General features: G+C 47.6%; 1 protein-coding gene, 2 long non-coding RNA genes and 1 pseudogene across 12 annotated transcripts; 2 read left to right on the forward strand and 2 right to left on the reverse strand.

The window, feature by feature from the left end:
- The first annotated feature begins 16890 nt into the window (after window positions 1–16890).
- On the forward strand, window positions 16891–77483 carry Macroh2a1 (macroH2A.1 histone). Of its 4 annotated transcripts, none has more exons than XM_034510621.2 (9): window positions 16891–17075; window positions 23526–23742; window positions 45500–45606; window positions 45986–46183; window positions 53472–53582; window positions 61621–61711; window positions 65882–65971; window positions 67127–67301; window positions 76716–77483. In XM_034510621.2, the coding sequence occupies exons 2-9, from the start codon at window positions 23571–23573 to the stop codon at window positions 76879–76881; spliced, it is 1110 nt and encodes a 369-aa protein (XP_034366512.1). In that variant the 5' UTR covers window positions 16891–17075; window positions 23526–23570; the 3' UTR covers window positions 76882–77483. The 4 variants fall into 4 exon arrangements, with proteins under 4 accessions (XP_034366512.1, XP_076795056.1, XP_076795057.1 ...); XM_076938941.1 differs by lacking the exon at window positions 61621–61711 and adding an exon at window positions 59977–60072 and having other exon boundaries at window positions 16892–17075; window positions 65878–65971; XM_076938942.1 differs by lacking the exon at window positions 61621–61711 and adding an exon at window positions 59977–60072 and having other exon boundaries at window positions 16892–17075; window positions 53475–53582; window positions 65878–65971.
- On the reverse strand, window positions 23626–29014 carry LOC143443243 (uncharacterized). Its single transcript, XR_013112033.1, has 2 exons — window positions 27540–29014; window positions 23626–23851 (listed from the first exon to the last, which is right to left on the reverse strand). It is a non-coding gene; the product is annotated as an uncharacterized LOC143443243 (long non-coding RNA).
- On the reverse strand, window positions 59935–76716 carry LOC143443242 (uncharacterized). 7 transcript variants are annotated; one of them, XR_013112032.1, is made up of 4 exons: window positions 70741–76716; window positions 69684–69763; window positions 65878–67415; window positions 59935–60072 (listed from the first exon to the last, which is right to left on the reverse strand). It is a non-coding gene; the product is annotated as an uncharacterized LOC143443242 (long non-coding RNA). The 7 variants fall into 7 exon arrangements; XR_013112030.1 differs by adding an exon at window positions 70272–70383 and having other exon boundaries at window positions 65878–69763; XR_013112029.1 differs by having other exon boundaries at window positions 65878–71329; window positions 71470–76716.
- Window positions 77484–104015: 26532 nt separating the features above from the next.
- Window positions 104016–122884, forward strand: LOC117713754 (mitochondrial fission regulator 1 pseudogene; annotated as a pseudogene).
- The last annotated feature ends 19470 nt before the right edge of the window (window positions 122885–142354 follow it).

A 142354-nucleotide genomic window follows, 5' to 3' on the forward strand; every position in this document is an offset into this window, starting at 1 on the left:
CTCTCCATCCCTAGAGAGAGAGATCTAGTTATATACAAGCTGTTTCTCTCTTCTTCCAGAGAGATCAATTAAACCTCATTTCCCAGGCTCCTTTGCAGGCAGGTGCAGTCATACAATGAATCCTAGTCAACAGAATGCTCAAAGTGACCACCAGCGGTGAGTGTGAACTCCAAGTCTGGCTCATACCACTGTCTTGCACAGCCTCAATCACCTTTTCTAACCTTGTGGGGAAGCTCTTTGGGGCGCTAGAGAATCATAGAGCCATAAACTGAAAAGAGCCTGGGCTACAAAGGGACCATCTGGAGAACAGCCATTCGGGAGAATCACCCGGCCAGGAGAATCTATACAGAGACAAGTGTACAAGCAAGAAGTAAGGAGTGAGGTGCACCTCAGCAAAGCTTCCCACATCACACAGGAATTCTTCCACTTTTGGGCACAGACACCCTGTGCTCGAAGCCATTTGCGACGTCTTTATCTAGAGACAGTCCCCAAATATTTTTAAGTCTCCCAGAAAACATGGTGACTTCTTATCCTTCTACCTATTGACTTAAGAACAAGATTTATTTATCTTTCATTTATTTATCTTTCATATGTGTATGAAGGTTTTACATGCATGTATGTATATGTACTGTGTGTGCCTGGTGTCCTTCAAGGCCAGAGGACAGCTTTATATACCCTGGAACTGGGGGTATAGAAGCTTGTGAGTTGTCATGTGGGCAGTGGGAACCAAACTCAGGTCTCCTGCAAGGGCAGCAAGTACCCTTAACCACTGAGCCATCTTTTTGCCCCAGACTTTTAAAGCAAAACAAAAACCAACCGAAAAAAAAAAACAAAAACAAAGAATTCTAAATTCTAATTCTAACAAAGATCTGGTCATTGACTAGCTCTCAGGTGCCCAAAGATGTGAATCCAGAGGGAGAAATTCACTGTTATATTAAGAGCTGGATATCCTGTCCTATGTCTTTGTGTCTCTTAAAAATTCTCTGACAGCAATGGGAAGACCAGTGGCATTCTGGAGTTGCTTAATAGAGGGTCTGACAGTCCTCAACCACCAGGGGGCGATACCACGTAATAGAAGTAGACAGTAACTAGAGAAATGGTGGGAATCCTCTGGCAGGTACTCCAGTGCGTTGGCCAGATAGTAGTCCTTTGGTAAATGAGAAAGGAACAGCTAAAAAGGTTTCTTTGACATCTGGCGCTCTCTCTCTCTCTCTCTCTCTCTCTCTCTCTCTCTCTCTCTCTCACACACACACACACACACACACACACACACACACACACACACACCGTCATTATTCCAAGGGCTACCCTACCTGTATTTTTTTCTGCAAGTATAAAAACTCAATAGCTGGAAGATTTAGCTGCAGGGGGTATGGAATAACTGTGCTAAAGCTACCTGCCACTAAAACATCTAAACTCGTGGCTGTTAAAGAAATGAAAACACAGGGAAAGGGTGGGGGAAGAGAGCATACATGTCCTGCAAGAGTCTGCAAGAAAACAGTTTCTTCCACATCACTCTGTGGTTTCCTAGTAAAACCAAGGGCTCTGAGTTCTGCTTCCTGGATGGGAGCTTGCTTCCTCTTGCCCCCATAACGAGCCCTTGCTAAAAATACCTACCAAAGCTTAGCCTATTTAACAGCACCAAAGAGCAACTGAAGATTTGTAGAGCAAGATGAAGGAGAGACGGGAAATCCCAAGTTCAGTATGTATCCTGGCAGCTAAGCGGAAACTTTGATAAATGCCCCAACCAGAAGAGTAGCAGCTTGAGTTCTCAGTTGGGGTCTCAAATCCACAGCTCCAGAAAGAGAGAATTTTAGGTCAGGTTTCCTGAAGATAGCCCAAGGCAGACACTTGCAAGTAGACATGAGTCAGGAGACACCATCATGGGAGCTACAGGGAGAAAGGAGACGAGGAAGAGAAGAGGGACCATACATGAGAGTGGCTGAGTTTGGAGAGTCTTTCTCAGCCCTGGAGGCTTGGGATAATTACTAGTAATTCCCTTTGGAGAACATTGACTCTACAGAGTTAACTCTCAAATTTCCATGTTGTCCCAGAATCTCTTTAGGAGCATAAAAGATTGGGGTGAGGAGATGCACTCCAAAGTCTAAACAAAGGAGATGTAAAAAAAATTCTAATATTAGATAGATTTAAAGATACACTATAAAGAAGAAAAGTGAACATTTCATAATGTTGTAGAACCGTTCATTAAGACACCATAGTCCTAGCCTGTCCATAACTAACAATAAAGGTTTAATATATTAATATGCAAAGCATGTTATATAGAAGAGTGCACATACACACACACACACACATATAATGCATCAAAAGATGCAGTCACAACTATCAGAAGTAAAAGAGTAGGAATAGAAGACTTTCACACACTTCACTCCAGACCTGACTGGGAAAAAAAAAAGGACAAGAAATCAGCCAGGACATTGAAAAATCTGAAAAATATAATGAATAAACCTGGCTTAATTGATATATAAAACATATCCCCAGTGATAATAAAATTCAATTTATTTAATGGAGGAGAGCTGAACCAAAAAGAACTTCAACAATTTCCGATGCTTATAATGATCTGCTGAATAGTCTCTGTGTGTGTTAGAAGTAAGTCAGAAGGATTCTGACGTGCCAAATGTCAGATATGCCTAGAGTTGGAGGCTGGAGAGCTGTTAAAAGCACTTGCTGCTAATTCGGAGGGCCCAGGTTTGATTCCCAGCACCCACAAGGCTGGTCACAACCAACCGTGACTCCAGCTCAGTCCAGCCTAGGCTACAGAAACTTTATCTCCAGGAAGTAAAAAGAAAAAAGAATCAAAATTATAAAAGGCACTAGATTAAAATAGGAAAGCATGTAATCTTAGTCATTTAATTTGGGTGACTGAAAATTCAACTGAAATTAATTCTAGGTAAAGCAAGTATCCAAACTGACTGAGAATAGATAATTTAAATAAGATAAATTAAATAAACTAAGTCTAGATAATTTAAATAAAACTTTACTCAAGAAATAGATCTTGTAATTCAAAACCTTCCCACCAAGGGAAACTCCAGACAGCTCCATTAATTTCTGTCAAGTTTCTATATAGGGAATGAATCCAGTACAACTGATCCAATATCAAATCTTTCCGGACATTTAAAAAGGAAGGAGACTAGTCATCCAGATTATATTTTTAGCAAGTTATTTTGAGAGTGTCAACAAGATGATTCTAAAATTTACATGGAGAAGCAAAAGACCCAGAATGAACAGCACAGGATGAGAGCGAGCAGAGGTGAAGCATGGTGCGGGCTCAAGATGTCACAGAAAGCTGTAGCCATGGTAATAGGAGGTCTAGGGGCAGAATGGATAAACGATTGAGTGGGAGGAACGGACAGCCCAGAAATAGAGCCACAGGAGTGTGGATTACTGGTCTTTGACATAGTAATCCTATGCACCTAGCAACGTATACATAGACTTTGGACTCTTTACGACACTAGATGAAATAGGTCACAGACTCTAAATGTAAAACAAAAACCTATAAAAGTCCCTGCATGATATTATAAAAGAAAGCTCAGGTGGCCTGGGCTTAGCAATGGTTCTAGAAACAACACCAGAGCCACAACCTGTAGAAGAAATCACTTACAAGATAGACTTCATTCATTTATTTACTGTATCTGGGGGCTAGAGAGATGGCGCAGAGGCTAAGAGCTCTAGAGAACCTAAGTTTGGTTCCCAGCACCCACATGGTGGCTGGTTTGATGCTTGCATGAATCTCCTGTCACTGCTTGCATGGTGCTTGCCGGCAAAACATAACATTTTCAAATCTTAAAACGATAAAAAAGTCTACCTTCTGTTTTAATTCAGTGGACAGTATTCAGGCAAAATGAACCCTCAGAAACAGTATTTTTGTTTGTTTGTTTGTTTGTTTGCTTTTGTTGTTTTTAAAATCAACAGTTATCAATTATTGGAGAATGGGACTGGTAAGGCTAAGTAGGCAGAGGTGGAGACTGTTAGGTAGTAAAGTCACTCCCATGAAGCTACAGTGGAAACCACACCCCATCCAGTAGACCATTGTAAAAACCACTGCAATAAGTAACACCTATATAGAGTAAGCTAGTGTAAACCATAGTCTTTGTGTGACCATGACATGTCAAAATGACTTGCCACTTGTAACTCATGATGGCTTTGGGGAGGAGTGTTGATGATGGGAGAGACTGTAATAGTAACAACACCAAGCCATGGGATACAAGAATACAAAGTATCAAAACACCAGTGACCACCAAACTTCCACATTGCAAAAACACGATACAGAATAGATACAGAACAGTCTGCATCTGTTTTATTTAATGATTATTTAAGGAAGTGTAGAACTAGAAAAAAAAATGGTGTAACAGGGAAAGGAAAAAAAGTGAAAGAGAAGGGAGTCAGAAAAGAAGTTTGGGGTGGGAGAGAAAAGAGAAAGATGTTAGAAAACACAAATATAAAAAGAACAATAGAAGCCAGGCAGTGGTGGTGCTTGCCTTTAATCCCAGAACTCAGGAGGCAGAAGCAAGCCTGTGAGTTCCAGCCTGGTCTACAGAGTTAGTTCCTGGACAGCCAGGGTCACACAGAGTAACTCTGTCTCAAAAACAAACTAAGAAAGAAAGCAAAAAAAAAAAAAAAAAAAGAGAGAGAGAGAGAATAAATTAAAAAAAATTTCCTGATGAGAAAATTACCAAACAAACCTAGGGCTAAGGAGATGGCTAGGTCAGCAAAGTGTAGCAGAAGCGTGAAGACCCAGAGTCAAATCCCAAGCTTCAAGTAAAAGCCGGGAGGGGCGCTGCAGGTCTGTCAGCCCAGCACTAGGTGTATGTAAGGCAGGCAGGTCTCTGGAGCTTGCTGGTGAGCCAATCTAGTGAATCAGTGAGCTCCTGGTTCAGTGGGAAACATTGTCTTAAAAATCTTGGCAGAAGCCCTGGCACCCCCTAGAAGGCTGGGCTGCCCAATCCAGCTGCCATCCTGGACCAGATTCAGTTTTTTTTAGTCAGTTCACCCCAACATCTACTCCATCTACCAGCTGCTGGAGCACATAGAGGAGCTGGTCCTGTAGAACCAGATGTCATTCCTGAACAGGGCTGGTACTAGTTCCTTAGTATGGAACCGGTATGGCTGCAGCCCGCACAGGTTGAGCCCAGAAAACCTCAGGGCAGCAGAGGCAGGGAGGTCTATGACAGCCTGGAGCTCTCTCGGAACTTGCCTCAGATGCTCTGCCTAGCGCAATAGAGAGAGGCTGAACTAGAGACTTGACAGTCAGTGACATGTGTGAGAGAAGGCTCTGCATCTGGTAGGGTCAGCAGGGTGGTACCCAGCAGCCTGGAGCTTGTGCAGATTCAGTCCCGGAACATGCTGCCCACCCGCGCTATCGCTCTGGTTCTGAACAAAGACAGGATGCCCAAAATGAAGAAAGGTTCATATCCTGGACTGGATCTCCTCAAAAGACCTCCATGGTTCCTGCTACCCCTGAGATCATGTTGGTATCCATGGTCCGTGCCGTTGTCCCTGGAGAACTGAAGCCCAAGGTTCATGCAAACAGGTTGCCACTGAAAGCCATATTGATGTCTGAGGTCCATGCTACCGCTGAAGGCCAGGCAGACATCCAAAGTCTCTGCTACCACAGAGGCTACGTTAGTGTCTGTGATTTGGGTTACCTCTGGGGTCCATGTTAATGTGAGTGGCCCAGGAAGCCACCTGAGGCCATATAGATGTCCCTGAGTCATAGAAGGTTCTTCGACTACTTCTACCCCCCCCCCCCCCCTCAAAGGAACAGCCAAGACCGGAAGCCATCGAAAGGAGCTGTTAAAAATTGTGATAGGTGCTGAAGTGTAGTCTCCACAACTGACTGCTTCTGGCAGGGGTGAGGGTGGCCAAGGACTCAATTTTCTTTAAGGAGCTGGCCACTGGGAGTTTGACCATGCTTCAGTGATTATATGGGCAATACAATTTGCTCTTGTGGGTTTTTTTCTTTCTCCTTTGGAGGGGGAGTTCACACTAGTGCTGGCGGCAGACCTGGGAGGGCTGGGAAGTGAGTACGATTAGATATGTTATGTGAAATTCCCAAATAATCAATAAATACTATGCTGGGGGAAAAAAATCATCAAGGCAGAGACTGACTAGAGAAGAAATTCCGCACCTGCCTGCCCAAAATAGTAAAATAAAAAGTTTAAAGAAAAAAGAAAGAAGGAAAGGAGAAGAAATATATCTCCCAGCAATGAAGAATACATGTAAGCAAACATGACATGAGCTTATGGGGGCATTTAAATAAATAAAATACAATTTTAAAAATATGATAAAGTAAAAGACAAAGTAAGAGTGTGGGGAAGGGGAGTTAGGGAAAGGCAGAGCTTAGAAGAGGGAAAAGATGATGTGTGTAGTTTTTATAGAAAGTTACAGACTTTGGGTGCTGTGTAGTGGGAGGAGGGGGAGGGGAAGAACGACTTGCTGGGTTCCTGCCTTTCTTCACGCTGGTGACTTCTCTTCTTTGTGCACCAGGGGCCTCTGCTGGCCACACTTAGTTTTGCAGTCTGTGGACTTGGGTTCGATCCACTCCTGAGACTTTTCTCCATGCCTCCTCAGTAGCTAAAGCCCCAGGTGCATCTGGAGTGTGGAAAGCTCCCGTCTGTCCTGATGGAGAAATGCCCTGGGGCAGGTTAGTCTTTACACAAGGCTTGCCCTGAGCCAACCCTCCTGCTGCTTGTCCCCTTTGCCTTGTGAGCATCTGTCTGTCTGTCTCTCCCTCTCTCCACAGCTGTACCTGCTGTCTCTCATCTTGGGGATGTGGCAGGTTAAGCTAAGGCCTCCTGACTTGAGTTGCGTTCTCTGTTCTTGAGACCTCAGGATATCTCAGTTTGAAACAGGAGATCCACTCTCAAGATGGTTTGTAGCCACCACACTCTGAGTCATATGGAATTAAGAAAGGGGGGGGGGCGCTCTCTCAATGGCAGCTCATCAGAGGAACCAGTCTCGCTGAAACCTGAACTTGCACTTGAAGGTTGTGAGGCTGTGGACATCTCCTCAGGCCAGGACGGCTAGTCTGTTTCATCAGAAGCACCTGACTCACCTTCTGGATGAGCCTTCTTCTCTTCCCAAACCTGGAAGCCTGGAGCTGCATTTTCTGTATGTTACTTACAGGAATCTGGGTGAGGTGTTACTTAGAGGAGCAGAAATGACTCCCAGGTAGCTGAATCACCAAACCCCATCCCCTACCATAGATAACAGTTCATGAAAGCTGGATACCCAAATATCACTGTACAACTTATAGGCAGCTCAACAGGTTTGAGAACATCTCTCTCCAGCAGTTGAGCTTGCCTGAGAGTATCTATCAGCAGGCCTTACTGCTTATACATGCTTGGGGAGGAAGGGACCCAGAATATCTGGTTTGTTTCAGGGACTTCCTGAAACCTTTGAGTTGTTTACTTGTTGAGTGCAAGAGCTTCCGTGAAGGATGATAATGTTTCACTTTCCTTTAGAACATTCTGTGTCTTAATGAACTTACTTCCCATGTGGAAGGCTTTATCTAGGAGAAAATTGATACCCAGCACCTAACAGCTATTACCTGTCATGTCAAAACAATTTTACATTTTGGGAAAACAGACAAAGTTTATGTTAGAAGATAGATTTTTTTTAAATTTACTTTTAAAAATTCTGTTAACATCCCAGTCACAGCCTCCCCTCCCTCCACTCTTCCCAGTCCTACCCCCTACAATCCCTCTCCCCATTGCCCTCTCCTAAGAGAAAGGGAAACTCCCTTGGGTACCACCCCACTCTAGGACCTCTGGAACCAGCAGAACTAGGCATACCCTCTCCCACTGAGGCCCAACCAGGCAGTCTAGGTAAGGGGAAGGCAATCCAGTGACAGGGAACAGAGACAGCTCCTGCTCCACTTGTTAGGGGACCCACATGAAGCCCAAGCTGCACATCTGCTACAGATATGTAGGGTCTAGGTCAGCTCCTGCATGCTCCCTGGTTGGTGTCCCAGGCTCTGTGAGCCCCGTGGTCCCAGGTTAGCTGACTCTGTGGGTCTTGTGATGTCCTTGACCCCTCCTGCTGGCTTACCTTTATCCCCAGCTCTTCCACAAGACTCCCGAGCTCAGCCCGATGCTTGGCTCTGGGTCCCTGCATCTGCTTCTATCAGCTGCTGGATGAAACCTCTCAGGAGGCAGTTATGCTAGCTAGGTTCCTGTCTGTAAGCATAGCAGATGTCAGGGGTTGGCTCTCTCATATGGGATGGGTCTCAAGTTGAGCCAATCATTGGTTGGCTGTTCCCTCAGTATCTGTTTCTTCTCTATCCCTGCACATCTTGTAGGCAAATCAGATTTTGGGTTGAAGATTTTGTAGGTGAATTGATGTCTTCCTCCCTCCTCTGGAAGTTCAGCCTGGCTACAGGAAGTGGCCACTTCAGTCTTTACACCCGTTTGGTAGGAATCTCAGCTAGAGTTACCACCATAGATTCCCAGTATCTTCTCCCCAGCCTCCAGCTAGTCTCCAGAGATGACCCTCACTCACTGATTTCCATTCTTAACCCCAGACCTCTCCCACCCCCTCTCCCCACACCTGATCGCCCTCCCTGTTCCCCTGGAAGATAGACATTCTAAACATTTCTAAATGTATGATGACAAGCTTTGACTCTTATGTGAAAGTGTGTGTGCATTTGCATGCATTTGTGTGTGTGTGTGTGTGTGTGTGTGTGTGTGTGTGTGTAAGAGGGAATAGATCGAAAGAGTAAGGAGAGATGACCCAAAGAAACCCTAAGCATTAGTTCAGTTTGGTTCTGCATAAGTGCCAAGCTTCTGTATCCCACTTTGAAAAGCAACAGAGGTTGCTGTTTTTGTTTGTTTGATGAACAAACCTCATAAAAGGACCCCTTCCCCTCCCCTAGCACTCTGTGGAACTAAGTAGATTCTAAGCACAATTGCTCTGAAGCAGAATTTTGACTGCTTGAAGCCTAGCTCTAACCTCAGGGGCAAACCCCACTTCAATCTAGAAATGTCTTTAAGCAACAAAAGAGATGGTAATGCAGTCCCTCCTCCATCCAAGAGACAACCCAGGAGGCCTCCTGGCTTCTTTGTTATTCTTCATTAGGATAAACATTCACTCTCTTTCCCTAAAACTGGGCATTCATTGCTTTACAAACTTAAGGAGTGGAGTCTTAAAAAAACAGGGAAGGTGTCAAATGTAGAGGGAAATTGCAGGATCAAAGTAAGAGACCAGGTAAAGGCAAAGGCTCCCCAGGGTGGAAAGGGGCGGCTGCTTGTGAGGAGGCAGGGAAGAACAGACTGAGCAAGGGAGACCAAGCCCCTCTCCTGGTGGCCCCACCCACTTTCCTGAGCACATCTTTCCTGTATCCTGGAGATCCACTCCTTGCCTTCCACACAGGAGCACAAGTGAAATGGATTGTTTACTACAAAGATGTGGGGCATAATCGCAAAGATTTGTTTCCAGCACACCTGAGCACTGGAGCTACGTTTCAGAAGTAGACTCACAAGGCTAGAGATCCCACGACTTCTAGACTTCTAGCCCAGGTGATCAAATGGCTCACGAGAGAAGTCAGGTGTCAGACCAGTAGTTGGGGTTAAACATTCCGGTGTTCTCAGCATTTCCTGCCCCACTAAAGTGGTCGAACCTTTGTGGATATGAGGGTCAAACTGAGGCAGAGCAGGAGGAGAGAGGGAGGGGGAGGGGCACGGCAATGACCTGTTGTTAAGTAAACAATGTTCATGTCAAGTCCTGTCCCCTGTGTCATCCCCTGTGCAGTCTGTGTCTCCTGACCCCTCCACCCCCATTCCCCAACTTCCTCATCTCTGAAGAGTCAGAACTTTTCTCACAATGGCACTAAGACATGGCTTGTCTTCTCACTGATGATCTTTGAACAAAGCTGCAAAAGTATGGTGTGAGCACACGCCAGCAGAGTCAGCTACGGAAAAAATATGAGTCACTAATTTCCCGCTCCTCACAAGGGAAAAAAGCCAGTCTTGACGTGCTCTCGATGTCACAGCAAAAAATACTACATTTAATCTTGACCCTTTGGGACAGGTTAAACAAATATTCTATGTGACTGAATGAGAAACACGCATGTGGTGCTTTTGCTCCCTGACAAGCTTGGATGGTCACCCCAAGGACTAACCTTACATGATTACCCCAACCTTTTCTGAGGAACGAATTTCAAATTGGCACAATGATGGACAGCCGGCTCTGCAGTGCTTTTGTGGGACATATGCACTTGTGCCTTTGTGAGCCTTATCCTTTGGGGGGAAATTATACTTTATGATGGTGCTGTCATGAAGACAAATGAATTACTATCATATGTTAAGTTGTTTTCTTCAATTTAAAAAAAGAGGACCTAGCCTTCATTTTCTTCTGACTTTAAAAGAAATCATGACATTTCCATGGGCCCTTAAAGACCAACAGGCCTCAACATTTTTCTGATTATCCAGGCTTAGCTCTGGGTTGGATTCCCCAAGAGGAAGAGTTAATTGGCCATAACAGTGTATCTGTTGTTTACCAATGCAGTTTGTTTTTGTTTTGAAACTATGACCCTAGCTAGCTTGAAACTTGCTGTGTAGACAGGGCTGCCAGTGAACAGAGATCTACCTGCTCCTGCCTCCTGAGTGCACTTTTTTTTTTGGGGGGGGGGGGATGAAGTTGTCCATGAAGCAAAGATGCTTAAAACCCACAAAAGTAACACTGCCTGTGGATGTGGTGGACAGTTTTGAAACCGAAAAGAATGAACCAGTTACTTGAAGGACAACCTATGTGATGTTACTCTTTTCAATATTTTAGCTGCGCTTTTAAGCAAAAGTTACAAATTTGAAACATTTGTTTGTTACTATGAACCTGACAACTTCCTAGTCCTGGGGGGAAAAACAAAACTAAACATTCTGATGAGATGCCTGGGCTAACTTTTGTCAGCTGGGCTGGAAGAGTCACCTGGGAAGAAGGAAATCTCATCTGAGGAATTGCCTCAGTTAGGTTGATTGTGAGCATGTCTCTAGGGCTTTTTTTTTTTTTTTTTTTTTTTTTTTTTTAACTGCTACATGCTGGGGAGCCACCTTGGGCAAGGTGATCCTGGGGTAAAAAAAAGGTTACTAAATGTGAGCCTGTGAGTCTGCTTCAATTCCTATACTGATTTCCATCAGTGCTGTTGTCATGGTTTGACTACACTTGGCCTAGGGAGTGGCACTATGTAGAGGTGTGGCCTTGTTGAAGTAGGTGTGTCACTGTGGGTGTGGGCTTTAAGAGCCTCATCCTAGCTGTTTGGAAGTCAATATTCTGCTAGCAGCCTTCAGATGAAGATGTAGAACTCTCAGCTCTGCCTGCACCATGCCTGCCTGGATGCTGTCACGCTTCCTGCCTTGATGATAATGGTCTGAACCTCTGAACCTGTAAGCTAGCCCTAATTAAACATTTCTAAAAGTTGCCTTGGTCATGGTGTCTGTTCACAGCAGTAAAACCCTAACTAAGTAAGACAGATGTATAAGCCAAATAAACTCTTTCCTTCCCAAGATGCTTTGGCTATGATTATTTATCAAAGCAACAGAAAGAAAACTAGACATGGTGGATATGATATAAATGGGTAGAGTATCAGTGTTGTGCAATGAACTGTTGATACTGGAAGTCCTGCATAACTCAGGGAACCTGCATTTTCCAAATGACCATGAATAGATATTACCCAATCCTGTATGGCTAAGTACCAATGGACTGTAATATATCTGACATGAAAAGTTGACTCACTGGTTTCAGACTCAGCATTGTAATAACATTTAAGAAACAGTTACTTTTTATAGTTTGAGATGGCTTAGTGGTTAAGAGTACTTGCTGCTCTTCCAAAGGACCCAGGTTTAATTGCTAGCACCCACATTAGACAGCTCTCGGCTGCCTATAACTCCAGTTCTAGGGACTCTAATGTCCTCTTCCGGCCTCCATGGGTACCATGGATGTGGTACATACATATGCACTCAGGCACATACGTACACATAACATAACAAATACATCTTCAAAATATTATTGAATTTGAATGTAGGATTAAAAAGTATCTGCAATTATCTAAAAAGACTTTAAATCCTCTATTCCAAACATACATCTGCACAAAGCTGATTTCTCTTCATCAAAACTGCATATAGCGCCGGGCGGTGGTGGCGCACACCTTTAATCCCAGCACTTGGGAGGCAGAGGCAGGCGGATTTCTGAGTTCGAGGCCAGCCTGGTCTACAGAGTGAGTTCCAGGACAGCCAGGACTACACAGAGAAACCCTGTCTCGAAAAACCAAAAAACCCAAACCAAAACAAAAAACCAAAAAAACAAAAACAAAAAAAACCCTGCATATAGCAAATGACCAATACAGAAGACATGAGAATCTACAGGTGTTCAGAAGGACTTCAAAAGTACAACATAATGTCACTTTTCCTGCTAAGTTTTTGGTTGAAATAACTATTTTTATAATAGGACATTATTGTGTTATGTATATACTAGCTGATACGTTTTGTGACGAGGCAGCCTAATGCAGCAGGAAGGGTGCCTTAGCAGGCCCATGCTGAGGCATCTCCCCCGAGGTATCAGCCATAAGACAGGTCTAGTATAAAATGAAGTTTATTTGGGACGTGAGAAGGGGGTGTAGCGAAGGGAGCAGAGGTAGAGAAAGAGAGGGGACAGAGAAGGACAGAAAGGGAGAGGAGAGAGAAAGAAGGGAAGAGGCTAGCCAGGAACCATGGAGAGAGAGAGCACAAGGGAGGGGGAGAGAGAACAGGGAGAGAAAAAGAGAAAGAGGGAGAAGGGAAGGAGGGAGAGAGAGAGAGAGAGAGAGAGAGAGAGAGAGAGAGAGAGACAGACAGACAGAGGGAGAGAAAAGCCAGCCAAACAGTCACTTTATAGCAAGCCAGACCTGGCCTCTGCTATGTAACCGTTGGAAGGAGCCTAGAGGAAATGCTAACACTAACATTTTTCAACGAACACTTAATTGAATATTTTTCTCAGTTTTAGTTTCTAATGGTACTTTTTCTTTTTTGGCAGTGTAAGGGCTTGACTGTGGGGCCATGCACTTGCTCAGTGAGGTCTCTACCATTGAGCTACATCCTTAGACCTCACCAGAGAATGAATATACACACACACACATATATATATTCGCATAACAAGAACTCTTCAGGGTTGTCAGTAATTTTTAAGAGCATCAAGGGTTCTGAATCCAAATAGTTTGAGAGCTGTGGTTATAGGAAAACTCGCTGGTAAAATGCTCATGAAGGGCCATTAAGTTTAAAAGCAGGTGACGAGCAGTGGCGTGGAAATCTACACTTTTAATAGGAAGCAGATTTAGGAAGCCTGTATAACTTAGCACATGGCTCCAAACTCAAAGAGGAGCAGTCTTTCCTAGGGAGTGCTTACAGTGATTTCTTTTTTTTTTTTTTTGCCTTTTGAGCATTTTTTTTTTCCTAGTTTCCACGATGAGCACACATTTATCTTGCAATTGGAAAAAAAAAAAGCACAGTCTTTAAAAATTAAGAGAAGTAGTTTGTGAGTGTCCCTGAGCCAGCTGGGGAAGAGGGCAGGTCTCTGAGAAGGAGGATCCGATCTGAGCACGAGGTGAAAGCAGAGATGGAGGGGAGGCTTGTATTTACTAGCACAAGAGTGCTGTTGTATTCTTACTGTAGTCTGTGTGGATAGCACACTGGGGGCTCCAGGGCTGAAGATGGTACAAAGGGACTGCCGGCTCTAGCTTTACCTGCCCAGGGACTCAGAGGTCAGCCTGTGGCCTCCCTTAAACTCCTCCCCCTGCACCTTGAGCACTGTGTCTCAGAATTCAAAGCATTTCCATCTCTCCATCTGTCTGTCCCCCTGCCGCGTTCCCAGGACAGCATATCTTGATGGCCGATGTAAATAGATTAAGAAGCATCCAGATTAGTAAAGTATATCTTTGAGAGGCATAATCAACAAGGAATATCTGCCGTGAATTTGGGTGGATTCATACCATAGGTTAGGACTGAAAAGTGGGAGGAGCAATCCAGGGAGAGCACATGTCTTCTCTGCATCACAGGCATTGTGATGTGAGGGGCGCCATCATGCACGACTGCCGTGATGATGCTCTGGGATTGTGAGTTGGGATAAATCTTTCCTCTCTTGATTTGCTTCTTTCAGTTATTTAGTAGTAATGATGATGATGATGATGATGATGATGATGATGAAGAAGAAGAAGATATGACCAAGATGGTTTAAATGTCTTTACACCTGAGCTGTGGGAGGAATAATAAGGAGTTTGAAGATGTGGGCTGGACAACTCCTTGACTTCTGGAAGCGGAATTTAAATCTGTTAAAGGTTCACTTTATTCATATGCGTGCTCTGCCTGCATGGATGTCTGGGCACCACATGCATGCCTGGTGCCCGAGGAAGTGCTGAGCCTCCACGTGGGTTGCTGGGAATTGAACCCGGGTGCTTTGAAAGAACAGCAAGTGCTCTAAACCACTGAACTAACTGTCCAGCCCTGTAAGCAGAATTTAATAGGTGGTTCTGGTAGGAGCACAGAAGACCAGAATGGGAATGAACGTGGACAGCACACACTGTGCCTGTGAGCTTTCAGCTGAGAACAGTGACTTCACAGGAGACTGCGCCCATGTTTTTGACATGTTGTCTGTATCCTGAGACATAGAAGACTGAGTTTAAACAATTTATTAAACTGATGGAGGAGGACTCACGGCAGTATGGAAGTGTGGCATGGCTGTCACTCGATGCTTTAAGCCAGGTTTACAGTGAGCAACTGGAGAAAATAACAAGTAAGAAAGATCTGAGAAACTTGCAGTAGAAAAGTCAGTGTCAAACAGAGGCTGATAGAGATAGTTCCTACAGAACCAGCAATGAAACTAATGTTATGGTCAGGGTCACGACAATATGAGGAACTGTATTAAAGGGTTGCAGTGTTAGGAAGGGGGGACCACTGCTTTAGGGGCTCACAGTTAAAGAGTTTGCCTCTAGTCTCAAGGTTTAGACTTGAACTTTTGAACAACGTTGGAAATGCCAAGACCACTGAAACTCTTGTCTTTTGCTCTGAGATGATCCTGAACTTTTAGGACCCATGGGCAGATATTATGACTTAAAAATGAAATGGCCACCTTTACCCCAAGTTCACTGAAGGCATGGTCTTTAGCTGACTATATTATATTACTTGAGGAAGCCCTGGAAACTTTAGGATGTGAGTCCTAGTGGGAGGAGTTAAGTTACAGAGGCCTCATCAATGGAGTGTATATTGTCCTGGCTCCCTCCCTTAGCTTCCTGTTTGGCATGAGGTGAGCAGCCTCTATGGTGCACTCTCCCACTTTGACAGTCTGTTTTCCAATATGCCTTGATCACTGGAGTCATGGACTATGGGTTGAAACCTGAAGTTTAGTAATAATAAAATCATTTCCTTTTTAAATTGTTCATTTAATTTGTTACAGTGACAGGAAGTCTGGCTGTTTCCCCTCCATTTTTTGGACTCCATTTTCATACTCCATTCCATAATAGTTTTGAACATGCCCCTGTCTCTGCGTTTCATGCTTGGAATATTGCTCTCCTCAGTAACCCCAGGCTTGCTTGCTCCCTCTACTTCTTTAGGCCTTTTCATAATTGTTTCTTTCTTACTAAAACTCTTTTTTTAAAAGTTAGATTGACTTTATTTTATTATATGTGTTTGCGTGTTTTGCCTGTGTGTGTGTGTGTGTGTATGTGCACCACATGGTGCCTGGTACTCATGGACATCAGAAGAGAGCATTGGATCCGCCTCCTGTCCCCAGTGCAGTTATCAGGACCACAGGAATGCTGGGAACAGAATCCTGGTCCTCTTTAAGAGCACAAAGTGCTGTAAACACTGAGCCATCTCTCCAGCCTCAAGAGCATACCCTTGCTTCCCTTTCCTATTATTTTTTCCTACTGAATTTCCTCCCAGAATTTATAGCTTGTAATGTTCGATTTCTTTGTCTCTTGCCTTTCTTTTCCCACCAGACTGAACGCTCCGGGAGAGCAGGGGAGCTTGCCCGTTCTGTTTAGCATTTCACACTACACCCAAATTAATGCTTGGTGTGTAGAATGTCTTAGGCATTTACTTGAAGTCATGAATGTACGGGTGAGGGGCTCTAGACAGTGCTTTTCCCTGTTTTTAAAATGATGCGCAAGAGCTGGAGAGATGGCTCAGTTGTTAAAGGGTCACAAGCCCCCCAAACTGCTACTATTCTAGTGCAGCCTGGGTCTGGAGGAGAGTCTTTGGTTTTGTGGATGAACTTTGCTGCCCTTTCTCAAGCTGATACCCACCCCCCATCTTAATATATAATAAAAGTGTCACTGCTTAAATCAGTAAAAACCTGGAGCCAGTAGTCAACAAACGTTTGCTTGATGGAGGTAGCTAACCGATTCCATGAGCAAAGCAAGACCAGACTTTGAGGCCATTTCTGAAGAATCCCACTCATCAAGGGAGTTGAGATGCAGCAGCTGATCTTGGGGCACACAGCTGCTTGACTAGTACTTGTATTTAAAGACAGGGGGCCAGCTTGAGGCACGGAGTTTCTGCTGACTTGGGAGAAAAAGATCACTGGTAACAGCAATTGTCCTTCCCTCCCTCTTTGTGGACGACGCTACAGGGGACGAGGCGACGCAAGACACACAGTAGGTGGTCACTGCAGACGCTTGCGGAGCTGCGCTCCGGACAAGCATGTTTCTAAGGCCCGACCCCTGCAGCTCCCGCGCGCAGACCGGTGCCTGGTGGGCAGAAGGCTGGCCACAAGGCCTGGGTGCAACCGAGGCCGGCGCCGTTGGCGTCCGCCGCCCAGCGCAGGCCGGGGTCAAGGCCGGGGCGCCGAGTGGCGCGGGGAGGGGTGGCCGGACGCGCGAGGCCGGGAAGGGATGTGACGAGCGGCGCGCTGTGCATTGTGGGAATCCCGGGGCCGCCGCGAGTGGTTCCAGTTCACTGGTTCCAGCGGAGCCGGGCGGAGGGCGCGAGCGCGGGACGCGCGGGCGGGAAGCGAGGAGGCGTGGGCGGGCAGGCAGGAGTGCGGAGCGGACCGGCGCAAGCGGCCGACCGGGCTCGGGCCCCTCACCGTGCAGCCGCCCGGTAAGTGCCGCGCGGGCCTGGGAGCCGCGGGCTGCCGGTCCGCACCGTCCGGGCCCCGCGCGCCCTATTGCCGCGGCGCGCGGGGCGCTGCCTGGCGTCCGGAAAGCTCCGGAGGTTACCCTCGGGCCTCCGGCTGCCCGTAGTCCGCCGAGGCCCTGCCGGGGCAGCGCGCGGGTCCGGGTGGTTTTGTTCGGAAAGCAAACCCGGAAACCCAACTTCTCTTGGAGACGCACCCCTGCCGCCGCCGGGGCGCTTTGTGGGAAAGGGGCTGATCGGGTCCCCCCCCCCCTTCCCCGGCGGTAGAGCCAGGGATTGCGCGGGTCCGAGGGCACCGAGGCCCGGAGGCCGTGACCGGCCCGTCCGCCCGGGCCCGGAGCTGCTGTGCTCAGAGTTTACTTGCTCGTGCGCAGCCGGCCCGCGCGTGCCCTCCCGGGCACAATAAAGTGGGGCGCGAGCCAGGGGCCGTTGTGAGGCCGGCTGGTGGGGCACCCGCCGCGAGGCCTGAGCAGGCGAGGCCTGGGGATCACTCGCGGACGGAATCCCAGGCCGGGGCGGGCTGGAGAGGAGCCATGGAAGCCCCGCTGCTCTCGCTTGCCTTTTGTTTGCTTTGTGCTGGGGAGGTGTTATTTTTAAGGTGACTCCGGAAGGCCGTAGGCTCCCCGCGCGCCGCGCCGAGGGACAGCTGAGAAGAGAGTCTCTGGGGGTGGGGTGAGTAGAGATGGGAGCGCGGGATGCTGCTGGCGGTGTCACCTGACAACAGGTGTGCAAGATGCTGAGCCCCGCTCCCACTCCTGCAGAGACCGCCGATAACTCACTGCCAGGCAGGAGATTGCTTGAAAGAGTCTTAGAAGAAATGTAGGGGAAAGTGGTTTCTAGGTTTGGAAGAGAGTAACTTTTGAACAAGCAGTTGAGGCAGACCTCGGCTCCAACAATTAAAATCATTATGAAGTCTTTTGGAAGGCTTTAACGATCCAATAAAACAGCTTAGAAGAATAGACTGAGGAGTTCTCCTGCTCGGTTTCCCTCAGTGCTGATGCCTCTGTGGTTTGAGGTTTTACTGTTAAAAGAGAGGAAGTGTTTTGTTTGTAGACTGTGCAGCAGGGGGGGTCCCAGTTTTTAACAGTTTGTGCTGGAATGGAAGTCCTAACCTCACTAAACTTCCTGTTACCTGTAGGTTCACCTCTAGGTGTGCAGCCACAGAGGCCATTAACTCTGAAATGGACACCTCGTATCTGCTACTGGAGTTAATACAGCTTGTCCACAATTGACCAATTGAGCAAAAACAACTCGGCTCACACACACCCTCCGACTAGATCAACCTTTTCAACTTGTGGGTTTTTTCCCCCTTAAGGATAATGAATCTCCTGAACTTTAGAATTTTCCCCCTTTCTCATTTTGCTATGAGCTAGGTCATTGTTTTCATTGGTTGGCTGTTAAATGTTGATCCCTAGGTAAGGCACGGGGGAGAGGTGGGTGGACATTGTTTATGGCAGGCACTAATTTATGATGAGGCAGGGAGCGTTCACACTGTGTTATACCGAGAATGGTCTGGAAATTAACAGTGGTAACTTCCTCACTGACTGACTTTCTACCACATGGGCTAACTTTAGGGAGTGGTACAGTTCAGCCTGCCATTTCCTCTGGTCGTAGAAAGCCATTCTTTCCTCCTCTAGGGACAAGCTTGGAGCTGATGGTGCCCCAAGTCGATGAAAGATTTATTTAAGGAGAGAAACTACTAGCCTGTATGTGATGTCCAGAGGTTTGCAGTAGCATTTGGTTTTTGGTGGACTTTTCAGAGCCCATTAATGAAACATGAAATGGGAATGAATGGGGGTGACTTGGACCCTTACCTGTTAACCCCACCACCCCCCGTTCTGGAGACTTAGGGGCAGTGGCTCCTAAGTGCGGCTAAGTATATCAACCTCTCATTCTAAAGAGTCCTAGAACTTGCTTGCCGAGAGCAGTGCTGCCTGGTTGGTGTCTTGCAGTCCCTAGTATGTCCCAAAAATCTGTTCTGGCTTAGGACATAGTCATGAGCAAGAAATGCCCAGGCCCTGCCCTGGAGAACTGACTCCACATCAGTAGAGGACGGACAGTTGTGTTAGCGGGGTTGAACGCTACCTGGCATGGAAAGATCTAGTGGGGAGTTTGCTGGGCAAAGGAGGACATATGTGGACACGGTGACTGAGGCCCGAGAAACCACGTGTGCCAGTTGTAAAAGATAACCTGTGAGGTAAAGCTAGAGGCTCAGGGTGGCAGAATCTAGGGTCAGGCGAGGACAGGGGAAACTCCACAGAATCCCATCAGAACCTCGGTTGATCCTAAGAGCAACCAGGAACCCCAAAAAGCTTCTGAGCAAGAGAGGAGACGAGAGCAGTGCTCAGGCCGGCTCTCATTTAGTTGGGATCCCTGTTTAGCAGATACCTGGGAGCTTCAGATAGTTGGTCTGACCGAGCTCCTACTCTCTTAAGGTCACATTTTTTCCTAATGGCTTTTTAAAGGAGCCGTCATAGCACAACCTTTAGCAAGGAGAGGAGGTAAGTGGCAATGTTGCCTTTACAATTCAGGACTGGTCCCTCCATACAGTCCAGAAAGCACGGTGTCGTGTGCATAATCACGAGCCACATTTCAGGCCCCAGCTACGAGCTGGCATTTGCTTTTCTCCCACCACTAGAAATGGGACATGAGCAGCATCCATGTGCTCGAATCTCTTCTGTTTGCAGTCCCTCCTTTGGTTGCAGACGGCTTACTCTGTTTTAGTGTTTGATGGATGGAGAGATGTCTCTGTTCTGAGCCAGTCACAGCAGAGCTTGGCTTGTGTAGTATAGCCACACGCCTCTGGGGACATAGGAACAGTGCCAGTGTTGATATTCTAGCAGGACAGAAGTAAATGGAGATTGCTGCAGACAGGATCACCATCGTCCCCTGCAGAATGGACTGCCGTGGCCTATGCCTTTGCCTTGCCTTAGGGTCAGATTTGACAGGAAGGTGGCATGCATGTGGATACAAGCATTTATTTGGCTACAGGGAATAGAGCAGGTGGGCCTCACTGACAGTATTTTGGATTATAGATGAGATTCCTCCATACATACAGCTTCTCTGATGCAACTCTCTAGGAGACCTAACCAGTAACCTCCTTCAGAATCAACGTGCACGTATTCGTAGCTTAGATAATGAAGGCTTCAGAATTGATCATTCCCGTGGTTTGAGTGCCCCGACTGGTTACATGTACAGCCTACAACCTGCAGGCTGGATGCCTCCTAGGACAGCTCTGAATGTAGCCCAGCTTCACACTGCACTAGTGAAAATGTTGGTCACCCCTGACCATAGAGCAGCTGTCTCTGCTCCAGCATCCGTGGGTCAGTGTCCAGGCGTGAAGAAGGGAAGCAGTTTCCTCTGGCTGGTGTTACTCAGACAGTGCCGAGAAGAAGGTGAACAGGGTCAAAGATGTCCACAGCCGGAACCCTTTGTGTGACTTGTGTCTCGGCCATCAGAACCTTTTCTTCTGGGAACTCCTAAGGTGGCACAAACTCCCCTGACTTCTGATGGTCTCAGCTTTCACAGCAACTTGACAGATGGGTCTTCAAATGGGTGTTATGGGATAACCCCAGAGAAGACTCCAGACTGATACCCCAACAGCCATGGCTATGAGTCCTTGGCCTTTGGACGTGCTGCTCTGCTCTCCACTGATGGGAACTTGTATATTGTAATAGCAACCAAACAACCACAAAATAGCAAGTAAGGTTACAGAAGTGAACAGGGCAGATTGGTTTGGGACACTAAGACAGCTAAGAAAACAGATGTCAGGGATACAATGTAGCAAGTGTTGAGGTGTATATAAATCTAGACTGGTGAACAGGTTAAAAGGGAAGATTGGAGAAGCAGTTGAAGAGAATACAGAATTGAAAAGGATCAATGCATATAATGTATTAGAGAGGGAGCTGGCAGAGGGAAATTATTATATAAAGATTTATGTATTTATTTATTTATGTATGTATTTATTGCTGGGTTCCTGAAGCTGTATCAGTGATAACTGATTCAGTCAGTCTCAAAGGAAGCTCTAGATGCTGGTAATAAGATTGGCGTCATCATAAGAACTGTGTTCATCAGAGCTGACCTAGCCAGGATGTCAGTAGGGACAGAAAGCATAGCCATAGCAGATTCCATCATGGGGAGCCCCTTGATGGGCTTGTATCAGCCATGGAAGACACAGGCACCACTAGGTGGGACAGCAGGTCAGGGAAAGGTGCATGAGTCCAGGGAGATGTGGGGCTAAGGGTGGAGTAGGAGGGAGGTGATTCAGGAGTGGTGGGCCTGTGGCACATCCCTACAGTACTCCCTTCAGGAGCACTCCCTACAACACTGTACAGGACTGCCTGTCCTGTCTGCCCCTCTCACGGACTCCTCACCAGCAGCTTCCTGGCTCCATCTGTGCTATGAGAACAAATGTTCTCTGTAGTCACACCTTGCTTGTCAAGCAGCTTGAAGTTGGAGAATGCCTCTTCTCATGTCCTGTTTCTCCAGCACACACGGTTCATGCTGCTGTGCTCAGCGTATAGACGAAGGAGCTGCAGAGTGAGATCCTATGTCCCGGCACCATGATGAGATAGCTGAGGCAGGCTGTTTTATTAAGAGGTTGTGGATGTAAGAGGTTAAGGGCCCGCAACTGGTGGTGGCCTCCTTCCTGTTAAGAGTCCTGAGGTGGCGTAGAGCATCACATGGCATGGTACAGGGATTGTGCGTGTGCATGCATCTGTCTATCTTAAAATTTTTTCTCCTTTAAAGCCAGCACAGTTCAATCATGGAGACCCTGTCTTTGACTTTGCCTAATCCCAGTCATTTACTGAAGACACCACCTCCAATCCATTGCCAGATTAGTTTTCTGTTCTCCAAACATCTGGATGGTATGCTAATGGAAGCCTCAGACACAGAAACCACAGTAACTAACAGCAAAGGGGTGTGACTCAGATCTCCTAGAGTGGGTGGATCTTCACATCCTAGGATGCTCTTAGTGAAGGGGTGGCCAGGATGCAGTGGTAACTAGGTACAGTCTTTGTGCCTTTAGAGTGTCTGGGACCCTCTATGCACCTATCCTTTTGGGTAACGAAATACAACACCCTCCTGTATGGTGAACCCAGCAAGGACAGACCTACTTCTCTGGCCAAGTCTGGCCATAGCTTGTCAGTAGTGCCCTGACAAGAGGCTGAGTGCTTCCTTGGGAAGTCACCATGTCCAGAATGGAGAACTGTCCTCCCCTCAGATCAGGCTGCATGTAGGACACAGGTTACACTGTGCTTGCCACTCAGACCCTGGGTTCAAGGTTAGCTTTCAAAGTGGTTTGTCATAGCCCCCTGGGCCAGATGGCTAGAGTGCATTTTCCCAACCTCTTTAGTATTACATGCGGATATGTAGCTGAATGCTGGCTGATGGGTCATGATCAGCAGTGCTGTACCCATCTTCAAGCCTGGTCCCAAAAAATCTATGTTATCCTCCCTGATGTTTCCCCTTCCATGGCAACAGTGGGAATCAGGAATTGAAGATCACTAGCTTTTTGTTATGGAGACTTTCTGTCAGAGAAGGAAACAGAAGGAAAGTCACTCTTTAAAGAGTGAGCGTGTATAGGACTTGCCAGGTCCCGGAACTCATGGCTTCTGGCAAACACTGCTGTCCACAGAGGCTGCCTATACACACTCACAAGTCTGGGGGACAGCCGGTCTGTGCATCTGTCTTAAAGGGGTTGAGCTGTTGGTGTCATCCCCGACCACAAGCGGCTCCTGTTGAAAGGGGAAAGATACCAGCCTGTGACATCTGGCTCTTGCCTGTCAACGGTCAGGGTCCTAGTGTAAGAACCCAGCCTCTGGCTGTATGTCCCGTTTTAGGTGGAAGCCGTGGCTTTCTTCCCATTTTATTACAGATTTATTATTCCCAAGTACATAAGGATGAAGTTATTAAAGAGGTATAGAACATAACAAAAATCATTATTTTTTTTATGAAAACATTATTGAATTATGTATCTGTTAGATCAGTGTCCAGTATATACTGGCAATAATAATTAAGTCGTTGAATTAATGATGCAATAATCAAAATTATGCTAAGTTCAATAGTTTTTATGATTATTTAATACTAGCATTGTAGACTTTAATTTTTCAAAACCTACTTTATTATTTTTACACCATGAGGCATAAAAGCAAGACACATAAGAGCAGTCATTGTCAGTATAACATTTAAATGGAAGTGACCAATAAAATTGATATCACAGGATAAAATGTGCAAGACTGTACATTTTGTTTGCAAGGGTCAGACGGCTCCAGCTAAGCACATAAGTGACTCGGCAGGCTCAGTAGCTGCCTGCTGTGTCTGTCGTCTGTTCCTATGAAAAGACCGTAGTATACCTGGGAAAGGGTAATGAGCTGTCTCCAGTGGCCCTGACTGTGTGTCCTGCCTTCACAGTGAGCTTGCTGATCTGTTTCTGGGGCCGTCGCCGCCGCCATCGCCATGTCAAGCCGTGGTGGGAAGAAGAAATCCACCAAGACCTCCCGGTCAGCCAAGGCTGGGGTCATCTTCCCTGTGGGACGGATGCTGCGGTACATCAAGAAAGGCCACCCTAAGTATAGGATCGGAGTGGGGGCACCTGTGTACATGGCTGCTGTCCTGGAATACCTGACGGGTGAGTGTTCCTGAACCAGCAGCAGGCATCAGGGCTTGGATGTGGTGGGTCTGTGAGCTTTCCAAGGACCACCAGGATCTCTTCCTGCTTAGAGAAGCTCTTTAAATCTCTGGAAAATACAGAATAGAACAGAAATTGCTTTTACCCGGATCCAGGAGTTGCTAACGTTTTACCTCAATTACTTGATTATACCACACACACACACCTCCCACACACATATACACACACTATTTTTGTGTACAGATTCTTCTGTATCTTTGGCTGTTAGGTACCTCATTTTCAAATCTTCAGAGTTACCTTAATAATGTCGCCTATGACTTCGTATTTCTTTCTCAATTCAGGATCCATTTCAGTATCTTATGTTGGCGTGTCCATCAGGTTTGCCTCGTCTTGTCTCATCCTGAGGGACTCTCCAGGTTTTAGTTTTCAAGTCTTTCTGTAGCACTGATGCTTTAAAGTGCCCGTGTTAGCTATTGTGCTGATTGTTCTTTGGTCCGGGCTGCTCTCATGATAGGAGATTTAGGCCTTGCTTTCCAGGCGAGGCAGGGGTGGTGTTGACTGTTGCTCTGCACCTGGTGTGGGCTTGTCATGTCTCTCGTTCAGCTGCAGTGGTACCCGTACATCTCTTCCACAGGACGCTTTCACCCACAGTCTCTAGTCTCCCAGAACAATCCTACCGAGAGCCCCTAAGACCATGATGGTTATGTTGAACAAGGGTTGAAGGTTTGGGTATTTATTTATTTATTTATTTATTTTTGGGACAAAGTCTCATGCAGCTCAGGTGTCTTAGTTAGGGTTTTACTGCTGTGAACAGATGCCATGACCAAGACAACTCTTATAAGGACAACATTTAATTGGGGCTGGCATACAGGTTCAGAGGGTCAGTCCATTATCATTAAGGCGGGAACATGGCAGCTTCCAGGCAGGCACGGTGCAAGAGGAGATGAGAGTTCTACATCTTCATCTGAAGACTGCTAGGAGAAGACTGGCTTCTAGGAAGCTAGGATGAGGGTCTTAAAGCTCATGATGCACCTACCCCAACATGGCCACACCTCCTAATAGTGCCACTCCCTGGGCCAAGCATATACAAACCATAACACCAAGTTATCTTCAAACTCTAAAGAGCTGAGGGTGACCTTGGACCTTGAAACCTGTAGTGGTTATGAACTAGACATTTTTCTCATTTCTTTCATTCTGTATTTCTTAGGTGACTTTTTTTTTCCTGTCAATTGGATGTTCATACCCCTCCACCACCCTTGGTTCTTCCCTTCTTACTTTTTGTGCTCTCAGTATTGGTTCATGATTGCTTGACTGGGTGCGCCACTCATGCCATTGCTCATTTTAATGCTCAGGTGGTCCCCGGGAGTAGGAAAGCTGGTCCTTATATTCCTGGTCCGTGACCCCATGGCTTTCTGTGCTTCCTTTTCAGCTCAGTGGGATGCCTTAGTCTCACCACGAGCTTTCCTTGTCCCAGTCTTGGAATCCCCCGCTTCTCAGAGGCCTGTGGTCCTTCCCACAGATCTGATCTTATATTGTTCCCATTGTGGGCGACAGGCTGGGCAGGGACAGATACTGTCCCTGTTTTTAGTGAGGAGAAAACCAGGCCTCAATGCATAAAAGGACTTGCCTGGTCTGTACATGTCCTTTAAGGGGCTCAGAAGGCCCCAGGTGCTGCTGTCTTTTGTAAGACATTGATTAGATGGCATTGATTAATTGGGTAAGCTTCCTGGGTATCAGGAAGAAGCTCCCCTGGTTCTTGTGGCTGTCTCTCCTCTAAGAGAAAGAAGAGATTTAGCAAGACAGGGCACCTCTTGTAAACCAGCACAGCCAGTAGCAGGGTTGCTGGACGGCTTCTGGACTGCCCAGACCTCTCACCCAGCAAGCCTCAGGTCTCCCTGAAGCAGACACAGTCATGAGGGAGGTGACAGTCTCATGATCATTAAGCCTTAAAGAGTAGTCATTTTGTTGGAGTCATGAGAGGTTTGCACATATTTGGGGACTTTTGACTTTCTGCTTGGGACGTATGTTCACCGGTGAGAAACGTATGAGCTAGGCATGCTTCTCCCTGTACAGATGAGGAAAAAAGCAGCTTGGTGGAAGTGGGGAGTTCAGTTAGCTTACAAGATTGTGATCCTTCCAGGGAAAGCATGGCAGGAGTGAGAGGAGCAATGGAGATGTGGAGTAACATTGTTTGCTGGCTTGCTTCCAGGTCTGTATTCAGCTACCCTCCTTACATAGCCCAGGCCCACCTGCCTAGGGATGGCACTGCCCACAGTGGGCTGGGCTAGGAGTGGCACAGTGGGCTGGCCTTATACATCAATTAGCAATCAAGAGAATGCCCCCACAGACATGCTCACAGGGCAGTAGTCTGTCGGAGTCGGTTCCTTAGCCGGCTCCCTCTTCCCAGGTGTATCAGGTTGATAACCAAAGCAGACCATGGCACCTGGGGGACAATGTATACCACTGGCAATCAGCCAGAGAGGCGGGAGGTGTGACTGGATACAAAGCAGGGGACTCTAGTTTCAGGTAGCAGTTTAAACGCATTGTGACCTAGCGTGAGTCACTCAACCACTCTGGGCCCACTTTCCTTACAGCTCAAATGGAGACAACGATCCATGTCACACTAATTCCAAGCTCTTTGAGTGCCAGAGGGGCTTCCTTAGAGCAAGATGGGAAAGCTGTCGTATTGGCCTCCTAACACCACCATGCCCGCCCCTGCTACCAGGGAGCTCACAGACACTCTCATTAGGTTAAATGCAGCGTGAGATTTCATCTCTTCCCTTTGGCGTCCTCTGTTCTGTTGGTGAGGTGTCCTTGCTCCGGCATCTGCAGTAGCCGGAGTGTCCGTATAAGTCTCTGTCTTATGAATCTGAGCCCAGTACTTAGAGGAGATCAAGGTGAAGATCCTTTTGCATGGGTCTGGAGACCTTGACCCGGTTGCACCTACCCTGGTCCCTCTTAGCTCTGGTCAGCTTGGGTCTAGTCAAGATGAGCCTCAGGGATTGTGCTGTGACACAGGGCAGGTGCCAGAGGTGCTCATGTAGCAGGCCCCCACTGTGACCTGTGATAGGTCTGGTATAGACCCACCCCCACTCCAGAGAACTTTGGTCCAGAACAGGTACAGGTCAGTGATGGGCGGTGAGGAGACAGGACTGTGAGGCAGAAGTGGGACTGAGCCAGTGCCAAGAAATGTCTTCTGGAGGACATTGTTAAGTTAAAATGTCCCTGCATGTCTGGTTCCCTGCCCTCCCTACAAAGAGGTTGCAGACTTAAATAGTAGCACCGGCCTTGGGGTGGCTCTGGGGATATCCATTTGAAAGATGAATCAGTCTCCTACCTTCGGAAGGTCTGGAGGCTTGAGGGGCAGGGCATAGAACCTTATGTAGCAGGAAGGATGTCCCTCTGCAGCCTACCGTATTAGTTGTCTTGTCTCTGAGACAGGAAACTGACAAAATGACTTGAGGAAGGGCACATTATTTTGGTTCACAGTTTGAAGGTAGGGTTCACCATAGCAGGGGCATGGTGGCAGGCTGAGAGAGTTGCTCGCACTGTGTCCACAGTCAGGAAATATGAATGCTGGAGCCCAGCTTGCTCCCTCCTTTTTACTCAGCCCGGGACACCAGCCCATAGGAAGTTACTGTGTAGGGTGAACCTTCCTACCGTAATCAACCCAGTTTAGGGTTTTACTGCTGTGAACAGATGCCATGACCAAGGCAACTCTTATAAGAATAACATTTAGTTGGGGCTGGCTTACAGGTTCAGAGGTTCATCCCAGCTGAGCTCCCTTTTATACATACCCAGAGGAGTGTCTCCCGGGTGATGATAGCTCCTGCTGAGGTGACAGTATTAACCTTCACACTGGTCCTTGAGCTGCTTTACTGTCTGTGTGAGGAGCATCACAGTCCTGCCGAAGTTATCAAGAGTTATGATGCAGAGGTAGAAGCAGCCTGCAGAGCTTCCAGAGGTTCTATTCTGAGGCAGCTGGGTTGCCACTTCCCTTAAGCATCGTGAGAGGGGCTGTCCTTGTTCACTGTGACTTGCTGTTCTTCTGACTGATCCACCCACTTAGGTCTCTCCAGGCCTAGGCCTCAGCTCTGACGTAAAAGGCCAAGAGCCCAGCCCTGTGAGCTTCCACATGACCTGAGAAATCCCTCAAGGTTTCTAAGAATGTTTCTGAACTCAAGACATAGCGAGTGTCTTAGTCAGGGTTTTACTGCTGTGAACAGATGCCATGACCAAGGCAACTCTTATAAGGACAGCATTTAATTGGGGCTGGCATACAGGTTCAGAGGTTCAGTCCATCATCATCAAGGTGGAACATGGCAGCATCCAGGCAGGTATGGTGCAGGAGTAGCTGAGAGTTCTACATCTTCATCTGAAGGCTGCTAGCAGAAGACTGACTTCCAGGCAGCTAGGATGAGGGTCTTAAAGCCCACGCTCACAGTCACACACATACTCCAACAAGGCCACACCTCCAAATAGTGCCACTCCCAGGGCCAAGCATAGTCAAACATAACAGGGGGCCTTCAGCACCTGACAAGAGGGTTTAGCATGTGGGCATCTTGAGGTATCCAATGATGGAGGCTTTTGGAGGAGAATCCAGAAAGATCCCTAGCCTCCTGGCTTCCCAGCCAAGAGCTAAGAGCAGCCCCATCTATTGAGAGTGCTGGGTACACTGATACTGCCGCTGAAACATTAGCTTGTCTTTCACATTAGACAGTCAGCAACAGACAAAACAAAAACAAAACAAATAGGTATTGACCCAGGAACAGTGAGACAATTAAGGACAGATTCTGCAGAGCCACCATCTTGACTCCGCCGGCCAGGAGCCTGCCCTGGCACTCAGGTGCCAGAGCAGGTCTCGGCGGTTGGCATCAACGGTTTGTAGGCACAAAGCTTGGCTCTGTGAGGGCAAAAGTGGCACCTTTGGTAATAGTTACCTCTCTGAACTCTTCTCTAGTCTAAGACCAAAAGCTGTTGGCCTCTGCTCATAAACTCTTGCTAGTAGCAGCAGGGAATTGAGAGGAAAAATAGACGTAATTGCCAGTGCTTTTCTCTCTCAGAGCCCTTCATTGCCAAGGCTTGGAGCTCATTAACTCTTCGTGAACCAGAGAGAAAAGAAAGGAAAAGAATTAAAGTCATTTACATGGATAATATGCACAGGCACACTCACACTCATAGTGTCTCTCTCTCTCTCTCTCTCTCTCTCTCTCTCTCTCTCTCTCTCTCTCACACACACACACACACACACACACACACACACACACACACACACACTGGTCAGGCCTGACCACCTGTCTCAACAACTCCACAAGTATTCATGCATACTTATATGCATACACATATACCTATGCATGCATGCATTTATATACATTCATATATATATATAATATCTATAATATATATATATATGTGTGTATATATATACATACACACACACACACACACACACACACACATATATATATATATATATATATATATATATATATATATATATGTATTTGGATGGATGGGCCCGAGTCCCCCAAGCCACCACTTTATTTCTTTTCTCTGCCCTTTCTATAGGGTCTTAGAAGAAAGTTCTTGAAAGTTACCTTATAGATAAAATGTTACACAAAAGGGGAGTTACAGAAGGATGTTCAAAGCAGTGTTTCATTCAAGCTCATTACAAGTTCAAAGCAACAGTTTCACATGGCCTTGTCTTACCATAGTGCACACCTGTGGCTTTATCCTTGGACCTGACCTAGAATGAACGTTTTCCTTGATCACAAATTTGTCCCAAGCCTATTTCTCTTCTTATTGCAATTTATAAAAGCGCATTGTATTCCTTTACTCTCTCTCTCTCTCTCTCTCTCCCTCCCTCCCTCCCTCCCTCCCTCCCTCCCTCCCTCCCTCCCTCCCTTCCTTCCTTCCTATTCTATGAGGAGAGTGCACATTCTGTTCTTGATGCTAACTTTATTATATCTTTCTGGCAAACCAACTGAAACTATCTCTTAAAACTTTCTTCCTAAAATTATTTGAATCAAATTAGGAATTCTACAAAATCATTAATTCATTTAAACAGTATTAATTCATGAAAAGTTCATCTTTAAGTTGATCTGCAGGAAATCTGCCCAATAGGGTGGGCTGATGCCCAGGAATCATTAGACTATGTGATAGTGGCAAGAAAAGGCATATCAATAGCAAGAAGCCATCCTGAGGTGAAGTCTCTTGGGACATTGCCTCTCAGAGCTCATCCATCGTAAGCCATGCAAAAATGGTGGGCCATCTCCAGGAAAGTCATCTGTTAGCCATGGCCTCTCCTAGATGGCTCCTGACGGACTTCTTGGAATTGGGGACCTTAAGAGAAAGCTTTATTTTATTTTGAGCCATGTATTTAGGGTGTGGGAGTGTGTGTGAATGTGAATGCAGGTGTCTGCAGACGCCAGAAGAGGGAGGACATTAGATCTCCTGTCGTTGGAGTTGTAGGTAGTTGTGAACTGCCTGACATGGGGGCTGGGAACCAAACTGCCCTCAGCAAGAACAGCAGGCACTCTTACCTGCTGCACAGTTTCTAGCTCACTGAGGAACTTTGTGATGAATGACACTTTAAAGACATTTGACGCTTGCTGTAGTCCCAGACAACCATAGAGCCTCTCCCTGCTCAGTGGTGTTGACGGTGGGAAATACGATGTAAGAAATGGGACTCAGGGACTGAAGGGATTGGATGGCTCAGAGGGTAGAACACGAGCTGCTTTCCCAGCACCCACATGGCAGCCCACAGCTGTCTGTAACTCACATATCAGATCTGGTGCCTTCAAGGGCACTGGGTATGCTCGTACTGCACAAACATGCAGGCAGAACACCCACCCAGGCATATAAAATAAAATTTGTATATATTTAAAAACAGTTATAAAAGGCATAGGACATTACTTGTGGTCCCCTGGAATTTCTGTTGGTATTGAGGTGACATGTAGTATAGTTTCTGTAATCAGGGAATGACCAGATTCAGGCTCCTTTTTAAAAAACACATACTGGAGTCGCTGAATTCCCAAAGCAAAGAGATTTGAGGTGTAGTAGACCCAACGCTTTATCATAGGCTTTCAAGAAATACCTATATGAGTCGGGTGTGAGGGCGCAGGCGTGAGGGCAGACACCGTCCTGTAATTTCAGCACTGGAGGCAGAGGTGGGGTATTACTGTGAGTTCAAGGCCAGCCTGGTCTACATAGCAAGTTCTAGGACAGCCAGGGTTACACAGAGACTCTGTCTCTAAAAAGGAAAGAAACAAAGAGAAGGAAAGGGAGAGGGAGAGGGGAGGAAGAGGGAGAAGAAGGAAAAGGGAAGGGAAATACCTATAAGAAAGCTTTGCTATGACACAATCAGGGACACCAAGCCTAGAAGAGGTGACATCTAAGAAGGGCTAAATTAGGAGACACGAAGTGTCACCTTAAAGAATGAACCATGGCTTGATAATGATCCTCCTAGCTTCTCCTAGGAAGACTCAGCTCTCCTCCAGGGAGAGCCTGTGGTGTCCGTAGTGTTGTGAGGTTGTATGCTGATGCTGTGTGAACCACTCCCATACCGAGCTAGGGAGGGACCTAGAGCTAGTTACCAGGACTGGAAGCTTGCTCTGAAAGGAAGAGAGAACAGGCCCCATTCTTTCATGGTTAGACTACTTCCCTGTTTGTGTCAGACACCTTGTTATGTAATCTGGTCACATACCTGTTCTATACTGAACTTTCCAGTGACTTAAGTCTGTGTGCCAAAATGAAATCTACCAGTTAATGATGCCATGCAGCTAAGCAGAATGGAAAGTGTTGGCTACCAGCTCCCAAGATAAACCTTCCCCCACAGAATCACTGAGTCAAAGCTGGGCTGTTTAAAAACCTATGGTCACAGTGTTATATGGATCTTGTATGATCAGGCAGTGGCCTATAGCTTTTCTCTCTTGCTTGGATCGAATCTATAAAATGTATAAAATGATGAAGACATCGTCAGTATTTGTGTATTGCTAATCCCCTACTTTTTTTGTTACATTTCCCAAGCACCCCCTAACATTCCCTCCCCCCCATACACACAATATTTCAAATATTGGTGCTCCTCTCTCCTCTCATCCCTGGCCAGAGCCTTCCCATGTCCTCTCATGGTCAATGCTACAGTTGAGGTACTTTGGCTAATGTTACGAAGTTTCCAGGCTAGCAACAGAGAAGCAGTGTGCATCTGTGTGTCTGTGTGTCATTGTCCCTTCCCCTGTGATCTGATGGCCATTGCACAGCCTGAGTGAGATTCAGCTCTTGGGCCTGCCTGCACTAAACCCCAGGTACAACATGGCTGTCAGGTGTGTTTCTACCAGCTGGGTTTGGCTGACAACATGGTCATCCTCACCCATACAGCTTCTGGTCTCTAGCTAAATGTTTTGTATCCCTGTTGGTCAGCAAGCCACTGTCAGCTCCCACCCCGTGTCTTATGTAAAGGGGAGAGACCACTCTCCAGCAGCAGCAGACCTTGCTATGCACAAGTGCCTGGCAGCTAGTGACTATCACAGTTGTCACTTCTGATACAAAAAAGCCTGTGAACTTTGAAGATTAACGTAGGCCAGGCCTGCAGTTAACCTGTCACTTTCCTTGAAAATGAATCCCAAGTCTCTTTTCTGCTTTCCTTTCTGGGACACCACAGTGTGTCCTGAACTTACACAGCTAAAAATAGAGCAGAAAGAGGAATACATTTGGGCTGAGCTCTGCGAAGCTTCACAGGCCTTGGAATGCCTGCATCCCTTGTCTGCATGATCGCTCATGACACTATGTTCTTCAAACGCAACACCAGACTCATTTTTCTTAAAACAGAAATGAGAAGCCAAAATTTGTAAGGAGTCGGGGAGGGTGGGGGAAGGCTGCCGGAAGAACAGTGGCCGCTGAAGTTGACCGTTCACTGTGCAGGATGCATTTGGATGCATCTTTCCTTTCCTGGCTTTGTGAGTATTGAAAGTTCAGGAGGCTGAGATTCTCTTGCAACCCCAGAGTCCAGAGGGAGCAGCTAGCGCTGCTGTCTTCTGTGTGCAGCAAGGAGGAGTCCTGGTCTGCTTATCACCAAGGCAGACTGTCAGTGGTCTCTGTTGGTGACACATTATAGTCTTACACAGTGACCTGTCAAGGGATTAAAGAGATTAAGGAACTGTGACTACCTGTGACCTGCCGGTCCCTCAGTGTCCCGAGGGGATGGATTGACGCAGGGAGCCCTAGAACAAGTCAGTTCAGCACTGCTTCCCTAACACCTAAGAGAGGTGTTAGCAGCTAATGGATTCCATTGGGGTATGCTCTGGGGATAGAGGGAAGAGCCTGGAAGCCAAGGGTGGGCTGCACCCCACTTGTAGAGGTGCAGCAGGGCTGGAGGACTGGCCTCCTCCACTGCACATGTGGGCCAATAGGCGCTTGTAGCATCTTGAAATGTGTTTTGGGTTCACAAAGCACATGGGATGCCCTCAGAGGACTTTCTTCATCTGGGATCTGTATCTGTTGATGGGGAATACTCCCAGGTTGTTTGGAAACTTGACGATGTCTCAATCTGTCTCTATAGATGACAGATTTAGCATGTGTTAGTATTTCATTCCACCTCCCGCCTGTTAATCTTACTGTTTTCCCCTCATCTTTTCTGGACTTTCTAGATAGCACTTCTGCCTGGGATAGGTGCCCCGAGTCTTTCCTCCATTCTAGTCCTCCGTTACATACCATGATATGCAATCTGTGATTCAGCCAGTAAATTCATGTTGTAAAAAAAAGGTGTACATGTGCCACAGGGAGGTAGAGGTTAGAGGACTTCTGGGAGTCAATGTTCACTGTCAGTGTTTCACTTCTGCTGTTGACTGTGTACTCCAGGCTGGCTGGCCTGTCAGCTTCTGGGTGACTTCCTCTCTGCCTCCCATCTTCCTCAGGAGTCCATCACCTGTGGGCTTTTCTGTGGGCTCTGGGGTTTGAATTCAGGTCATCAGACTGTGTAGAAGATGCTTTCGCCACCGAGTCGTCTCCCAGCCTGGGCCACAGCAGGTACATTTCACCTGTGGTGCGCCAGTTCCTCTTAAGTTCTGCTGGAGCTCTTAACACAAGTCGGCTTGTTTCTATTCATTTATTTTAATATAACTTCTTGCTTTTACTTCATTTCTGATTATCATTATATTCAAATACATTTATAGTTATGGTATAGTTAAATAATAATATGAAATCTTTTTAAAAAAGATTTATTTTAATTTTATGAGTATGGGTGTTTTCCCTCTATGTATTTATGTATGCATGTATGTATGTAAGTATACTATATATTAAATTCCTGTGGAGATCAGAAGATGAAGTCTGATCTCTTAGAACTGAAGTTACAGATGGTTGTGAGCCCCGTTGTGGGTGCTGGGAACTGAACCCAAGGTTCTCTGTCACAGGAGCAGGCAGTGCTCTTAGCGGCTCCAGCCCTGATTGAAAGTCCCTGTTTAGAGCACACACACTTGCTTTATGCTTACTTATTTTGTATGTGTGTACATGAGCACGCTCCTCTGGGATGTGCCTGGAGGTGCCCAGACAACTTTTGGGAATTAGGTTCCTGAGACTGAACTTGGGTTACAAGGCTTGCTGGCAAGAGCCTTTCCCTGCTGAGCCGTTGATCCAGACATGCTCTGAAACAGTTTGTTGCACACATTATGCACGCAATGCATTTTGGGTATCCTCCCGTCCATCTCCTTTCTCATTTCTCTCCCCCTTCCGCTGAGCTCCAGTCCAACAGGCGTTCCTCTGACAGTCAAACTTTTTTGGTTTTATGCACCTCTGATGTGTATCAGGGCTGTCTGTGTGAGGGTGGGTGGAGTTATTTACATCTCTGAAGAAAATGCCTCTCCCTTCCCAGAAGGCTCTGCTTTTAATGGTTTCAGTTTTAATTTCCTTACTTTGAAGAGTTTGGAATTTACCTGATATATGGTGTAAGAAAGATCAGTGTTGTTTGATGCGGTAAGCTGGTTGTTCCAGCACAAGTAATCAAACCTTCCATCTTTCCCTTCTGGGGAGAAAAGGACCCTTTCTAGACCCCTTTTCTGTTTCACTGGCCTGCACTGTTGTAAACTTCTCCTTGTGGTGGTTTCTCATACCCAGCGGCAGCCATTGCCTTGCCTTTGGTTGGCTTTGTTTCCTTTGGTAAGTAAATACTCCCATGGTAAAACCCATGAAACGAAGAATATCCAGTGAGGCATGGCGTCTCCCAGCTCTGTCTACCTGGTTCTCCCTGGGTTTTATAGATGCACTTTTTGAAGTTACTCTTTTCTTTTAGGATTCCTGAGTAAATACAGAAAATGAAATGGAGGAATAAACCAGTGTGCCAGGAGGATGGCAGCCACACGGGTGTGCATGGGCTGCCTTAGTTGGGAGAACCTGAGGATCTCTAATCAGCCCTTACCCCCTCACACCCTTACCCAAGCTCAGTCCTCTTCCAGGACTGTGAGACAGGGCTTGCCAGCCTCTTGGGCCCAGCCTGGCCTGCTTTCCTCTGGGATGGCAGTGTTCCTCACATTATGCTGCACTGTATTGAGAGGCTGTGTTCTAATATATGAAACCAGGCCAGGACCTTGGAGAACATCCTATGTGTGTGCCTTTCACACTTCCTGACCACACCAGTGCTCAGGCTTCTCATTCAGGTATTCATCTGGAATGACCTACTTGTGAAAGACTCACCAAGTGCACAAGCTGAGTGTCCCATGTGTCAGCCATATCAAAGGCCACCTGTGATAGACTTGGGTAAACATTTATCTGTCATCTTTATAAACCTGATACCACTGCTGAAAGTCAGTATCTCCATTTACTGAGAAGACGAGGACAACTTATCCAACCAAGGCAGCAACATTCTCCCTGCCTCCATCCCTACGTGCAACATTCTCCCTGCCCTCCCATCCCTACGTTAGGCCTCAGTGGTCCAGACTCAGAGACTGGTCTGTGGTGATATTTTGAGACTATCAGGCAAGTGCTTTCCAGCATGGAGCAGTTTATGTTTGTTGAGCACTTAACTGTGTGCCAGGTACAGGGAAATGTTTTACGTTGGGCAGCTTACTGAATCCACAAGTGACCGAGTCTCCTCAGAGCTGTCACAGTAACTCCTCTCCCACAGAGCAGCTCCTACACTGGTTCTGCTGGACTCCAGGACTGCTAGTCCACTTTGCACTTCCTTGTTTCAAGCAGCCCCTGGGCACCTCAGGAGGACTAGTATGTGCCCAGACTTTGTTCTTAGTGAAGCCTCAACCTGAGGGGACAGGCTCCAGAGCAGTCACAGGAAACTACCAGTGTGTGCCTGGGACCTGTGTGGGCTGCAGACTGCAGGATGACAGGTACAAGGCCAAGGGTGAGAGAAGTTCAGAGCATTTGTGGGAAAGGGTGTGGCCAAGGAGGGGCTGGTCCTGGGTGACCTGTGCTGGGGTTTCAGGAGGACCTGGCCAATGCTGGCAGATGCAGAACAAGCAGCCAGGAGCTTCAGGAGCCCCATAGGCCTCAGAGCTGGAAGGCTTGCCCAAGCAGGTGTATAAGGTTGTGTTGCTCAGCTGTGCTGGGAAGAGACTTCTGGACAAATATCTATTTGGCCCCTCAAAGAAGGGGGTGTAGAATGGGGTTCTGGGTGCACATAGAGCTTGTGCAAATGCTCAGACAGTGGCCCCAGAAGCTGTGGTCCCTCTTGGGGTCCCTTCTTTTGCAGCGGTCTGCTACTTCGGTTACCTCTAGAAGCCCTCGAGTGACCTAAAGTTCTCGCTGTGAGAAGGCTGCACTGGCTGCAAGGCGGAGGCTGTGTTTAAGTCAGAAGTCTGCGGTCAGTGTGGATGGCACCGAGTGGCCTGCTTTGTGCTCACTCTTGTTTAGATTTCTTCCCATGTCTCCTTGATTCGCTGCTGACCCTGGCTCCCCACGGCCATGCCACCTGTGTGTATCAAAGCCATGGCCTCCACAGCAGTGCACAATTGGCTGCCCTGTGCCTGGTTTCCCTCTAGAAGTCCGTCTGGGAAGTGGTGCCAAGCGGGGGCTTTTGAACCCAGCTTCCTCTTCACATTATACTTTTTAAATCATTTCATTTCGACAGACATCCGATTCACCCTTCCCGGGCTGAATTAAGAACAAATGGCCGTGGCTTTCCATACTGAAACAAGCATGCACATTAACCATCTTGTAAACTGATCAAGAGACCTTGAAAGTAAGCAGTTGGTGTGCAGAGGGCCCTGACCGCCAGGCACCAGCCATGGCTGGGCTGGACCAGCTTCCCAGGCCACCTCCCTTTCCTCCTCCTCTTCCTCCTCCTCCTCCTCCTCCTCCTCCTCCTCCTCCTCCTCCTCCTCCTCCTCCTCCTCTTCCTCCTCCTCTTCTTCTTCTTCTTCCTCTTCTTCTTCCTCTTCCTCTTCCTCCTCTTCCTCCTCCCCCTCCCCCTCCCCCAGCTCCTCAGCAGCTGGCTCTAGCTCTCCCCTGCCATGGTGCCCCCTGCTGGGGTCAGATGAAAGTCCCAGACCCCATCCCAGTGCAAGTGAGGCTGCCTGTGCGGCTGCCTGCTGGGTGGGGTGCTGTGCTCCATCAAGGCAGGTCTGGCAGGATGAGGTTAAGGGAGTTCAAGTATGCTTCTCAGACATATGTAAACTGTTAAGTGTAACAGCGAAGGACAACTGCTGAGGAGGGAGCCCCAGGTTCTCTCTTGCTTTTTCTTCTCATGCACATCTGTTCACCCAGTTACTCCGATGGAAGGAACCCTAGTGTTCAAGGCTGTGTTACTGCTGTGTCGTCCCACTACCCACCCCCACCCCCTTCTCCCTCCTTCCCCTCTCCATAAGGGTATTGTAGTAAGCAGTAACCTGCATTTACTAGGTGTTTTACTTAGTAACACAACCTTTACAAACACTGTTTGACAGAATGGGAAACTGAGGCTGGGTGTTGTCTCGGCCACAGCAAATAACAAGAGCTAGGGTTCAAACCTCTGAGCCGACAGCGGTGCGTTTGCATTTGCGCTCATGGCTGCCACCCTTCACCTCAGGCCAGCTGGAGGTACCAGAAGCTACGTGCGCAAAGGTGAATGAGGGCATCCTGGGAGAGGAGCTGCTGGAGCACAGAGATTGATGGCAGGTTACAGTGAGGCGGTACTAGCCAACAATCCAAGTGTCTTTTTTCTGTTAGTGTGCATGTCAAATGTCTCTACTCTGACATGTGCAAAGTGAGTGTCCAGTGGAATAGATTTTAGAGACTCCAAGTTAGGCTACAGTTCTGTCTTGTTGGTAGTCTTTGTGGGACTGGACCAGATGCCGCCTGGTTCTCGGAACTGAGAGCAAGGATGAGCTTGAGCGGCCTTGTAGGAGGCAGAAGAGTGGCTCACTCTTGTAAGACTGTCCAGTGCCTGTATAGCCTTTACTCCAGAGAATGCCCCAAGCCCAGGGCAGGAGTGGGTGCTGGGACAGGCCAGCAACAGGAAGCTTAACTGTGGCAGAGCTGCAGCCAGGGGACAACCCTGCTGGCTACAGTCTCCCCTACCTCCCTGCCCTAGCTCTGCTGGCTATAGTTTCCCCTACCTCCCTGCCCAAAGGCAGGGTAGAAACAGTGGATTCTGTGGTGGACGTGGCTGTAGACACTCCAGGCCACTGAGGGGATTGGAGGGGGCCAAGGTATGGTCAGGACAGAGGAAGTTCTTAGCAGTCACCCTCCAATTGGGGTTGATTGGGTTAAGGCCTTCCGGAACGGTGTCCCAGGGCTGAACTTAGTGAAGTCAATGGAGGGGCAGGGAATCAAAAGAAATACAATAAACAGATTCCCTGTCATGTTGCTGGCTCTGTAGCAGATATCTGTGTTCTCCCTGGGATTACGTGAACATTTGCTTTCTTTGATTCCTGATTGTTATTTTCAATCTTTCTTTCATTAGACGAGATGCTTCAAACGTTGTGTAAAAGCCCCAGATTCTTTCCTATTGCAAGGTTGTGTTTGGAGTTTGGCTCAGCTGCATCACCTGTTAACCGTTAGAGCCTAATTCTGCAAACCATGACTTCATCTCCCTGAAGGAAGGTGGACGAAATGCTTCCATGCAGCAGAGTTGGTTCAGTTCAAGATGCTGCGTTGTGGGGAGGGGGAAGGGCCAGGTTCTATACCTTTGGTGTTGGGGCAAACTTGAGAAGCAGGGCTGCCAGAGGTACTCTTGTCCAGCCAGCTGTCCCAGAGATGGAGCAGCTGCCAACACATGGCCTTGTCCAAGGCTGTGGGAATCCTCGCATGTTGCTCTAAAGCTGTCAAATTCAATGAGGCTGGGAGCTTTGGGGTCTGAGGAGACATGGCTACATCACCAGTCCTGGCCACCACAAGCCAGAAGCCAGTTGCTCATGAGAAGAGTAGGATGCTTGTATGTCTTACAAGTCAGATCTTAAAATAACATTAAAAGAATAGCCACCAAGCTACCCAGCAGTGCAGTGCGCCTCAAACAGTGTTTCTGCCTGGGGAACTTAGGCCATATTCAGAATCCTCTCTGGAGCTGACCTCATGCACTCTGGGCCCCAAATGAGGCCAGAATTGTTCATTAGCCTGTCTCTGGCCAGGAAGAAGATTCCTGGGGGTGGAGGGCTGGTGAGGGCTTCTGTCTCTTCCCTCCCAAGCTCCCAGCCCAGCCTTCCTTGGTTTTTCACAGATTTTATTTTGTTTGTTGTTTTGTTTTTGTTTTTGATTGTAGTCTCCAGGTATAGCTCCTAAATAGCCCTCTAAGGAGGGGTCCAGGGACCAGGCCCTGGAAATCACGGAGAAGGCTTTGTGTTTGTAAATTGTGTGTTTCTGTGATTCTGTTTCCCAAAATTGTTATTTCCCTTCAACTAGCCAGAGGCAAAGCATCAGAAGTGAAGACCTTCCTGTGAGAAATGAAGAGAGAGCGGGTACCCTCCCGTGTAGGATGTTATTGGTGCCTATGAGCTAGGGGCAGAGGCAGAAGCTGGCTCTGGTCTAGCTTGTTGGGTGCCCTCTTGGGGCTTGGGCCTACCTCAGGGGTATGGGGTACAGTGACCTGTTATAGAAAAAAATGTTAATATTAATGGAGGGTTTCTACCCTGCCTTTGATTCAATTCCCAGATAAAAGAAACAACTTTTATATTTATATTAAGCCTTAATCAGCACTAGAGCTGGGCAGATATCTGACCTCTAGGCTATTATGACTACTTCTCTATCAATAATGCCTCAGTTACAACTTTCCTTGTTCCATCTGGGCCAGCCCTCGTGGCCATGTTTTCATGACTCACCTACCTGGCTTCTTTCTTCTCTCCACCTTCTCCCTTCCCTCATGGTCTCTCCCCAGACCCCAAGGCTGGGAACCCAAATCTTACCTATCTCTCTTTTGCCCCACCTGTCTTCTGTAGGGCTGTAGGCATCTTTATTTTACCAGTCAGAGATAACTTGGCAGTCAATGTCACATAGCATCCCTTGTGCAGCTGCAGACGAGCAACCAGGCCTCAGGGTCCATTACTTAACATTATACCACATAGGAAAAGACTAAACCTCAACCGTGGCCTGCCCTAGGGCTGTCCCCAGTGCTGTGGGGTGCAGTGGCCTGCCCTAGGGCTGTCCCCAGTGCTGTGGGGTGCAGTGGCCTGCCCTAGGGCTGTCCCCAGTGCTGTGGGGTGCAGTGGCCTGCCCTAGGGCTGTCCCCAGTGCTGTGGGGTGCAGTGGCCTACAAGGGCTATGGGCTGTAGCTCGGCCTCCATGTTTTTTCCATCCTTGTCACTCACCAAGGCCACGTTCAGAAGAATGGACCACAGGTCTCCCTGCTAGGGCAGTCTCAAAGCAGCTATCCTCTGCCAGTCCCACTTAGGAAGGCCAGTGTACCCCGGGGAGCAGACAGGAGCACTCTGCCTCGGTGAGTGCCTGGCAGTTTATGTCCCTCCTTCTGCAGCAGGCAGCCGGCTCCTGGCCAGAAAGGCTCTCACTTTATTGCTGTTTGTAAAACTGGGCCTGGGAAGAAAGGGCAGAGGGTGTCACTGCTGCTCAGCCGTGGGCGACGTGTTCTGCAGCCCTGCTTTCTCAGCAATTAGAATGTGTCCTTCATCTCTCTCAACTTGTAAAATGCCCAGGCCCGCTGCCCACTGCAGTGCAGAGGCAGATTGGGGTGTGGAGCGTGCTTCCTGTAAAAGGTGTGTCTTTGAGGTGCTCCGTCTTGTATGTCCCCTGATGATAGTGTTTCTATGGTTACTGTCCATCTGGAAAAACATGAGCGTAAACAAGAACAGTACTTGTGCAGTGAGCTGGAGTCTGTCCACACCCCTCCTTTCGGTAGTAATGGATAAAGCTCCTGCTTCCTGCAGATTATGGGGCCCACTCTTTGGTAGGAGCCTAGGCCTGCACATCCATCTCAGCTCCTGCATGTTGCTGGGTTCTACAGAAAGGAAGTCTTGGGCTTCAGCTCCTTGTTACAGAAGGCAAGGCAGTGACACCCTCACCCTGCTGTTTCCCATGAGCTTCCATTCCCAGACCTGCACCCCCACGTGGCTCCAGGCTGGCATCTCTGGATCGAAGCTGAATTGGCATTCTACAAGGAGTCCTTGAAATTCCCCAGGAAAAACCTCAGGCCATTGAAACCAGAGCCACAAATCTAGAACCTTGGGTGGAGGCTAATGAAGCCTGGAAGGTGTCCTCTGGGTCTGTGGCCTCTGTCTGGCGTTCGTTTTCTTCTGGGGCACTGAGTTGCTTTCTTTCCATTTCTCTTGTCTTGCCTTCCCACTCGAGTCTGTGCCCACACCCACTCAGGCTTTCTTTCACCCCACCTCTGCCCGGGAGGCCTTCTGCTTACACTCCTACAAGGAGGGGAGACAGACTTCTCCAGAAACTATCCCCACATGATTCGTTTGTCAAGGGGTGGGCTTAAGGATTTGGTATGACAGCCCACCACTGTGGGTACCTGTATTACCGTGCTGTTAATAAGGTAAGGTATTGTTAGCACACCACGGTCAGCGGACTCTAACCTACCAGCCACTGTCTGCGCGCTCTGGCTCTGGAGACCGGCAGCTCATCCTTCCCTAGAGCCTCAGAAAGGCGGGCCAAGACTGACGAGGGGAAGAGCTTTAAAAACTGGGCCACAAGCTCCACGATGCCAGAGGCCCCCCTTAAGCCTCCCTAAGTGCTAAGTTCCAGCCCCGCCCTGCTCTGGGGAGCTCTTCTCCCTGCCCTTAACTGCCAGACTCTGCTCTTTTGGGGCCTCAGGCACCCACTTTGCTAATGAACTGTGGCAGGACAGTAGCCTTGCAGGTGTGGTCTACACCCCAAGCACAGGAGCCTGAGGGTCTACTGGGCCACAAGCCGCTGGCTTTTCTGCCTCCTGAAGCACCACAGATACCTTCTTCATTTGACAGAGGGCCCTCGGGCAGTTATAGGGAAAGGTTGGGAGAGCCCCTCTACTGAGAAGCTACATTGTCCTGAGGTTGTGGAGGAACAGCTAAGGTGGGAAAGGCAAGCCTTTCCTCTAGCTAGTGCCTCAGGTACTGGCCATTCTGCTGCTTCATACCCATGGCTCTCGTGGTCACGAAGGCCAGGTATGGTCCTCTCTAAAGCTCTGGACTGTGCAGCCTTGTGTTGAACCCCTTTCCTGCTGGAAAGACAGGAACCTCAATGCCTCCGAGTCCCTTCTAAAACATAAGGTTGTTTATCTCTTTGTGAGGACTGAGCACATGGTTTCCTGGATTTGGGGAAGGCAACTTGCTGTTCCAAGTGCGGCTTAGTTGCCTCTTGCCCCATCCCACTGCTGTTGTGAAAGTGTTCACAGGCAGCCAGGTGCTTGAGTCTGTACGCATATGTAGCAGGGTTTGCATGAGGCTTAGTTGTTAATATTAAACATACACACCATCTCGGGAATGGTGGTGCATGCACCACTGTAGCTCTCGGGAGACTGAAGCAGGAGAATCACAGGTTTGAGGCTAGCCTGGCTACCTAGTAAGTCAGACCAAAGTAAGACCCTGTCTCAAAGCCAGCACAGTAGACAGCCTTTAGTTCTGAAGTTTCAGGCTTGGTTTTCATGCAGCTACCTGTCAAGTTTTGCTCTGTTACTATGTGTTGTAATGCTAAATATTGGCCCCCAAGGTCTGGTTATCCTTGATGAGATCTCCATGAACACCAAGTGATGTTGTGTAACCTTGCTCTTTAATGTAAAATTATTGGTTGAATAAAGATGCCTCATGCTATAGATGGGCAGAAGAGAGGTAGGTGGGGCTTCAATTACCAGGCTCAGGGTTTGAAGAGAGACCATGAGGAGAGAGAAGAAGAGAGAGGAAGATGCCATGGAGGGTAGGTAGGTCATGAGACCATGGCCACGGGGGATGTCCAGTTGGAGTAGGACCATCCCAGGCAGAACATGGCAAGTTAATTCTTGGGGTTATTAACGGGGAAGTAGACAAAATAGCACAGAGGGTTGCTATCTACCCAGCTCTGGTGCTTTTAAGGCTTCTTATAGATATAAAGGTTTTGTGTCTTTTATTTGGGAACTAAATGATCAAAGGTGCAGTAGAAACTCCCAAATAACATTTACCACCACAGCTACCAGTTTATTCCTGCTTATTCCAGGATGTGTCCTAGCGCCGACTTTGTCAGAGCAATCTAGAACATACAGCATAACTGGAGTATTAGAGTATCTTTAGTGTAGCAGAAGGTCAGACCTGAGTTGGCCCAGATGGTGGTACAGAAGGACACTAGAGGCAGGAGAGTGACGTGGGCAGACCCACAGCATGGGCGATGGACATTGAGGAGCAGTGTGCCCATGCCATGAAGACAGTGAGGAGCAGGGATGAGATGGGTGGGTTGCCAGGAAGGGAGTCAGGAGGGATCTCTTGCCAGTGGGGACGCCTCGGTGCCCCTGATGATGTGTTAGGGTTTTCCTTTGTCCTGTGAGGCCGCTTCCCAGGCAGGAACACTGACCGTATAAGCATCAGCTGCAGGTTGGACAGCCTACCATTTTCATTTTATTCCCTCTCATGATGTTTGTTTTGAAGAGACTTTGGACATAACAGAATGCTGAAAAAAATATTGTATTTTTTCAATAATTCCTTTTTATGTTTTTTTAAAAATATGCATTGGTGTTTTGCTTGCATGCATGTCCATATGAGAGTGTCAGATAGCCTACAACTGGAGTTACAGACTCCAGTGAGCTGCCATGTGGGTGCTGGGAATTGAACCTGGGTCCGCTGTAAGAGAAGCTGGTTCTCTTAACCACTGAGTCATCTCTCCAGCCTCTGTTGTATTCTTCCTAATCAAGAAGTGATCTGTGTACTATAAGGTACGGTGAGCTGCTTTGCTACATGTGTGTACATGTGTGTACTATAAGGTACGGCGTGCTGCTTTGCTACATGTGTACATTGGAGAATGAGGAGGTTAATTTGGTTAACGTATCTGTCCTTCATATTCTTGTGTTTAGGTTTGGAGAACATTTAAAGTACATGTTAGTGATTAGGAAACAACATAGTATTATCAACTATAGTCACCTCTCTGGGCACATCACCAAAATTTTCCCTAGACTCTAACCGACTCTTCATACCCTTTGACTGCCATTTCTTCTTTTCGCCCTCGCCAGCCTTTGTGATCACTCCCTATACTTGGCTTTTACGTTAAACTTCTTTAGATCTGGCATCTTAGTAAGCTCATAGAGCGTTTATTGATCTTTCTGTGCCTGGCTTATTTTATTTAGACAAGTTACTGAGGTCTCTAGAGTTCAGGTCCGTTCATGTTACAAAGGGCAGGGTTTCTTTGGAAGGGGGACTCTGATCATATGCAGATTTAACAGTACCTACCACATTTGCCCTGCTCACTGTGTCTCAGGACAGTATTACTGTGCTCCATTCCTAAGTACTTAAGCATTGATTTTGATTTTATGTGTATAAGTATTTGCCTGCATGTGTGTATGTGCATGCAGAACAAGCAGAGGCCAGAGGCTGATGTCAGGACCTCTGGAACTGGAGTTAACACATAGCTGTGAGCTGCCATGTGGGTACAGGGAATTAAATCCAGGACCCCTAAGAGAACAGCCAGTGACCTTCACTGCTGAGCAGCCTCCAGCCATTGCACCATTTCTTAGGAACAAGAGTGGCCGTGCTACTGTCCAGCTTAGGGAACAATTCTCATGGAGTGACTCCCGTGTTTAGGCCTCTTCACTTGTCTCCAGAAGGACTTTGGAAGATTCCGTTAAAGTCACACATTGTAGTTGGTTCTGTCTCTAGCTTTTTAGAACTCCAATATCCCCACCCTTTTGTTTTATGTTACTGTGACATTGAAGCCCAGTCACAGCTTTCTGATTTCAGATCCCAATGTGCAGGTGTTCTTTGGTTCAAGCATCAAAGATTTCTCCAACACTGTCTACATCAAGTCCCCTCCCCTTGAGTTCTACAGACAGCTGACACATCACCAGAAGTGCAGGCATCGTGTCCTTCTGGCCACACTGCAGGTGCATGCAGTTGCCCATGTCCACGTCCAAGTGCTCCTCACAGGCGACTCTGTCTGGAAAGTGGAGCCAGAGCCGGATTTAGACCTTAGTCTCACCACTTATATACCCAGAGCCCTCTGCTGCTCCCCGTTCCTCCTTATATACCCAGAGCCCTCTGCTGGTCCCAGTTCCTCCTAACCTCTGTTTAAGAACAAAGGGTGGAACCTTTAAATCCCACCCAGCCTTTCTGTTCCATCTCTGAGTGGTTGCCCCAGAAGCACTGCTTGCAGAACACTTCTGCGTGGAGATTGGGGGCAGATGAGTTCTCCAGTGCCCTGAAATGACCACATGCTTTCATCTGCCCTACAGCTGAGATCCTGGAGCTGGCTGGCAATGCAGCAAGAGACAACAAGAAGGGACGGGTCACTCCACGGCACATCCTGTTAGCTGTGGCCAACGATGAAGAGCTAAACCAGGTACGGGGGAGTGGTTTCCAGCCTGTCCCCAGACACACTAGCACATACTAAGGCCACTCAGGAGAGGCTGTGGTGACTGGCAAGACCCTAAGCAGCTTCCTGCCTTTTGGGCCGTCACTGAAATTAGGGTAGGGAGATGCCGTGGATGCTCTGCTCTCCCAGAAGGAATGACAGCATAAGTTCATACCAAGTGAGGACTCAGGGACTGGAGTCCCATGTGGTATGTCTGAGTTCTGTTAGCATCTTTGTAGCTGCCACAGTCAAGAGCTGTAGCAGCTTGAAGCAGATGCCTGTGAGCAGGGCTGACCTCTTGAATCAGGCAGGGCACTCCTGGAGCAGGCATCTGGCTCACCACCTGCGACTTTGGTTTTCCTGCAAGCTGCTAAAAGGAGTCACCATAGCCAGCGGGGGTGTGTTGCCGAATATCCATCCTGAGCTGCTGGCAAAGAAGCGAGGATCCAAGGGGAAACTGGAAGCCATCATTACGCCTCCACCAGCCAAAAAGGCCAAGTCTCCGTCCCAGAAGAAGCCAGTGGCTAAGAAAACAGGAGGCAAGAAAGGGTCCCGGAAGTCTAAGGTATGGGATCTGGCAGGGATGTGTGGGATGGGTAAATAAGGTCACAGGGCACCCCCTGCTCCCAGCCCTTATCAGAGCTGATCCCTGATGGGGGAGCTAGACTAGCCAACTCACTGGCTAGTCCAGAGTGTCTCAGGGAACCTGGGTTCAATTGGAAGACTGGACATGGGGATGGGTAGTGGCTTCCAGGGAGCAGCAGGAGGTGCCGGATAGCCTGGCCGCACCCCTCCTGTACCCGGTCTCCCATGTAGATGTTCGTGCCTGTGGAAAGGTTTTCTTGTGCCAGAGATCACCAGTAATACCATCCTCAGAGGGGCCATCTGCGCACACGCCTTGACGCTGAGCTCTACAATCTCATATGTTGCCATGGCTACGTGTCCTCATTGGACACGTAGCTCCCGGAGGAGCGCTTCAGACAGCTGTCTTTCAGAACCTTGCTTCAGTCCAGAAAGAAAAGCAGTGCATCTTGAGGCAGTTCCTCCCAGACCTAGCTTCCCCTGAAAGCCTTGTCCTAGATGCTGGCCCTCTGTGGCGAGGAGAGGGAGAGCCTGTCAGGCATGGCCTAGAGTTACTTTGATGGGGAAGGGCAAAAACATCCCCATCTGTTGGCACTGTTTTGGGGCCTGTGTTAGCTGAGGAGAAGGCACTGTGTCTCCTCACACACACTCATAGATGCAAACAACACTGCCCTGAAATAAAAATCTGAAAAAAATACCTTAATTGTTCCCCACTCCGGGAAAGAGAAGCTTGACCTTGAAGATCGACCAGTATTTCTAGATACTAGAAAGCATTCTACCTTGCTCAGGAGTACAGAAGGAAGAGGAGGAGGAGGAGGAAGAGGATGAGGAAGATGAGGAAGAGGGGGAGGAGGAAGAAGAAGAGGAGGCGGCGGCAGAGACAGGCAGAGACAGGCAGGGAAGGGACTTTAGAGAATGTTCCTTATTCATTTCTGCTAACTATAAAGTGAGCAGATTGGAACATTCCCTTCCCTCTCCCTATATTTGCAGTTGGAAGGAAGGGCAGGGAGGAAGAAGCAGGCAAGTCCCAGGGGACTTGCTTTGGAAAGTTAGGAGAAACAGAGAAACCTTGAAAATGGGCCGGGCGGGGGGTGGTGGTGGTGGTGGTGGTCTGGTTGCCCACAGGGAGGGCCTGGCATTAGGTGCTGGCACTAGCAGGGTAGAACCATGCTTCAGGCTTGGCCCTTACCCTGGCTGCATTCAGGCCTTGCCCTCTTTTCTGCACTCAAGTCGTGCCATCTGAGCATCTTAGATGCCAGTGCCTTGTTCCCCTGCCCTTAGTCTTCTCGTGTAGTGACTTCCTGACCTTTGCAGCTTACTAAACACTAGGAATTGGTTCTTCATGGAGTGTGAGAGTGGATATGTGAGTATGAGAGACCAGAGGGGGTGTGTATGTGTGATATATGTGGCATGTGTATGTGTGTGTGTGTGGTATATTTGTGTGTCCCTCCAGCCCCTAGTAGCTATGTTTCTAATAACCATATGTCAGTAATCACTCAAACATTCAACTTTTCTCTTGATTACAAAAGCAGGGAGCCTGTGATGGTGGTCTGTTTTTCTTCCACACAATAAAACACATTGTCTGCTTACTGTACCAGCATTTGGCTAACATTAAACCCTGGGGGAAGCTGAAATTGGAACCGTGAACGGCTAATTTTCAAAACATTTGTTTAATGTAAATTGTGGTGTCAGCTCCCAGAAACAGTGGAGGCCCTGGCATTTCCATGTTTCATGGAACATTCTGAAAATCGCCTTTCCAGGGCATGCGCGGAGTGCCTCACCTCAGGGACGTGCTGAAACACTTGCGCTGAAAGGGAGTTGGTATTTTTCAAGTGTCAACACTGGAAGTCTAAATCATAATTTTCTCCCTCAATTCTATATAATTTGAAGGTTTTGAAAATGTCCAGTGTGACAGCTGAGTCAGCTGCAGGGGAGCAGTCAGAGTCCTGCACTCAAGGCCAGGGCTCTGGCTGGGCCCTAGGCTCTTCCTACTTGGGTGGCCTCAGGCAAGTCTGCCCCCTTCTCTGCCTTAGCCCGCCCTAGCCCATAAAATGACAGAGCCTGTTCCAACTCTACAAGCCAGTGACTCTGGGCATATTGCATAATGCATTTTTGTATAAGTAATGTGTGTAAGTTTGGCAGGCAAAAAATGTATGCAGGAAAGAAAATCCTGTTCCCGTCAGACTATAATGAATTGATAACCTACTTTTCAGAAAGCCTATGTGTATAGAAACATGTATTTATGGAAACCCTTCCCATCCTAGATGTCTGAAACACAAGTAACACAACCACTGTTTTGGCCATGTAGTGTTGAAAGTGGAAAGCCTAGTCTGTGACATGGCTGTATTCTAATTCTGCCATTTGTGTGTTCTTGTGGGCTCCCATGGTGCCCAGCTTCCCCGTCTCTGAAGTGAAGCTAAGACAGGAACGTGGGAGAACTCAGACAGTACCAGCAACAGCCTGTGTCCTGAGGGAGCTGTGAGGGAGCTGTGCTCCCCTCCCTGTGGCAGGTCTTTGTGCTGCATTCTCACCCCCCCCCCCTTTCCTCTATGAAGACCCTAGGTGAGGAGGTTGTACTGATTATTCACTACCTGGCAGAAGACCAGGCTGATTTTGGTGTGTGCCTTGGTTCTCAACCTGTGGGTCACATACCAGATACCCTGCCTATCTGTTACAGGATATTTGATCACACCATGAACCCCGAGATTATTGTTTCCTGGAAAAACCTGTTTCTAGTTATTGTGTGGCTCAGCCTTAGTACACACGTGTAATCCCAAACAATGAAGGTAAGGTTAGTTTGTAGAAGGAAGCACCATGTTTGAAAGTGATGTCTAATTGAGTGGCAGACAAAGAGATGGATCAGAGAAAGATTTGACAGAATAGGATATGCCCAACTCTCAGCAGAAGAGAGAGGAAAGGGGGGCTACTTAAGGGGCTGTGCAGAGAGAGGGGAAGGAGGCAGTTTTACTGTGACAGTTGTACCGAGACAGGTTGAAGCGAGAACAAGCTAGACACAGGTGAAAACAGAACGAGCCAGAAAATGAGAAGGAGCCAAAAGATCAGAATAGATTGCTGGAGTTAGTTTGAGGCCAAGCAGAGCGATTCAGGAGAAATTGAGAGAAGCCAGTTTGAATCAGCCTGGGAGAGGAGTTTGAGCCAGAACAGCTGAGGTGACCATCCAGCCAGAGCTCAGAAAGAACTAGGAAGGAGTGAGTTTATTAAGCAGCAAGTCTCAGAAGCTAAAGATAATCTAGGCCTGGATTAGATTGTTTGGAGGGGAGAAGCTTCCAGGACTAGGCCTAGGTTAGCAGACGGAAGCAATGAGCCTTGGCGATGACAGTTAGATTAGGTGAATAAAAGTTGCACCTATCACATACTTATTTTAGGGTCATAGCTAGCAAAGTTACAGTTATTAAATAGCAACAAAATAATTTTATCGCCGGGGGTCACCACAGCATGAGGAACAAGTCTCAGCATTAGGAGTTTTGAGAACCAATGTATAAAGAGATACCAAAGAAAGGCGTTGTTTCTTAATGAGGAATTGCCTGACAGTCTGCTGCCTGTTAGTGATGGTTAGTTGCTGAGGCATAGGTGAACTTGGTTGGTGGGTCTCCTTCCGTCATTTTTGACACTGAATTCCACAGAGTCTTTAAGTGTGCACAGGTTGACTTTGACCTTTTAGGCTTTTTCAAAACAGCCCTGCATCTGTCCAATGCATGACACTTTTGCATTTATATAAAATGTAAGATTCTAAAAATCTTACAGTCGTTTGAGTGAGATGGGATTGCTTAGATCTTTCTCCCAAGTTTAGATCAGAAAAGCCTTGTGTCACCACACCGTGAAAGAAAAGGCATTTTTCTTCCAAGGCAGTAGGAAGGGTGTGATTGCAGGCAACTGGCCTCACTTGAACACAGTTATGATCAGAAAGCAGTTGCTGCTTTTATGCAGGGCAGTGGAGCTGACCTGAAGTTCCGCGGGGCTTCGAAAAGGCTCAAGTTCTCTGCAGAGTCAAAGGTTCCCTCTCTGTGCAGCACCTGACTGATTTCTCTTATTCAGTCAGGAGTTCTCTAGCCTCAGGTCCATTTCCAAGTGGGGAGTCTAAGGGGAAGGCAAACAGTTTTCAGTTTGCCCAGGTCACACAGCTGGTGGGGCCAGGATTTAAATGCAGAGCTAACAAGTTCAAAGAATATTGCTCGTGCATCCTATGATGACGGGCCGCTTCTTGGCCAGAGTCGTCCTGCTCTGATGGTAGAGGACTGCAGAGCCTTCCCCTGCAGGGTAAGTGAGGCAAATCACTGCTCAAAGTCACCAGCATCCTCATGGCTTAAGGCTCAGGTTACGCCAGTGACTGCTGGATGAATGGGGCATGGGAACTAGAATGCCTCTTCACAGAAACAAGCTGTGACATCTGATGTCTGACACCTGTCCTCTAGCTCTCTATCTGTGCAGCCCTCAGGGAGGGAGATCCCTGCATCCCTTGGTGGCCATGGACCCAGCACTTCCCCTTAGGAGTGATCCAGCACTGAGAGGAGCAGTGCTGTTGCTTACATTCCTCCCAAAAGAAGTTTCAAAAGGCTTCGTAGCATATACACTTAAAGTCTGACGCTCTTCATAAGAAATTTAAGGATATTTTCGTATGCTTCATCTATTATCATTTATAAAATTTTGTCAGTTTCTATGAATCCAGTAAAAATACCAAAGCAGTTTACTAACATTGGAAAACTTACATGTTTTACTTTCCTTCTTTCATTTACCCTACAGAACTTAATTCTAACATAATACTTTATTGAAGTAAGTGTGCGTGTATGCGTGTGTGTGTATGTATGCCTGTATGCATACGTATGCATGTATATGTGCCACCATTCAAGTATGGAAGTCAGAAGACAACCTCTCGGATTCATTTCTCTCCCTGCACCTTTCCGTGGGTCCTGGGGATCACATCACGCCCAGGCCACCAGGCTTCTGTGGCTTGTGCCTTTACCTGTTGAGCTGTTTCTCTGGCCTCATGCAGTGCCTCATCTTTATCCCCAGTGTGAATGACTTGTAGCAGAGCACTGTATTTCAGTTCACTTGAAGTAGTTCTTGTAACTTTATACTAAATGATATATATTTCCCAAAGTTGGATAGTTAACACACTTGTTAATATGCATTTACTCCAACCAACAGATGCATTCTAGGTTTAGTAACTGTTACAGAAAAAGCTAAATTTCATTAGAAAAGTATCTTGTAGTGGAATGAATGATTTCCTCATTTATTGGCTCAAGGATCCTAAGATGTATGAATTGCTGAGTTGAGACAAAGGTCAGGGTCCTATCCCACAGCAGAAGCTGTTAGTATTTGGAAAATCTTGCTCCTAGAATGATGGATGAGAACCCAGAGGTTTGTTACAGCAGCAACAGTGTATCCTCTCTATTCCCCAGACAAATGGTCAGGGTAGCAGTCTCCCATCAGTGAGAAGAGAGGTTTGTTACAGCAGCAACAGTGTATGCTCTCTTCCCGGGACAGATGGTCAGGGTAGCAGTCTCCCATCAGTATGTTTTGAGAAACCTTTTAGAATGGGCTTAGATTTACAATGAGTTACAAAGACAGTATGGAGCCCTCCAGCGCTCACCAGTGCTCACCAGGTTTCCTTTCCTGTGCTTAACAAGACATACTCACCAGCGAGTAGCAGCTGATGGTAGCACATTGCCATCAACCAAGAGCTGTCTGCCAGTGTGCTTCTCTTGGTCTCCAGCTGGTGACTCAGTGGTTTCTTTAGTTTTGTTGAGTGGAGGACTGAAAATAGCACACTTGTGAGTGGCTTTGTCAGTCCTCATTCCCAGAAGGTGTATCACAAAAGCCTGTTCTTCCCATGCAGGTCTTGACTACACCTGGCTCTTTTCTTCTTGTCAGGTCAGATAAATGCAAAGTATGAAGACAGCAAATCTGTGAGCCTCTGAATCCATTCTCTGCTGCCCGGCTCTCCCTCATAAAGCACTTTTGTCTTATCTCCAAAGCTTGGAGCTTTGGGCTTAGCTTATTTCGTTTACGGAAGGCATCACCTATACCATTGCCAAAGCACTCCTCACTGCCAAAGCGGTCAACCAAATGACGTGGTTTTTTTCAATGCAAGGAAGGCTGCTAATACACCTGTGCTTATGGATTTGGACCCTAAATGGGTACCTGGATAGGACGCAGGCCTTGCCTTGAGCTCGTTGTCTGAGGCCATCCTTATGGAAAGCACCCCCGTCTGAATTACCCCCTCTCCCCACCATGTAGGCAGGTGTTTGCCACTGCGCTGTGCCTTAGCTACAGCCTAATTTTTCCCCCCTGGGCCTTTCTCAGGATTCATGTATTCTGATAATCTGAGGGAAGGGAAAAGAAAAAGATGAACTATCTAGTCTGAAGTCCCACCATTCCCACTGTCCTCAACCTGTTAAATATCTGAATGTAGAAAATCCACACACAGCCTAGTGTGTATTTCTACCCTTAAAAAAGTATGTAAAAACATATATGTCCCCAGAGCGATGTATCCTTCTTACTAGTTACTCAGGCGGAGGAAGGAGAAGGCTGTGAAGGGGACCAGGGGTCCAGGTCGCACATAGAAGCTGAGCTGAGGGCTCTGTAAGGCTCGGAAGCGGAACGCCAGGGTGCATGTATTCTGGTCTGAGGGATGCTGGGGAACGTGCTAGAGTGGAGGACACGTGGCTGCGGAACTGCAGCCTCTGTGGCCTCCACAGCTAACTCTAAGGAAGACGATGGGAAAAGGCCCACGCCGTCACACCCATCTGCCTTCTCCTTCTCATTGTTAAGGCAGAAGCTTGCACTGTAGCTCAAGCTTGCTAAGAACTCGCTATAGAGTGCAGGCTGATTTAAACGAGTAGTAGTCCTCCTGCCTCAACCCTCCGAGCACTGGATTACAGGCGTGTGCCTGTAACAATACACTTGAGTTATACACGAAGATCTAAAAAGGTGAAATAACTAAAACCCATTAGTGACGAGATGTTACTCTGAATTTATAAAGTGATTCTATTTTAAATTATTAAAAATTCAGGTTTTGCTTTTAAGATTTCTCAAGATTATAAGTAATAAAAATACAATTTAAAATTTTTTTTCTTAAAACTCTGGGCTCTCTAAATAAGTAACAGCCCTCACTGTGGGACTTGCAGTGGCTTTACTTCCTGTGGCCTCTGACTTGGTAATGGGTGAGATGTGGGGCTGTCTCTCTGTTAAGAAAGATTTGTGTGGCCCCTGCCTGATGGTCCATGTTCTAACTCTTTGGTTTGTACAAGAAGAAGCAGGGAGAAGTCAGCAAGGCTGCCAGTGCGGACAGCACGACGGAGGGCACACCTACAGATGGCTTTACCGTCCTCTCCACCAAGAGCCTCTTCCTCGGCCAGAAGGTAGGCAGACACAGTCTGCTCCAGGGCCCCGGGGGTGGGGGGAGAGGGCAGAGGGCAGAGGGCAGAGGGCAGAGGGCAGAGGGCAGAGGGCAGAGGGCAAAGGCTGAGATTCCAGGTGTCACTCAGCTCAGAGGGTGGACACAACAACTCCAGGGTGGCTTTGGAAATGACCCCAGGGAGGACTGAATGGACAGGATCAACAAGCAGGGTCTGGGGATTCTGCCAGGTTCTAGGAAGGGGAGTACACACAGATAAGCTCCCACTGGGGCTAGGACCCTTGAGCTCAGCCTAGGGAAGGGGGTGCTTCTGAGGAATGGGCTGCTTCTCAGGTAGTGTGGTTGGTGCAGGGGGAAGGATCTAGCTGGTCCTGGTGGGCACCGATCTGATCCAGGGAGCCGGGTTGTTCTTAGACCAACTAACAGGTGTACCAGGGGTTTCGTCACCGAACCACCAGGCGACTCCTCGAGCCAGTTGTTTGTTTTAACCATGGGCAATATATTTTCAGCCGCCCCAGTGATGCAGCTTTGCCAGGACGCCATGGTTTTGTAAAAGTTGATTCACTTTTATTGAGAATAAAAATGATGCAAAGGCTTTTAAGACCTGGAAATGAGAATTGATTAAAAGAGGGATGGGATCTGTCTCAGTGGTTTTTTTAGTCCTCTGTAAATAATCTTGAAGGACTGAATCTGGCCCTGCCGATCCATTTGCTCAAAACTGCTCTGCGTCAGGTTAGAAGCTGCATCATTTTTACATCCTCACTGTCCGCTCCCTTTTGCACCACGATGACACCATTTTCTTGCTCACTCATGCCCGTTGTCCCCGCCCTTCCCTCTCGTGTCACTAATTGCACTCAGGCTCTCGTGATGCAATTCCTGCGGTGACGTTCCGGAATCTAACCATTGCTGTTTACATCCTGTAGCTGTTATCTGTATTCTGTGTGCATCTGTCTAAAGCAGCAGTTCTAGTTGTCATCTTAAGGTCTGGGCTTTGAAAGTTTAACTCCCTCTCAGCGCTGAAGGCAACGCCCGAGTCTTCCACGCCTTTCACAGGTCCTGTCATGTTGCCTCAGTTGCCACTGATGCGTGAGCCCCTCTGCTGTGTAGGACTAGCCTTCATTCTCCCTCCCTAAGGAAGTGAGTAGCGAGGGTGGGAGGCCTGGTGAGAGCTAGAGCTAATCACCCCCTAGGGACAGCCCTCTAGCCCACCCTGCTCCTAGTCACCTCCACTCTGGTCTCTCCTGATTCTGCACCCTTCTCTTGCTCCCCTTAAACACACCCCCTGCCTCCCAGCCAGCCTCAGCTAGAACTCACATTCACTTCACTGCAAACATGAAAGCACTGTGCTCTGTAGGTGGCCATGTGCCAGCACAGATGCCCTTCTGTCGCTCTGTTGCTTCAGCAAGAGACAGGACTACGTCCACATCTAGGCTGTTGCCTGGAGCCCACTGAAGATACCTAGCTTGTGTCTGCACAGCTGGGCACGCAGCTCTCTGTAGTGTTCCTCCCTCTGGGATCCTCCTGGTCTCAGATTGCAGAATGGGTACCTCGGGATGAAAATGGCCTAATGCTAACCATCCCTCAGGGCTTGCAAGGTCTGCAAAAGCCTCAGGAACAGGAAAAGTAAGAAAATTTGAGATGGTCTGATGAGCAGGGTGAAGGCGTCAGGCTAGGTCATGAAGCCAGTGTGGCTGCTTGGTGAAGACTTACTGAGCCAGAACCTAGAATAGAAGTCAGCCCAGTCAGCAGCACTGGGCACCGACCCAAGGCAGCCTGTCCACTCCCGCGCACGTTTGAACACTTCAGTCTGTTGGATCTGATGAAACTGCCCTTCCTACTGAGCACAGCAGGATGTGCTGACACCCATGCTCCCAGGAGAGGTCCCCAGAGTCACCCAAGACAGTAGCTCAGTGCATCAGCTCAGCTCAGCCTGGACAACCATATGAGGAACTGAGCCCTCCACTCCTGTAGCCGAGGCAGAGGACATGATTCTGAAGTAGCACTTGCAGGCCCTTTATTGACTGTGACAGTCAGGAGACAAATTCAGCGTATAGGGCTGAGGGGCCGAAGTCATAAAATGGTCAGAAGTGTCACACAGGCATACTGGAAGCCTGGCTCAGACTTTAGTTTTGGTTTGAGTCTTAGAAAATGTCTCTGAAGGTGTACTTTAGAAGGGATGGCTGTGGCACCCTGCTCTGTGTACCTCATTTCCGTCTAACAACGAAAGCAGTTCTTAAATACAGCAAGCAAGCTGGAGGAGAAATGTGACACTGTCGGCCAGGAGCTGGTTGCTAAGCTACTTGCAGGAGGGCCAGCCCTGGGCTTAGGAGCCTGGTCTCTAATTGTTGCTGTTAATGATGCATTTCAGACTGAAGTCTCAGGGGCTCCCCTCATTACTCTGTGATTTCCATGTTCACACACATTGTTGAATTGTTTTTTTTTTTTTCCTAAGAAAACAGTGCTGTTAGCTGGAATCCACAAATGTTTTTTGCCTTGTGGCTTTTTCTAGGCCCTTTTAAAACCTCATGGTTTATTAAAAAACAAGCAAACAGAAACCCCCACAGCAACAACAGCAAGCCACTGGCAGTGAGTGCATCCATGTCTCTGTCAGCAGTGAAGGTCTGCTCCCTGGGAGAATATTTGAAGCAGTTGGGAAAGCAGGTTAGGAGGGCAGAATTGAGTCTCCAAACCTCCCAACGATCAGGATCAGGATTGTTGTAGCAGGGATTACTTTTGACCCATGCCGATTCAACCCCATCCCTCCCTTCAGATTGCTGCCCAGCTTCTGAACTAGAACAGGGAATGCAGTCATACTAAGTGGTGCCATCCTGGCCTCGGGCAGCTTCTGGATAGCCTTGTCCTTCTAGGGCACTGTTTGTTCAGAAGCCTACCATATGTTGGCTGAAGGCTCTGGGAAAATTTACACTAGAAATGTGTGGCATAGGCATAGGCCAGCACAGGCAGATGTGGAGACAGGAGTGGCTTGCTGTGGCTCCTGGGGAAGATGGGCTTCATGAGGTGTCTAGGAAGAGCTCTGTTGAAGGCAACTCCCTTTCCCATTCCCTTTAGCAGGGAAGTGGACTGTGAGGCCAGGAAAAGAATCATACTTGATGTGAGTTACACAGGAAAGTGAGGCCAGCCTAGGCCATCCCATTTTGTTGTCATGAATGGCACCAGAGTTTGACAGTTATAGGTAGGCCCAACACACCATTAAGAAATCTGTGATACTCACTCGCATGTCTTAACATTTAATTTCTAGCCAGATTTTAAAAGGGATTGTATTATTTCCTTTAGCCAATGGTGTCAGGTCAAGGTAGTAGAACCAGGCCACTTGCTTCTTGCCATCAGTGCCAGACACTCTCCCACCCCCCCTCACCCCTCACCTTCTCACCTCCTCACCTCCTCACCTCCTCACCCCTGCCCCGGTAAGGCTGGACTGGCTACAAGCTACTGGAATGTAAGCCTGGGCCAAGGCCCAGTTACTGAACCTGCCGGCTCCTTTAGTCCCACTTTGAGAGAGAGAGATGTTCACTGCAGCTCAAGAGTTGCATCTAATGGTGTTTGATGTTCATTGCTAACTAGAATGTGACCACCCTAGGAGGCCTGAGTGTAGCAGGTGTCAGAGACAGGCCACCACAGGGGTGAGATCAGGGTGCTCCGTTGCTGGTGGGGGGAGGGACCTTGCAGTTTTCTGGGCTGAGTTCCTTTCTTCCAACTGTAGCCAAAAGGAGACGCTCTGCCCTCTGATCGGCGGTGCCCCAGAGGCGTGTTCCTGCAGCAGCTGGCAGGACCCACGGCTGTACTAAGTTCCCATGCTGTGGTATAAAACTGAAGTTTTCAATCTGTCCACAAGATGACAAAGATGCCATCACTTTACTCAAACACTTAAACCACTAATGATCTTTCTCCTTCCCCAAAAATCAGACTAGTGGGAATTTTCACAATGTTTGGCAGCCTGATTTGTGTCCCTGCCATATGCTGTGTGTGGTCGCGTGCTCTTTGGCTGAGAGGTGACCTACACCAGCTGACTTCTGTTTTGGCCCAGGACATGGCGGTTCACTTGTGGATTACTAGACTGGTCCTTTCAAGGCAATGCCCACGCAGCCCGTGTGCCCTGTGCTCAGGGGTTCTCTTCTCTTGTCCCAGGTCTTTTTGTCTGCTGATGGTTACCTCAGTTCTGACCTTTGCCATTGGACAAGCCTGCCCAAGCTAAGTTAATTACCCATTCTTCTTTACAAAGACTGACCCAGTTCTCTCCCCACTGGTCTCTGTCACACACTCTGTAGACCAGAAGATTCTTAATCTTTTCATACTTGTGTGCATTCTACAAGAGCAGCACAGTCTTGTAGCCAGCCTGGTGCCATGTTCTGAACATTAGTATACAAGCATGATGGACAATCCAATAGTAGCCTCATGCTTAGACGTGGGTGAGAGAGACTGGCAGCCCTCCATTGGCTGGACTAGTCCCAGTGCTAAGCAGCAGGCCTCCTGAGGTGCCATGGTCCTTACAGAAGGCATGGTGACAAGGCCAGGAAGGACTAGGAGTTCCCCATGGAGCCGAGCTCTGTTTGCAGCTGCTTCCCGCCTCCAGCAAAGGCAGCATACTCCCGTTTCCTCCAGAGAGCCCATTCCCCTGGACAGAGGTGTCGCAGGCCACTGAGGGTCAGAGGATGCCTCCTGGCTGGTGGAATCAGCCAGTGAAAACATGCTTCTCCAGTGGATACAAATCCCAGATGTGCCCATACAATTAGAAAAAGTTTGAAGGGTTGAACCTGCATGACTTTTCAGCATATCATCCTGTAGATGCTTAGATGTGTGCTCAGCCATGCCACACAGGCGGAGGCCGCCTTCTCCACTTTCTCCTTTGCCTCCCTCCCTCACCAACCTCTTGCCTTTTCACAGAGTGTGATTTTCTTGTTTGTTTTCTGGTGGGGGCATAGAATATTTTTTATGGACAGCATTTCCTTGGAGCCCACCTTGCCCCGCTCCCAGCAGGAAGGCATAGCCAGGGCCTGTGCTTCTCAGTGCCCAGCCACTAGGATCAGGAGCCCCTGATGGGCAGCTCATGAAAAAACCTGTTAGGGATGTGAGAGGCCTCCAGTCATCATTGGCCACTAAGAGGAGGAAACCCATGCGTAAAAATCGGGCCTTTCTTCTGTCTTTGAATCTTTCCTTGGTCAAAGGACTGGATTCATTTCTGCCATTGCTTTCTCCCAAGGAAGCACTCTTAGTCTAAAGGACCTTTAGCCTTTGAAAAGCTAGCAGCTTTTAGGGATCAGAAATTTGGGGGTGCATTTCTCTTGCATATAGTTTACCTTTTTTTTTTCTTTATTCCAAAATGGCCCCAGAAGTTCAGCACCCTGGGGCTTAGTTGCTGGGAGCTGTCCGGTATTCCACCACTCTCCCCCATGGTGAATGCCAGGACAAGGACTCAGTCCTGGGGCCCCCTGCAGGCTCAGGCCTAGGCCTTGCTGGGTCTGTGTGCTTAAGGCACAGTTGATGTCACTGAAGAAGGAGCAACTTGATGACAAGACAGAGATTGTGAAGGTGCAAATTTAGCCACACCTGTACCTAAAGAAAAGTTGGGAGTGGGGCAGGGCCAGGACAGCAGGAGCCAGCACCCACTGCTCCTTGTTAGTGACCAAGACTTGCCGTGGCAACAGAGCAACAGGCGGAGAAAGGTCAGTGGCTCTTCAGAAAGACCCAGTTGATTGGACGGACACAGCTCAAGCTATCTGCAAACCAACCATCAGCCTCAGTACAACCTGACCAGTGAGGTGAAAATCCTTTTTTAAAAAGACATTGTTTTCCTGGAGAACTGCTTGGGTTTCTTCCCAGGTGTCACCGAACTTCAGCATTGTGTGAGTAGCGGGCATATAAAGTTAAGTGTTCTAGCAACAGGCCGGCCATTCTTGCTCTCTGCTACTCATGACCAGGATGGGAGTAGGAAGGGTCAGCCAGCAGCTACAGTGGTGAGAGAGTCTCAGAGAGCTACCAACACTTGCAGAGCAACGGCACTTTGTAGGTGTCTACACAGCCAGCTAGGATCTCTCTCTTGCCCTAGGACCCCTCCCCCACCCACACTGAGCATCCGGCTTCTGGGTCCTCTAAAGGAGAATTGCCAGCTTTCTTCCCAGGCCAGCGTGGCTTGTGCTTCCTTTTCACCCTAAGCAACTTGTGCAGGTTCCAAACGCTGGCCCGCCTAGCTTGCTTCCCTCGGCACCCTGTGGCACGGGAGTCTTCTGTTTGAAGTAGACCCACCTTAGCCAGCGGCTCCCATCTCCCTCTGTGCCCAGCGCACTGCGAGCGCCCACTGCCTCGCCCGTGCTCGCCCAGGGCTCACCCTCTGCAACTTGCCGGCTCTCCTGTTATTTCCCACCTCGTGCTTTTCTTTTCAGCTGAACCTTATTCACAGTGAAATCAGTAATTTAGCCGGCTTTGAGGTGGAGGCCATAATCAATCCTACCAATGCTGACATTGACCTTAAAGATGACCTAGGTAATTGGGGATGGGGTTTGGCGCCACCAGCTGTCAGATGAGAATTTATGGAACCCAGAATTTAGGTTCTCTGTTTGCCTAGACTTAAGCTTGGTCAAGGCAGATCTCCAGTTCCCGATTGGCATTTGACTGTAGTCCTTGAACGTCGACCCAGTCTAGACTACCCCAAATGGAGACGGTCTCTGTCTCATCGAGTGTGATTGGCTCCTTCCCCTGTGTTGCAGACACTTCACCATCTAAATTCTCTTCCATAATGATCAGACTGACTGCTGGTCTCATGGGAGGGATTTTAAAATGTGTGTGTTTTTTTTTTTTTTTTTTTTCTTTTCCTTTTTCTTTATTTCTTTTTAAGCTGAAAAACTCAGGTAACAACAAAACAACAGTTTCTCCATTTCCACTTTGGTTAGAGTGGCACTCCAAGTATATGAAGCTGGGTTTTATATCACAGAGCTGTACTTTATTCATAATTCACCAGCTCCTGGCCCTCAGCCTTTCCTAACCATGTCTGTGTAACTGACCAGCACTGCCTGCACGCACTCTGGCTGGAGGCTGTCAGTCAGAAGGGCCGACACTGAGCAGGGGCCGAAAGGTCCCTCAGGTGCTCCACCTCTGCGGTTTCATCATTTCATGAGAGGAGCCGGCACCTGAAGGCATAAGTGCCCCCATGGGACACAGCTTTGCCAGGGCACACCGGCTTGCCATATGCCTCCTGGGGCAGTACCGTCCTAAACCCTGACCACAGTGTATCCTGTGTGCCTTCTGCCCCTGACTGCAGCTGCCTTTGTCCTAACAGGGACGGGACTCTCCTCCAGGAGCTCCCTCCCTCCCACACAGACAGAGACAGCGGTGTGCTGAAAACAGACCGGAGCTCAGAAGTACCTGGTTGGGATTTGTTTCCCCACCTGCTTTAACCCAATGCTCACCGTCAGTAAAGCAGAAAGGACAGAGGCTATAAATGGCAGCGATTCTGTCCAAAGTGTGGAAAAGATTTGCTGGGAAAAGAGAAAATCATGGAAAAACCCTTCCACCCATTCAGGGAAATGACATGCCCTGTACATATATCTGTGCTGGTTTCTAGAGCTGTCACTTGAAGGGAAACAAAAGCAATAAAAATCAGAGCCTACAAGTTGACTGCATAGACGAATGGAGAAACTCGTTGTGGTTGGCCTGACGGTCCACGTTTTTTCAAAGCAGATGCCATGTTTCTGTAGCCTTCTTAGTGGGTGCCAGTGTTGTAAGGCTTCTGCAGGGTGAAGCGGGGCATTCGTTGTTTTATTTCTTTTAATCTTTGGAAATGATCTCATGTGTGTTTCTTTTTTGGACTTGTCCTTCAAATGTTTAATTTAAACATGTCACATTTGATATTCCTCCTCCTGTCCTCACCCCCATCCACATGTGCGCACACTGCGTGGACTGATTGCCCCTTGGGCTCATATGTTGGAATCGACCAGGTAGGCCAGCCCTGCCATTGGGGCCTTAGTAAATGTGCCTGTGCGTGGGTCTCGGTCCAACACAGTTGATCTACATCTGTTTACCTGTTATAGTTGCAAGTTGTTCAGGCTGACATTGCCTCGATCGACAGTGATGCTGTCGTTCACCCGACAAACACTGACTTCTACATCGGTGGTGAAGTAGGTAATGCCGAGCTGGGTGCTGCCGAGTGTGTGTGTGCATGCTCAGTCGGCCGCGCAGACAGCTTGATCCTTTGACAGCTACGCAGGCTGCATTCATTTCACACTTCCAGCCGTCCTGACCTTCCTGGGACCTTCATCCCTGGGTTGTGAACTGGAGAAGTACAGCTGGCTGTCAGCCCTGTGCTTCATGCAGCAGCCCCCCACCCCGGCCACTTCTGGTTTGGAAACTGGCTCGGCAGCCACACTTTTCTTTCTCTGCTTCATGAGGTGAGGTGCGGCTTTGCTGCAGACTGGGTTCCCCGAGGTGTCAGTTACATGCGGGTGGGGACCCCTCTATGCCTGTGCACAGGCTCTGTGCCCACCCGGCTTTCCCATGTTTGTTCTTGCGGATGACCTCACAGCTCAGACACACATAAGGGGTACCCTTTCTAAATGTGTTCCACACGTGAGGTTTCAGTCAGATTGAAGGTGTTTATCTTCTAAACTATCCTTGGACAGCACTTGAGAAACACTGTCCTAGACTCAGGAAGCACTTGGGTCTCCCCTGGCAGCTGGTGCCCGCTGTGGGTTCAGTGTGCTCAGTTGCTCCCTGTGGCTGAGGTGTTCACAGGCAGGATGCTGAATCCTGGAGTTGCAGATCCACTGCGTGGGTTCAGTACTCAGCACTACCCTAAGGGGTTATGTCACAAGGAGGCATCCCTGGCTAGGAGGGACCTGGACCCTAGCTTCACTAGCTATTGGTTACTGGGCCTGGCCAAGACAGGTAATTCTTCCATGCCTCAGTTTTTCTACTTAGTAATGAGGCTTGTGCCAAGATGGGCAGTGTACCTTGGTGTCTCGTCCTGGGCCGTGCTGCTGTTGGCCTCCCTGTTGAGTGCATCTGTGACTTGACATCGATGTGCTGGGCTGGAGCAGTGTTCCAAAGAGAACGATGACATTCCTAGCCAGCTCCCAATCCTGTATTCTTACAGGATGAGTGAGGAGTCCTGCAGGAGGCCTTCCCTGAGTTCTGTGCTCTGGGTTCAGATCGCTTAGGACTAATGCCCAGTGTGGCTTAGTGTCACTGTCAGAGCCTGCTGTCACAGTTGCTTCGGACACTGTGATGTGGGCTGGTGATTCCTGCACATTTTAGATTTCAGACATGATGGAGAGTGGGCAGTTATTAAGTGTACCATGCCAAAATGAAACCAGGCTGCGCGCATTTAAACCCCCTCCTAAGAAGGTAGCTTAAGGAAAGATGTTTCCTTTCTCAACTTAATAAAATGTGGTGGGAAAGAAGTGAGTAAGTGAGCAGCCCGGGGCCTGCCCTGTTCGCTGGGCATGACTAAGGCGCAGCCGGATGGAGGGAGATCTTTGAAGCTCCCTGGGCAGAGAGCAGAGCTGGCCCTATGGGAAGAGACAAAGTTTTGAGACAGGGTTACAGCCAGCTAGGGAGTGAGCAGGCTCTGCCCCCCACAGACAGCCCAGTCCTCCCCAGACTGCTCAGTGACAGTGCTGACAACTTACCCTGACACACACAGATTGCTGTCTTTTGTGGCTCATAAGCAGTGTGGGTCACAAAGTGGGAACAGGGACATGCCACACATCCGTATTATGGATAGAAACCTCAGAAGTGGGAAGGACTGCACCAGGTGGGAATCCAGTCTTCCAAACCCACCTCTGCTTTCTCTGCCTAGAGACCCAGTCCAAACTAGTACTGACCTCAGAAACCTGTACAATCAACCCCAAAACAGTAACAGTCCAGATTCCTGTCTGGCCTCGGTTGCCTCCAGCTCCCACTTTGACGTGAGAGAAGGGAGAGAGGAGGCGAGGGAGCACTGGCTGCACTTTACATTTTCGGTGTGAATTCTTGAGTCCTGACTGCTGGAAGAGGGATCCGAGTGCAGGGATGCCTAGCCCAGTGATTAACTTCTGCCCATCAACAGTTCTTTCTAACAGTGAAATAGACCACAGGCTGAGCCTGACGTTTGCCCAAGCCTAAATTTTTGCTTAGGCTGTTTTGAACACTGATACTTATGCCTGCTTTCTGAGCATGAAATAATGTTCTTGTCTCATGGGAGTAACACATGTTTATGCTTGGGGCGAATCAGCCGATTGCTTTATGATTAACCCTGAAGTTGAGCCTAAAAAGCAAGAGCCTTATATCAAGAGTGTTGACAACACGGTTGAAAATGGGCCTGTTTCTTGTTAAAAAGTACACGTGTGTCTACATGAACATGTGCATACATATGTGTGTGTAGGAGTCAAGTCCTGACTGGGTTGATTGCCTGCGACCTAGAGTTCAGTTTTTAAGTTTGAGAAATGCATTAAGTGTATTTTTAGCTTGCAGTTTCACTTCTAATTAAAGCAATATTTAATTATAAGTAAAAAATTCAAAGTAAACACTCTTCCCAAGCTAAAACACCTTTAATTATAAAAGCAGCCTATTTTCTTAGGAAATGCTTTATATCTCAAGAGGGAGTCAGTGATCTGTGTAAGCAAAGTACTGATGTTTTCAAATTGCCCAGTTCTCACCTAGGAGTAGATTTGACAGAGACTGTGAACCATAGGGAGTAGCCAGCAGAACATCCGCCACCCTTCAGATGGGCTAAAGGGAAGACTAGAATAATAAACTAGTTGGTTTGGACCCCACACTCCTTTTCCTCGGCTGCATGGATATTTCAAGTGAACCTCTATCGGGGTCTCACATGTGGGCCGTACCGATGTCTGAGGTGTAGAGTGGAGCCCCGAGGCCCAGAGCACTCCTGCCTGAGACACATGGCGCCTCCAGCTGCCTCTCTGGTGCTGAAGTTTGTACAAATATTCAGTAGCAGTAGACGAGAGCCTCTGGAAATGACTTGGGGACAGCTGGCATAGAAAGCTCTTGCTGCTGTCCAGAACGTAAAAGTGCAAGTGCAAGAGCATGTCGGGCTGCTGAGGACAGAGGCTCCCACTGCAGGAATCCAAGGCCCAGGCCTTGCTTAGCCAAGGAACCGCGCCTGGGCAGGGGACTGCTCACCAAACTTATCCATACACTGTGGACTTCCTACAGTGACGGTGGTGGCTCCGTCCCTGCTAGTAGCCCTGGCTCTGTCTTATCTGTGGCAGTGACCAGAGGATTGCCTCTTGTTTCCAGACACTTCTTGGGGTTAGTTCACCTCTGAGGAATACACATGCACATAAGACAGGCTTGCTAAGGCAGTTCTGACTTGGGTTGGTACATTCCAATAGGTACACTTAGACTTTCCAAGATAAATGCTGAATTGTAAGGGGAGTATTTCATCCTTTTTGAGGAAAATGATTTTTAAAAATTCACAGAACGGAGGAACCAGAGCTTAAAGAAGACTAGAACCCTGTTCTGGCCAAACGTGTCACGTGCTGCTTCCACAGCTAGACTGCTGCTCCGTGGCCCACGTGAGCCACGGAGCCCGGAGTCCTCAGCTTGGCTTCCATAGCAGGTCTCCTGGGTTCAGCGAGGCCTTTTACAAATGAGGTCCAAAGCAGCAGCCACCCTTCCCCAAGCTTTGTGCAAGCCCAGTCCATCTTTAAGCTCTGCCTCTGATGTTGCTGTCCTTTCCCTAAAACAATTCTGAATCATGAATGTAATTAAGAGAATATTGTCTGAATCCATTTTTCTTTTTTTCTTTTTTTTCCTTTTATTTAATTCGCATATGACACCAAAGCTGCAAAATAGGAACTAAGCATGCAGTGCTGGCCCAAAGATGGCCAACCGGGAGCACTTTCTCCTGCCTCCTTCCAGGAGTGCTGGCTGGTTGGTAGGAGGAGCGTGTGCTCTCTCACAGACCTCCTTATTTGGGGCTTCTCCCTGAGATAAGAAAACCTCAGCAAGCTCATTGGGAGCGAATGCCACCTGGTTTCCCATGCCCATGGAAACATGCAGGCCAGGCACGTCTGCCAAGGACGGATGCCTCCTTCATATCCCTGGCATCCCCACCTGAGTTATGTATACCCAGAGTGGGTGCAGCAAAAGGAGCCAGAAAGAACAGTCGTGTCTAGTGGCCACTGGCCGAGGGTAAATCCCCTCCCTGACCAGCCAAGGCATAGATCCTGTTTTGCAGTCTTGTGAAAATATAGCTGCTCAGGCCACTTAAAGTATGTAATCACGTGACATGTTGAGTGTCTGTGTGCTGCAGACAGGGTGGCACTCTGACCCTGCCCTGCCCTTACCTAGGAAACACACTGGAGAAGAAGGGTGGCAAGGAGTTTGTAGAAGCTGTTCTGGAACTTCGAAAAAAGAACGGGCCCTTGGAAGTAGCTGGAGGTAAGGCGGGAAGGGTGCTGTGCTCCTGGTGTGGCATGCACAGTACTGGGGAGGAGCCGAGGGCTGAAGGTGTGTAGCAGGGCAGTCATCTGACCACTCAGAACGCAGCCCATACAGTCAGCAGAGTTAATGGCTCATGAAAACCACGTTCACATCCTAAAGTTACTTAGTAGCTCCTGTCTGCCTGGCATCCCAGTCTCAAATCCAAAGGATATACAGAAGCAGAGTTTGACAGATCTGAGAGCTGGGAACAGTTGAAGGTGAGGGTGAGCCTCCTGCAAGCATGCTGACGAGCCATCTTTCTCAAGAACTGTCCTTTTATTGTTGTTTTCGAGACAGGGTTTCTCTGTGTAGCTCTGGCTGTCCTGGAACTGTACTTTTAATGGGAAACATAAACACTCATTTCGGACGTGCCACAACCACGATTCTTAGTTAGAGAAGAGAAACAAGATTGGCATATCCATGGGGGGATGTGCTGAAACCTGGAAGTCTGGCTCAAGCTGGGGATCATAGGTGGTTAGTGTGCTTAAAGAACAGGGCTTCCTGGGTCCATCAAAGGGGAGGGTCACTTGTTCTGCATGAAGACAGATCCCCACCCCCTTCCTCATTTCAGACATGTCTGCTTCTTTCTTGCTTGCTCTGCAATCCAGTATGGCCGATTTGTTAAGTCCTTTGGTTTTAAAAGTAAATTTGACTAAATGCAGACATTAATAATTATATATAATGTCTACCCAGGTCCTCTCAGGAAATAAACACAGCCGGCCTCACCCAGTGATGAAGTGTTACTTGCATCCTGGGCTAGTGTGGAGGGCCTGAAGTAATAATAAAATCAGAACTTTGACCAGTCCACGATGCTGTTTTCCTGTAAGGGGTACAGCGGACAGAGCACCAATGAGAAGGCTCTTTTAGGCAGTCCCACGCAAGGCCTGTCTGTGTAAGGTGGACACAGAGGAAGTTGGCTCTCCAACAGGAGCTACTGGCCGCCCCTTCCCATGCCCCCACTGTTGGCCCACCAGTGACTCTTGGCACATGATACAGTCTGATGGGAGGGGGTGGCCTGGTACGACTGGATAGAATGGCTCAGGCTATCCTTGCTAGTTTTAATAACGTTTTTGGTCTTGATTCATGATGTGTGCTCCTCCTTGTCCCTTCCAGCTGCTGTTAGTGCAGGCCATGGCCTGCCTGCCAAGTTTGTGATCCACTGTAATAGTCCGGTCTGGGGTGCAGACAAATGTGAAGAACTTCTAGAAAAGACGGTGAAAAACTGCTTGGCTCTAGCTGATGACAGAAAGCTGAAGTCCATCGCCTTCCCGTCCATTGGCAGCGGCAGGTATGGGCACAGGGGCGCAACCATCATGTCAGCCATGGGTGCATGTCTGCAGTCAGGGCCCCAAATACAGAGCTGACACTTGGTGTCACTTGAGGCTGCCTCCGAGCCTTGCTTCTGCCGGAAGCGCAGAGTGCAAAGGTAAACAGTGGCATGCTAGGGCTGCTGTGGCTCAGCTGTGAGCGCCCCCACCCTTCCCCAGTTCCCAGCAGCCACCTTGCGTGCCTCAGAACTGTCTGTCACTCAAGCTCCAGAGGAATGTGGTCTTGGCCTCTGCAAGATGCTCAAGCCAAGCCCAGTATACAGGTAGCATATACAGACATATATACATGGACATTTTAAAAAAATCAATATGAAGGGCTGATGAAAAGTCAGAAATGTCTAAACCTTTGTGACAGCAAGTGTCACCACAGAGGTCTACAGACAAGACAGATGTCAGAAGGTCTTGAAGGGCACTAAGACTCAGGTGGGTTCAAACTGGAGTGGGAATTCAGGGACAGCAAAATAACCTTAGGTTACCCTACAATCTTTGCACAAGGCCTTTGTCTAAGCCAGGGTTTCCATTGCTGTGAAGAGCCCCCCTCCCCTTACCCGTGATCATGGCAACTCTTATTAAAAAAAAAAAAAAAAAAAAAAACATTTAGCTGGGGCTGGCTTAGAGTTCAGAGGTTCAGTCCATTATCATCATGGCAGGAAGCATGGTGGCACACAGGCAGACATGGTGCTGAGAGGTAGCTGAGAGTTCTGCATCTGAATAGGCAGGCAGCAGGAAGAGAGAGTGACACTGGGCCTGGCTTGAGCATCTAAGACCTCAAAGCCCACCCCCAGTGACACACTTCCTCCAGCAAGGTCACACCTCCCAATAGTGCCATTCCCTATGAGCCTACGACAGCCATTTTTATTCAGACTACTATAGTTTACTGGCTCACATAGGCTCGTAGCCAGGTCATAGTACAGAAGAAGTACATTCGGTCCAACTTCCAAAGTCCCCATAGGCTGTCAGTCTCAACCCTGTCTAAAAGTACAAAATCTCTTCTGATACTCACACAAGCTCTTAACTGTAATCCCCAGTAAAAGCAAAATCAAAAGATAGATTATATACTTCATATATGGCACAGGATATGAATTACTATTTCAAAAGGGAGCACAGTGAAGAAATACTGAACTAAAGCAAGATCAAAAACCAGCAGGGCAAACTCCGAACTCTGCATCTCCATCTCTGATGCCGAAGCACTCTTCAGATCTTAAACTCCTCTCAGCTTTGTTGACTGAAACACACTTCTCTCTCCTGGGCTGGTTCCACTCCCTGTCAGCAGCTCTCCTCAGCAGGTATCCCACGGCTATGGCGTCTCCAACATCTCAGGGTCTCCAAGGCAACCCAGGCTTCCCCTTCACAGCTTCACACAATGGCCTCTGGAGGCCTCCATGCACGGACACCCCTGCCCCACGCCTGGCCTCAGTGGCTTTCCTTAACCCCTTTCTTGTATCCTTGACTCTAAAGCCAGACCCATGTAGTCACAGCTACCAAGTCCTGCTGGGACTGGACCATGGCCCTTCATTCCAGTATATTTTCACCAGCTTTCTGGTTTTTGATGGTCTCCTTCACTGTCTAAGCTTGGCTGTCCTGGGACTCTCTCTGTAGACCAGGCTGGCCTCAAACTCAGAGATCTGCCAGCCTCTGCACTCAGAATGCTAGGATTAAAGGTGTTCACCACCATGCCTGGCCCTAAGCTTTTCTTTGATTCCTTTCCTCAGACTGGAAGCATAGGTGGCTGAGTCTTGCTCTGAGGTCACCACTCCCTTTATTCCACGTGGCATCAGGCTTGTCTTTAATCTGTTTACACTTCCTGGTGCCCCTTTTCTCCTCAGAGTGCACATTTTCTATCTTCCCTTGCTCAGTTCACTCCTTTTTATTATAGTTTCATAAACTGGTCACTAGTAACCAAAAACCACAGTCAATACTAGGCTGTCTGGACATCTCCGCTGCCAAAGCTGTCAATCCATAACTTTTCAGTTTAGCCCTAGGAAGAGCCTTTGGACAAGGGCAGAAAAAGCCTTATTCTTCACCAAAACACCACAAGAGCAGTCTCTAAGCCACATACTAACATTCTTCTCCCCTGAAACTTCTTGAGCCAGGCTCCCACAGTTCAAGTCACTTTCGGCACTACTGTCTTTCCTATTCCTACTAGATGGCCCATTAATCCCCACTTAGAGCATTCAGCTGCTTTTCTGATTCAAAGTCTGCATTCTGCCACATAGACAGGCCAATCACAGAAGTGACCCAGTCCATGTGTCAACTCTGTCTTAACCAGGGTTTCTGCTGCTGTGAAGAGACACCATGACCATGGTCTTACAAAGGAAAGCATGTAACTAGGGCTGGCTTACAGTTCAGAGGTTCAGTCCATTGTCATCATGGTGGCATGCAGGCAGATGAGGTGCTGGAGAGGTAGCTGGGAGTAGTAGATCTGGAATGGCAAAACCAGGATGAGTCACTGGGCCTGGCTTGAGCTTCTGAAACCTGAAAGCCCTCCCAACATGACACCTTCTCCAGTAAGGCCACACCTTCTAATAGTGTCACTCTATGTACCTGTGGGGCTGTTTTTGCTCAAACCACAATAGCCCTCATTCCCTTTTGCTTGTATTCCCTAGAATGCTTTATCTCCCATCCCATGGCTGTAGGCTAACCAAAGGCCTGTTGCTGAGTTTGGTATACAAGGTGCGGCTGAGTGAGCACCTAGACTAGACCCTGCCCCAGCTCCTTCCTGCCCCTCATGTACCCTAGGTGGACTTAGGAGACCCACCCTGGAAATCAGACAGAAGACCAGAACAGTATAGTCCTGCAACTGAGTGCAGAGGTCCGGCCTAGCCTTAGACCATTCCTCAGGTCTCTCTTGGGCAACACCGAGCTCAGCTGAAGTCAGGTTTTGACTCCAACATACACTAGCTGATCGATGGCCTAGAAAAGAACCTCACTCTGAGAACAGGCACAGCCATTCCTGGTGGAGCAGCTCCAGGCCGGTGTCGACGGGGAGGTCCTTGCGGTGAGAGGACAGTGTGAGAGTTCTATGCAATGGGGCACTGCTGCCTAGGAGAACATAGGAGATTGCATCTTCTCACTCACAGCTTGGGAAGGCTCAGCTGAAGCTCTCTGGCTGTCAGCAGCTGAGATCCCAAGAAGCCCCACCCATGTGTCTGTACTGGCAGGCAGTGTGTCCAGGTGGGGCACCTGCCTTCCCTACAGAGCCCCTCCCAGTTTGAGGCTTCTGTCCCTCCTCATCCAAGACAGCACGGGGTAAGGGCAGCAAGTGGCTGTCCTAGATTACGCTGTCTTGTCAGGCAGTCTCTGCCCAATGGGCTAAAAGCAGCTCTTGATCTTCAATTCTCACAAGAACTATGGAGGACAGAGGCCCCTGCTCCCTTCTGGGCCTCACTGAGATCTCACCTTCAGGCCCCACCGTGGTCAGGTCTCTGGTTGTTGCTGACCCTGGTTCTCTGGAGCCTTTTGCTGTTCTGGACTGTGATGGCAGAGGGAGCCCCCCTACAGTGTTGAACATCAGGGGCTCCTTTGCCAGAGGTCCCTCACTCCTGTGTGGTTCACATACGGAGTCTTCCTTGGACCTCTGGATGAAAGACCAAAATTAGCCCAACCGTCTATATAGATGAGCTTGAAGGGTTCCTGAACAGACGTGAACGCGCACACCTGTGCCTGCAGCTGCTCACACCCACAGCTCGCTCTGCAGCTGCAGAGTGCCACACCACGGCAGGAGCTCAGCCCAGCCCTGCAGGAGAGCTGGGAGTCCTGGAGAGGTGAGGTGGGTAGGTGTCTCCACTGACCTCAACTCTAACCTCTACCAGCACCATGTCCAGACCAGAAAGCTGTGTGTGGTGGCTGAGCTGTAAGCCCGGTTCTGGGAAGACTGGAACAGGAGGAGGTGGAGACAAGACTTGGCAACGGCCTAAGAGCCTGCCCTGTGTCATGAACACAAACAGTTGATCCTTCCCAGTGCCTTTTCCTTCTGCTGTGCCAGTATCTGCAAAGATAAGTGCCATAGAACCTGTCAAAGAACTGGATGTGGTATAGGTGCCAGGGCCCCTCCCAAAGTAGATTCAAGACTGTTTTTTAACAGTGCTTCTGGATCAGATCTTAAACAGCCATACTTACTGCTCCTACCTTCCATAGGAGGGAGATCTGTCCTTCGGCATTATGTTGCTGTGCTGTGTGACCTCTGGTAAATGAATCAGTCTCTCTGTTCTGGGCCTTCCTTAATAAGCGAGGCCATGGGGTCTACCCTTCTTCACAGATGGTTCTGAGGCTCAGTTAATTAATGCTTCGGATGCACTTTGATCTGCCCTGATGAAAGGTGCTTCTGAAGAGCAGGGCCATAGAACCTTTATTGGAGGTAATAATTTCACGCTCTTTCATATGGCTATTGGGAAATTCTTAATTGAAGCATAAAAGTAATTCTCATAAAAGAACATCTGTTATTACAAACTTATTTACATTTTTCATGGAGTAAAAGTTTTTAAAAATAATCAGTGGGAAGCTTTTAACGGGCGGAATGCCAAAGGCAGCACATGTGTGTGCGGCTTCCCTGGCCACATCTGTCGGGCAGACCTCATCTGCAGCCCTGCAGACAGCTGCCCTGGCTCTCAGGGGAAAGAATGGGATTATGTCAGGCCAGCCGGTAAATCACAGGGGCTGAGAGGAACGAAGTGGCTTGTCTGTGGCGTCCAGTATCTCTGGCACAGAAGTCCGGTGGAATGCAAACACAGGAAGGACCTGGGAGCACTTCCCCCAGAGGGCTGGCTGGTGGTTCCCCCCGCCCCCGGGGGTGCTGGCTCTGGGTAGAGGCAAAGGAGACCCTCCATGTGACCCTGGCCTTGGTCACGGCATTATTGCACACCTTGTGCTGTGAGGCACGAGGAAGGAACCGCCTTGGGGCAGCATGCAGGGACACACTAGCGTGGGGCTTGAAGTAAACCCACCCTAGACTAAGAGCACAGAAGGAAAAGTACTCATGTTTCTCCAACACCGTGCATGGGTGTCCACAGAACCCCGGGCGCCTCTAGACATTTCATCTCCACTGTGCCCCAGCAGTACTGGAGAGTGACACTGTTAACTTCATTCAGAGGTCAAAGCCACATTTGGAGGGTTAAGGCTCGCATGAGGCCACACAGCTCATCCTTGGCAGGACAAGAGCTTGCACTGTGGGGCAGGCTGGACCCTCTGCACATGTTCCTCCAGTTTCCTGGGAAGTGTGGTATACCTCAACGATGCCTCTGCTGCCAGTGTGGCACAGCAGTGGCGTGGACCCCAGCTTGGCTTTAGAAGGAAAGGAGAGACCAGAACCCACCCTGAAGGCCTCTGGGACTGCAGCTGCTTGGAGGACTGGGAGGGAGAGCCTGCTCCCTGCTGCTGACCTCTTGTTGTGTGTGCTCAGCAGCCACCACCTCCTCAGAGCATCTCCTCCTTGAACTCCAGCGCTCTTGGCTTCTCTACCAGAAGTAGCCTTAGCCTGGGGCAGCTTCACACAGTCAGGCAGCCATTCTAGCTCCACAGAGAGTGTGGGGAAATGCTGAAGGCCTGGGGTAGCCAGAGCGGCACAGATCTAATCCTGACAGGTGATCATATAGGAGGTGAGAGCCATGTCCCCACATTACCCAAAGCTCTCCTCTCCTCCCTCCAACACAGCTGCCCAGACTTCTCCATCTCTGGGATGTCACTCTGACTTAGGTCTTCTGGGGTCTCCAGCTGGCCTGTTCCTCACAGGGCCCCTTCCACTCCCAGAGGTGATAAGGCTGAGCAAGACCTACATAGGGGAAGACTGCAGACTAGGGGAGCTGGAGCCTACCTAGATACAGCCCTTGTGAACCCAGCTTTCTATGTGCTCACCAGAGCCCCTGAGATCTCTTTGCACTAGCCTAGGAAAGTGGGGCTACATGTGGAGAAAGGGTGGTCCAGACTCAGCAGGACTGACCCAAGGGAAGCCAGGCATGGCCCAAGGCTGCTAGAGCAGGGAACAGCACTGAACAAGGAACTTGAAGTGCTGTAAACAAAAGCCACCGTGAGAGCGGGGGAGTCTGGGAGGGGAGCATGGGTGAGAGGAGGGGAGTCTGGGAGGGGGGCACAGGTGAGAGGAGGGGAGTCTGGGAGGGGAGCACAGGTGGCTGCAGTGGCATCACCCCTCATTGCAGCATAGCATACACTTGGGAAATTCTGTTTGCACTTGAGGAAGCCAGTATATCCTGCACAAGGGCAGCTGGAACCTGAATCTAAACCCCAGAGCAGAAGCCCCAAGCCCTGAGTCTTTGATGTCCACCCAAATTAGAGAAGATGACAGACCTGGCACGACAGGAGTGGCATTCAGATGGGAACAAGGCAGTGCCTGTACTTGGAAGCCTGTGACATCTGTGCCAGCATCCAGGTCTGCAGCCCTTCAGCACAGCTGGGCACCATTCACTGGTTGGCAGCTCTCTGGCAAGCTGAGACCAGCCTTGCTTCCAATGCTTGCAGTGACTGATACCAATAGTCATCCAGTCCTAGCTGTCTGAGGGTGGAGGGGAGATAGTCTACCACCTTTAGAATGACCCTGGGAACCCGATTATCTCTAGTGGGCCTGGGCCACAGCCTGCTGCCTAATATACATCCTCTTGTCCTGCCTCTGACTTAACAGGGCTAGGGCAGAGCACAGACACAGGGAAGGCTGGGGCGCTCAGTTGCCCTGGGGGTGTAATCAGGTCACCTATGTGCTACATGATGGGATGGCCAAGGCACAGTGTGGCTATAGCTGCCTTCACCCTTGGGGAACAGGGACGGCTATGGAGGCAGCGTCCCATACATCTACTTCAGCACCTGTGCAGCTGACTAGAGCAGCCAGGGGCATTTGGGACCCTGCTCAGCAGCAAGAGGGACATACCTATCTGCTTTCCGCTTCTCCCCAGGGCCAGCTACTGTAGAGCATGGCTCCCTAGGACAAAGCCAGCCTCCCATTCACGTTAGCAGAAGAATGTGCAGAGGCGGATGCTCCGGTATAAACCTCTCACCCTCCTTTCCCCAGCTCTGAGTCTGCTCTGAGAGTCTAGATTATGGAGTTCTGCCCTGCTGCCTACACGTGAGAGTGGCTGAAGGCCCAAGGGGTGAAAGCCCCAAGTGTGCAGCCCAACCAGCTGTGCAAGAAAGCTATCTGTGATGTCAGCACCAACCTCAGGTTCAGAGTTAGAACACAGGAACAGGAAGGACCCTTCCCTCAGCAAGTTATATACCCCTTTAGGGGCCATAGCTGAACTCTGAACCAGCTAGGAGTGGCCCACTCATCTGATGCTCTTAGGAGACTGATCTTGCAATCAGGGGAGCGGCTGGGGCAACAACATGTATCTATATCACACCACACACTTGGTGTGTGCCAGGCAGGGGCCACGCACCCCAGCTGGCTGATCACACAGGAGCACACAGCTGTGACCGTTTGGCTACAGGGAATTACTGGAGTCCTTTCTCTGCTCCTGAGAGCAGGTGTGGAGTGAGGCAGGCAGGCCTTCAGTAGCTGAGCATGGCACTGGTGGACTAAGGGCTGCACCTTCCCATGCAGAGAACAGCTTCTCACTTCTCAGAGCCCACGGACTGAGGTCTGCCTACCCCAGTGACCCTCTCTGTCCCCCGGCCCGAGTGTGGGCTCCAGCAGGATACACACAGCTGGTTGTGGAATGTGCTCCCAGAACAGCTAGTGATTACCTCCTCCAGCAGTTCCCGGCCAACCAGCCCTCTGTGCCCCCTGCCTGAGAGGATCATGGCCACTGTGCCAGCTGCCTAGTGGCTCGCTGTAGCCTGACTTCCGTCCTCATGTCTCTGCTGTCCTCCAGCTTAGCTAGACATTCTGGGAAGAAACCAGACTGTCTGGAGCTCCGAGCTGAGCTGTGTGTAGAGAGGCCCTGAGCCTGTTATCAGACCCCACAATGGCCCTCTAAGAATGTTCAGCATTCCTGAAGCATGTAGGAGTGCCCAGGTCTCCCAGGTGAAAGCGGGTCACAAGAGCTTTTTTATGTGGCTCCCTGGGTGGGTCGGTGTCATGGGCACAGTGCAGAAGACTAGGGGTGCCGTGAACACATTGTCAGCCCAGAGAGCACCAGCGAAAACGGCAGGCAGTCTTAGGACTGTAGACTGCAGTGAGCAGTGGCGTACCTGTGAAAGCATAGTTTATTTCCACCAGGCCAGGCCACTCCATAAGTGCACATGCAGCATTGGCTAGGAACTAGCTTGGGCACACATGGACCCATCCATGCTGACCTCCCAGGTTCACATTCTGAACCCCTTGTGACATTGATTTTCACACATCAGTGGCAGGACACTGACTTGGAAACTTGAGTGATACCTGAAGTCAAGGTTCTCGATACTTACCCCAGAATTCTGCTCTGCACTACAGTGGCTGCCCTGCCCTTGGCTGTAACACTAGCTGATGCAGTTTGGAGACAGTCTCTGGACCAACAGCCCTTACTGCCATGACACCCAGTAAGAGTGCTATACAACTGGAGGTCAGAGCTACTCAGACCCTGTGGCCATGACGGGCTAACACTGACAGGGAGTCTCAGCCTGGGACTTTGGTGTACTGCTGGTTCCAGCGACCATAGGGAGACACAGCAGGAGCCCGTGCACCCTGACCTTCACGCTCATCAGCCCACAGTCTCCATTCCTGCTGGCCACTGTCCAGAATGTTCCCTGCATCCTACCTCCCCATCGGGATTCTATCGCACTCTTCCTGTGCTCACAGATGCCTGGTTATTGCCTGTCCTTCATCTTGTGAGTGCTGGATAGTTCTGTCTGGATGCTGTATAGTAGCTGGACTTTTGGTTTTGAATGAGTTGAGCTCATTGAGCATGTAACAAGCAGACGTGAGCACAGCAAGCAGCAGAGGGACCGCAGACATCCAACCAGGCCGTGGTTGTGTTCACAACGCCAGCAGAAACCACCAGCAGAAGCCTAATGGAGTGGGAGAGAGCAAGCGAGCTGGGGAGGCCCACCAAAGCAGTCTGGCTGGAGCTCTGAGAGTTCTGAGCAGTGTCCAGGGATGAGCTTGGCTTCTCGTCCCCACAGCAGACATTTTTATACCATGGAATAACAGGAACCTTGCGGGCCATCTGCTCTTCTTTCCCCTGGTGTCAGAGCCACTCTGCCTCACAACAAGGAGGCTAGGAGGACACCTGAGATGAATGTGCTCTGAGACAAAGGAGGTCACGTAGAGCTCACTCCCAAGTGCCAACGGTACATGGCAGTTCCCCAATACAACTTACCCTGCGAGGGCTTTCTTCACGCCTGTGTGAGCCTGTCCTTCATCAAACTGCCCAGTTTGAGGACCAAGCAGGGCAGGCCTGAGGTGGGCTCACTGTAGATGCCCCGAGTACTGACCACTGTGTTCTCTCCTACAGGAACGGGTTCCCGAAGCAGACGGCAGCCCAGCTCATCCTGAAGGCCATCTCCAGCTACTTTGTGTCCACTATGTCCTCCTCCATCAAAACTGTGTACTTTGTGCTTTTTGACAGTGAGAGCATAGGCATCTATGTGCAGGAAATGGCCAAGCTGGATGCCAACTAGGCCAGTGGTCCCCAGAGCCAGCACATGCCGTGTCCCCCACCTCCAACTGGAAAGAAAGAAAAAAAGAAAAAAATATCCCCTCGGCTTTTACTGGGAGGTGGGACTCCTTTCCTCCTCAGTTCCGCTCACCTAGGGAAAATAAGGTTTTGGTTTCCGGTTTGATTGTTTTCGGCCTTCTAAAACGTTTTCTGTCAGCACTGATTGTCAGCCGGCATTGTCCTTGTTTAAGCACTGCGTTCCAGACCGTGTCTGACTTAGTTAACCTAGGAGATTTTATAGTTTTACTTTAATGAAGTCCTGATTAACACAGAGCAGTGGAGAGATGGTCCCTCCCCTGTGTCGCAGCAGCAGGAAGCCCCGTTTGTAATGTGTGTTGTGGTGCTTTACTGTACACCCAGTGGCGTTCTTTTTACTATAACTTTTTTTTTCCCTCAAAAGAAAAAGAATCATAAAATTTGCAGCAGACCTAACTTTTGTTTACTTTTTGTCTTAATGATAGATTTGAAAATGAAAAATGTTAAAAAGACAACTGGATCTGTTGTCCTTATTATATTTGCAATTTGAAATTTGTGTGAATTGATTTAGTAAAACGTTAAACTGTTGTGACTGGTCATGTTTTGCATTACTGTGCCTGTGAGCCTCAGGCCAGTCGCCCTAGGATGCAGGTGCAGGCAGCTTACACCCAGGAAGCTCCCAGATAGTCCCTGTACCTCGGCAAGTAGGTCAGACATCTGCTGGCCCTAGGGGTATGTAGCAAATTTATGTAGGAAGCTTCCAGAGTGTGGTTGGAATGTCAGTCTCATCTCACAGAGAAGGAAGAGACGGCACCCAAAGCCACACCAATGACAAGAGGCTAATGCAGGGGCCAAGCTTTGCACCCTGGGCCAGAGCCCTCCTTCCCCCCTCTGTCTCTGACTTGTGGCTGGGTTCTGCGGGTAAAACTCAAGCCATGAACCCTCTCTCTGCTGGTCTGCATTTGCCAACTCCCTAAAGGAAAGTCCCTAACAAGAGTGTCCCCAAAGATACTCTGTCACTACCAAGGTCCCAGGATCTGCCACTCAAGATGCCTTAGTGAAGCAGACATGCTCTGCTTCGTGGGCACTCGTGATGTCACCTAAACTTGCCTAAAAGCACAGAAGCCTTCTCAGATTTCCTTGGCCGGTGTCTGTCTAGAAGGGCAGGTAGAACCAGGAAGGAATGAGCATGGACCCATCTCTTCTATTCCTGCTGTAGTGGTACATGCCTGTAATCGAAATTTGGAGGCAGGGGCTGGTGGAGCCCTGTGATACAAAAGCCAGCCAGGGCCACATAAACTGTGTCTCAAACACAAAAAAACAAACAACAAAAACCAACCAACCAAACCAAAAAAAAAAAAAAAAAAAAAAAAAAAAACAGATTTCCTTTCCACGAGGAATTCTGATGAAGTCCTACCAGCTCAGGACTCAGTCTGAGCGGTAGCCACACCCACTCCCAGCTTTCATAACCCTTTCTTAACCAGATCATTGTTGGGTTTAGATTGTCTCATCTCTTGATTAGAAAGGGGCTTTGTTTGGCATTGATTCCTTGAAGAGGGTGCACCTTAAAACAAGACTCAGACTTTGTAAAGGAGCTTACCTGATCCCCAAGAGCACTGCTCCCCTGCTCCCACATGTAGCCCCCTCAGGGGCACGAGTAGACACCACTCTTTGCTGGTGGTTTGGGCATTTGCCGTGTGCCGGGCACTGTAGTACTTCACAGGCGACAATGCATGTGCTTCCTTGTTATCACACAAAAAAGCAGATGTCATTGTTAGCCTGTGAGCCAGCTGTTTAGTGACAAGATGCTGCCATCTGTGAACAGACCCTGACACTGATCACTCTGGCAGTCCACCTGGCCTTGGTGGCAGTTCTAACTCGAGAATGAGACATCTCAGGTACCCATTGAAGTGTGTAGGGGTCAAGGTTTAAATGGCTTCTTTTGAGACTTGTGTACCTTCTTCACCTTTGGAACAATTCCAATGAAGCAACTGGTGGAGTTTTTGAAGACCTTCCACTAGATGTCGCCCAAAGGATTGGGAAGAGACTGGAAAAAAAGGGGGGGGGGGGGGCAGCCAGTTTCTGCTCTTTCTTGGCAAAAGCACAAAAGAATTCGTTGGAATTCTTGGGGTTTCCGAAATTCACCTAAATGATTCTAAACTTTGAATATACAGTGCACGATCTTTCCTGGGATTGGATCTGCAGGGAACCTCTGAAAACACGCGTCTGCCTCCACTCGGAAGACCAAACTTGGGTTAGCCAAACGTACAAACAGAGCACTGTGAGGGGGCCAGTGTATCCTTGTAGAAGTGAGTGTCCACCTGCAGCCACAAACTGCTGGGTTAGTGACAGCAAATGCCACAGAACAGAGTTTGTATCTCCACCCAGACTCCAGGGCCACAGACCCATAGATCCTACAGCGGCTCCAGATACATAGGAAATACTGTGTCTTTTTGGTATGTGTGTGGTGTATGTGCACAAGTGTGCCCTGCTCTGTGGAATGACAGTCTCTAGCCCCGGAGCTGTGCCAGCTGCCAGCAAGCCAACACGATCTGTCTGCCCTGCCACAGTACTGGTGGCATGGTCTCCTAAAGTCATACCTGGAATTTTGTGTGTAGGGGGGCAGTGCTAGGAGTTTGAACTCAGGTCCTAACATCTCCCCAGCAAGCACTGAGCCATCTCCTCCCCTCCCTGGACCTGTTTCTGAAGAGCAGCTTTTGCTCTGAGCAGCAGGGCTCCACCCTGAATAAATCCATGGTTTTCTTAGTAGCTTCTTCCATGAGCCTTCAAATGACCTTTGGGGTCCAACAGAGACCACAGCTCCCACTGGGACCTAGTTAACAACAGCAGCTCCAAGTATCCCCTCCCCCACCCCATATCCTTTACCCTGCTTCTCAGGGCAAGTCGAAAAGGATGGTAGTGGCCTTTACATACAGGGAAACAGCTGAAACACACTCCTACAAGACCACACGGCTACAAAGGGGGCTAGGATTAGAACCCAGCTCAGAGTGACTACAACCAGAGCTTTCCCAGAACTAACTCCCCTTTGGTATCAGTCCAGTATTTTGCACCATCCTTGCCTGTCCACTGGCAAGACCTGGGTGGTCATCCTGGGGGCCATAAACAACCCAGTGCATGAAAGAACCAAAATGTATACTGGGGGATCTGGAGAGGTGTTGAGTGACTAAGAGATGTTCTTCCAGAAGACCCAGGTTTCATCTCCAGCACCCAAATCGGTAGCTCAACTGTCCATAACTCCAGTTCCAGGGGATCTAACACCCTCCTGGCCTCTCTGGGTACCAGACCCACACATGGTGCAGACACACATGCAGGCAGGCAAAGCACGCACATTAAGCAAACTTGACATGGGTTTTGCGAATGCTTCTTATGCATAACAGAGGCCTCCGATGGCTGGCAGCGCCTCTGTCCAGCAGTGGCTTGGACAAGTGAGCGAGCGTTGTTCCCTGGTGTGGGAGGCTCTACAGGGTTTCTTGGAACATGGAACGTAGCACTAGACTTGGTAGGGAAGGTTGAGATCTTTGCAGACAAGGTGGGTGACAAATGGAGCATGGACAGCTCCCTCGGCTCCATGCTGGAGGCACCCTGGGCCCTTTTGCTGAGGACCCAGGCCTGGCCTCTACTCCCACTCTTGGCAGCCACTCCTTCCTGCCTTCTGCACCCCACTCCCAGCATTTGACAAACTATTTTCCATTCAGGGTCAGGTGCATATTGGGTCACAGCTGCAGACAGCTACAGATTAGCTTACACACTAAAAGGGGGTGGGGAGAATTCCATGAGCAACAGTCTCCCTGCTTCACCCCAAAGCCAACAACCAGGCTCCCAGGGCTCCTAGGCTGTCTGCTCAGACTTCCTCAAAAGGTGGGGCCCAGCAAGCTTCTCCATTCCTTGTTTGCCAATTCAGCCTGCTTGGCAGTCACCCTGTGGTCCTGGGGGCAAAGCCTGGCCCATATTCTCATTAGCAATGTGATGTTTAATTTTCCCTGAGGCACCGATGGCAAACTTTATCTTAGAAGCTGGTCTGGGGCCTCCTTCCCGGGGCGGGGGGGAGGGGGGGAACAATCTGCCTGAAAGTTCTGGGGCAAGGGGGAGCCTGGCTCCCACTCCCCAATGAGAAGAAAGAGACATTCAATGACAAGAGGCGAGGTCGCCTTTTCTTGGGCTTTTCTTCTGTTTATAACTTGACCCGTCATGTTTGCTTCTGTGGCCCCTCATATCAAAATCATATCACATGACCCTCCCAACAGGTGAGGCAATACACTGCTCATTAATCCCAGGGCCCTGACACCCCCTGCACTCCTGGCAAAGGCATGTAAACAGACTGGCCTCTCCCTGACCCCTGGAAACCAACCCAGCAGGCGCTGTACTGTCAGACTCAGGAACTGTTGCAGAAACACGGCTTCCCTTCTCAGAAGACACCTCCGCTGCAGCCACCCCAGTGTAACTTCATCCTCTGGCCGTGTGTGTGCATGCACGTGGAGGTCCCAGAGCTTTCTGCTTGATCAGGGACAGATTTGACAGACATGCAAATAACCATCTTTAGAACATAAGAAGGCAGTGGGAGCTATCTCCCACAAAACTACAGTTTCTGAGGTGCCCTCCTGGGACTCTCTGCTCTGTGGAGTGGCCACGGCTGTCTATGGATCTGCTATCAGCATCTCGTGAAGAACTCCAAACAGGTCTCCTAAAGGCTGAACAGAGTCTGCTGGATTCCCCGATCCAAAGCAGCCATGTATTATGATGACTTTTGTGCCCTTGATGTCAACCTGGTTGTGTTCTAAGGTACACACAGTGGGTGCCATTTGTCCTGGCCCTGAGGTCCCCTGATTGCCTTCCTGAGCTAACTAGGGAGGCTGCCCCAGTGTCTGAGGTTAAAAGTCAGTACCTTGGCTTCAAGTTTACATCTGTACTGTCATGAGGGAGAGAACACACAGTGACAGAATGATGCTCTCTGAATCTTGTGTCTCAGCACCTGAAACGCAGTAGAGAGTGGCACAGCTTAGAACACACAGAAAATGGGAAGCCCCTGTACTGTGCTGCTACGAGTCCTTTCTGGCCCTGAGCCCTTGGGAAGGTGACTTTAATCCCAGCACCATCAGATGACATGTTGTCCCACCACTCCTTCCAACAAACCATAAAGGTTTAATGGGCAAGAGATCCATTGCCTTTAGACCCTTGCTCATGGCACATCCTTAGGTGACTATCATGGCTTGCTGAGGCCAGGCCACCAATGAGATACTCTGGAACATCTGCCTGTGCACCCCTGCCCAGGCTGACCAGGAAACTTAATATTGTTGCACTTTGAAACAACAAGGCTCCCTAAGCTTAGGAGAATAAATTAGAGTAGAGTTCAAGTAGGCTCAGCTGTGGCAGATGGGCAAATTGATTTGCTTCCCACCTGGGAGATTAAATTCCACTGCCCCCAAAAACCAGCAGCAGGGTAATGAGCTGTCAGTCAAACAGTGCAAGCCAAGGCCCCTCGCATAATTGAAACCCAGCAGCTCCTCATTAGGTCCCACGGAAGGCCTGGCTATGAGGTCTCACCTTGAGGTCCTCTGGCAGCGCACATTAGAAAGGAAATGCCACAGGAACAAGTGCCATGTGAACCTCAAGGAACTTCTGCTCGCTCCAAGTCTTCGCACTGCATTTGTCCACTGTCCCTAAGATGCTCGAGAAATCAACACCGTGCAAGTCTGAGTGGAAGAGAGGGTGCTGACGATGCCCTCTGCATAGCACCCGGGGGCCATCACTTCTGCCTTCTTCACAACATTCTTCTGCCTCCCGGTGTGTCTCCATCACCTCCCAAACCATCACCATGTCCTCTTGGCCCCTTCCAGCGCACAGAGCACAGGTACACACTGCCCCAGAAGTCCTCACAACATCCCAATAGACTCTGTCTATTTAATAGATTAACACTGAGACCGATACAAGTAGGAAGTTGCCTTCTAATGTCACCCAAGGCCTATGAAAGAACAAGGCTGGCTCTCCCCAGATCTGTCACCACCAGCAGCTCTGCACCTGACCTGCCTCTAGCAGGGGCACACACCTTGCTCATTTAGCCTTTGCATGCATCGGCTCCTTCAAGGATCCCACCACCTTTGCATATGTACAGTCCTGCTCCTCCCTGCATACCTCCACTCCTGCACACACACACATACACACACTCACACACATACACACACATGCACATACACTCACACACTCACACACACTCACGCTCACACACATGCTCACACACATGCTCCCACACACTCATACACACTCACACACACATATACTCACACTCACACACACACACATACATATATACTCAGACTCTCACACACATACACTCACACTCACACACACACACATACACATATACTCACACTCTCACACACACACTCTCACACACTCACACACACTCACACACATGCTCACACACATGCTCACACACATGCTCTCACTCATATACACTCACACACACACACATATATACTCACACTCTCACACACACACTCACACACTCACACACTCACACACACACACACACACACACACACACACACACACACACACACAGCCTCCTGCATCAGTGCTTCCCTTCTGGAAGGATGGCTTTTCTCAGTCTCCCCTAAACGCCCACGAGCCAGAGCATCTTGTTTGCCGTCCTGTTCGTAAGCAGCCTCCTCCTCCTCCGGACTCTTGAGTCTGCCTGTGCACACTGTCCCTCACCCCTCTGGGCCATGCCCGGTACTAGGGTCTGGGGACACGGCACTGAGTGAGCAAAGGAGACTCTGCTCTTCACAAAGACGTGGCACTGTTCATCTCCCTGCCAAAAGGGCCTGAGCTGGTGAGGGCTGGGCTGTGTGAATCATTGCCAGTGTTCACAGGCCTAGCAGTGGACACAGAGACGGCCTTGGGAGAGCCGGGGCAGCTCGGGCAAATACTGATTCCTAGCAGTGGACACAGAGACGGCCTCGGGAGAGCCGGGGCAGCTCGGGCAAATACTGATTCCCTCAGGCTTACACCGAAGGCCAGTCCTCACCCTGTCGCCCAGTGTTGACACCTGTGTGCACACGATGGCTTTAGCATAGTCTGGTGTTGGAGGCTAGACCCTGTGGCCATACTGTGTGCTACAGCCTGGCTCTCACAGCCTCTGGTGCCTCTCTCTGTCTGACCTGTCCTCAGATTTGAAAGGATGCAAGCACAGCCCTGGCAGGGAGGACGATGAGGAATGCTTACAGAGAGGACTTGGCACTGTGGCAGCAGAGAGCCTTTGCTCATGTGCCAGTGAGCTGTGAGGGAACACTTTACAGTGGCCTCAGAGAGCTGTCCTTGCTGGGCCACTTGCAGTCTGTCCTGGTGGTTGTATACATGTTTGTGTCACAGGAGGCTTCTCATAGGTCACCCTAAATGCCAGGAGAGCCAAATCCTGCAGCTTGCTCCACAGTGCCACAGCCTGGCTCCTGGTACTGGCTCCCCCGCCCCCACCCCCAAAATAATGCCTATGGCCCTCTGCATAGCAAGGCTGCCCAGGTAGGTCTCCTGTGCCCCTGGCAGGAAGGGTGTCCCACTTCTGCTTTCCTGACTGTCATACCCCTGAGCACTGTCACCATGGCAGCCAGGACTCAGGCTGGTGCCGACTCTGTTCCTAGGTAGAAAACATCAGTGACACAGGGTCATGGCTATGCACTAGGGAACAGAAGAGCAGGCGGGAAGCATTCCATTACATCCTTCTAACGCACCACCCCTTATATTTCTGTCTCCTGGGTAACATATTTAGATCAGAAGACCAAAACAATTTGCCCAGGACACAGAACAAGAACCTGGTTAAACTAGGATTCAAGACAGGAATGAGTAATTCCGAAACTAGCAGTTATTTGTTCTGGGACACTGTTTTTCAGTGGCCCTGAAGAGCTGGGATCCCATTTTACAGATGAGGACAAGTGAGGAAAGGCTGAGCCCATGTCTGAGGCTGCAGAGCTAGTGGTGTGCTCACCCTGGGTAGACAGACCCAGGACACTCCTGCAGAGCCCAGGCTGACAGGAATGGCTCCGGTGCTCTGCTGCTCCTCAGGTTGGGGTTCTGGCAGAGGCCGTCCTGTAATTAGTAGACTCTTGTTAAGACCCAGTCGCGCCACACTTGGGCCAGCACTTGTTTTTGTTCCCATGTGGAGGCCCTCGCAGGAAGGCCAGGCCCATGTGCGCAGCCCCATAAATCCAGTCGGCGTCACTCATTACAACGTTCCGCTTCAGGACTCCGCCAGCTTCAGCCTGCGAGGGCTTCTCAGGCCACAGGGCCTCCCAGCAGCCAGGCCCGGCTCTCTGTGCTGCTCCCTGCCTCAGACATGAGCTCATGCGGCACGCAGCGTGTGAGGAAGTGGCCGGGCGGCACTCTGGAAACACGGGGACAATGTGCCTATTAAGGCCTTTTCAGCTCCCGCCCCAGAGAGCAGGACCACCCCACTCTGCACCCTGCCCAGCTCAAGGTAGCACTTTGAGAAGCCATTTCATAGAGATGTGCCCAAGGGTGTGGCCTGTGCTCCCAGCAAATGTCACAGGATGTCACCAAGAGTCAGGGACAGCACAGTGGCAGAGAAACGGGGCTCTGAAATAGAAAGCTTCCAGGGTTGTTCTGACTCTCAGGGGCCTGGCCCACTCTGTAGGTAACTCAGCTCCTCAAACCTACCATTGCCATCATGGCTTCAGACAGGAAGCTCTTTCCCACCTTGGACACTCCTAGCCAGGGGACACTGGCATGAATGTGTGTCTCCTCACTGGGGAGCCTGTGAAGGGAGATGGACGCAGAGGAACCCCAAGTAAGTGGGACGGTGGCCTGTGGTCTCCAACCTCTGTATCCCACCTTTCCTGCAGGGGAGGCCTGGCTGGCCTTTGTTTTGTGGAGCATGAAGACTTAAAGCCACCACCATGTGATCTCGTGAAAAGTCACCTCCCCTCTTCTGGAGGTTGGCACTCAGTGCTGGTCTTGGCCTAGAAGAAAGAACTGCTTTCGTTCCTTTGTCACCACATTGGGTGGACGCTGTGTGCCAGCCTGCCTCCCACCCAGACTAGACAACCAACCAGGCTTTGGGAGCAGCTTCCTTACTCACGGGGTTTACAGTGGGCCGACTAGGACCTCTATTGTCTGAAGACTGAAGGCTTTTCAGCTCTTCTCCGTATGACACTGCCGTGGCTCAGAGAATCTAGGCAATGCCCAGCTTGGAAAGAACATTCTAGAATGGAATTGGCTAATCTGGCAGACACTAATCACATTGATTAAGCTAATTAAAACTCAATAAAGTCACTAATTTCTTTTCTTTATCTACACTAGCTACATTTCAAGCACAGGATGGGCCCACATAGCCAGCAGGTGCCAATGGTTGGAAGCTACTAAAAGACAGAACATCTCCAATAGGTCAGGAAGTCATAGTGAGCAGCTTGATTCTAGAATGTCGGGTCCAGAGAGCCCATCAGATGGAGTGATGTCCTGAGTGTTTTTTGTCATTTGATTTAGACATATCTCTAAAGTCCAGGCCCAGAGAGGCCACAGGACCCAGGCAGAGCAGAGCGGCCCCAGCCAGGCTTGGCTGCAAAGCTGATGTGCAGTCAGGGCTTCTGAGTGTGTTTGCCCCAAGGGTGAGGCTATGCTTTGTCTCTGTCTCTGCTCCCAGCTCCTTTGGGGGCCAAGATCCCCTCAAGTCCTTAGTGTAGATAGCATTCATTCTTGCCGTAGAATTTTGAGGGACTACTCCGAGCCAGTGCTCTCTCAGGTCACCCAGGTCCCAAGAGGAGCTGCTGTCACCCCAGGTCAGTCGTTACACAGAGATTGTGGACTGAGTTCTCTGTTACAGCCCTCTGCAGGGGTCAGGTTATCCATACCAGAGGAGGCGTAAGTGTCAGATGATGCCCAGTGCATGTGTCTGAGGTTGGGGGTGTCTGACATTAGGGGGTGTCTGAGGTTAGGGGGTGTCTAAGGTTGGGGGTGTCTGAGGTTAGGGGGTGCCTGAGGTTAGGGGTATCTGAGGTTAGGGGGTGTCTGAGGTTAGGGGGTGCCTGAGGTTAGGGGGTGTCTGAGGTTAGGGGGTGCCTTCATATTTCCGTTCTCAGGCCACAGCCAGGGCTCACGACAGAGAAGAAAGCAGGGCAAAGGACTGGCTAGACTCTCCAAGAACCCGGTGCCTCAATTTATTAACCATCCTCAGCTGTTTATTGAGCAAAGAGGGGGTGTTATTCACTGGCCTCAGGGGCCAAGTCTACCTGGTAGCCCTGAGGAGACTATTAGTTTTTCTGGGCCACAGAACACTCATCCTCCATCCCAGATCCCTTCCCTCGACTTGACTATCTCCTGGTGCTCTGAGAAATAACCATCCATGACGACAGGTAGAGAAACTGAGGCTGGGAGAGCCCTGGCGTTTGCTGACCCTCCACCGCCTTAGAGCATGACACTGAACTGGATCACCTGCTCCCTCCCCTGTCCTTTCAAAGAACAGGTTTCCACAAACAAGGCCCCTGGTGTGGTCTGTAGCTCCCGGGGCCAATAAGGAGACCTCTTTTCCAGTCAGGCGTCTTAGTGTCCCTCCTCACTGCAGACTGCCGGGGTCCCAAGTCACCCAGCAGGATGACTGCTGAGAGCTGTAACTCAGAGGACATTTCCTCTCCCTCGGGCACTGGCTTGTTTAGCAGCTCAGAACCACTAACCCTGTAATGGGTCCAGGAAATAATCCTGGGACCAAAGAGCTCCCACTCCCACTCAGGAGTTCACCAACGACTCACCAGAAGCAGCCTGCCAGCCTCAGAGCAGTCTCCTGGCTGGACTTACTTCTTCAGCCACTGGCATGAACTCATTGTGATGGAAAGGCCCAGGCTCCAGCCTGAATCAGCACGCTGGGGCAGCCCACAGCTCCACAGAGGGCAGAGGGAGGCACAGCACGGCCCCAAGGCCTCACTCATCCTGCATTTGTCTTGCGGAAGCCCTAGGACTCCGGTTTAAGAGCCTTTTTATAGACTCCTATAAAGGAGAAAGTGAACTTTTAACATGTTTGCACTCTGCTAAGTCAATACACATAAAAGGGATGACAGCTCAGCTTCCTCTGCCCACTCGAAGCCCAGCCGGCCAAGGGCAGTAGGTGCCCTCAGCTCCTGTGGGCAACCCAAGGCCACTCTCTGTCACCCCGGACTGGAAGATGGCCTGTACTTTGAGAAGCAGAGATGGACACCTTTAAAGGTGGAAGCTCCACCTGGCTGTGCTAAAGGGAGCAGGGAGGTAGAGGGGAGCAGTTCCTGCCCTCGCTCAGTAAGACGGCCCCCCAGATTCATAGCTTTCGTGGCTTAAAGATGGAGAGGAGGGAGAGCAGGAAGCCGTAAAGTTTTACTGGGAATTCTCCACCATTCTCCTTTGGCCCCAACACGCACGCTGCCCTTCCACTTAAAGAGAGCTTCCTTTTGGTTTTGAACTTCCTTAAATCTAAGGGGCTCTGTCTCACCCGCCCTTCAGATTGGGGGTTCACCTCCACAGATGCTTTGCCTGTCTGAGACGAACAGCGAGACTGCTTGGGAGCACTGCTCACCTTGGGGCAATCCTAGAGGATACAGCCTGCCTGCTATCTTGACTCTGGTGTCCCATCAGAGTCGAGGGAATTAGGGTTTGATGCCTGAGGCCTAGTAACACCTCAGGGATGGGAGTTCAGGTATGAGGACACAGGTAGATATTTGCTCTTCTATTCTGGGCAGCTCCCATGGGCAAGTGACAAGAACGATGGCCTTATGCTATCCTGTTGGTGGTCACTGTGCCTGGGTTGCAACTCTATGCTCTACTAACTACGATTCGGGGTATATTACTTAGCTTCTCTGGGTCTGGAATGTACCTTTTATTTATTTATTTATTTTTAAAAAGCAAAGACACACAACCATTGTAAAATAGCTGTGTAGATGAAACTGGAAAGCCTAATGCCACTCCTCACGAAACTCTGACAAACTCGCCAAGATGGAGACATGGGACCTGTGAAACACTGCTGACAACAGAATAACCGGCCTCAGTCAGAGTCATTCGAACCCATAGAAAGAAAACTTTAGAAAAGAAAAATGTAGTTTGGGACCATTCCTAAGGGACCAAGTGCCACGTGGATGCACAGGTTCTGGATGACCACAGAGCAGAGACCAGCGTATCATAAAAGGCAGATACGGTTGTCAACTTATGTCCAACTGTTTTAATTTACTTTGATGAAATAATTACCATGTTGACCTCGGAGCAGACTTACCTTGCCTGTCGCCCCTTCCATGTGAGCAGCTGACATTCTACAACAAGGGCTTTCTCTCCTGTATCAGTGTCTACCAGCACAACACGAGGGACTGAGTGCTGGTTAGTGGCTCTTAACACATCAGCATGGCAGCATGTTCTGATGCTCAGACATCCCAGGTTGAAGGGAGAAGCCCTTCAAGTTGCTCAACTCTCCTTTTTTACAAAACCTCATCCATCTTGAAGCCTTCCCTTCACTCCTGCCTGTTGTTAACAAAATGCTCTGGGCTCATCTTGAACAGTTACTGCCCAGCCTTGGAACCAGCAATCTTGGGACCAGCAATCTCTTCAAGAAGTCTTGCTTCTATGGAAAATAGTGATGCCCTGTCTGTCTGTCTGTCTGTCTGTCTGTCTGTGTCTCTCTTTGTCTCTTTGTCTGTCTCTCAGTCTCTCCCCCGTGTGTGTATTTGCTGTATATTTCATGTTATGTATGTATGTGCACATGCATTTGTGTGTGTGTGTTTCTGTGTGTGTGTGTGTGTGTGTGTGTGTGTGTGTGTGTGTGTAAGCTAGTGGTCAATATTAGGCATCTTCCTTTATGGTTCTCCACTCTATTTACTGGCATTTTGAGACATAGACCAGGTTGTCACAGAGATCAACCAGCCTCTACTTCCCGAGTGCTGGGATCCAAGGCAAGTACCAGGTTTAAAGACAGAATCTCTCTCTAGACTAGAACTCTGATTCAGCAAGGCTACTTGGCCAGAGAGCTCCAGGATTCTTTGATTCTACCTCCCAGCACCATGATTATAGAAAAGCACTATATCCAACTTCTCACCTGGACGCTAATAATCCGAACTCAGGTCCCCAAACATGCATAGTAAGTGCATTACTGACCAAACTATTAGCACCAAACTATCCCCCTGTTCCACAACTAAACTATTAAATGACAAAGTTGCTGTTCCACCCAGCCACCTTCTGCCTGGTCATACTATGTGCTTGGACTGCTTAAATGCATGTCCTTAGAACTCTAGTGAATTATGAATTGCTTACAATGAAATCAACACACTTGAAAATTATAGGTGAATGTATTGAATTGTATAACTTTTATCCCAGGTTAGCCCTGGAACCACCTACACACTGACCCGAGTCTTCTTCCATAACCTTCTCCACCGCTGGGCAATCACAGCTCCCTCACCATCTCTGTAGACCTGCCTTTGTAAGAAATCACCACAAAGGACACCATATACCAGCTGTGATGGTTTGTATATGTTCAGCCCAGGGAGTGGTACTATTTGGAGGTGTGGCCTTGTTGGAGTAGATGTGTCACTGTGGGTGTGGGCTTTAAGACCCTTGTCCTAGCTCCCTAGAAGTCTTCCACTAGCAGCCTTCAGCTCCTCCTGTACCATGCCTGACTGGTTGCTGCCATGCTCCCACCATGATAATAATGGACTGGACCTCTGAACCTGTAAGCCAGCCCCAGTGAAATGTTGTCTATAGGTTCCCTTGGTCATGATGTCTGTTCACAGCAGTAAAACTCTAACTAAGACACCAGCCCTGCATTCTGTTTGGCTTAATTCACACAGTCATTATGTTTGCAAAGGTTCCTCCATACTGGGACACGCGTCAGTAGGAGCTGCTTCATTTTTACTGTGGCATCACTCTGTGCTTAATGGGTGTCATGCTTCATTCATCCATGAATCAGCTGATGGACACTTGGGTTGTTGTCAGTTGGTGGCTAATATACATGGTGTTGCCATCACACAATCACACACAAAGGTCACAATCCTCCTTTATCTTGGGTAATGCGGTGGCAAAGGAATGGGCATGCCCATCAGCTGATGTAAAAGATGTTAAGGGACTGGATTATACTCTGCACACTCTCTAACCCCAGAACCCATGAACATTATGCCGTATGGAAAGGAGGAATTAAGATTTCCAAAGACTCGAGGCTGCTGATCAGCTGCCTGTGAGGACATGAGATTATACTGGATTACCTGGGGAAATCTGGTGTAATCACAAAGATCCTTAAAGCAGGGGCACGGAAGGAAAAGTCAATGCTGGGATAAGGAGACCTTGACCCACCAGGCCTGGCCTTGAAGTTGGAAAAGGAAGCCAGGAGCCAAGCTGGACTCAGGCAGTCTAGATGCTGGCAGGGAAAAAGAAAATGATCTTCCCCAAAGCCTCTGAAAGCAATGCAGCCTGCTCGATCACACTTGACTTTAGCCCAAGGAGACCCTACTGGACCTTCCAAGCCACCACTGTAAGATACATTTTCCTGCCTTAAGCCACCCTCTTGGTGGTAATTTGTTATAGTGAGAAATGAGAGAAAACAAGTGCAGGTAGGTACAGAACGGTGGATACTGGGTTAGACAGTGAATTTAGGCTTAACTTTTTCAGAAATAAATGTTTTAAAGTGGCTGTACCATTTTACACTCTCACCAGAAAGTGTGAGTTTGGTCCTTTCTAGAGCCTTGAGACAATCATGTTTAGTGTTTTGTTAGTTTTATTATTCATTTTCAGAGGAGAGGGGTTGCCACCCACCACCCCAGAGCAGAACGGCCTATTGACTGAGCTATTGAAGAGGGAAAGATGTGAAGAAAGATCAAATGTTTCTTACTGATTCACAGGTACTATCGGAAGGCAAGAGAGTGAGCGTCCCACCATCCTCTGGTTATTCACTATAAAAGATGTTGGTCCCAGGATTTGCTTCCTAACTCTGTGCTAGAGATAAGACAGTACAGGTGCTAAAGCAATTAATTTCATAACGGCCATGATGGGCAGGTCTAAGAGAACAGGCTAGCTTGTGCCTGCTCTGACCCACCCAAGGAGACAGAGGAGGGAGGTCTGGTGACAAAGAGCCAGGGTTCTCGAAACATTTAAATACTTGTCTCATTTGACATGTTTCCTGAGCCATCTGTAGATCTCAGGCATCTAACTTTGTCTATTAATTTTACACTACGGGGAGTTTTGCTGTGATCCCATCGTGCATGTTCATAACCCTTGATTCCCATTTGCCTTCGTGGCTCTGTCTTGCCCCTCCCCCTTCCTCATCCTTTACCTGAAAGCCATGTTTTTATACGCATGTTTCTCCCTCCCCTGGCACCTAGAGCCATGCATGAGAAGCATGTGACGTCGGTCCCTGTCTGTCTGCTTTATTTCATTTAAGACAGTTGCTGCCATTCTATCTAGTTTCAGAAACAATTTGATTTTAATCCTCATTATAGAAGACTAGTGCCCCATTGTGCGGGTATCTCACAGTTCTCACTGATGAGCATGGGGTCTGATTCCCTAAGTTGGCTGTTGTGTGTAGTGTTGCAGTAAGTATGGGTACACCACTAGCTGGTATTCTGTGTTCCTTTGGAAATGTATCCAGGAGTAACAGAGCTGGATCATATGCCTGCCTGCCTGCCTGCTTGCCTTCCTTTCTCCTTCCCTCCCTCCCTCCCTTCCTTCCTCCCTTCTTTCCTCCTTTCCTTCCTCCCTTCCTTCTTTCTTTTTTTGAATATCTGCACTGAACTAGATTGTAATTCAACTAATAGTATAAAAGTGACCCTTTCCTCTCCTGTGCCCCAAAGTTTGCTATTACTTCCCTTGATTCCCGGATGAGACAAACCTCTACATAGCTTGGATATACACCTTTTCCTCACAGCTAAAGATGCTAAACAGGCCTGTTGTGTAGGAATGAGCGACATGTACTTTTGAAAAGCATGTGTTCAGCTCTCTTGCCCATTTGCTGGCTGGAGTATTCTCTCTTTGGGAGCTCGATGTTCGAAGTCCTTTATACCTTCTGGGACCAATCCTCTGTGGGATGAGAAGGCTTCCTCTCCTTTTAAAGACGGTCTCTCCTCTGTCCTTTCCTTTTAACTGGCTGCAATCCCTCTTGTCTTGTCTCTATTACTTCCTGAGCCGCCAGAGTCTTATTTAAAAGTCACCGCCTCTGCCTGTTTCTTAAAAAGCAGAAACCTAAAAGCTAAGCGCCAGATTCCAAGAGTCACATCTTGCCAGCAAAACCCACACGCCACATCTTAATCCCCCTCAGCTCTGTGTGACTGGACAGGACTGCACACTTTCCCCACATCTCAGCACACAGCTCTGCCGTCTCCAAGGCAGCCCAGAGTGAAGTGGACGAGAATCATCCTACTTGGCAGACTGAGAAAACCGAGACTCAAGGTCACTGAGTGCTTCACTCAAGGCTCTACAGAGAGAAGGTGACAGGCTGCTGCTAATGCTTTAATTATTTTATGTGACTATGCGTGTACATGCTCATGTGTGCAGGTGTCCATGCACCTGTGCGGGCATGCTGGAGGCCATCCCCAGGGCCCTCTTGCCTCCACCCCTGTGTGTGCATACTGGAGGCCATCTCCAGGGTCCTCTTGCCTCCACCCCTGTGTGAGCATGCTGGAGGCCATCCCCAGGGCCCTCTTGTCTCCACCACTCAGGTGTAATCAAGCATGTCTTATCATGCCTAGCTTTTTCTGTGGGTGCTAGGGATCTGAACTCCGGTCCTCATGCTTGCAAGCACTTTAACAACAGTCATCTCCCCGGCATCCCCCAATCCTGTTTCCTCTTCTTCAACCAATCTCACCCACAGGCATGGTTTTCAGTCCTTTTTCACCCACCAACCAGGGAAAGGTTATGGTCCCTCCAAGCCAGAGCTGTTGCTAAGGTTGTCAACAGCCATGAGCGCATGTAGGTCCCGTTATCTTACTATTCATCTTACCGGGTGCAGCCACGCATGGCTTGGTAGAGCCCATTCTCCATCATGGAGAGAGGAAGCCATGCTTAGGCTAAGCTGGCATCCGTTCAGAACCCACTGGTATTTTTAATGATGGAAATGCCATCTAAGGCGAATCACACCTCTCCCTGCCTCTGGCCCACAGTGAAGGCTCTACAGTGGATTAACAGGTCCTGTCCTCAACCTTGGCCAGACCAGTCCTTTGTAAGGAGTGGCCTGCTCCCCCTCAACCCCTCACCCCATCAGCAATGTCTTCAGTGGCCTCATACCCCAAGGTTTTCTGTCTTCCCCATTCTACCACGAGGAAGCAGAAACCGTGAGAGTTGGGCTGGCTTGCCTGTCACATGGATGTCAGGGAAATCCACGTCTGAAAACTCATACACTGAAAACACTGAGACTCATACTCTCTGATCTCTTCACTTCCCCCACCTTGGCCTTTGCCATGGAGACACCCCTCCCCCTCCCCCTTAGCCTAACCTTGCTATGCACCACTCGGCCAGAAGCGCACAGTGCTCAGCCTGGGTGCCTGTGGCATCGGGGGTGGGGTGTGTGTGTGCAGATCCAGGCAGCCTCAACCCATGCAGGCTCTGATTTGAGGCCCTCAGCACTAAGCTGACTTCGAAGTGGAAGTCATGCCTATTGAAAAGCAAGGGGCACTCATTCTGTTACCATTTGGGGTGTTGCTGCTCTGGAGAAATCTAATCTGTTCAATGAGCCTTACCTTGTTCTCTGGAGCTGAGTCTCTCACCCCTGTCAGAGGGCGTGACAGAGTAAAGAGGGCGTGGGGAGAACAGGAAAACAATGTGAAATGACGCCAGACCTGTTCCAAACCCAACACAAGTAGCCATGTCTGTCTGTCCGTCTCCTCAGGACCCCAGACCTCATGTAATTGAGTTGGTGTGCCCAGACAAACCACCTTAAGGCCACTCCTCTCCAAGCTTTGTTGCAAACCCAGGAAAAGGCAAGCCCCTCCCCAACTTAGAGCTCTCTGGCATAGTAGTACCTCAAGCGGACGGCCACCCCTGTACATCTCCAGGACACCAGAAAAGGCCAGGATATGCCCTCTGCTCAGGACTTCAGGAAACCAGAATTAAGGAATAATCAGGAATGAGTTACCCTGAGGGTACTTGCCAATCAGGGCTGCTCCCCACATTCTTCGGGGCCAGGCAAGGCTGAGTGATTGAGAAAGGGAGTGGACAAATACTCCAATCCCATTTTAGAAGGACAGCCAGCCTCATTCATTCATTCCCTTGAAGCCTATTTTGTGACGGTAGGAACAGGGACTAGCATTGGCAAGTACTCTGCAGCCTCCAAAGTCTTTTACATGACTTCTCTGTGGTGACTCTCATGACATCGAAGCAGGGTAGATTTTCTGCCAATTTCACAGGTGAGCACACTGTGCCAGAAAGGACTTGTCCTGGGCAAAGTGGCCCAGTCATGCTAAAACCCAGAACGGAGGTGTGTAGACGGACTACACGCGCCATCTAGAGACCTTCTGGGTCCTCTTGTGACAAGATAGGTGTGCTGAAGTGCGATGGTCCAGACGTATTTATAATCTCAGCACTCTGGAAGCTAAGGCAGGAGGATTGTGAGTTCAACATCAGCCTGAATCAAAACAACAAACAAAAGAAGCATGTATCATGTGTTTATGTGTGTGTATGTGTATATATATATATATATATATATATATATATATGTGTGTGTGTGTGTGTATTATGTATATGTGTGTATTTGTATATGTGTGTGTATGTATATGTGTGTATTTGTATATGTGTGTGTATATGTATATGTGTGTATGTATATGTGTGTATTTGTATATGTGTGTGTATATGTATATGTGTGTATATGTATGTGTATGTGTGTATGTATGTATGTACATATGTATCAAGAATGGCAGTGGTCAGCATGCCCCTCCCAGACTTTTCCCTTGGCACTAGAGCAATGCTGCCGAGCCCCTGCCATTCATGGGGCTTTACTATTGTGTATCTAACCAACCTCATTTGCATACTGGGCACAGCAAGCATCTCCATATCAAGAGGCCTCCAGTGGCTGAACAGGAGGATGCATATGTGTTTTTTGCACTTTCACACACACTGCACAAAGCACACTTCATAGGACACTTTAGGATGTTCCCAGGCACGTGACTTGGAACACTTTGGGGGTTCAAAGACTTTAGCCTGATTGAGGAGAGTCCGTAGGTTAGTGAATCAGTTTTCTCTGTGCCCAGGCCTCCCAGGAAGAGAAGATAAAGATGGAAGGAGGAGAGGGTGGAGGAGGCGTCCAAAGGGATCTGTGGCTACCCGGTGCCCATGCGGTCCCTGTTCTCGCCTTTGTCTGCACCCCTGTAACTGAGAGGCCCGTCTAGACTGAGCGGCTACTGGAAGTAATCCCAGGGAAATCTCCCTGAAACCTGATCGCTCCCCTTATCGAGGGGCAGGCAGATTAGCCTGACTGACTGACTGAACAATGGACAGGATGTCTTAGCAGGATCTCCATGTGTCTCTAATACAGAAGAAGCTCCAGAGCACACAGCCCACCTAGTGGAGGAGTCTGTCCCTTAGGGTCAGCACCCTGCAGGTGAGAGACTGCAGGGGAAGATGATCCACTTCTTCTAGGGTGTCCTCTCTAACCTGACCACCAGGGTTCCTGCTGGGGCTCAAGGTATCACACAGTAACTGCACAAGTTCTTGAAACACACAGAAAGGTGCCCAGCCTAAGCAACTCACTTAAGGTCATATGAAGAGCAGTGAGTCCGGAGTCAGCCTGTCTGTTTGGCAGAAGCTCATGCTGCCATCTTGCTCTTGGAGTCAGCTAGCCAACCGTGGGCCTTGTGTGTGGCTCAGATGATATTCTAATGCTCGTCCAAGCTGCTTCACCGACATTGCAAGCCCCGGGCCTGCTATGTTGTCCAAGGGTATCCAAGAGTTAGATCAACCTGTGCCTGCAATGCAGATTACATCCCTCGGAGCTACTGAAACTCAGGATTGATTTTTATATTCATCTAAAGCAACTAACTAGCAGCAGTAGGCTGGAGAATTGATCTCTACCCAGTCTTTGGAGAGATTCATATGTACTGGGAATGGGGGAGTGGCAATCACCGTTCTGAATACCACTACCTGTGAGCTGTTTTAATGTCGGCTTCCCCAGCTGCAGATCAGGAGACTGAGGCTCCAGAAGAATTCATCAAGGAAATTAGATAGCTCTCCTTCTAGGATGAACCTGAGGGGTTTCCATGGCAGCACTGTCAGCTCATTAACTAAAGTGGGTAGCACTGATCTCCCCTAATGCCCCTGAGAGTTTTTGCAACCTGAACACCCAGCCAGGGTCCTAACTCATTTCGGCAAGTGGCATCGAATGTGTTTCTGTCTCTGTGATCTCCAAATTGGATAATCCTTGTCCAGGTGGCTTCTCATTGGCCAGAGTATCACCTGGCGTGCCACAGTAACCGGTTTGTTTGTGTGTGACTTGGATCTAATATTCCACTCGGCACCCCAGAACCACTGCAGGGCTGTCCAGGGTGAGTGTGACCTAGACTCTCAGCTCAGGATCTAGCCCACTTCATCTCTCAGGGCTGTACCTGTCTGGGTCTTCTGTCGCCTCAGAGGGTGTAGGCAGAGCCTTCATCTCTAGTCAATGGCCAGCTTCTTCATGTGGCTTTATGAGAAGGCAAAGAATACCAACTGGGCCAGGCACACCCTCAGGGATGGGGATCAATCCAATGGGGGGAGGCTCTGAAATTGCCCTATCTCATGAGGTGGAGGAGGGAGAGGTGGTACAGAAGAGTCAGGCAGTAGTTTGGCATTGAGGGCAGAGGAGGCAAAGAGGCAGGTGTTGCCATGGAAGCTAGTTGCATATCCAAGCTCTCTGGGTAGCAGTTGAACAAACTCTGGTCACTGGATGCTACCCACTGACTCAACTCAGAAGAAGTAGGAGCAGTTTAAAGATTATCATATCAGACAATACATGGCTGAGTTCTCAGACCACTGTGGTGACAGAATAGCAGGTAGACTGGGGTTGGGGCAGAAAGAATGGAGCCATCCATCTGAGAGAGAGAGAGAGAGAGAGAGAGAGAGAGAGAGAGAGAGAGAGAGAGAGAGAGGGAGGGCGGGTGGGGCGGGCGGGGGGGGGGGGGAGAGGAAGAGAGATCGTGGATTCACTTTCTGTACCACCGTTTATATGCTGTGCAGCCTTGGATAGGATACTTAACCTTTCTGAGGTTTTAGTCTGCTAACTTGAAAAGAGACCGAAACAGTGGGCCTGTCGTGAGGATTAAACTTGATAATGCATGAAAAGCATTTGGCAGGGTGCCTGGCACACAGTAAATGCTCAATAAATGTTTGCTTAGAAAAGCAAAAAGGCAAAGGCTGATTCCAGAGGCCTCTCCCTCCCCCAGTCCCCTCAATCAATAAAAGCAACCCTTTTATCTAAATCCCCGGGACCAAGGGGAAACCAAACACAGCAGCTGCAGGCCTGCCTTCTGAGCCCTGCACGCCCCTGCCCCGGCTGCTCCAGCTTGGGGCTCAGTGCTGCTGTGGCCCAGGAAAGAATGCTGGCGCTGTGACCTGGCCATGAACCTCCCCCAGCCTCAAACACACACAAAAGCCATTGCCCTGCCTCACAAATGCCCAGCTCAGCCCTAACCCCGCTTCCCCACCAGGAGCCCTTGGACCTGGACAGATCCTGGCAGAGTCCCACACCTGCCTGGGGTTGCTGCCTGACCCTCATGTTTAAGGAAAAAAACAAGGTTATCTTCATATTCATTACTTGTGGTGGTATTTTTTTTGTGCCTGGCGCTGACTCCAACATAAAGGAGGGAAATTCAATCCAGTGTAAAATATGCTTCGAAGAAGACGGTAACACAAGCTTTTCACACCCTGGGAACTTTCTGTCAGCCCTTTCACAAGAAAATTGTGGGGTCTTTCTGGTGGGATGGGAGGTATATAGTTTGCTGTGTGTGTGTGTGTGTACAAGGGCAGATTCACCCAGAGCCTCCAGGACTTCTGAAAGCTATCCTGCCGACATGTTGGATGGGGCGTGGGGGTTTTTGGTGTACACATCAGCCACTCGTGTGCCACAGTCACAGGCAGGCTGGACGTCATCTCAGGTCTGAGACAGGAGGCTATGCTCTTGCTTGCCTCTGGATCACAGTGCATCTTCAGTGATGTGCAACAGAAACATCCCAGAGTCAGGACAACCCCAAGCTGCAATCCCATTTTTTTTTTTTTTTTTTTTTTTTTTTTTTTTTTTTTTTAACCACTGAAAAATCCTCGAGGCTTCCTCGATCTGACCTCAGCTCCGGGGTAAGGCTGGAGGAGCTGCCAGGTGCAGGGAGTAAACCCAAACAAGACAACTGAGCCTGTGCCCCGAATGCCGTAAACATCTGTCCCTTCCCTTCCGAAAGTGTCCATTTCAGAATACAGCATATCCGAGCCACCCTCATCCCCAAAGTAGGCCAGTGAATCCATTATGTGGATAGAACAAAATAATTTTTAAAATGACTATTACTAGATTAAGATAACAGGGATTTAAAAAAAAAAAAAAAAAAAAAAAACCTTCCATGGATATTATCTAAATAAGCTTCAGGTTCTCTCCAGGGGCAATAAACAGACAGATAAGCAAGGGGCCTGCTGGGCCTAGATGAAAACCTAAGCCCTGGTCTTATTTCCAGAAGATGGAAGGACGACACTTTTGCTTTTCCAATCTTCTGTCTCGCAGTAACTGTTCAATATGGGGCAAACCACATGGAAAAAAATCAATGGGGCTGTGTTAAAGTGGAAGGAGCCGTAAAGCCCCCGAGGATGCTGCATCTTTCACTTTTAAAAAGAGACACTTTGGGGCTGAAGACAAGGCTCAGAGGTTACGAGCCCTGACTGTTCTAAAGGGCCCAGTTTTGATTCCCAGCACCCATGTGGTGGCCCACAACGACCTGTAACTCCAGTCCCATGAGACCCATACTGTCTTCTGGCCTCTGTGGCATGTACACACACACACACACACACACACACACACACACACACACACGGGGAAGGAGAGAGAGAGAGAGAGAGAGAGAGAGAGAGAGAGAGAGAGAGAGAGAACATAAACATAAAGTAAATTTTTTTTAATTTAAAAAAAAAATAGAGACTTTTCAAAATTGGCTTCTGTTTCCGGTTCTTAATTCAGCATCTAAAAGGAGAATCCCACGTTATATATTCATCCTAATAACACGCTGAAACTAAAGGCCGGCAGAAGTCTTGGTTGGCGCAGTTGTCTTACAGATGTAAACTGAGATGCTCCAGCTTTGACTTCAGCTTTTGTTGAATCTTGATAAACACAGACGGACCTGGAACCCAACAGTCAGCCAAGAGCAAGAACATTCTGTTTCCACCAGTTTCCTTGAGCCTCTCTACAGCCAAATCCTTCGCCCTAGACAACGGTTCTGTCTGTTCTGGAGAGCCCCGGGAGAGCACTCTTCTTCCAGTCAGGTGCAGTGGGAGGCACCCTGGGTGCTATGCTCACCATTGGTGTGTGTGGGGGTTGGTTTTGTTTTGTTCTGTTATTTTTCGGAGGAGGGAGGATGTTTTTTTTCCAAGTAATATTTCACAGTGCAACTGCACCACAATCTGTCCATTCACTGACGGATGAAACTCGGGTCACTCCAAGTTTGAGACGCTGGTGAATGAAGCTGCTATTAATATTCACGTATAAGTCTCTTGGTGAACATATGTTTCCATTTCTCTTGAGTAAATACTCGGGAATGGAATCTGGCAAGTGCGCGGTTTTACTCTGGAGGAAACAGCCAGCCCCTTCCCCCAGAGGGGCTGCCCGATTTCACACTTCAACAATGTGTGACACTCCCAACTACTCCACCCACTGGCACATGGAATCATTGTTTTTTTGCCTTATTTTATTTTTACGTTTGAAATTTATATTCTTACTTAGATTTATTGAGGTATAAATCACAGGCAATAACATTTGCTGGCTTTTGGGACACAGTTTGATTAACTTCAGTATTTGTATGTAGTTATGTAACTATAACCACAATTAATTTACAAATGAACGGTCAACCTTTCTACTGTCCTCTTAAAGTTCCCTCTGCATGTTGTCTGCAGTCAGACGGCCCACTGACCTTTGACCCTGCCCCCACTGATCTGCTATGATATGCTTTTCCCAGAATTTCACATAAATGGAATCATACAATGAGTGGGTATTTCACTTAGTGTTTTTTTGTTTGTTTGTTTTTTTGTTTTTTGAGATCCAGCCATTTCACTGTATGCAGGAATATTTCTTTTATCAACTACTATTTGACAGTATTGGTCTGTCACAATCTATTTGTCACTGGGTGGTCACTGGGCTGTTCCCAGCTTGTACTGTTATAAATAATACTTGTAGGGATACATGAGTCTTCTTCCTTACTTGTATCCTTGGGTAAACAAGGATTCCTGGGAGACTCCTTGCTCTCATCTGAGCTGCATGGTTATTTACAGTCTATATTCCTACCAACATTCTAGTGTCCTGAACTCCCACCCATTAAGCTCTGCACATAGCATTCTAAAACTTCTCCAGTTTGCAGCTCCAAATGTTCTCAAATTGGTCCCATAAATCAGTTCCAAAGGCCAAGCAACCACACCGTTGGATCCATCATAGCGGTGACCCCCATCCCTGTGCCACTTTAGAAAACGTAAGATGCCTTTTGCATCAGCGTGACCACATACCTGACAGAGTGTCGTAAGCAGAAGGAATGGTTTGAGAGAGTGTGGTCCATGGCTACTTGGCCCCACATTGCCTGGGCAAAACCATGATGGCAGAAACATTTGATAGGGGAGCTCTTCACCCGGTGGGGGGGCAGGGAGAAAGGAGATGGGGGACAAGACAGGAAGCTATCCCTGAGAGCCCCCAGTGACTTGCTACATCCAGCTAGACTCTGTCTCCTTAGAGCTTCCACAATCTCCCCAAAGAGGACTACCTGTCCAAAATGAGCCTGTGGGGAAATATCGGTTATTCAAAGGGTGATATAAATTTGACAAAAGAAAAAGTTTATCTGGGCATATGATTTTAGAAGTCTGAAGCCATGGCTGCTCAACCTGTTGCCTCCAGGCTTCTAGCCGGCAGTACATCCTGGTGGGGCACAGGACAGTGGAAACTCAACCACCCTGTAACATCTGGGAAGTGAAGACAGAAAAGAAGGCCCAGGCGACCCACTAAAGAGCATTCTCCAGCAATCTAACTTTCCCTAACCACACTCTACGGCTTACAGGTTCTGCTATTCTATAAAGGGTACTGTTCACCTGATAAAAAATAAACAGTCAAGCACACACTGGGAAAAGATACAGTGGGCCTGCCTCATCCATGAAGAAAATGTACCAAGATCCTCCTTAGATGCCAGGACCATAATAGTACCAAACGTATTTTCCATATACATACATACGTACATACATACATACGTACACACATACATGACATTAATTTATATATGAGGCACAGTAAACAATGTGCCTCAATTATTAAGAATAACTCATTGTTAATAATTATTAACAATGATAACTAATAATAAAATGAAGCAATTAAAACAGACCATTAGAACAGAGTTAACGTGAACATGACCTCTTCCTTAAAAACATATTACTGCAGGTGTAGATCTTAACAACCTCAGCACACAGTGTCAGGCCAGTCAGAAACCTCCCAGAATCAAAACTGTCAACTCACCCTGTGTCAGGATGCAAAGTGCCCAGCAGAGACCCTCCTAGATGTTCTCCAGCTTATTGATCCATAGTCCATGTGAGGTGACATCACTGCCTAAGAGGTCATGTCTCACAGGCCTTTTACTGCCCCCAAACAGAATGAGATGATACAGCATGGAGGGAAGATGGCTGAGCACCTTCCTGGATGGTATTTGCACACATAGTGCTCAGAGAGATGGCTGAACTCACCACTAAAAGGACCCTGATTCTGCCCATCCTCAGGGCAGAGTCCAAAGAGAGTAGCAAGAACACCAGACAAGACATGGAGCCTAGACCTACCCCAGCCACAGTCCCCTGGCACTGGGCTTCTCTGAAATACAATTAGGATAGTGACATTCATCCTGGCCATCTGTTACCGAGAAACTGTGCAAATGCCTTCAGACACACCAAGTGGTACATAAGCATTTGCTGTCAGAAACATTAGCACCGATATCTTCTTCCTCTCCCCCTCCCCTGGTCCCTTTTCTCCAATCTCCTTGTGTGGCTTTTCTGGGAGAGACACCGTCAAACATCTGTTCACTCCAGAAAGGGCTCTAGCAACAGACTAAGTTCTTGGCTCCACCTAAATTTAGCCTAGTGAACCCCAGGTTTTCCTGGGGTGACTTAGGTAGTAAGAGGGAAGGGCTACTTATAGTCATGACAACTCAAAGGTGGGTGCAGCATAGAAAAACCAGAGAAAACTATGGTGGCCATAAGAACAAAGTCAGATTTTTAAAAATTATTTATTATTTATACAGTGTTCTGCCTGCATGTAAGCCAGAAGAGGGCACCAGATCTCATTACAGATGGTTGTGAGCCACCACTTGGTTGCTGGGAATTGAACTCAGGACCTCTGGAAGAGCAGACAGTGTTCTTAACTCCTGAGCCATCTCTCCAGCTCCAAAGTTGGGGTTTTTACAAAGTGTTCAGCATTCCTTGTGGCTTGGAATTTTAATTTCTTAAAAAAAAATGTTTATAGATGTTTGCCTACATGCATGTATTTGCACCACAGTGGGTGCCTGGTGCTCACACAGGCCAGAAGTGGCCATCCGATCTCCCGGGACTGGTGTTACAGATGCTTGTGAGCTGCCATGTGGATGCTGGAAATTGAGGTCATCTAGAAAATCAACCAGGGCTGCTAACTGCTGAGCTGTCCCTGTAGCCTTCAAATCTGGCATTCTAGTTAGGACCTGTCTTTGCAAGCTGAGCCTTCCCTCTCTCACACTGGTCCTGCCTGGAAAAGACCCTGATACCATAGCCTATGGCGTCTGGCCAGCATTGGTACACATTCGTGTTTAATGAGCTCACGACTTGAGTGGTTGTGGAAATGAAAACGAAAACGTACACTTTTGGCCAGATATTTGGCACATTTTAAATTCTTGTCACCGGTCTCAGCAATGCCAATGAGTGTCTCCACCATGAGGAATGTGCTATGGAAGTCCCATGCCCAAGATGCCCAAGGAAGACAGAGCACTCGTTGAGCACTGGATGGTCATAGAGGAGCAGCGGTAAGGACATTGAAGCCCTGAAGAAACCCATCTCTTTAGGAAAGAGGTTATCTTCTCTCTCTGTGGCTGCTGACTAGGCCCCATCATGTAAGAGTACCACTAGGTAAAACAATGAAGAAGGAGGGACTCTGGATGCTGGAGACATCAGAAAAGCCAACCCCATGTGTAAGCCAACAACGAACCCTTAACCATATGACCCAGGCTATACATTCACAGAACCCACTCAGACCAAGAGACGGTCACAGAAAGCAAGCTTGAACCTAACTGATCTGCTAAGCAATTAACCTTACCTAGAATATTCCACAGAGCCTACCGTTTCACAACTTATTATACAGATAATTCTGAGTTCGGAATTATTCAACATACCACGTATCTAGAAAAATCTGACCAATTGTCAAAGGAAAAGACCATCAGTGGGTACCAACCCCCAGGTGACTCAGATCCCAGAATTCTCAAACTAAGATTGTAAGTAGAGCCACAGAATCACCTTCCATAAAATAAGCATAAACAGTCTCATATTGAATGGAAAAACAGACATGTAGATACATGGAAACAATGCTAAAGAATGGAATGCAGATTTTAGAACAGTTAAACTTCACATCTAAAATGTGAGAGTCGTGGGGTAAGTTCGATAGCATGGCAACTATAGAAGCAAGACAGTACAGACATGGATGGGGATTCTTTTGAAAGAATTATCCGATTCAACTATAGAGGGAAAAAATTTAAGGACAAATGAACAGAACATCAGAATTGCAAAAGGTCCAACATCCGTGTCATTGGAAGTCCCTGAGAGAAAAGACAGTAATAATGTGGGAAAATATTCAAATTATTTTCAGCTTGAAACTTTAGAAAAAACCCAAAAGTTTGTGTGTGTGTGTGTGTATACACACACACATACACACACACACAAATATATATGTATACATATGTGTGTATACATATATATGTATATGTATATATATACATATACACACACACATATATATACATATATATATGTGTGTATACACACACACACACACACACATATATATATATATAATTACAGAATACACAAGACAAACAGACCTCAAACTGTTAAGTAAACTTTAACTGTAAAGTTAAAGAATATCACATCCAGAACCACAAAATCCAGACTGATCAAGATCAAAGTACAGAAGAAAAAAAAAAAACCAAACCCTAAGATTAGGTAGGAAAGACAATGCATGGTCTATGGGGACAAATATTATAAACCTGTGTGCTTCCACTCCACTGGCTTCTGACAGGTGGGAAAGGGCTGACTCTTCAATAAATGGTGTTGAAAAAGCTGAATGGTCACATGCAGAAGAAGATCGTGCACACCAGATATCTAAACCAGCCCAAAGGGGATTAGACTTAAATGCAAAACCAAGATCATAAAAACAGCTGGAAGGAAAACCCGGGCAGGGGCAGGGGCTCCTCCTAAGCAGTGGTCAGGATGATTCCTTTGGATATGATCTCAAAAACAAGGGCAAGAAAACATCAAACTAAAATAAGCAAACAAAAAACCCTACAACAGCAAAAGAAGCAATTTACAAATGAGGAGATAACGGGATAACCCATAGAATGGAAGAAAATCTTTGTAAACCACCTCTAGAAAGAGGCCAAGATATAAAAACAAAACAACAACAAAACCCTAACAAACAAAACCCCACAACAACCCACCCTATTGTATGACTTTTCTGGGAGCCCTGTAAACAAATGTTTCCACTTACCAGTGACCAAAGAAACACCTCCCCCTGTCCAGCCCAATGAAACAGTGACCAATTGTAATTGGACAGGAGTATAGTGATGGACAGGATCGAGGACCACTCAGGTTAGCGAGGTCTCCCTGCACCTTGAACAACTGTGTATCACTTCTATCTCCTCAGGGAGGAAAGGGGGCCTGGGAGCCCGGCCAAGAGCTACCTATGAGTGCTCCTCATTTCCACAAGGGAGTGTCAATCCCTTTCACAGACACCAACCTGGACACAAAGAGAGCCAATAAGGAACACAGACTGTAATGGACAGATGTCGGTGTGTTTGAAATGATAGCAGAAGTCCAATGATGAAGACAGGCAAGAAGGGAGCTACCCTACGTCACTCAAAGTCACATTCTAACCAACTGCTATGGGACTAAAGAAAACAAACGGAACTCAAATACCGTGCCGTCATTAACAAATGTGCCGCTCCCAAATGCAAGTTTTGGAAAAATGGGCAGTTTTAAAACAACATTATATTTACACCAGAGTTGAACAGATTGTAAATATTAAATACTAGGCGTCTTACTATCTAAGACAGAGTTGCAGCTGAGGAAGTGGGGGAGGGCCATGGAATGTCCTCTGTGGACACGTTCATGGAATGAACGCTGTGGAATGTCGCTGGGATTGGGGTTATTAATACGAGGTGAACTCGGCAATGCACTTGCTTAAACAAATAAGAGCATACAAATGCATACGTGTGTGGATTAGCACACACATGTTTTTCCAAGCTCTGTGCACTAACATGGATGAAGGCAATGATATTAAAATAGCCCTGAGGATATAGGCTGCCCAGATCTGAACACTTTTTCAAATTTAAAATAAGCAAACATAGATAATGAACAGAGAAATCATTAATTCTAGGGCTAGGACATGGTTTAAAGGGATCCTGGAACGTTTTGTGGTACCCAAATGTAGAGAAGTATTACAATATGACTGGGGGTTGGAGACACAGCCCCATGGCAGCCCAAATGACCAACCCACATTTGACCCCTTCTCTAGCTTGCTTCCCATTGTGTGTTAAAGTGCTGGCCTAAAGTGTGTGTTTCACCTCACGGTCTATCACGAGGGAAAGTCAAGATGGGAACTCAAGGCAGGAACTTAGAGGCAGGAACTGAAGCAGAGGTCATGGAGGAACGCTGCCTACTGGCTTGCTCATCCTGCTTTCTTATACTATCCAGGACTACCTGCCCAGGAATGGCACTGCCCTCAGTGGGCGGGGCCTCCCACATCAATCATCAGCCACTGCAGATCTGCCTACAGGCCATTGGATAGCCACATGGCAGCATCTTCTCAATCAAGGCTTCTTCTTCCCAGATGACTCTAGCTTGTGTCGAGTTGACACAACTGACTAATCAGTACCACCCCCAGTACCCCTAACCCCAAAAGATAGATCTATGTAAGGGTCGCAGGGTTACAAAAAACAACCTCAAAGACTTCCTGTCGGCCAAAGCAGATACGATTTGAATATCAAACCACATAACAACAGGCAGTCTATAGAATAAATGTATGTGGGTCAATACTGACATAATAAAATGAATACATGGGTCAGTGAGGTAGAAAGATGGTTCTTCTTTACAGAACAATTGCAAACACTACACTCAGAAGGGACAAGGTAAATACAACCCACCACTGGTCCAGCACGGTAACCACTGCGGACATCTGCATACAACCTCTGAAGACAAACTCTGCAGACAACATCGACAAAACCAAAATTCGAGAAATGCTTAGAAACAGTGGGGGTTTGCACAATCTCAAAATAACTCCTCCAAGGTGTTTATTAATTTCAAATGAAAACTTTTAGCAGAGGAAGCTGTCAAGACCACATGAGTGGGTAGTGCCTGTTAAATGCTACAAGCAATGAGACTAACAGGTGGATGACTGAGAAGGGCCCAGCACTCAGAGGGAATGAAGAGCCTAGCTATCACTCAGAGGGAATCTGTGAAGGGCCCAGCATTCACAGGGAATCTGTGCCCAAAATGTTCAGTCTTGATCTAATCATGAGTGAGTAAAGAGGCCTAGCTCAAGAGACAAAGCCTTCTAATAGAATAACCCTTCTAATGTATGAAGATCACAAAAGCCAAGTAAGGAACTAAGGTAGACAGGATGGGACCAAGGTCAGCAAAGTTTTCCCGACTTTCCCACGAGTGGGAAAGCCTGTGCAGACAGAATAAAGGCTGCTGTTAAGTTCATTGTATTGGAGCAAGGCTAATTCCCTAGCTCTAAGAACTGTCCTACAGCTACGGGAGAGGAAAGCAAGGGAGACAGAGTCTCAGTACCAACTCTAGAACTTTCTTATAAGTTTAAGTTACTTATTTTAATTATATGTGTGAGTGTGTGTGTGTGTGTGTGTGTGTGTGTGTTTGTGTTCTGTGTGCACATGAGTGCAGTGCCAACAAAGGCCAGAAGAGGGCACTGCATCCTCTGGAGCTGGAGTTACAGCTACAGTCTACATTGGTCAGAGAGCCTCTGCTTCAACAGCACCACAGTTACGAGCACTTGCTATCGTTTTTAGCTTTCTACTCAGACCAAATGCAGATCTTCATGCTTCTGTGACAAACACACCACTGCCTGAGCTATCTCCCCCCACCCTGGGTTCGGATTCTTGATGAATACTGGAATGGTTAAGGATTTTTACTGTGAGTATGGGAAACATTTTGTATTGAGAGATGGACATGAGTCTTAGTATTCTGTGGTTTTGGACATATTTAAATGTGTCCTCCAACGATTCATGTGTTGGAAGATTGGTCCCCAGAGGCAACATGGACAGTGATGGGCCTTTAAGAGGTAGCACACAGGAGGGAACCCTTGGGTCACTTGGGGAAGGGGAGCTCGGAAGAGACTGTGAGACTTAGAGTTTCCCTCTGGCATCCAGTTTTGAGCTGTGACCTGTTCCTCACACACATGCTACCACCGTGAGGTGATGCAGTCAAGGGGAGCCCTGACCAGAGATGAGCCAATGCCAATGTGATGCCCTGGGGTCTCTTGTCTGCTGAAATGAGCTTGTCCTTGGGTATTGATTACAGTAACAGAAAACAGACTGATGCGATCACCAATTGATAATACGGGCGTCAAGGCAGCCCTTTATATCTATGACAAGCTTCAAATCACTAGAGCTGAGATGATAGCAACCCTCTACACTATTCTGTCTGCTTCCCTGTCAAAAGTCCTAAGATGTCACTTGCCATATTCTGCCTGGGCCTCTCCTACTCCAACAATCCAAACCCCATGGCCATATGCTCATGATCCACCTACCCCATGGTGACTTCTTCCTCTCTCTTCCCTCTCTGTAAGGTCTCTGCCTGAGACCTCAAGCCCAGGACCCAAAACCCTGCCTACCTCTCTTCTGCCCAGCTACAGGCTGTAGGCATCTTATTATTAACCAATCAGAGAATAACTTGGGGGAAAGGTTTACATAACCAAAGCTGGTATACATGAAGATGTGCTCATCTTGGGGCAAGCAGATCTTGGGGTACAGAATGTAGCATCTTAGTACAAGCTTCACCAGACTAACCCCCTACAATACACAGGATAATAAATTTGGATTGCCTCTTCACAGTATGTACCAGACTTAACTTGAAGTGGATCAGAGATCTAACTATAAGTCTAAAAACTGAACAGCCCTTGAAAGAAATTTTAAACACATATCTCTATGACCTTTGACAGGGTAATAGTTTCTTGTTTCTTAAATATAACTCTGGTAGATAGACACACACACACAGACACACACCTGAATAAACTGGTCACTGCCAAAATGTTTAACTCATACTTCAAAGAATATTATCAAGGAACTGAAAGGACAACTCACAGATTTGGGGAGCAAGTTTGCAAATCATTTGTCTGAAGAGAGACTTGTGTTTAGAACATCCAAGGAGCTATGGCCACTCAGTAATAAAATAATAAATAACCTGATTTTTAAAAGCAAAAAAATCTAAATAAATATCTCCAGAGAAGATAGACTGATGGCCAACACACACACACACACACACACACACACACACACACACATACATATATATATATATATGGGGAGAGAGAGAGAGAGAGAGAGGAAAAGATGTTAACTGTAGTTAGCTAAAGAGAAAAGCAACCCCAAGCCCCAGAGAGCTTCTTAGTCCCACTGAGATGGATATAATGAAAAAGGCAGACAGAACACATGTAGAAGATGCAGGCACAATGCAACCTGCATATATCACTGGTGGAATGCAAATGGAGCCGCTCCCCCCACCTGTGTGAACAATTTGGTAGCTGCCAATAAACTTAAATATGAAATCACCCTACAACCTGAAAATTCTACTCCTAGGCATAGCCTAGAAGTGAAAACATACTCATGATTTGCTCATGAATATTCAGAGTAGCAAAAAAAGAGGTAGGGAACCATATAAATGTATATAGCTATGAACAGATAAGCAGAATACACCATATCTATACTATGGAGTAGTATATAGCCATAAGAAGACACAAGAAATTGTTATATGCATTTTACTCCATGATTTAAATATAGACAGATCATAAAAGAGTTTACTAAATGAAAGAAATTAGGTACAAAGTGAGTCGTAACTCAGGACTCTGTTTACAAGGCATGTTCAGAATAAGAATCCATGGGGAAAGGGAACAGCTCTGGTTTCTAGAGGCTCCAGGAGAGAGAGGAACGGGAGTGACTGCTCACGGATCTGAGGCTTCTTTGGGGCCAGAAGAAAAAAATCTAGAGTCAGACAGCAGTGACAGCTTCACAGCCTTGCATATCCACTAAAAGCCACAGATTTGTACATGATGTTGAAGGTGGTAAATTTTATGGTATATGAACTATATCTGAATAATAAAATGAAAACCACAGACCAGTATTTGCCATAAAAACACATGTAAAAGTGCTTTAAAATATTAGCAAAGGGAACACAATACTATATAAAAAGGCTAATAAGGCCATGTGAGGTGAAAATCTCTATAATTTACCATATCAACAGAGTACATGCTAGCAACTGTGTAATCATCTTACTGGGTTCATATTGACAAGATTCAATGCCAGTTGCCCTGAAAAAAACTAAACAACACATCTGGAAAGAAAAGAAACAAGGAGCAAATATCTTCACAGCTTCTAGTCAGGACTCTGGATGTGGCTTCAATGGTGTTTGAGGCTCAAGTACCATGGTAGCAGTGAGCAAAGATTGCTGTCAATGTCCTCTGACGAGTAAAGTAGCAGTGACTGCCCTTCTGAGGCACTCCATGATGCCATTTGGGTTTAGTTCCCTGTAAGCTGAGCTCAGGATCTCTCTAGCCCACTGACTGTCCACAGGAGCCTTCTCTCGGGTTTTTGCAGTGTGGCTGGCTCATAATGCAGAGTCTGTCTTCCTACACAGCAAGCAAGAGAGAGAGACTGCGCCCCACGATAGAGGTCCTGGTGTTTTAGTAAACTGGGTTTTAATTTGATATTGATACCCCATCGCCTTTGCTGTGCTCTGTTCACTGAGGCAGGACAGGAAGTCCATCTGATAGCGAAGGAAAGAGCTCACACACAGCATGAAAAACGGGAAGTTAGATCTTTGTGAGCTACTTTGCTGACTGCCTACTACTATAGGCGCATGCAGAAAATGATAGTGAAAGGCACTGAAATCGTTTTAAAAGTTAAATAATGAAAGCTTTTCTCTCTCAGACAGAGAACAATAAAAAAGATAAACTCTCACCAGCTCCATTTTGGAGGAACTTTACAGTGAAGGCCAGCAAGCAAAATGTGAATTGTCTTGCTCTGCCCTGAGGATACAACTGTTCATATGGTAAATTCTAATTAATAACACCCCCCCCCAAAAAAACCCACCCTCTACCCCTAGTACTAAGAAGGGAAACTTTCCATCACAGAATAAAAATCAAAATGCCAAAATCTGTTACACTACTGCATCCCGATATCAAGCCCTTCATGACAAAGCCCGAGGCTAACACCATAGTCAGTGGAGAAGACTGCTTGACCTCTAAGAGTGGACATAAGACAAGGATGCTCAGGCCTCTTCCGTCCACTGTAGCATGAACATATTAGGAGGAGCAATTGGATAAAAAAAGAACTGGAAGGCAGATCAATGGGGCAGATAGAAACTAAATTGTCCCTATTTGTAGACACCAAGACCCCAAAGATGCACAAACCTAGGAGAATAAGTGAATTCTGCAAAGCTCTGTGTTAAAAGAATCAAAACCTTCAAATTAGTTCCATCTCTGTTCATCAGAACTACCCAAAGAAAACAGGGTAGCACAGGGGTGAGGGTTGGCAGAGGCTGTCTACTTTCAAGTGCTTCAAAACCAAATAGAATACTTTAATAAAGGTAGCCAAGAAGGCCAAAGAACCACACACTGGGAACTATGCATTTCTTATAGAAGAAACTAAAGAATGCATATATAAAAGGAAAGATACCCTATATTCATATGTTAGAACATTGTTTAAATGTACACACAGCCAAAAGCAATATATACATTCACAGTGGTACCTACCAAGCTTGCTTTGATATTCTTCATAGGAAAAGCAACAAAAATTCTAAGTTTGCACAGGACCGTAAAAGACCCTGAACAGCCCAAACAATTTTGAGAAACAAAAACAAAGTTGGAGGCACTACATATTCTGATTTCAAGGTGTACTTACGAGATGGCAGTTCACAGCATGACCATCAACAGCATGACTGATGCAAACCAGCCACAGATGCCAAGAGACCAGACTCCAGAAATAACCCAAACGTGCCCTTAACTAATTTTTGACACCCAAACTGGTGATACCAAAAAGGCACACTATGGACACCTCTTCTCCTCCATAAGGGATGACAGGGAGAGGGGATACTCACGTGTGAAAGAATCAAAGCAGACTCTGTATACCACAAAAATCCAACCCCGAATAAGCCAAAGAGCCAATAAAAAGGTGTTCAACCTCACTAATCATCATGGTGATGAGAAGTCCAAGCCATGATGAGATGGCACCTTATGCCTAATAGGGAGGTTCTCACAAGCAGAGAGGTAGTAAATAGTGTTGGCAGAGGCTTAGAGGAAAAGGAACCCTCATCTACTCTTGGTGGGGACAAACGTTGGAACAGCTGCTATGGAGAACATTGTGGGAGGTTCCTAAGGACATTAACAGTAGTGCAGGAACGAAAGAGTCCCCAGTTAACCATGGTTACTGCAATATTACAATAAGCATGGAATGGAAAGAAAGCTAAATATCCATCAATAAATGACTGAATAATGAGACTAATGTGATGTGTGTGTATAAGAGAGAGAGAAAGAGAAAGAGAGAGAGAGAGAGGCAGAGACAGAGAGACAGAGATGGAGAGACAGAGAGACAGAGTCAGAGAGAGAGAAACAGAGACAGAGAGAGAGAGAGAGATGGAGAGAGGGAGAGAATATTATTCCACCTTTAAGATGAGACTCCAGGGCTAGGGGGATGGCTCAGTGGGTACAGTGCTTATTGTGTAAGCATGATGACCTGAACTTGGCCTCACCCTTGTAAAAAGGCCAGATTTAGCAACATGAGCTTGTTAATACCAGTACTGGAAGATAGAGACAGCAGGATCCTGGGGACTCACTGCCTAGCTATCGTGGTAAACCAGTGAGCTCCCGTTTTAATGAGAGACCCTATCTCAAAAGATAAAGTGGGGAGCAATACAGGACAACACACAACATCTGCCTTGGAGCTCCACAAGCCCACGACCACAAATACTGTCATCTGCTACAACTCAGATCAATTTGGAGGACATTGTAGGAGCTGAAGTAAGGCAAGTCCCATGCATGACCCCACTTCCTTTTCACTCAAACCAAGGACATAATGTTATGTGAAACCTGGCAGCTTGCTGGCTTATAATGACTCTTAACCATGAGTAAACATATCAAGTCATCACGTGGTCCACTGTAAGTATTTATTACTATACCAAAGACGCAACACTGCCAACACATTTAGATAACGGCACTACCTGGTTTGAAGATTTATTTTAAAGCTCTAATAATAACCAGGATGTTTCAGCACTGATGTGAAGATCATCGAACACAGGCGCATGATCCAGAAGTACACTCACACAGACAGGTTTTGGTAAAAGAGCCAAACCAACCCATTTAGTAGAACAAAGCCTTATTTTAAAGGAAACACTTCTAGGTCACTTTTAATGGTGCAGAAATGACTGGTGTAGATATGGGAAAAATGAAACTGAAGGCTCAAAAACAAGCTGATCCATTATGGCAGAAATAAAAATAGTTGCTGGCTCCAGGTAGGTGAGGAAGAAAGCGCAAGGCAACTTCCGGTGGTCAAGGCAACTTCTGGTGGTCAAAGACCTGCTTGTGTTTGGTGGTGGGGTTGGTCTTGGGTGTATGCTTTTCTCAAGATTCATCAGGTTTCACACTTAAGAGTACACATGTTGATAAACTTGGCCTAAAATTTGAAAGAAAAAACTCTAATGCTAGCCGCCATGTGGAGACAAGCTGGGGGCGTGGGAGTGATGAAGCAGCTGGAGCTATCTATGGCAGGGAAGAGCCGACATGATGTGGACTGAAGTGTCGTCTGAGTCAGATTTGAAATAGTCCCTTCTAAGACATCTTCTCTTAGGGTGACATCGTCAGTCTTCTATGGCTTCCGGTGTGTAACTGGCCCCGTTACAATAACTGCCGCACAAACATGGTTGAGTGCCCGCCCTGTGCCATGTCATTAACCATTTTTTTGAGAGGAGGGTTTTTAATAAGATGGCATCTTTCCTCCAATCTAAGCTGCCTTCTTCCACATGCTACTTATATCTACATCGGCCTCTACGTCCTGGATCTTTTTATGAAGACTTGATATAGAGGAAATATTGCTTATTCCTAATTCTAAATAGAGCACTGCTACGCTGCAGGTAATTAACAAAATGCCTTCTTTCTTTTTGGTTAAAAAAAAAAATGCCATGAAGTAAAAATACTGTGCAGAGGGGGTTGTGGGTACGGATTTGCTCAGTTAGAAATCACCACCAGAGCCCACAAGATCTTAGATCATATAAGTCTGCCTTCATTAGGATGCTCCAACATCCAAGTTTCAAATGAAATTCAGATTAGTGGAGGGTCAGTTCAACTTTGTGGTTTTTTTTTTTTTTTAATATACTTGTAAATAAAATCTAAGGAAAACACTTATGCAGGAGAAAAGCTCATCAATGTGGATTTAAACAATACACCACGGAGTTCAAAGGCAACATAGGAAGACTGATGGGGAGAGAGACTCTCTACTCTACGGACAATAAATTTGGCTTCTAAATGCAGGGAATTGTGCTCAGCAAAAGGAAGAGGTTCTTTGTTCACCTTCAAGCACAAACCATTGTTGGAGTTTACTAAGTGTCCTTGTGACAGATACTGGGTGAGCTGCCCATCCTGTGGTCAAATGGGAGCAGACCACTGTCCCCAGAGACCAGGCAGAACATAGCACTATACATGCCCCTTGGGGGTGGGGCATTCTGTGGAACACCAAGCTGAAGGGAGTGATGGGTCTCCGGAAAGGGGCTATCAGCCTCCAGGTAGACAGGAAACGAGGAAGCATGAACAAAACTCTACTCCATTCAAAGCCACTGCCCAACTGCAGTCTCCAGGGACAGAGAGAATTCAACAGCAAGAACACTAGAAGCTGGACAATTGGTAACAGACAAAGCAGATCTGTAAAACTAAGTCCTAAACCAACAGTAATTGAGGTTAACCAATCAGGGGTCAGCTCCTGCGGCATCTTTGCCACAAGCATCTACAACAAAGAAGGTCGTTATAGACTGCTGCAGACTGCCCAGCTGTCAGCCACCATCCTCCTCCCTAAGGCATAGAGAGTAGGTTCTGGAAAAAAAAGGGGGGGGGGGATCACCAAGCCCAGCTAAAGGTAGAAAAAAACAGAACAAATTAGAAAGACTATGAGTAACATAGCCTACTGTTGTAGAATTAACTGTGTCATGTTCCTTCCCAAAATATATCAAAGAAAAAACTCTGAATAGGAAAGCCCTGAATAGGATTATATGTGGAGATAGAGCCTTCCAAGGGGTGGTCAAGATGAAACAAGATGAAAGGATGCTACAAAGAAGGCGCCCTCTGAGATAAAGTTTATCTCCTTATAGGAGAAAGTAACCACAGACACGAGGGATCTGTCTACGTGCACATGGAGAAGGTCACAGCAGGATACAATGACAGCAAGTGGTGTCTCCAAGGCAGCAAGAGAGGCCTCACCTTAGACCAATCACACTGAGCCTCCATCCTAGACTCCCAGCCACCAGAATGTCAAGCGATCTCAATAAAGAACAATCTCCAGACAGCTGAGGAAAGACGTAGGAAACATCAGCCCGATGGAGATGGAGGTCTTCGGAAGGAGGCCCTCAGGAAGAGAGAATTGGTAGAACAAAGACTACAAATATAATTTGAAATGAATTTGATTCTCCTGAGTGTTTGGTATTGAATAAGTGGCACACATAAATAATCTAAGCACAGCTGAAAAAGTCTACCTCCTGGGAGGAAATGTGGGTCAGGAAAGGACGTCACTACAGCTCCACTGGGAAGGGTTTGGAAGATCAATGCAATGTAATTGCAGACCATCGTGCTGACCGGATAGATGGACGATGTAGGGTCTGAGAATGAGATGGGAGGCATGGTGCTGAAAGGTGGAGAAGGGCGGCGGCTACTTCTAACTTCATCTCCCCTAGTGAGAAGCCAACAGATGGTGTGAAGACGAGAAGCTCAGATAGACAAATGCACACATGTGTTTTGGATACGGGCTGGGGTGGGGGGAGTATTTAAAAGGCTAAATTACTAAAGTAGGTGCCTCTGGGAAGCCGGAAGGGGGAGAAAGGCAGAAGATATGCAGTCTGAGAGTGTGTGTGTGTGTGAGGGGGGGGGGGGAGATAGAGACAGACACACACACACACACACAGAGAGAGAGAGAGAGAGAGAGAGAGAGAGAGAGAGAGAGAGAGAGAGAGAGAGAGAGAAACACATACACAGAAAGACAGAGGCAGAGAGACCGATCACTTTTTGAACTATTATTGAACTTATTAAACTCTAGGTATAAAGGCAACTTTTATTTTTAAAATAAAATCTAACATAAAAATGCTAAGAGGAAGAAGAAGAACTGAAAGACAGCAGCTCTGAAACCTCTGAAGAGCAGTTACTAGAGCTCTCAGAAGTTCTGCCCATGGCACACGCTGCTTGTTCTGAAGACTCCCACCCCTATGACTCCAGCCCTGGTGGGAGACCCTATCCCTCCTGAAGAAGCAGTGTATGTGAAATACACAAAGTGTGTGAAATCTCTGGATAACTCTCACTGGATCTGTAGGCCTGCTTACCTGCTTACAAGGCTAGTTTTAAGCAAACTTACCCCAGGCTAACCTGATCCCTCTTCTCAGGACACCCGCTGCTCAGCATTGGGGTAAGTTTGCTCTCCTGCTGTGCATCATTTATTATGATTCTACAGAGGAATTAAGTACACAGAACCAGATGTTTATTTTTCTATCTCTGGGAAGACAAGGTCCCCTGACTCACTGGCCAGCTCAGACCAAATCTATGGATACTACTTTAAGTTGATCAAAGCGCACAGGGCCCTAGTTCTTTCTGGGGCCATCCAAACTGATGTACTTATTATTAATTACTTTACTTGTTGGTATGATAAAAGCAATTTTAAGAAGGGAAAGGCTTGTATTGGCTCATAGTTCAAGGCCCATTCATCTTGCTTTGGGGGTGGGAGGAAGCAGAATTTGGGCAGCTGGAACCTGAACTGGCTGGTCACTTGCATTCACAATCATAAAGCAGAAAATAATGAATGCGTAAGTTCAGCTGACCAGATCCCAGCCCAGGGAATGGTGCCACCCACAGTGGGAGGTCTCCCTAGAACAGTTAATCTAATCAAGATAATCCCCATAGGCAATGCCCAGAGGCTCATCTCTCATATTGTTCTAGATTTTATCATGTTGACAGCTGGGATGAATTATCATGATTTGAGATTAATCCTGAAAGTCATTTTTAAAGGTTAAAAGTTACAGATGTTTGTTGGGTACTTTGAAGGTGGTCAAGTGGTTGGAGGGAGACCCGCATGTCACCGAGACTCACACAGTTCGGCTTAAAAGCTGCCTCAGTCCAAGCTTTACTTCATCACTATGGTTTTTGATTCTTCCTTTCCTTTTTCAGTTTGAACAACCTATTTTTCAATTATTTAAAATCTTGAGAGACTTACCTCACCCCGTGACAAGATCAACATGTTTGTCACCTGAGCAGCCCCTTATGGACAAAGGAGGTAATGGTCTCAGGAGGTAAAATTGTCTGCCTAGGGTTACCTAGCAAAGCTAAGATACAGGCCGGTCTGATTCCAGAGTCTGAGAAGAACGTCTACTATTTAGTTCCCAGTGACTGGCAAGAAGGGACTGAGGGTCAGGTTGGTCACTCCAAATCAAACGTATCCTGATCCTCTGGTCATGCAAACCCACTGCCCAGCACATGGGCCCCAAAGGCAGGGGGATCTAAATGTCTTATTATTCCACATTTGTCCTGCTCCCAGTATCTAGAAAGTTCCCCAGCACAGAGCAGGTATTCAATAAATGGTGACTGTGTGAAGAATGGATGAATGGCCATGCACCTTCCCACTGGACCATGAGCTCCTCAAAGACCCACACCAGGCTTGGCCTTCCAGGACCAACTCATGCTGTTCCTCAGAGGACAACGGTGCCAGTGCTGGATGTTGGGTGCAGTATGCCCATCTCCAGTCAAACTTCTTCCCACCAGCACCAGCCGAGACACATGGGAGAAAGTCTATGCACCCTGGGAAACATTCTGCTGAGTCCTGGGCATGCCACTGTGAGGAATTCATTCATCTGCATCTCAACACAGCTGTGTGCCACATGTGCCTTTACTGTCTCCACAGATGATAAAAAAAGGACCAGAGGGGTTAAGAAGCCATTCGAGGGCAGCCCAGCAGAGTCAGGATTTTAACCCAAACAGATCCCTAAGCTCTTGTGGCCAGTATGCAATCTGTACATGGGTATGGCGGTGTGGAACTTACTCTTCCCCAGCTCTCAACTCCTTCCCAGTCCCTGGTTCTTGGGGTCTTCTGCTAGACCAGTCATTGTTCCTGTTGGGTCTGTTATTCAGTTACTTGACACAGAGCCAGCCTTCCAAGCTCTGTCCCAGCACCCTATATACACCTCAGGTTCTTCAGAGTGTAGGCAAGCCCTTCCCCTGGCCCTGTACAGACATGAGCTCAGACACGCTATCTGTATGACTTTAGATCAGTCATTTAACCTTCCTTGGCTCTAAGACAGGGGTAATAAGGCCATCTTCCCCACATTCAAAGCTTAGCATTATTTTTCCAAACCAGTGCTGCAGCCAGACACCAATGAGTAGATACTGCCATGCATGGCTACTCTGTGGAGGTAGTACTAAGGAAGCCCCGCCCCAGGAGCCTGTCTGCATAGCTCCTCCAGGCTTGTTCCCATGCAGCCTTTTCACCTCACTATAAGCCCACAAGCCTTTATGAGTTAAGTGCTTGTCCACAGCCAAGCCCTAAACTCAGGGGCAGCTCAATTCAGTCACTGCTTCCGTGCCTACTTGCCCGCTGAGAAGGTGAGCCGTGAGCCAGGCGCTATGTGACGGTGGCTCACCCCCCACCCAAGCACCTTTCTCTGCTGTCTGTCCCGCTGGCTCCCAGTGGGCCTCACATGTCTGTCGGGAGTGACAGCTCCGGAGCATCCCATGCCCACGCTCACTCCACCCTCCTCCCAGAGCTCGCCCGAGCTCGATCTTAATTAGCCTGGCCAAGCTCAGTCATCACAGGGAAGTCCTTGAAGTTGGAGATTTCCACAAAGCTAAATCACTAAATCCCAGGGCCGCCAGCCTGTCTTCATAGCTTCTCCAGCCTGCCAGAAATCCCACCCACTCCCACACAGAAACCGCAGACCTGGGGTTCAGTGTCACCCCATCTCAGGCCACCTTATCAAGGCGGGTCCAGCCATCCTTTATCTGCCTGCTTCTCTAAGTGCTCTCATCACCCTGATAGGCCTCATAAAAGCTGGTAAAAGACACAGCTGCCTGGTTTTGACATCACTGACTTCAAAGGCCTCAAATTAGGTGGGGCCGGTCTGGCTGCGGTGGCTGAGTTCAGAGCAGTGTTTGGTGCTCCTGGGGCGACCCTGTTGGCCCAGGGATCAGTGCAGGAGCCCTCAAGCTTATCAATAAATACACAGAAATGGTTATGAGCACGGGCTCTGGAGCCAGGCAACACCAACTCATGTCCTAGTCCAACGCTTGGTAAAGGGGCCAGTCGATCACAGCTTCCAACTTCTGGCTGTCCAGAGACCGTCAGGGCTTAGCCTCCAGACCCCACTCTATAGCGGCAGAGAGTCTGTCCCAAGAGAATGGGAAACTAACTATTTAACAGACATGGGGCTCTCTCTGTTAGAAAGATGAGAAGGTTCTGGACTTGGAAGTTCTGACTGCATAGCCAAACATATTTTCATGCAAATGTACTTAATCCCACCACCCGGTATATTTAAAATGGTAGAAATGGCGAGTTTACATCAGGGATAATTTATCTCCATGCTCTTTTGAAGTCAGAGTCCATTCCTACCCTAAGCAAAATGTCAAGAGTAAGGAGAGAAGGTGCTTGGCCCTTCCCCAGGCTTTGGACAAAATGAAACACAAGCCAAGGACTGGTCACCTTTTGCCAGCCCCAGTCCAGTCCTGTGACACATCAGCCCCGTATCTAGATGCTGAATATACTGGGTACAGGTAGTAGTACCCCCAAAGGTGTCTGTCACACTCATTGTCCTGTCTCACAGAAGCCCTGGAGTCCAGTTTTGCCTGACTCATGACTACAGGGAGCAGGTCCTCAAGACCCTTCTCCCCCTCCCCCACCCTCTAACAGCATCCCTGGTCAAAACTTTAAGTGCAGAAATGTGGACCAGGAGGCAGGAGGATTAAGTCATCCTTAGCTTTTCTCCTCAGTTTCACAGAGTAGAATTAAAATGCCTTTCGGGCTCACTTTTGGGAGATGAACATATTTGTTTCTAAGGCTCTTGCAATCCTGGATGAAAAGCCCACCTTGGTTGTAACTTACTGTGTTCTGAAGCAGCCCTTCTCCAACCCAGTCCCACCCCTCCTCTCAACTGGCTCAGATTTTAGGCAAGGGGTTGCACAGTCACCCTAGGGAAAAAAGTGGGACCCCTGTCCCAACAGAAACTAAGTTCACTAAACCAGAATTATCCCCTATTGGTACCAGTGGCCACACTGAGTCACCATAGCAAGTTCCATGTCAGCATTTCTATATAAGCCAGGGTTTGCTAGGAATCAGCTCACAGCCATAAAAAAGTCTGCTCTAGGCTAAAGCTTGGCCTAAAGGAAATCTCAGGCCAGGAATAGGTACTGAAAAGAAATCCAGGTGACACCACCCCCAAGCCTCTCAGGACAAGGATGCCTGCCAGCCACTAGGGCCTCTTAAGGAGGGCTCTATGGTCCTCCTTTAGGACATCGATTTAGGACATCGACTACAGTTGTCAAAATTCAAATTTCAGGCTGCTTTGAAAATTTAGAAAAGGCCTGAATTGAGCATGTGTGATCCAAAGCCTTCCCCTTCCCTTTTTGCTGTTCTTGAACAGCAAAAGAAGCAGAGACACTAAGCCAAGCAGGGATCGGGACCAGTGCTCATGCTGCCGACACCTATCATCTGTTGGGACAGTGGCTCTGCCTTCTGTCTCACAGACAACGCTCCAAGAGCAAGGCCCAGGGACCTAGGCATGTGTAACATAGGCAGCCAGTGGGAAAAGGGTACCATCTAGTAAATAAGAATAGGCCCTCTGCATGCTGCATAAAATAATTATATAATGATATGACATCACAATTATATTTACATATTTATAGTATACAAATATAACAATTTTTATAGTTATATAAATCGCAACTATACAGAACAGAAAATCAAGCCAACATGTATATAAGCAGAGAGGGGGGGTCCCACTCTCTGAATCATAGAAACTAGAAGTCCTTAAAAAAAAAAGAGTTGCAATACTTTAAATTTTAATTGGTCCTAAATTTTTAAGAAGCCATCTTTGTCCACACACAAGATTAAATAAGGTATGGGAGAAAAATACTTGCCACATGTACAACAAGGGTTTTGTATTCTGCTGGGGGAAAAGATCTATGCAAAGAAAAAAAATCACAAAGAAAAAAAATCAGAAGAAATAGACAAGAGGTATGGAGAGGTGGTTTAAGTGAGCAAACAGACATCGCCAGCAATGAAACTATATAGACTACCACTGGAGCCAGGGAAAAGCGGATTAATAGCACTGAGAGAGCTGAGCTCCTCACTCTGCTGAGGATGGGGAGCAAAGAGCTCTCGTCGATGGCTAAGGAGTGATAAAAACGTGGCTGGCGGCATCTATTAAAAGATGAAATCCGGGAGCGGCGGGGGGTGGGGTGGGGTGGGGGGGGAGCGCGTACGGGCTGCTGAGCTGCAGAGTGTGCTCTATGGACCTCAAGCTGTCATAGATGCCTGAGCTACTTGAACTGCAGGTTGGGAAGACTTGAGATTCTGGGCTGGATTCTGTGCTTCGTGAGGATGGTGTTTCAGTGGGGATCAGCACGCAGTTGGCACTTTGGTCTGGAAAACCACATGGCTTGTCTTTAAGTTCCATAAGGAAACTTGGTAACTAACTTATGTCTGATGACTGACTTATGTCCAAGAGTTCAAACTCCAGCTTACCAGCCATGCAACAGAATGGAGTCTCGCCTACCCAGCGGAGAACATGGTGACATTTTTTTTTTTTTTTTTTTTTTTTTTTTTTTTGTGCTGATGCTGGATGGGTAGCCATAGAAGAAGAAAAAAGCTCAATAAGACTCAGGGCAAGGTCAGGTCTAGACATCCCATTCCTTGCTTTGAGAAGGCCACAAACAGGCACATTTCCTTCTCAAACTTGTCTCCAAACAAGCCTCCTCCAAAGACGACACTTTTCACTCCAAAGAGAACCTTTTGGAAGAGCTTGCAGCCCTTAGAGCTCAGACTGCCAAGATGGTGACACTGCATGAACAACAGAGTTTAGTACAGGTTCTTCCACATCTGTTACTGTAGCATGCTCATCTCCTCCCCACCCTCACCTTCCACTCCCCCCCCACCTGCCACCCCCCCTCCACTGGTACTTCACCAATATGTCTGCTCCTGATCTGATTACAGATCGAAGAGCAAAACCTCAATGCTGAAAAGACCTGCCCTAAGAGACGCCCAAAGTGGCTTTAAGGATCTCTATATTTGTCATATGAGGCCACTGGTGTGAAGCTACGATGAATCAAGAGGTCAGAAAAAGATGTAAAGGCTCGGCCACTGGATACTACTGACCCTGCCTTTCTCAAAGCAGAGGTTTGGAAAAAGAAGCTTGCTTCTGGACATCGACACACTAGCCAAGGAGAAGTGGAAAGAGGAACTCCAAGGCCCTGTCCAAAGCCAGCTTTGACATCCCAGGGGGTAAGCGCATGCCGGCAGTGAGGTGTAGCATTGGTGATCTGGGTGAGTGCTTAGAGCAGCCGACAGGGGTCAGTATTAAGAGGGGCTGATGGTTTGGCCTAGATAGCGGGCTGCTGCCTATGGCAGTCAGCAATTAGAGAAATTACTCAGCAGACTTTTCTCTGGGAGGAACAAAGCTTGATTCATTGGGGCTGGTGCTCCCTGTGAGCAGCGAAAAGCTCTGAACTCTTCTAACTCTTAGGGGCTGGCGAGAAAGAGGAAAGAGAGAAAACTCATGTATACGCACACATACACACACTGAGTGGACAAAGCAAAAGGCAGATTCCAGTAACTTCATATATACAAATACATATGTACATATATGCATGCATACATACACACGTACAGACTTACAGACAGACCTACAGACAGACATATATATATTCACACATAGAATAGATGGAGCAAAGCTTCATCAAGCAGGTTCCAGGCATATCACATATACATACATATATATACATATACCTGGTGGGTGAGTGGAATAGGTTCCAACACATACCCACAGAACCTTTACACATACATATACACATACATACATACATACATACATACATACATACAGATTTGATGGATGGAACAAAGTTCCAACAACTTTATTTTTTTCCCCATAGACTATATATCTCAGCAAAATCTTTCAAGCAGTATAGAATTACAAGGTGATTATGTTTTAGTTTTCTTCTAGTAAGTGATCACAAAAAAAAAAAAAAAAAACAAAAACAGTGTGTTCCCCAATACCTTTTCAAGAAATAACATTACATTGTGCAGGTAAAAAAAAAATTATTTCCAAGAACCAACGTGCATTTGTAACTAAGCAACTTGTTATAGATTAACAAAGGGTAAGTCAGCAAGGCTATTTTTCTTATTGGCAGGCAACAATTTGTGGTTACAAAGATAGAGTTAATTATTTTATTATTTATCTTCAAAAGTAGTCTCGTAGGAATCTTAAAAGAATCACAAATCTAAACTTTTATATAAAAATCAATCCTAAGTATTTTAAATCCTCAGAATGCACGTATATCCATCAGCAATTCTTCTTAAATCTTATCAGGAAGCTGAGGGCAAAAATGGGTATAAGAAATTAATCATCACCAGTCCAGCCTCAGTGATGGTCGTGTCAGCCTGTGCTGCTATTGTTCTTGTTCCCTGGCCATAAAAGGTCCCTAGTTTAACTATCAAGAGTGTGCCTTTCTGAACTTCAAATTGTTCCCTAAGACTTTCTACATCACAGCCAGTAGCAGAAACATCCTCACCTAGCTTCAATAACAATTTACTTTTCCAAATGTTTTCTAAGGGTGGTGGTCATTGCTGACAATCTATGTCTCTAAGTTCTTTCCTAAGGTGGTGACTTAATCATTAATCTGCTCCAGCAGCAATGCCTGAAAGAGATCAAGCACTATTATTGTGAGTGCCAGAGACACTGCCCAGTGAGGGGCTGGAAGCCCCCTTAGAGTTTTCATATAATTCTTAGATTAAGAGGGATGTGAGGGCAGCAAGCAGAGCAGAACTCCATAACAGCATGAAGTCCCAGGGCCATGCTTGTCCCAGGCAAACCCATCGTGGCTGCGCTAACCAGTGGGCCACATTCCACTTGCCGTTCCTCCTGCTCAGCTCTCGGCAAAGGCCAGAGTCAGAGGCCACCTCAAAGCTGGACCTGCTTGGCCCACATATATTGAAGTAGGGAAAATGAAGTTGCTTTGATTGAAAATGTTCCACACTCCTAATGGACCATGTGCCCAGCAAGGATTTTTTGTATTTCTATTTTAAACAGCATTGCTAGGGTTATAAGGTCAGAACCCAACCACACCACTGATGGAGAAGGATTTCTTCAGAAAGCCGAGTACTCATTTCATCCTGCGATGCAGAGTTAAAGAGCAATGTCAAGACAGGACCTTGTACTGGAACACAGTATTTAAAAAAAATATGGGGAAGGATGGCTGGGAGGATGGCCCAGCTGTGGACGGGAAGTGGGCAGAAAACCCCTCCTTAGTCAGGTGGCACTCTGTATGCCTAGAGCTCAAACAAGTCTTCATAAGGCCCGAGTTCCAGACTGCAGGAGCACAGTAAAGCCAGCCATGAAGAGAGACATGCCATGCCTCTAAGTCCCCTCTCCCAACCTTCACAATGGTCGGTCATTCCTCTGGAGAAAGCAGACAGGTGTTTTTGGTGTGGCTCACAAGAACACCCAAGAGACTCACGTCCCTTCTCCTGCCTGCTTTCAGTACACAGCTACAAGGATCTGCTTTCTCTGCTTAGTTTACACAGAGTCCGTGTTCTGGAAGGATGTGTGTATCACAGACCTCTCAGACGCACATCAGGATGTGTGCACCACAGACCTCACAGATGCACATCAGGATGTGTGCACCACAGACCTGACAGACGCACATCAGGATGTGTGCACCACAGACCTCACAGACGCACATCAGGGCCCTTCCAACCCAATCCTTACTGTAGCTGTATACCTAACTGGCACTTGGTCTCTACAAAGCAGGTGTGTGTGACCTGTTTCATGGTCTCACAGCTGCCCCCCAATCTACCTTGTCCCCCTAGAACCCTGAAATCACCACAGCTGCCTCTTCTGCAGCAATCCTCAAAACCCAAAGAAAAAGCCTGGCTTGCTTTCTTAGCATCAAAACCCCTTGGTTCTATGAAATCTGTGCTTTCTGCTCAAGAGAGCTGAAGACCGTACATTTGTCCCATAGACTTTCAGTGAATACCCCTTACAAGCCAGGGTCTGGGTGCAGCAGTGTATGTGGGTGGGAGGGAGAAGGCAGAGCCGTGCCCTGGTGGTATTTAATTTTTAGCATAACACAAATCAAGTCAATTCATAAATACCTAGTTTAAGCACTGTAAGATCTGGCAGGGCCATGGAGGGCCAGGATAGGGAGGAGTGGGGTTGACACGGTTGTTCTATGAGGTTCCCTCCCTGCTTCTCCCTGTGGGATGGTTATGGCTCTTAAATGTTGGGGCCAGAGTGAAGAGTTCATCTGTAATGGGGTTGTTTCTCACCCTGTTCGATTTTATTACAGCCCCACTCTCTCTGCACATGAGACTCCAACTTCAACAAAAGCATATTTGAGTAATCCGATATAAACTAAATTTAAACTTTGACCTCCAACAATACAAATGCTACTTTCCTCTCTGAAGACCTCAAATGCGGATGAAGGGCCTGCTAGCTTCCCCTTCTGGATCTCTAACTGACTTCTAACTCGATTTGAAGAGTCTTAACTCAAAGCCCACTGGGGACAGGTCAAGTCTGTGATGGGCAGCTAGCCCTGGGGACCCTTTTTCTGAAGAGAAGGCACACACCCCCGGTTCCAGCTTCTGTGTGATACTTGCTCAGGGCCAAGTTAGAGCTCAAACCGGAAAAACCCAACCACTGCCTTCCACCGTACACAAATCTGTGCTGATTCCAGTTTTGCAGAAACTGCTTTAATCCCCATTGTGGGTCAAGGTTAAGTGTGGGCTTACTCCGCGTCTCATTCTAATTCCTATAGGTTATCTGACTTGAAAATGGAGGCAGGCCACTGCAGGTCCACGTGGGGGCCGTGTGCAGCCAAGGCTTTCTGTGCACCGCCAGCAGCCGCCTCGCGGGCTATCGCTCCTCTGCAGCTTCCTGGATTCCGAGCACGGCCCCCACGTTGCTCAGGTTTGCCATCTACAGAATTAAAGGCTTGCTTTTACTTTTTTTTTTTTTGAAGAGAGAAATTAAATGTCACAGCCTAGAGCTGAATAAGCAGCCAAGCCTTCGGATTCAGGATACCCTACATTAATAACCGTTCACCGAGGAAGCATTTCCTGTTTATACACGGAGCTAATGAGTATCCATCATGTCTGTCAAATACACTGAACACCAAATTCAAATGTCAAACCAAATGTAAGAGGTCACACATTTCCTTTGCTAACTAAAAGTGTAATTCATAAATATTATTGCTACCAAGCTCTAACTCTACATCACTTGTTTAGAAATATGCACATGTAATATAAATTGTGATTGACTTAAATGGGTATATTATTTCCTGTTTTAAGGGCTAACAGCAGCATGAATTATGCTTTACTGCAAAGAAGGCTCGAATCAGCAGCAGCTCTGCCTGAGCACAGCCCCACGTTTCATACCCCCAGGTTGGGTTGTGCACATCTATTCATAAATACTTTACATTACCCAGCTCCGCTGGTAACTTTCACTCCTTCAGCCGTCTTATAAAATAGCTCTTACCATTGAGAAGGTCAGCTAAATGGACGTAAACATTGGACCTCGTTACATTTTAAAATGTGAAAGTGAAAAAAAAAAAAAAAAAAAACCAAAACCACCCAACAAAACAGTCTTACAAAAAGCTTAGGTCTTCAACTCCATCTGCAAGTCCAACTCCAGAATCCAAACTAGTCTGAAGTTTTGCATCTATGCATGTGTGGAGAGACGTGCAGTTGGAAGGCACCACGTGAGTCCCAGAAAGGACCCATAGAATCAGGGAGCAACATCGCATCCCACATTTGTCTACCATTTGATTCATCTACTGTCCTCATTTTAAAAAAACCACATATATACATCACTTTTTAAATACTGTTTTAGGATGTGATACTTTCCAAGGGACACAAGGAAAGCAAAACAAACAGAAGTGGGTTCTGATCTAAATAAAACCTCAGAGCTGCTAATAGGACATGTCGGTAAAACGACAGACACATGGAAGACCAGAATCCAGGCTGACTGTTACTGGTCGTGTTCTGTCAGTCTGAGAAAGGCATCCAGATCTGCTTCACAGTCAATGAAAATTACCACCAGTCTCCTCCACCCCCAAATATAAACACACGGATAGCCCCTCCCTACCCAGGCCTAGTCTGATGTTGCAGCTCCAACAGGCAGGCTGGGAGCTTAGATTCAAGTCTCAGCACAGCAGAGCCAAGCCAGTCCCACATCCAGACAAGCCAGAGACCACAGGCCACCATATCCAGAGACCCTTGGGCCAAGCCAGAAGGAGAGAGGATGGGTTAGGAAGTCCAGAGAAAGGCTGACTCATTATCGGGTCTGATCCCTTGTAAACCTTCCAGAGGGAGCCTGTTGGACACCATTGTGGCAGATGGTTGTGCAATGAAAGCATCTTTGATGTCACAGACCAGGGGAAAGGCTAAGCTGGGCTTCTGAGAGAGATAACCAAGACGACTCCCGGCTTTTGAAGTCTGCTCATGATTGTTCTGTAGGCTCCAGCTTCAGAAGACACAGCAAACAGACAACAATGGTGCTTCTTTAACTGGACATCACTATGATTAGCTGCTCCAAAGCCCAGGGCAGGGTTGGCTCAAATCTCTCTTTCCAGTGACTTCCCTTGAAGGCTTATGCTTCAGGAGCTGATGTGAGCTCAAGATCAGGTGCTGCTGCCTAACAGATTAAGAGCGCACCGTGCCTACTGAATGGTTTACGTCTGGTTTCCTCCAATTGATGTATCATGGCATCCCCTCGCCCACTGTAAGATAATTTGGGGAATGGAGAGATGGCTTAGCAGTTAAGAGCATTGCTGTTCTTGCAGAAGACTGAGGTTTGGTTTCCAGCACCCACGTGGCAATTCCCAACCTCCTCTCACTCCAGTTCCAGGGGATCTTCTGGCCTCCACAGGCACTGCACGCATGTAGTGTACAGATGTACATAGATGTAGGTTGACACTCATACACACAAAATAAACATGAATAAAGCTTTTAAAAGAGACAGTGCTACACCACTGAGTTATCACACATGCTATACCATTATATTTGCTACCTGTAATTTGAAGGTTGGTAACAAAAAATGGCCTTTACATCACATTTTCATTATGGGGATCGACATCAGATGAACGCAGTGGTTTTGTCTGTGTGCTTGCTTTTGCAGTGCTGGAGATGGGGCACGTGGCCTGAATATGCTAGGCAAGGGCTCCGACACTGACCCATGTCTCCAATCCTCTGTTTGGTTTTGATGAGCATACCAAAGCACAAGACAGACATCTCACGGCCAGGAAGATCTTCATCCTTCCCAATCTCTACCCTAGAATCGGCTTTGATTTGACCTCTGCCACCACACATCTATGTTTCCTATTTTATCCTTTCTTATGGGTAACTTAACTGTGCAGCCTTTAAGGTCCAGCCCCATTTATTCGCAAGCTTGGCATTCACCAACGATATTGCACATCCTGAACACTCTACCGTCTGCCCTGGCATGCCGTTGCATGCCCCGACAAGTTTATGTGTTCACTGTCTTGCTTTTTCTTTTTGTTGTTGATTTAGGAGGCGTTTTTACTGTTTTTATTTATTGTTCTAGGGATCAAACATAAAGCCTTGGCCATACTAGGCAATTGCTCTTGCTGAATTACATCCCAGCCCCTTGGTTATTGGAAATAAGGTTTTGTTGTGTAGTCCAGGCTAGCCTGGAACTTACTGTAAAGCCCCAGGTTGGCCTTGAACTCTCAACCCCTGCCTCTGCCTTCGAAGTGCTAGGATGACAGGCACGTAATGTAGCACCATGCTTGACCCACTTTTAGAGTGTCATGAATGTTCTTATTCAAGGATTTATTATGGTAACGTGTTTTTATTTCTCTGAGGTTAATAGCTAGGATTAAAGTTTCTGGGTCACAGGATATAAGTATTTTTAACTTTGAAGAAAATACCCAGTCTCACTAGGTTGTCATACCACTTCATACTCCAACCAGTAACACGTTGGCATCGGTTCTTCCACACCCTGCCCCACAGCCAGGGTCAAGTGTTCTCACTTCAGCCAAGGCCTTGCCAGTGTCCAGTGGTGACTCACTGGAATTAGACTTCCTGCTTCCCCATCCAATGATGTCAAACACTTATTCATGTGCTGCTATGCCTGGATACAGCTTATGCTTGCTCAGAAGGCTTGGCCTTCAGAGTGTCGGTGAGAGGTGGTAGACCCTTTTAGAGGTAGGGTGAGTGGGACATAGTTAAGTCACTGGGAGCCCTGTCCTCAGATGGGTTTGGCCTTACTGGGTGATCGAGCTGTGCTCTGGGAGTGGGGTTTCTGGCTCAAGTCTTACTTTGTTTCTGCCTTCCTGCCTTTTTATAGGCTCTCTTCTAGCATATGCATGTGCATTCATGCATGTGTGTGTATATGTGTGTGTGTATGTGTGTGTGTGTGTGTGTGTGTGTGTGTGTGTGTGCCTGCCATTATCTGACATAACCAAAGAGAGACACTGAAGCAGTTGGGACTCCCATGTTGTGTCTTCCAGCCTCCCAGACCTCCTTTCCTCAGAAGCACCTAGCTTTATGCTTGTGTTCACCAGCCATGTGTGCTCACTAGCCATGTGTGCTCACCAGCCATGTGTGCTCACCAGCCATGTGTGCTCACTAGCCATGTGTGCTCACCAGCCATGTGTGCTCACCAGCCATGTGTGCTCACTAGCTACACGTGCTCTAGCCACTCACCTTCTTTGACAGAGTTTCTATTCAAGTCACTTCACTCACTTCTAACTGGATGCTTGTCATTGACGGTTTAATTTTTTTTAAATCTTTCATGTATTCTAAATGGAAATCTTTTGTCAGCCATTCCTGTTGGCAAATTGTGGCTTACCCATGAGCATCCTCCAGAGTGTCGGTTGACACTTTGTCTAACTGTGACAAAGCCCGGTTTGTCAGACCATGTCGGTTGGCTGGAACTTTCTGTAACCTCTCTAGGAAGTCTTCCACTAATAATTTTATTATTTTAGGTCAAGACAATGACTCATACTAAACTGACTTTATAAATCATTAGAAATAGGAACATATAAATATTAAGTTGTTTAATAGATATTCAATTGTATTTATACTATTTATTAAGTTATTCTTTCTCTTGAACTCATTGGATATTCTTATCAAAATCACATGCCCATGTATTTGTGACTCTCTGTGTAAACTGTTTTATTCCTTTATTTATGTGCCCTGTCACCAGCACCACACTGTCTAGATGTGTGTAGTCCCTGTGTAGTCCCGGCTTCTGTATTTGTTCTATTGTTTCAAAACTGCTTAAGCCACTCTAGTTTGCCTTTAAAAACCAATATTTAAAATCATTGTCAAGGAAAATACCTTGGAATCTCATTTAAGACCCAATATCTTGGGACAATTGACACATGTAACCTTGTTTGCTTTTCTGTTGCCATGATAAAACACTGACCGAACACACCTTGAGGAGGCACGGGTTTACACTTCCAAATCACAGGTCCTCGGTCACACCGAGGGAGGCCAAGGCAGGAACTCAGACATGGCAGGAACTGAAGCAGAGACCATGGAGGAACACAGTCCTTACTGGCTTACTCCCAGGGCTTACTCAGCCTGCTTAAACCATCTAGGACCTGCTGCCCAGGGGTAGCACCTTGCCTAGAGGGCTAAGGCCTCCCATGTCAATTATTAACCAAGAAAACAATCCAGCAGAGACTTGCTCACAGGGTGATCTGATAGAGACAATTCTTCAACTGAGATTTCTTCTCCCTCACAGATACGTCTAGGCTTTTATAGAACTGATTTAAAAAAAAAAAAAAAAACCACCCTGGACAGCAGCTTAACTAAGCAGAGCTTCTGACTCCGGAACCCCATGTAGCTCTCTCATTCATCTGGTTTTCTTTACTTTCAGAAGCAATTTCTGTTTCTAGTCACATATTTTCTATTAAATTTGGTCCCTAAGCACTTTAATTTTTAGATTTCAATACATATTTTAAACTTTACATTATTAAATGTTCATTGCAAATCATAGCTGATATGTCATCTTTTCGTTTTTATTGATTTTTAAATTCTTTCCTAATTTCCTCTGTGATTTCGTCTTTGACCCACGATGTTGACTTCAGTGTGTGTTATTTCATTTCTAAGCATTAGAATAATTTTCTAGGTATTTTATTGCTATTGTGTTCAGGGAAACATATTTGTGGCTTGAATCCTTAGAAATGCTGAGATTTATTTACGGGCTGTTCCACATTTTGTCTTCAGTAACACCCCATGATCAGTTGGAGAAACGTGTGCTGTTTATCAATCGGGTGGTAAGGCTTCTAATTGTCAAATAGCTCAAGCTATTGGCAGTGTTGTTCAAACATTATCAAGTCAAGGTCAGTTTTGTTATTGCTGCAACAAGCACCTGAGAGAACAGTTTAAAAGAGAGAGAGAGAGAGAGAGAGAGAGAGAGAGAGAGAGAGAGACAGACAGAGACAGAGACAGAGACAGAGACAGAGAGACAGAAAGAGATTTTGGCTCATGGTCTCAAAGATCTCAGTCCAAGACTGACTTGGATCCATTGCTTTGAGTCTGAAGCCAGGAAGAAGGTCATGACAGTATGTGCCAAGGTGGCCAGGAAGGAGAGGAAGCAGGGGGAGAGGAGAGACGGGAGAGGGAGGAGAGAAGGGGACAGAGAAAGGCAAAGAACTAGAGAAACCCTCCAAATGCACACTGCTCACACTATAGCTAGGTCCCAGTTACCACAAGTCCAGTCAGTACCTTACAACTGTCACTCTGAGACTAGATTCACAATGGATTAAACCATTGGTTAGGTTAGAGGTCCCGTGATCTGTGGCCTCCAGAAGGCCTCAGAGGCACCCAGAAACTTCCCTACTAAGCCCCAGGTGTCTCTCTCCATCACACTGCCACATGCTAATTTTTCCGCCTGTCAGTCGCTGAAAGAGAAGTATTAAGTGCTTTAGCTGTGAGGAGGGAAGATATGCACGCACGCATGGCATTGCCAATCTTTGCTTCATGTATTTTGGTTCTTAGGGAGAAATAGATCTTTTCCATGGATTAAACCTTAAAAGTGCTCCTTTGTCTTTTTATCATCTTGAAGTCTGTTTTTCATAGTCTACACTAGGGCTCTATTCTCTTGTGCACAGTATTTGATATATGTTTTAAAAAATCTTTTACTTTTGACTCTGTTCTTCATGTTTGATATATTGTTTCTTAGAAGGCACATACAGTTGGGTCTTGCATCTTTAATCTTTGTTTTTAATTGGAATGGTTAGTCTATTTACTATTGATGAATTTACTCATCATATATATATGACTTCATATATATATGATCATCATATATGTCATATATAATCATCATATATATCATATACATGATCTCTCTATATATCACATATATGATCTCCATATATCATATATAATCTCCATATATATCATATATATTATCTCCATATATATCATATATATGATCTCATATATATCTCATATATATGATCTCATATACTTCCATTCATAGATTCAAATTTGAGGTCTATTTTATATGTTCCTTTTTACTGTTTAAGAATTTCATACATCCATATAATATGTTTTGATCAAATCTAGCCCGAATCCCACCCCACACCTCCCTGTTCTTCTTACTCTTTGATTTCTTTTCCATATAACCTGCATCCTGGAGACTTTTGTTCCATCATCTATATTAACATTGTAGTTTTACAACTCTGACTTGTACTTCTAGAAACTTCTCTAGAGACTGTATTCTTTATCTTTATTCATCAGAACTTACCTTTGAAAACATTCCGTTACCACACTAGCCATTTAGAAACTCCATGAAAGTTTATAAGTAAAGATTGTCATATATGAGTCCTGCTTATTTATGTATGTTCTTAAAAACTCATCTTTAATCATCTAATTACTTTTTTTTTCACATCTGCTGCCAAACAGAAACAACTTTAAGGAAGGCTAGCTCATGGTTTAAAAAAAAAAAATGGAGTCCATCATGGCTGGAAGGTCTTAGCCACCAGCTTGCTGGAGGCAGAAGCACATGGCAGCTGCTTCCTCACAGCTCAGCAGACCAGAAACAGAGATGACAGAAAGTGTACCAGGATATAAACTATAAAGTCTCACCTCCAGTTAGAACCCGCAGCTCTCAAAACCAGCACCAGCAGCTGGGGACCAAATATTCAAACACATGAGCCTGCGGGTGCTGGATATCCAAACAGGACAAGATGCTCCCCACTTGGGCAACTACTTCCTAGCAGAGCAGGCTTCCCTCTGACAACATCTCCTGTCTGCTTCTAGATGTACCTTGCCCTGACCACTAGAGGCATTATTGTAGCTTTTGTCTCCTTAAGACATCTTCATTTCCTGGTATCTTCTGGAGCTCAGAGATCAGCTTGCCAAAGCTTTTCCTGTTTGTCTTTCCCGGCATGCTAAAGCTGGTGTGTTGTTGTCTACTAACTTCTGCTATATCTGATAAAGTTACTTTTATCCTTGGAATTGTTCACCTCCGACTTCTCTTTCAGGCTGATATAATTTTTCTTTAAAGAAAAATAGGACTTATCCTCCTTCAGTCTTTGTTTTTATCAATTTGGCCATGATCCTGTTAGGAATTCTCTTTGCTTCTTGAGCCAAGTGGTTTTGGATTTTCCTTAGTTTTTAACTACCCTTCCTATGCTCCACCCCCTGCCCTCCCTCACGCCTGATCTCACCACCTAGCTCTTCTGCCATTTTTTCTCATCCTCCTCCAGAACTCTGATAATACCTGTGTTAGACCTCCCAGAACTCAGATAGTGTTTGGGGGTTTTGTTTGTGTCCTATTTTTCTTTCTGTTGCTATGATAAATATCACAACCTAAATTGAAAGGATTTACTGTATCTTATAACTTTCTGGTCATAATGCATTGCTGGAGGAGTTAGGAACAGGAACTTCAGGCAGGAACCTGGTGGCAAGGACTGAAGCAGACACCAGGAAGAAATATTGCTTACTAGCCTAGGGAATGTTGCCGCCCATAGTGGGCTGGACCTTATTATCAATTTAGCAATTAAGAAAATGCCCTACAGGTGTGTCCATGGGTCATTCTGATGAATCCAAATCCTCAATTGAGGTCTCCTCTTCCTAGAAGTGTCAGACTGACAACTGGTACTTGCCATCATAGTTTGGTTTTACTTTTTGTTCCAGCTTGGATCATTTCTATTGATTCTTTCAACTACTGAGTCCCAGTTTCCCAAGTCCATCAACACAAATGCTCGTGTTTGTTATTCTGTCTTGTAACCCTAGTATTCTTACTTCATATTTTGTCTAGCTTCACAACTCTGCTATTGATATATGTTGCCTGTCTTTTCATTAGATCTTTTGGCTTATATATAAGTACATATGAATTAATATACATATACACATACACACATATACATATTCCATGTCCAGTGTCTGACAATTCCAATATTTCGGACAACTTTCATGCAATTATTTTACATCTTACTAACCATATCATCATTTGTGGTGTGTGTGTGTGTGCTTGGCAAGTTTATACCAAATGTCACATATTATGTTTATAAAAATGTAGTAGAGAACTCTCTCGGTCTGTTTGTGCATGAAGATGACTTAGTGTTTGGTTTGCACTGAGCTGGAGTTGAGCTTTGTTCTTTTGGCTGCGTTCAGTGGTGATCACACCCCCATGTTCACTGTTAACCTGAATAGAACAATTTCTCTCAATTCTCCTATACTAGTGTGGTGACTTGGATGAGAAATGGGTACCATAGGCTAACATGTTTGAACACTTGGTGCCCAGATGGTAATGTTATTTGGGACTGTCATGGAACCTTTGGGAGGTGGAGCCTTGTTGGAGAAGGTCATGAGAGAACGTGTTTAAGATTTTATAATCTGACCTTGCTTACTGTGCATTATCTCCCCCCTTCCCTCTCCCCTTCCCTCCTCTCCTCTCCTCTCCTTTCCCCCTCACACAACACAACACAAAAATATCTACCACAACATCTGGCTCTTTGGTAAACTCTAGATTATAAGACAGGCCTATCTCAGCATTACTGCCCATCTGCTATCTGCTGTCTGCTGCCTGGTGCCCAGTGTGAGTCCTCTCAGTCAGAATTTATTTAGGCAGCCTGACCTCTGGGCCTTAGAAAAGATCACTGATCTCCACCTTTCTCTTGGCAGCAGGAGCAGGGGCAGGCTTCTGGCTCTCATCCACCAGGAGACAAGAACTGCCCCATATTCTGTGAAGATTCTAAATTAGAGCTAGTCATGCCCCATCCTCCAGCAACACCCAACTCTCGACTGTTCCCCAAGCATGGCTCAGGGTGGTTTCTCTTGTTCTTCCTGCTCTAGCTGCAGGTGGGACCTCAGTACCTGTGCCCTTGCCACTAGCAGACAACCTCACCTCATACTCTCAAAAGTCAGGAACAATGGGTGCTTCTGTTGGTTTTCTTGCTTAACCATGCCCTAGAATGCTCCTTCAGCACAGGCATCCTTTATCTCCTGGTCTGTTCTAACTCTTTCTTTAGGCTCAGAGAGGCCCATGGTCTAGACTGAAACAAGGAAACACAGTCTCCCTGTGCCTGCAGCTGCCATGGATTCTAAATTGTGCGGTGGCGCTCATAAATCCACCACACTTCCAGATGTTGGCTATTCACTTCCTCCTCCTTCACTTCCTCTTTCTCCTCTTTCACTTCTTCCTCCATTTCCTCCTCCTCCACTTCCTCATTCTCCTCCTCTTCTTTGTCCTCCTTCACTTCCTCCTCTACGTCCTTTTTCTCCACTTCCCCCTCCTCCACTTCCCCTTCCCCCACTTCCTCCTCCACTTTCTCCTCTACTACTTCCTCTTCCTTCACTTCTTCCTCCTCTACTTCCTTTTCCACTTCCCATCTCTTCTCTTTCCCCCCTTACTCCTCCCTACTCCTCTCATTGCTCTACTGAAGATAAAATAACCGAGTCTCATTGGAGGGCTGGCTTCTCAGTTTTAATTCATTTTGTTACCTCGTATCTTCAAAGCTGCTCTGTAGTAGACTAGATGTGATTTTGTAAACTGTCTGATTTTTTTTTTTGTTTTCAGTTATTAGAGTAGGAAAAGCACTGTCAACATCAGAATCATAACTACGAAGTAACAACCACCGTGTGCTGGACACAGGCAGGCAAAGCACTTAGTGTTTTATATACATGTGATTTCATTTCTCCCAACTCAGTGAACTACATACTGGCTATGAGGTGAAGTAGTTTATGCTGGGAGAAATCAAACGACTTGCCCAAGCCACAGCCATACTACCTGTGGGGAATGTGAGACCTAAGTCTCAGCAGGCTGGATGCTGGGAACCATATTCAACCTCTATGCCTTAAGGAGGTGGGTGAGGTGGGGGCATTAAATATTTCCTTAAACTGAGTTGAAAGACAGACTGTTCAGAAGAGTCCACAAGTGTCCGGTCTGCAGAAGAGTTGCAATGCACTATGGATCATCAGCTAACAGACCCGAAGAACAAGCCTGTGGTCTTGAGAAAAAATGTCACCCAACTACACTCGGAATTTAGCAGCAGTATTTCCCAGATGCATGGTCTTGAATGGAGCTCAGCCTTCTTAAAACAATTCTAACTGTTCAAAGAGGGATTCCCTTCCATCATCTGTAAACACACAAACACTGGATTGGGGGACAAGAGATCAAACGTACCTTAATCTTCTCTATCAGCAGGCAGCTACTTCGAGTCTGAGAATATGCCTTGTGCTGCTTCCTGGTTGGCCTGGCCATCCCTTCCTTGGGTACCTGGGATCCTGGAAAAGCAGAAATGTGGTTTCACTTACAGAAGTCTCTATCTCAGGCAGATGTGTGGGAAGATAACCAACAGCCCAATCAGCTCCTGCTCTGATGGCCGCCACAGGCTATTTCAGAATTCATCCCTGGGATAGCTGTGGTTACTTTCTTTAAAGAGGGATCAAAACATTGAAATTCATCCAAGAGCTCTGCTATGTAACCTGAGAGCAGACGGTGTTCATTAATAGGAAATGCACAAGGCACTTGGCCTCATATTCTTAAGATTCCCTCAACATTCCTCAGGGAGAAGTGGGCCCCTTAGCTATAGACCTCTCCTTTTATAGAAAGGCTTGTATCACAGGCTAGCCCTTCCAGGATTACAAACGTAGGTCATATGAATAGACATTCATCTCTAGGAGCAAGAGAAAGGAGGCTTTTCTTGCTTATGTTTGGATAACTTCTGCAAAGGAACATTGCATTCTGGGCTCTTGGTGGGCTTGAAATACTTAGAGTAAGCCCATTGGTGAGTGACGAGAGGAAGGACTTGGGGGTCTAGGACATGTAACATGGCATAGGGTCTGGATTTATGTGACCTGCTGGTATCCTTATTTTTGTTGCTGTTAACTGTCATTCTTACCCTCGTTGGCTTCACTCTGAGTCTCCCGAGGTCAGGGATGATAGAAGGTACCACTTAGCAACCAGTACACCCAGAAAATATTGGTTGAATCAATCAATCAAGAGATAATCAAAAAGGTAACCTGGGAGACCCCCAGATGCTAGTGTCTGTTCACCCTATCTCCATGGGGTAAAGGGATGGTCCTACCCCTTCACTGAAGTAAGCAATAATTACAGTGTGGTCCCACTGGGACACTAGCAACTGGAGGACCAAATACTTTATGAGTCAGCTAGCAAGGCAGGATCCCATACCCAACGCCTAACAATAAGGCAGAAACAGTGGGTTGTGGTGCAATGGGGCCTGAATAAAATGGTCAGCGGCCTCCACCTCTACCTCTACTTCCTTTAGCAGTCACATGCCTATTCCTGCTTCCTTTCTCTTGCTGTGATGAAGCACTCTGACAGAAAGTAACTTGGGGGGAGGACAGAGTTTATTTGGCTCATTTCAAGCTATAGTTCATCACTGAGGGGAATGGGGGGGTGGGGGGAACTCAATGAAGAACATGAGGTAGAAACCACAGAGGAACACTGCCTGCTGGCCAGCTCCCAACTTTCTCATAGGCTCACCCTCAGCCCACTCTACTTCTCAGGACCACCTACCCAGGGAATGGTGCCACCCACAGTGGACTGAGTCTTCCTACGTTGACAACAATCAAGACAATCCCCCATAGACATGCCCACAGGGCAGTCTAATTTAGGTAACCTTCCATTAAGACACCCTCCTATAGTGACTCCATTCTGTGTCAGGTTGACAGTTAACTGGGATAATGGCTAAGAGAAGGCAAACTCACAGTGTGGCTGAAATAATCAAATGAGATGCTATCAATAAAGAAGTCACATTAAAATACACCCAGGGCTCTAATGGTAAGGGGGGGGGGGAGGGAGGGGGATGGGACAAACAGCATTCTAAGTGCTGGAAATGTTCTCGCCTAAAACCCAAGGTGTGTGGGCTGGAACAAAGGGGGCTGAAGATCCTCACAGTAAGCAGCCCACCTGGATATTTGGGCTGACACGGTGACCTCAACCAAGAGACTAGTCCTGGAAATGAGTCTAATCACATGCTTATCACTTCCCTGGCAGCCAGCCCTCGGCTTAGCTTTCTTTTTCCTCATCCCAGTGTTCTCTTATTCAGTCTCTGTCCTACTACAGTGTGTATATTTCTCGAACCACTTCTGATCCTGTTTTGTGCAAAATGGGGCACAAGTAAGAAGAGAGAGGAGAGCCCAGCCTGTGAAGGCGCCATGGAAGCAGCTTTTCCACAGCCTCTGTGGTGGAAGACTCTGCTGACCTTGCCTGCCCCATCCACCTCCAGGAAGATTCTGGTGTGAAGGTCTAGTTTGTCCTTAAGAAGCCTTGCTACCAGGCTGCTCCCCAGATTGTGTTACCTCCAGGCCCCGTGGAAAGGTTGCCTAGCAACACCTACCAGCTTTATGCTTCTAAATCCCTCATTTGTGTCTTACATGCAAGCAGCACACTCTTCCCTGACCCTGGGCAGCAGCCTACCCTCCCACACCACTCTCTCTAGAGCAGAGCTGAGCCTCTTGTCTGGGCAGGTAGAAACCTGGAGCTGGAGCCTGCTCTCTTCCTGACCGAGACTCCAGGCTATTAAGCATAAGCAGAGATAGGCAAGCGAACACTCTGAAGCTTTGGGAGTCACCGTGAATGTGCCGGGGGAAGATAGCAGAGAGAGAAAAGAGGGGTAACTGAAGCTTGAAACAGCCATTCCAGCTCCTGCCACCTTATTCAGGCAGTGTGTCACTCCAAAGGGTCAAAAAACAAGCAAGCACATAAATAAATGGATTGCTTAAGATGGCGTCTCAATGGTTGGAAAAATAAACACACTATTCTAAAACAAGACAATGTCACCCATCCATGGAAGCAGAGACAAGAAGCTGTGTAGGGGAGAGAGAGCTTTGCAATATGCAGATTTCACCTGCAAATCTCAAGGGGTTGTGGGGTCCTGGGGGAAAGAACCCCAATTATATAGAGCAGGCCCAGGTGTAACATGTAAACATGCCTTTTCATGTAAGAAGTTTGCCAGGCTACCATCTTGCTGCCAGGACTCCAGATTCACTTTGCCCCACCAGGCATCCTCTGGATTAACTTGGGTAACACTGGAGGAAGCCCAGGCCTCAAAAGGGAAGCGTCTTTCCTCTTGTCACCTGGAGGAGACGCTGTTCTCTCTTGTGCTGGGCCTAAAGCTAGCCAGCACCATCTGGCCTCTGTCTCCCAGCCAAAAGTTAAAACTCCAAACATTACGCACATAAAAAGCTGAAGAGTCACTTTAGCTCTTTATGACGAAATCTATTTTCAATAATAAAATGAAGACCAGACAAGGAGAGAAGGTCAAATCCTGAAAACTCTGGAGCTCTGCTGTCCAACATGGCCCCTGCAAGCCACTTAGATCTGATTACATTGAAATTTAATTAAACTCAAATAGAAATTTAAAAACCAAACCCCTTTAGTTCACCAGCTGCAGAGTGACTATTTCAAAACCTGAAGCACCCTGCCAGACTAGTGGTTATCATACAAGGGATGTATAAGTTTCTGCTGCCTGGACAATACTACTCTGGAGCATTCTGTGAATGGGGTGGGGTCACAGTGTCCTGATGACAGGACATGTTGGATGCCCGTGTGTCCCTGACCATTGTTCTAACCTGGGCCGAGTCTCCAGTTTGAGAAAAACTCTGCAGCTGGGGCCTAAGCTATTCTGGAACTTGTTCCGTCATTAATTCTTTCATTCTGAGGTGAGAAATAACCTATGACCTCTCTCTCTCTGAAGAGAAAATATTCCTGTGCTGCTTTGTGGCACAGTGAGCAGAATACTGCTCCCCTCCCCCGCCCCCGTAAATGTATGCTTCTCCAGGGCTTGTGAATGTGAACATATTTAGAAAAGGTCTTTACAGAAGTACTTCACTGAACGCTCATGGGACCTGGGCCATGCTTCTGGACACAGTTGTCCCAGGTCTTGAGACCTAGGCCATGCTGCTGGACACAGCTGTCCCAGGTCTTGAGACCTAGGCCATGCTGCTGGACACAGTTGTCCTAGGTCTTGAGACCTAGGCCATGCTGCTGAACACAGCTGTCCCAGGTCTTGAGACCTAGGCCATGCTGCTGGACACAGCTGTCCCAGGCCTTGAGACCTAGGCCATGCTGCTGGACACAGCTGTCCCAGGTCTTGAGACCTAGGCCATGCTGCTGGACACAGCTGTCCCAGGCCTTGAGACCTAGGCCATGCTGCTGGACACAGCTGTCCCAGGTCTTGAGACCTAGGCCATGCTGCTGGACACAGCTGTCCCAGGTCTTGAGATCTAGACTATGGTGATGCATATAGTTAGACTAGGTCTATTGTACACAGTTCTTCTTAAGTTTAATGACAAGTGTCTTCAGAAGAGGGAAAGGCATAGATCAAGCACAAGCAAGAGGCTCCAACACCTGGAGAGAGGCAGCTCAGAGCCAAGGAATGATGGCCAGCAGCCACAGTGAGTCTGGGACAGATTGTTGCTCAGAGCTTCCATAAAGCAAAGCACTGCCAACACCTCAACTTTTGACTTTTGGCTTCTGGACAAGGGGATAAGAGAGCTTTACTTTTGTGGCAATTCCTTGTGATGAGTCCTAGGAAACCCCTATAAGAACTTAATGGTAAATGAAAAATAAATTTCCTCTTCCCATACAGATGTGTACAGCATCTTGCCTGGCCCTGGCTTTAGGGACCACAGCACGAGCACAGAAGCGAGCTGTACATGTGTCTTGGCACCCGCCCATAATGACCATACCTGATCTGCATGTGCCAAGAGGCAGCACCTGTGAGGAGTGACAGAAGGGATAGCTTGGGCACCATGAGGCTATCTCCTTGCCCCACTGCTCTGCTACAGAGGAGGCTGCAACCTCTACAGACTAGACTCTAAAGCTTAGAGTATCTCACCTCGGCTTCCCAAGGC

Source organism: Arvicanthis niloticus, chromosome 8, assembly GCF_011762505.2.
Source record: "Arvicanthis niloticus isolate mArvNil1 chromosome 8, mArvNil1.pat.X, whole genome shotgun sequence".
Taxonomy (NCBI): Eukaryota; Metazoa; Chordata; class Mammalia; order Rodentia; family Muridae; genus Arvicanthis; species Arvicanthis niloticus.

Excerpts from the sequence above, each read along its gene's own strand:
- Macroh2a1 (XM_076938941.1), top strand. The coding sequence starts at position 23,571 with ATGTCAAGCCGTGGTGGGAAGAAGAAATCCACCAAGACCTCCCGGTCA. Across the intron at positions 53,583-59,976 it reads GCCTCTTCCTCGGCCAGAAG|CTGAACCTTATTCACAGTGA; the intron begins GTAGGCAGACAC and ends TTTTCTTTTCAG. Across the intron at positions 60,073-65,877 it reads ACATTGACCTTAAAGATGAC|CTAGGAAACACACTGGAGAA; the intron begins CTAGGTAATTGG and ends CCCTGCCCTTAC.